We start from the raw sequence: 121896 nt of genomic DNA, 5'->3' as shown, positions 1-121896 counted from the left end.
CAGTGTCTGTGACTTTTGGGACCTCTTCCTCCTGGAGGAGGGATGAAGTCTGACTTGAAAGATGGGGTTGTGTCAGAGTAAGGAGCTGGTTTAAGACGTGCTATATATGTATATCGTGTGGTGGTTAATGTGAACAATTAAAGGGTTAAGTTTCTCTTTGTTCCCTTCTGTCCTGCTCTATATGTTTTGAAATGCAAACCCACATGTCACAGGTGACAAATAAATGCAGGAAGTCAACATATTTGACCCCTCTTTCTGTTCCTGAATTTCCATTTCCTCGTTTTCCTCTCAGCTCTTTTTCTCTTACTGGTTTGTTTAAATGATGGTTTCTGCAAGGCAGGACAAGGAATTTCATTATCTCTCTAAAATATTTAGCACTTTAAGTTGACCAAAATAAAATATAGCTGTAGGCCTAAGTACAATATCAGAGAAGATTAATGAGCTCAATAACTGCAGGAGAAGCAGCAGTGGTTTTGTGAGGAACTGGATCTTCTGTTTCAGGTCTCCCCAAGGGCTAGGAGGTTAATTAAACCCTGGCCCATTGTTACAACACTAAATGCTAAAACATGATGTCAGTCTTCGGGGCCCTACTGGGACAATTCTTGTTGAAAGTCTTTCAAATACGCAGGAAAAAAGGAAGGAAAGCAGCTAAATTATATCCCCAATTCCCTTATGTTTTGATGGAAAGTCCATTATACGGGGGAACCCGTGTTTTATAATCTTCCTGCTGCATGTGAAGATTATATCAACTGCCCTATTTTGGGCAGGGGCAGAGAGAAAGAAGACAAGCAGACAGAGAACGGTGTTGAGGAAAGAAAATTATCCACAGCAGGCAAGGGTGTGAGAGGAGGAAAATAAAATGCTTGTGCCAGGTTTTGGTTAGGATAGAGACAAAACAGCAGTGTAATTGGATTCTATTTCTCCAGTTTTGACTGATTGCCTGACAGCCTTTAAGATAACGAAGGCTCAGGAGTATCATGGTAGATCCTAGGATCCCAGGATTTGATAGCAGTGACAGTAAAGCATGAGCATAAAATCCCTTGTTCCCTCTAATCCACATATCCCGCTGATCCCATTTGGTGACCTCCAAATAATGATATTTCAAGAAAAAGCACATCTTTATTCTCTACATCTAGCCCCGCTGTAACATTTCTTTCCATTTCATGCGGTGGGTTGACCCTGGCCAGCAGCAGAGCAGCTACTCAGCGACTCACTCACCACCCCAACCACAGCAGGACAGGGCAAGAAAATAAGAAGAATAAACCTGACAATAATCACAGGTCAAAATAAAGACAGCTTAGTAGGTGAAGGGAAAAGACAAAAAAGGACAGAAGAAAATCACTTACTACCTCCTACAGGCAGACTGATGCTGAATCAGTCTCAGAACAGCAGCCACCCTGGAAGCTGAAAGCACTTTTTCTTCTTCTACCTGAGTTTTGCCTGCTGACCATGCCATTAAATGGTTTAGATATTCATTTTGCCAACTTTTTGATTTGACTTTTATTTAATTGCGCAAATGGTCTTGAAGATGTCTTCCCAGAACTCTTCAATGTAGGCACAAAAATTAGTACCAGTTAAACCATGCCAAACTTCCCTTGTTTTTACAACATCCAGTCATTCAACAGGTTGGGCTGGTTCTCCTGAGACAGCTTAGTGTAGGATTATGCCAGGGATATCCGTACAACAATACCTTGGCTTTGACTTGTTATCACCACCATTTAAAACAGAAGCTTGTAGGCGGATGAACAGTTCTGGGATTTCCATGAAATGTTAGGAGATAGCTTACACATTTGGTATGTTACCAAAAATGTAAAACCCCTTCTGACTCAGAAGAGATGCTTCACAGGCAGAATGAATATTACAATGTCTAAATTTATCATTATCCGGACAATAGTAAGGTCTGGCAACAAAAATCAGAGGGTATTTTTATAGAAAGCCTCCTTCTTCAAGATGAGCACCAACTTCTACCTATGGGAAAAGTTTAAGGGATTTTTTTCAAATGACTGAGTTAGAACAGGAATCCCTGTTTGTAGGGATTTCTCACATTTTCCTCTGACAGCTTAGGTAATGAAAGTTTTGGGAAAAATGAATAGTGAAGTTTGTGGACTTCCAGTGAGATGGACTGCAGTTGCTCTTCTAATTCATTCTGTACAGTGTTTGGGATTAAAAGGTTTACTTATTAACTGTAACTAAGGTTTATACAAGTGCTAAAAGAAGCCCTACCCCAAAGTAAAGAAGGAGCTACTCAAAGAGTCAGAAGCAAATGTCTACTTTTATGCTTTCTTGTCAACTTTGTCAAAGTGGTGACACCAAAACATGTAGTCTGGTGGCCCACCCATGAACCACATTCTTGCAAACACAAATCCTGTCAACGGGCATCATCTTTAGGGACATTTTTCAGATCATTCTGTCATGGTTTAACTGAAACCAGGACAATTCCCATTAAACAAATGACTGTAAAAATGAGACACAATGTGTCTGCCCCGTTAAATAGCTAACTGAAGTCATGCTTCTGCACTTAAAGTGCTTGTATTTCTTTGCCTAGACTTTGAGGTTTTAAGGTTAAGATATCATTGAAACCAGAAGCCACTGATAGGCCCATTTGATATCAGCTTAGCAATGGCTTTTTGCACCATTGTACTACAAGAGAGAAAAACACGGTGGATTCACTCTATGATTAATGGATTTTTATATAAAAGCAATTAAAAATTAATGCTGGAGTCATTCTTAACTTTTTGTCATCTCTGGGTCATGGCCACTAAAACACTTCTGCATACAGTCAGCAAGTTATTTTTAACTGAGTCAGTTTTCAATAGGTATGTCTGTTTTCATTTAACTGATTTTACAAATTCACCTGCAAAAGCATAGAAGAAAAATTTTAAGATTTTGACATTTGGGAAAATTCTTTTATTATACAGTAAAGTGAATTCTTTTTCAAAATTAACACTTTAAAAAGCCTTTTTCAAAATTAAAACTTTAAAAAGCATCTTGTCTTTTTAAATTAGTGTCAGCCACAAGTCTTTAGCTATAGATAACAAACATAACTTTGACTTTGTATTTCACATTGTTGAGAAAGAGTTGTTGACTGAAATTTAATAGCTACAAAGCAGTATGGGGAATCCATTTCCGTACCAGCTCTATTCAAGAGCATTCTCATTCCCTCCTCAGATGTCTGTCTGATTTTCAGCTGCAGAAAATAAAGTGTTGTGTGAACTACCTACACATCACCAGAGAGTTATGAAGGTATGGGGAAGTGATAGTAATTGGTGAAGAGCTGCAGGTGTCCTTGCTGGGGAACTCCTAAGTGACCTCCAAGACAAACCAGAGAGACAAGGTGGAAGTGGTACGTGACATGACATACCTCCGAGGTGGTATGGGAGAAGTTATAGCCTGGAGAAGTGAAGGGAAAAGGAAAGAAAAGTAATTTAAGAAAGGAGCTCTACAAAAAAAAATGGCCAGCAAGCCAGGGCAGAGCAGCTGGAGCAAGGAGAGGGAGATGCTGCCTAGCCTGAAAGGGAGGATGAGTACCATGCTATTTCTCTGCCATAATCATTATAATCTTTTCAATATCAGTCTTCACTTAGTGGGACTCAAAGAAACTTGAATCTCCTTTCCTGGCAAAGTTTCTCTTTCTAGCACTCCTTGTGACAAGCCTTCCTCTTCTCCCAAGGAGCTTGCTTTGAATAGCTCTCAAAAATAGCTCATCAGTGGAAGATGCTACAAAAAGGCAGCAAGTTTGAGTTATCAGAGGCAGCTTCACCTTGCAGGCATAAGGAGAACAGCATTTGAATTCACAGATCAAATGCTGAGGATGTTACAAGTACACTCATCCACCTCAGTAAAGAAGAAGAAGTTCAAATTATGTTTGGGAGGATAATGATAGATGTCCAATGGTGCAAACAAATGCGCTTCTCCCTCTATACCACATGAAGGAAGTGAAAGAAGAGGAAAGAGTAGACAGGATGTCTTTTACTGCAAGCTAATTCTGAAGATCAGAGGAATTCGTCGGCTGAATATGAGCCAGCAGTGTGCTCAGGTGGCCAAGAAGGCCAACGGCATCCTGGCTTGTATCAGGAACAGCGTGACCAGCAGGGCTAGGGAGGTGATCGTCCCCCTGTACTCAGCTCTGGTGAGGCCGCACCTCGAGTACTGTGTTCAGTTTTGGGCCCCTCGCTACAAGAAGGACATGGAGGTGCTTGAGCGGGTGCAGAGAAGGGCGATGAAGCTGGTGAGGGGCCTGGAGAACAAGTCCTACGAGGAGCGGCTCAGGGAGCTGGGCTTGTTCAGCCTGGAGAAGAGGAGGCTCAGGGGTGACCTTATCGCTCTCTATAGGTACCTCAAGGGAGGCTGTAGCGAGGTGGGGGTTGGCCTGTTCTCCCACGTGCCTGGTGACAGGACGAGGGGGAATGGGCTTAAGTTGAGCCAGGGGAGTTTTAGGTTAGATGTTAGGAAGAACTTCTTCACTGAAAGGGTTGTGAGGCACTGGAACAGGCTGCCCAGGGAAGTGGTGGAATCACCATCCCTGGAAGTCTTCAAAAGATGCTTAGATGTAGAGCTTAGGGATATGGTTTAGTGGGGACTGTTAGCGTTAGGTTGGAGGTTGGACTCGATGACCTTGAGGTCTCTTCCAACCTAGAAAATTCTGTGATTCTGTGATTCTGTGATTCAACCCAGTCATGTCTGCAGTTGGGCCACCCTTAAACTTGCCTTCTTTCCCTCACCCCAGCACATCATTTGTATGTTTCCTGAGTTGCTCACACTTATTTAGAAACTAACCAGCAATACTGCAATGATCTTACAGCCTTTTACAGCTCTGCTGAAATCCAAACAACTTTTCAGTCAGCACTCTATCTCCCCAGGCAGAAACAAGGTCAGCTGGCAGCACAAGGAGAAGGCCTTCAAACCTCATCGATTTCTCAGGACATCAGTCTTGGGCCCAAGCTGCAAAACAGAAGCACTTCAGCTGCCACCAGGGAGGCCCCAGAGCTACTTAACTGGTCTTGAACATCCAGATCCAAAGCAATAGCACCTGCCACACTCCCCAGCATTTTGTGGTGCCACTTGTCTGCATTACCTGCCTCTGAACCTCAGCAGTCCCCTTTTTCATACTAACCAGCCCTGCCGAGTGTGCAGTCATAGCACCTACTGCAGATCAGCCAGATGTTGCTACCTGAAAATGGAAAGCAATTATCCTAGCCCATGAGAGAAGAGGCTTGTATGAGGAATTTCCTTCTCATTTATGCCATCAATATGAATGGGAGAGAGTCCAAGGCAGAGTCCCAGGGCAGCCACACCCCAAAGTAGTTTTTGGACTTTGGTAGGAAAGTTGAACTACCCTGAGAGGAATTAGAAGCTGAGAAAGATAAAAATTTGAACACTGCCTGTACTTTGGAAAAAGGAAAGACACCATGGGGGGATGTTCCCATGCACAACTGGAGTACAGGGGCTTTGGTATCATTGTGAGAAAGATGACTGCATTGTCAGACACAGGCAACCTGTCGTGACCTGCAGTGGAGGCTTAACGAGACCGTGATTTATCCAACCTGTGTCACAGCCAGAGCACTCCCATTTTGTAGCTCTGGAGGTAATCCACTGCTGCTGAAGCTGTGTTAACAGCTGTATGCTGTGGTCCGTGCACCCATACTACTTCAGTTGCCTACTGTACAGACAGGACATAAGACAACCCTTTTATCCAGTGCATATTCACAGATATGCCCAACAAACACCTATTTTCACCCAACAAACTGTTAGGGAAGTAGGTGTGTGGTCATATCTAGAAGTCACTTCAGAAAACATACTGAGGCATTCATAAAACAAGCATTTACCAACTAATTACATCTTTACACACATATCCTAACAGAGTAATTGTGTGTTTTTACTCCTCCTCTTTACTTATCCTCCTGCTTAGGATGAGATTCTAAAGAGGACAGGTGAAGTTGTTATGAGCTAGACTGTAAAATTTTTAATTTGATTTTCCAGGCGATAAATACTTCTGTTTGTCCACTGCACCAGCCTGGGGAAGAGCTCACAGGTCCAAGGTATAATTAAAAATTGATGAGAAAAGGGAAGGAAGAACTCTTAAATTGAGTTACACCATCATTTAAATACTCTTCTCTACATTCATCAAGGGAAAGCTCATTTCAAAATTAGCATGTCAAAAGCTATTAGTTATTAAATTAAAATGCAATATTAATTAGAAATCAGATTCCCTTGCAAGCTTACCTTAGGCAGGTCTTCCCTAGGTGGCAAAATGGAAGTATTACCACAGTAATGAAGTCTGAAGAAGAGGCCCAGAGAGCCATCAGGATAAGCCTAGAAGCAAATTTTGAGGCAGGAGCCCTCCACTTCAGAGTCCTAATTTTTTTCCTGCTCTGCACCATTAGCACTGTGTTCTGCAGTGACATGAGAGAGAACCACACACAGCATCCTTGGGTGAAGTTGGGGCAGAGGGAGGACAGCTTGTGTGTGCACAGGAAGCTGATTTTGTCAAATTTGCTCATTTTGGGGAGCAGGTGCAAAGTAAAATTTGGCCCCAGAGCAGTAAAATACAGAAACTGAGCACAGAGAGATGGTCACGTTCTTGGATTTACTTTGTGAAAATAGTTCAAATGAGATCACTGTTCTGATTTCATGACAAGTGCTCTTGCCTTTTCATTTTTTAAATCCTGTGCTTTCAAATGTGTCCTCCCCTCCCCGACCCCATATATCCCTCAGCTTGTAGAGACCTGCAGTGCCCTGAGAACAGGCACAAGACAGCCATGTTCTAGCTACATTATGCAGAATTCGGTGCCAGTCTCATACCTTGCCCGTGTCCCACAAGAGGGCTGTGTAGGAACAGCGGTGCTTTGCTCCTCTCCCTCCTGGAGGTGGCAATGCCACTCAGGCCTGTGCTTCTGCCTTGACCCCTGTTGATGGGGTAGTAACTTCCCAAAGGAGAGAGGACACGAACACTGGCTCATTCTCTGTCCCTAAAAAGTGATGTTTGGTTTAACCTCTAGCTGGATAGGAAGAATGAAGTGAAGTTAGTTTTGCAGTACAGCCCAGAGGCTGTATGGGTTTTAGCATCTGAAGCACTCACAGGAGCCAGTCCCATCAGGAGGAGAATTTTTCCTTACAACACCATCAAATGGCAATTGCTCTGTTATCACTAACCTTCACTTTTGAAGACAAGGCCTGATGCTGTAAATGCCATGATAACAGCACCCCTTGGAGGGTTACATTGAGAGCTGCCACCTTTAATTTCAGGTGCCTTTGTGACTGTGCAGAAAAGAAGGTGGACCAAGCAACCACGCACACAACACTACCATAAAGTTTAAGATCACAGCTATGTACAGGCAACACTGGCTTTTTTCTGCCACAGGCTTTTGTTTCAGGGTCTGATCCCATTAATCATTGATGCTCTCAGTAATAAAGCTACTAAGACGGCTGTAAAGCAAAGGATAACATCGATGGGTGAGAAACAACGATGTCCGTCACTGCTTCTTGCTTTGAACTCCACAACCTCCCAGTAATAAGGCTGTAAATATTTCCAAGGTCTGATGCTGCTTGCACGTGGAGTCCTCCAGCAGCACTGCAAAGCGTCCACTATTTTTACCATCCCGTGCTGCAGAGTATTTCTCAGCTGTGCTGAACAACACATTTCAGATGGAAAGGCACCGTGAGCCTCGCCCCAGAGAGGCAAATTTGGGCGTACAGCCATGTGGGTGCTGCTTCCGAATCTGAGCCGAAATCTCAAAGAAGCCCAAGGGAATTAAACACTTGACTCCCATCAGAATGCAAAGGAAGTCACGTGCCTAATCCTATTAGTGCCCGTGAAATTCCCAGGCCTAATATTAGCTCCAGAGGTTGCTTCGCTGAGAGATCCCTCAGAGACTGAGGAAAAAGAAAAGAAAAAAAAAAAAAAAAGAGAGAGAGAGGAAAAAAAAATATTGCTTCAGTGCAATTTGTTCTCCCTAACCATGTTATCGCACTGAAGTTAACAGGAATAATTTATGTCCCATTATGTGCCGTGCTTAATTTAGATAGGCCAACTGCCTTCTTGTACGGCTGCCAGGAGGAGAGTGCATGGCCTCAGGAAGCAGCAAGCCTGCAGGTCTCGCATTTTGCTGCAGTCCGGGGCTGGGGATGGTTTGGTTGCCCCAGTCTGACAAGGGCCTGCCCTGGTCTGAGCACGTTTCTCTCATCAAAATCACAGGGTTACGCTCCTCAGTGTGTAAATGGTTTCCTGTCCACACCCCACAGCTTCGAGATGTTCAAAAGCCCTTTCATGTAAGCACCTCTTAGCGGTCTGAGAAAGTCTTTCCTGTCCTTTAGTGAGCCACTAAGTTCATCTGATAACAGATATGGGGTTTGCCAGGAAAACCTGTTTATTGTGGCCAGGTGTCTCTTCCCTGCTAGCAGAGATGGCAAGCAATGCTTCCCCATCCTTCTGCACTGCATAATAAACAGATTATGCCATTATGACCCCAGTAAAAGTACTGGAAACTTTCAGTGTCTTGAAAGAGAGAAATAGGGAAGGAAGGGAGGAATTATATACACCTGTACAATACTGGACATTCAGAATAAATCTTTGTAAACAATGGGAATTACATGATTAGATGTTGGGTACAGCGTGAAAAGAACAAAGCAGAATAATAGGGAAAGGGATATAACAAAGAGAAAGAGCTCAGCCCACCCGCTCAGCATCGACTGCATTTTCTTCATGTCTCATTTTTGTGGAATCACTTACAGTAACGCCTCGCAGCCTTACCCACTTGTGCGTAAAATTACTTTGTGTTCCTTGCTCCAATATTACAAGCTGAGGATGTTGTGTGAAGAAATCCTTCCCCAATGGGAAGGATTTTCCCCTGGGAAGCTCCTGGAGGGCTGCAGCCCACAGGTCCCAGTGGACCCCACTTCTGCAAGCTGCAGCCTGGGTGGCTGGTAGGTCTGCAGTTCTCAGTCTGTGGCCCTCTCTTGCCCACGAAGAGAGGTAACCGCAGCCCTGTCAGCCATGTGGGGATGCTTTCCTGCCTTGAACAAGGAGCTCTGAACTGATGGGAAGCACACAAGTAACAGCATTTTCCTTAAAATATTTGTAGAGTTTGTACTTTATCGCAGCCAATGTTGAGGGGGAGATTTATACATGTTCTTAAATCCTGCCTGGATTCTTTCTCCTACTGACTTTCCTTACAAATGGAGCAGCCACTAACACATAGCTGCTTGTAACTCCATTGGACAGGTAAATAAAAAGGATGTCACAAGACAACTAGGCCACCACCAAATTCAGCTTTTGCAAATGTTGCCCTCCCTCAGCAAGATGAAAACCAAAGGCAGTTCACATCACAAGCCACAGTGAGGAAAAGCAAAGCAACCACTCTTCAGAATGAACCGTGCTCTACTGCTTTCTTCACCATCAGTCCCCTGGAAGCCTGCTCATTACATCCTATCCCTTATGGGCCTGTGTCTGTGCAGAGGCATTTAACAGAGACAGAGAGGATCAAAAGCAGAGGTGTGCTTTTGATGGTCTGCTTTCTAGCAAATGCCTTGGGAAAACACGTGCTTTGCCTTCCCAGCACTGAGCCGGAGTGCCTGAAGCTCCAGCAGCCTCGCCGCCTCACGCCCAGACACGGAGCTATCTGCATGTAAAAGGCGAGCAAGGGCAAACTGTACTCAGACTAGATCCAATGCAGGATACTGGAAGAAAAAGCGGCAATGGTCCAACATTTTGTCTCCTTTGTAGCCATCTGATCTGTCTTTCAAGGTGCCAGTCAGACAGCCTGGGTTGTAAGACCATTCTCCACGCAAAGCACTCAGCAAGGTGGGCGCTGTTACTTCCCAGAAGGGTTAATATGGCTTAGCTGGCTTCTAGGGGAGGCCAAGGTGGAGATGCTTCTCACAGATTTACTCATGCTGGGCTGCTCCTTCTGGGATTACAAAATAATAAGCCCTCTGGCCAGCTCACAGTTCATCCTCCATGCCAGCTCCTGCATCTCTGACCCTCCTGCAGTGGCCATTTAGGTTATTTGGGGTGGAGTAGGAGACATGGGAGACCCTTGTGGATCCTCAGGCACTAGGAACCAGAGCTACGTGCTCTGATACATGAAACGTGCATGGACCTTCACCAGCCACTGCCTGTGAATTGCTTCCGGACACTGCTGATTTCCTCTCTGTTTAGAGATGTTGGGATTAAGGAACATTTAAGCCTGGTTTATCATATCAGAGGAAGTCAGCTGTCCTTGTTGCTGACTAACAAGCGAAATACCATCTTTTCTGTCAAATAGCGATGAGAAAGTAAATATACAGACATATTGCATGTTCTCAGCTGTACTGCTGCCTTGCATGAAGGTGCAGTGATTTACATCACTACATATTGCGAGTGCACTATTAAAATGCAATCTACAGCTTGGAATAATCTGGTAAATCTCACCTTAACACAGCATCCCACAACCTTGTGTACCTGAGTGGCATTACACTGGCTGTCTGAAAGGATTCCAGCAAAGCAACGTTAAGATTGTCAGGATAAATAAGTAGATAAATAAAACACTTGCTGCTCTTACAGGGCTCGCTCCGCCTGTTCAGTAGGTAACTCCCTTCCCTGCTGTTCTGCCTGTCTGGGCAATCACTGTCCTCCGGCAGAGCTGCCAGGGGGTCACATCACTGAGCCGGGTCCTGCACTGACGTGGGGAAGCACACACTTCTGTCACACCTTGGCCAAGGCCACGCTGCCACCAGCCACTCTGTCAAGGCCTAGGCACGCGTCGGGTGTCAGAGAGTTTAAACACCTAGGCCATGAGTCTGGACAGACAGCATCCATAACCTCCTTCCCTGTTGCCTGTCAGGTGAGAGGGATTAATCACCAGCTGGCAAATTCCCAACCTATCCCAAACAGCAGCAGGACAGCAGCAGTAGCTCCAGCCCCAGCAGGTTCACCATACAGCCCACCGCAACCCTGTCCCTTTGGCACACACCTTCGTCTCAGCAGGAGCATAAAGATAACAGCATTATAGGAGATTATATATATAAATACATATATATATTATTGTAGGTGCATGGGTGTGAATCCATAAGGTGTCAAAATCCAGGAGCATCTCGTTAACCTACACCACATTTACCGAGCTTGTATCTACCTACATATGTCTGCTCTACGTGCATGAAGTTTTGACTGATGGATGCACTCAGTCAGCCTCTCAGAAACAGATTCCAGTTTCAGAATTATACAGGAAGTGTATTCACCTTTCCCCCCTTGCCCCTCCTACCCCCAAAAAGCACTCTGCCCAATTTAACTGCTGTCATGATCCTGGCACATCTGAAACATGAACTCACTCCCAATGCTGCAACTGACTGTATCTGGTATTGAGGATACTGCATTTGTTTTAAGGAATTCCAGGCTGTTTTACCAAATATATTAACTTCATACTGGAAGAAAAAGGGTAGAATAAGTGAGAATCATGTTAACCCAGAACAGCCAAACCCAAAACAAACCACCACCACAGCCATCTTCATAACTCTTTAGGGGTTTAAGAGAGGACATGCATAAAGGTCACCGATGTAGTTAGACTGCTCAATACAGAAAGAAACCACCTAACATACACTGTATCTTCAGCCAATCCACACAGCAAACATTTTCTTCCATTTCCACAGCTGCCCTGTACAATATGGCCCATCAAGCACTGTGGTGTCCACCTACCCTTGTTCCCACACACCATTGTTTCTGCTTCTCCAGTCCTTGTCGTTGTGCCTCTGACAGTGCCTGGCTGAACAGAAAGCAAGCAGCTCAGTAAAGAGGAATCACAGAAGGGGAACTTAATAGGCAGTGAGAGAAGACGTGAACCTCTGAGGCCAAAAATTAGCAACAGCCCTCTTCTGTAGCCCGTAGCGAGGCAGCACACACAGAGGAACAGATCTCTGCCATCAGCTGAGGCTTTGTTTTTCATGGCTTGGCTTTTGCATGCGTGTATTAAGGATCATACCACTTTAATCAAATTAATTCTTTATTATGCTGTACTCATAAGAATCTCAACCCATGTTTCTCACCTTAAAGCTGAAAAAAACAGTACTTGAAAAGAGCATTCAAGATGCCACATTAAAATAATCAGCCTTTATAAATGAATTACGGATCTGAGAAGATTCAGTATAGGTATGGAAACATGAAAAGCTGGTTTTGTAAAAACCACTGAAGTAACAAACAAACAAACAAAACAAAAAACAAAAACAGCAAAACAAACAAACAAAAAAATCAGAAATAAGGAAAGAGGAACAAAAGTGCTAAATGGTCTTCCAGTGGGTCTCCATTTGCCTCCAGGAGGAAGGGTATGCTGTGGCATGCAGCTGAGGAACATGGGTGGGCTTCAGAGAGAAAAACAGAAACATTGAAGATGTGAGATTGGAAAAAATGATTTAATCTACAGCATCTATCTCGAACAGCCAGCTTAGCCTGCTGGACTCGCAGCTTCTTAGATCATACAGCTTTGTGCTTACTTGGGAAGAAACATCCTTTCCTTCTGCATCCTGGTTACGTGAAAGAACCACGAAAAACTTTGTGCAACAATTCTGTGAATGCTGCAGTAGTGCACAGTCCCTCCCCAGTTCTTAATGACAGTGATGGAAGTCCTGTTTAGCTTCTTACTTATGCCCAGGGTCCCAAACCCCCAAAACAATGATCCACCCAGATTATTGCCGCAGATATGCAGCCCTTGCATGGATCAGTTTGCAGGACAGAGACAAAAAAAAAAAAAAGCATAAATGGAAATAAAATCAAACAAAACAAAAAACAAAATAGCCCTTAGCGCATGTTTAGTTACAAAAATCTGTGCGCCAAATATGAAAAGAATGCAGATCTTCCCTTTCCATATCAGCTACTTATTCAGTAACACTGCAGAAAAACAGATGTTGGGCAGTCATCCTTTTAAGCACAATTAAAAAAAAAAAATCTATGCCAGCATATTATGTACAAAATCACATACCAACAGTTCAGATAAGCAACTGAACACATGAACAAGATTCTAATATACAGTACTTTCACACAGCCAAAACTATTTTATTTTACAAGATGAGTCTTTTGCATTTTTTTTTCTGAAAGCTCAGTAAAAACAGCATGAACTACTTAAACAAAATTTAAGAGACAACTTACAAAGTGAAATTTGCATAGCACTGTAAATCTGTGTATTTGTTTGGGCACAGTTCTTTTTAGAAACTACAGTAAGTGACAGCGTTAGGCTTCGTTTTGTTTTTATTTTTTAACCAGATTCAGACGCATCTCTTCTGAACATCAAAAGAATCAAGTGTAGGAAATAACTGTAAAAATGTACAAAAATATATACACATGCACAGTAAATGTGTACCCTGTATACAGTTTATTACTCGCTAGATTTGGCTAATAACGATGACACTTCCCTCCAAAGCATGACTTTGTAACAATCAATAAGGTTAAGGAGGGTTAGTTTTCTCATTAACGAGGTTTCATTAAAGCTACAGTACTTGCTGGTGATCTTTATGAGTGAGTAACATGCCAGTTTACAGGAGTGTCCTGGCTTTCAGGCAAGTAGCATTCAATTGTCACAGCGTACATCTCTGACAAAGCTGAAGCAAAACAATGCAGGTGATGCAGCTTGTCTCTGTGCACAAGTGCAAATAAGCAAGGTCTATCTGATGCCTTAGGAAGAATCTGCATTCCTGATTAGCCTGTGCCACCTACTCTTCTGCTCTTCTCAAATTAGATTGTGATCTAACTAGTAAATTGTTATGTTTTCCTTGAAAATATACCTTGGAAAAAAAAAAAAGAAAAAAAAACACAACTCGTATGAGACTGAAAATTAGTGGTAGTTAACCCCTATACTAAAGAATACTTCAAATACTTCCAAGTTCGGTTTAAAAATTACTATTATATTCCAGTTTCTCATAAAGTGTCTATTTTTAAAATACATTTCTTCTTTAAAAAGATAAAAGATAAATTGCTTCTCTTGCTAATGGAGTTTGTAAAGCTTTTTGGAAATAGACAATCAACTACACTCAAGTACTCTGAAAAGTGAAAATTAAACTTCCTCCGAGTTTCGAAAACTGCAGAGCAGCTTTTGTGCTAGTCTGTATGGGTGTAACGTTTTAAGAAATCTGGGCAATCATCTATAAATCTAGAGAGGTCAAGGATAAGAGAAACATGACACGTTTGGCTTATGGATGCCAATCCACTGTCTTCCCAACTCCAAATGGTGAAGTATTTCCATGACATTTTCTGGTGGCTAGCAAATGGGACGCACACCCCGTTACGCTGGCTTCCAGAAAGTCTTCCCTCAAAAATATTTATTTATTTATTTAAATCTGCAGGGATCTTGGCGCAGAGAGCACTGAGACAATCAGATAAACTATTCTTCAAGATAAATAGGGGGGTGTGGCAAAGTAAAAGCTGCCCTCTGTAACGAGGAGATAGGCCCTTCAAGACCAATTCTGACCCCAGCTGCATGAAAATAGCTAGGGTTACCTTGTAAGTTGTCACCGCGTGGTTTCACATTCATCTTACAGATCAGAATTTGCCTGCCCACATACATGCTCATCTCTGGTGTACAATGCTCCTGGCAATCCTTCCATCTCCTGGGGGAAAGAATTTGGCCATATCTGTTCGCGTTCCTCCTCCACTCAGCTGTGCAAGGTGCAGCTCTCAGCACGACTGTACCTGCTTCAAATCCCAGCTTCACCCAGTGCTGGCAGCTCCAGAGCAGCCCGTTATGGATCCAAAAGTCCAGAAATATGGAAACAAGAAGGTGTGACGACATGCTTCAAAGTACTAATTCAGCATTACCATGAAGAGGATGGGCTTCTCTTCCCAGGCATAAGCCAGGATCGTGCAACTGGGACTACGGCGAGTGAGAAACTTCACACCAAGTGACACAAGCACGTGGGCATCCAGGAGATGCTGTGAGATACTCCAGTGTGTCCAATTTCCAAAAGGGAACCTAGGAATGGATTTTTCACTTGTATTTGCATTGGCCTTCAGCATCTGTATGAAGCACAGTTGGGCTAAGTCTGTCCAACACTAGCCTTAGACTTACTGAGTACGTACTTCTCCAAGATGCCAAGATAAGTGAACATTGTCTTCAATCTGAAATGTTGCACAGTGTGAATTCAGCATTAGTAAAAGCCTCCACCCCCATGTTTCTCAAATCAAAATGTACATGAAGCAAATACAGGTTTTGGGGTAGTCCCAGACAGAAACGGTACCTTTAGTAGTTACCAGATGTACATTGACCCCTCCTCGTTAGTTGCTCCAGCTTTAGTGAAATCCCATTTATTGGTTTCATTGATGCCAGAGAGAGACCTGTTACCAGGTAATGAGGGCCTATGTGAGGCAGGCCTGGGAAGGACGTATCCTCCCTAACAAAGTTTTGCTCTGAAGCAGCAAAGTTGCATCATCAGTAGACTTAAACACAGTTATGTCACTTCAGACCTACTGAGCATGTCAACCAGAGCCCAAAACGCAGGAAGACAAAAACCCAGCTATGTGAGATGACTTCTCCAGTATGAGTTGAACTGGAAATCTCCCAGTTCCAGCCAGGAGGTTGTCACCGAACCATCTGCAGGAAATACAGACATCAGTAGATGTGACAAGTGGTACCATGTGGAAGTGAGCAGACACATTCACTTTTTCTCTGTGAACACTAGGCAGTTAGGACAAAAGGTAGTAGTCATATTCATTGGTCAGCAATTAAGTATAGAGCCCTTCAAGATAAGTTAAAGCAGAACAAAGGAACGTTGCCCATGCTTTTTGTGCCAGAGACAAATATTTTGCTCAGTAACACTAAGTCAATTGCAAGAGCACATTCAGCCCACAGTGAGCAACAGAGAACTGTAATCCCTATTGAGCCAAGACCTCTGGATATCCGCTATCCAGACAGATCACAACCCATCCTCCTTCAGCATCAGCTTTTTGTGCCTTCCTAACTGCGAGACATCACAACACCAGTAGTCTCAGAGCTCTCCCACCGGCAGCTTAAGATGTAGGTCAACGTGATGCTGTCTTGGAATTGCAAATCCCACTTTGAGAGCAATATTGTTGTTCTTCGTGACAATGATGGGTGCTGCCATGGCCCATGTTAGCCACCTTCAGAGTCAATGCTGAGATCCATGACAGTCAGCTTGCAGGTCCACACTGGAGGACATGGCATTTAATCTAAACGATCAAGCAATAAATGAGTGTTTCGAAAGCTGGCGAGAGAAAGTGATCCTACAGCTTGAAGTTTATTAAACTTAGCATGGTTGAAAAGCAAAAGACAAAAAAAAAACATGATATATTTTTGTTTATTATTGCTCTTAAAGGGCTTGGTAGTCAAATATACAAGCTATAATCTATTAAACCAGAAGAAAATAGTGTAAGATATAAAATCTACGCTCACTTTTCCAATCCAAGCCACCTGCTAATCTTCATTAGTGACATTAACTTCAGCTACTTCCAGTTATTTTAATTTATACATACTCTGTGTATGTGTGCACTCGTGCGTGTATAAAAACTCCTATTTGAGGAGATAAAATTCAAAATGAAGAGATTTGTGTTGTTTTTCACTGTTTTGTACATTACTGTATATTTCGGTTTTCCAAATGGTTACTGATATGTCCGTTTAGAAGAGCAAATTAAGTAAATGATGATGCATGTATTATATTTTGAAAAGAAAGCATGACCAATAAGTTATAGGAAAATATGAAACATTGATTATTCTCCCCTTGATGTACATGCACTAATCCCATGATTCTTAATAAGGAGTTACATGCACTAAGAGGAGAAAAGAATCCCATAAAGAGAAAGGCTATTAATTCCCTTCTCCTGTAAGTACTCCCCCTCTTCTCAGCAATAAGAAGGGATTTATTTTGTTGAATTCTTGTCATGCCCTATTAATATACCACCCAAAGTGTAAGTATAAAACAGCCAGTGGTCAGCCTGCTTTGCAAGCCTCGCTTTGCTAAGCTGGCACAGTTTATATATACTCAATACCATCTTCAGGAAGCAAGTATACAGCATTTGTAACATCTTTCTAACAAACACGAATTATATCCATTACTGAATTACTTACGGGGGAAAAAAAAAGGGGAGGGGGAAAGAAAATAAAGAAAAGCTCACTGGTTTTAGCCCTCTGGTTAAAAAAACAGGGAAAAAAATCAGAGTTATATTTATCAGCATTTAGAATTCTAACCGTATTTAAAGACAGAGTACAAAAACACTCAGTAAGGAACACAGAGTCATGGCTAGGATCTGTTCTCCTCAATTCCCAAATCTAATTCCAATTTCCACCACCATGAACAACAGTTTTGTATCCCCTGTCTTAGGGAAGGCTTTTTGTAGGGTAGAAAGATGACACACTAATGCTGGAGATACAGGTACAATGATTCAGTGAGGATGAGTCTCAGGAGACAGACAACACAGGTCATCCTTCAAATCATTCTGTTGGAAAGACCACTAATAAAAATCAAGTGCATGACAGAACAGTGACTAATGATCCACAGAAAAATATTTTTCCAAGTTACAAAATTGCTCTTCTAGACAGAAAAACCTGTGGGAGAAGAGGTTACATTCTAACAGTAAATATGAAAAGAAGGTAGATGATTACCCTTATTGTGATTGCTAGAGCAAAGATGAAAAATAACAATTGGTGCTCTGATAAGATCTGCTGTTTGCAGAAGTGAGATAAATATTCTAAGTGGCAGCTAAAATGGCAGACCTCAAGGGTTGGCTTCTGCCCGCAGCTGTAGGATCTGCAACCCATTTCACCAACATCTGAGTATAGCCAAATGCAGATTTTGGCCTTCAGACAAACATATAGGTAGCTCCCATCTACTCGAGAATAATTCCGCAGCAGCGCATACAGCAGCAATCTGCAAAAATCTTAGAATGTGCGTTTATGAAAAAATAAGAGGTACAGCCATGATTCTGATCTCTATTTTAGTGAAAAAATCCAAAGGACAACAAGCAAAACTAAAGATATTTAAATCCCTGAAGAGACCCCACACTCATTCTAATGCTTAACAGCACAACTCACCTTGCAATATTCTTCACATTAATATCTATAACACGACCAAGTAGAAAGTGCAGCACACCCTACCATTACAGCACACAGGGTAAGATCCTGGCCCCCACTGGAATCAATGTCAAAACTCCCACCAGAAGTTCAAGAGATACCGGTGTTTGGAATCTGATTGCTACAGACTTCTCCTTTCAGAATGTTTGTAATATACAACATTTTGAAAACTATTGTGCTAGTTTTTGCTGTTATCCCCCAGTTTACTGAGGGATCTTGGTTGAACTGGACTTTGGTGATGACAGACGTGAACAGAAATAAAAGGAAAAAAAACCATCAGGACAATTGAATAAATTTCCTTCTTTGCACAACTCCAAATCCCACGGTCAAAATTAATTCAGGAAACAAAACAAATGCAAACAGATTCAAAATTACATACATACACAATGTGAAACGGGGCTAACAACACTCAAGACTGAGGTAATACTTAGAAATTAAACAGCCTTGAGCAGTTGGCAGGAGATATGATGATAATTTTATACTCTTTTAATACTAGTGGATCTGTTCTATGTCACGTGCTGATCAGTAACGCCCTGCTTCCAAACTCCATTGTGTTCTCTTGCATTATAGAAGTTTTAAGATGTTGCCTGAAAATAAAACGTATCAGTGTAACATACAAATAGGATTTAATCTGTAGCCATGAAAACACAACCTTTCCAAAGAGACTAATCCAGTGAACATCTATAATTAGTTAAAGAATGGTTGTTTTTTCCTGGATCATTAATAAAAAAGTCGAAAATCAACAAACGCTATGTTGGCTTTAGCAAGAGGAAACATTCAATGGCTCCTGTTGTAAAAGTGAGTGTAGTGCTCTTGACAGAAACCAGTGTATTCAGTCATCTGACGATGCACATGGCCATGCCCAATGACCTCTCTTCTCCCCCCACCCCTGGACCCCCAACAAAGCAAGAAAAATTAATTTCCTCCTCCCCCCCACCCCAGATTTTCTCCCATAGTTTGACTACAGTAATCCTTAAACAGGCAGAAAGTTGATGCGTTCTTTTCAGTTGATGCCTCCAAATTCTTCATTCTTGGCTCAAGTTTTATTCATTAATATTAGTCATCAGTTATTAAGAAAAAGATAGTTTCTAAGTGTTTGTTTTTTTAACTGAAGTTAATCAGGTACCATAGTCTGGTTATATGTGCTGAACTGCAGCTGTCAGTTATTCCTTTTTCTTGAATTCTTGGTTGCCGTAGCTGGAGCCTTTTTCTATTTCAGTTACTCCTATCAGTCTACGAACTCCAAAGGAAGCTTTAAAACACAACAGAGAAAAGGGAGACATATTAAAACCAGTTCAAGGATTTAGGAAGTTACATGTAAACACACAAGAAGAGTTATAAGTTATTGAAAGCCTGAAGTCAGTAGCGATTACAAAATGCTGCTTTTCAACTGTGCACTGCATGAAGCTGCATATGAACTTTAATTTTATTTTTAATTTTTTAAGTATCACAAACAAGGTGCACAGTCAGTATTTTCTCCTTCAGGCACCAAAGCAATGGGCTACAAGACCCACTCGCTATTGATTGCTACAGATACTGCCTAAAATATGAAGGCAAATCTGCCTGGATTAATGCTTTTCAAGTGATAAGAATGCTATACAAGATAAAAAGACTACATAATGAGCCCCAAGTACTCTTCTGCATGTCCCATTGATATTTATTAATACGCAGAACTTAAAGCTAACGGATCCTGTTACACATTACTGTACTTAACATCTCTGCTTTTATTACCTGCTCCAACAAATCCCAGGAATGCAAGGATAAGAAGAGGTGATCCACTTGCAAAAACTCCAAAGCCAAATGTGAAGAGAGGCGAGAGGAGAACTGTGGCCCAGAAAAGAAAGTTTAGGAGAGTCCATGGTCTCCTAGGAGGTTTAAACTGCTGGCCAGGAAATACGCCTTCCTGATTATACATCTCTTGCAAAGCATCCTGAGAGAAAGAAGACAGATGAAAAAACGTTCATGATGTTTGCATTAAGCAATCCAAGACTAGTCAACTCCAGAACAACATCAAGGATGTCATCTGTGGTAAATGTCTGTCAAGACTACATGGCATCCATTTCCATCTGCTGTTTTTGCATTTTTGCTGTTTGGGCATTTCTGTTGGCTGCCAAGGCTACTGTACTAGTCCTTTGAAGGCCATGTTGGTCACAATAAAAACTGAAACAATATTATCCTTTCCACTACCAAATATCTTCATCTGTTCTCTTAATTTCTTAGGAATTTAGGGCAGTGTCAGGCCAGGGGTCAATTCAGACAATACTTGCCTATTTGCTGGATGGTTTTCTTCCTGTTTTTACTTACTAAATCATGTCAACTTTTCTGGAAGTCACAGCAGAAAAGTGCTACATATACAACTAAAAGAAGGCAAAGCACACGCTGACCAGCTTAGACAGCACTGTACATAACCACAAAACTTCAACAGAGCAGTTGCATTCTCAACTGAGCCTGCAGACAGATGCAATCACAAAACAACTAACAGGAAGGAGTGGCATGCCCATATTCCCCCTCCAGTTTGTATGACTGCTCTGTGAGATTTCCAAGCCATTACCAAGTTCAGGTTAGGCTATTTCTTTTTTTTTTTTTTTTTTTTTTCCTCTACTTAAGCTGTTTTCTTTTAACTTCCCTTATGATGGGGCTGAGAAGCTCAAGGCATTTCTTGCCAATAACACAGCCTTTTGAGGACGTACCTATTGTACAGGAGCACTGTACACTGCATCGATTTCAAGGATTCCAGTTACAACATATTGCTCCCACCATAAGATCAATATATACAATACCCATATATATAAATAATACCTCCCCTGACAACACCTCTCGCCGAAGTTGAATGGAGTACAGCAAACATCAGCAAGGAACACCGAGACCTCCATTTGCAAGCACAGCAGAGCACTGTGCCCAAGGAACAGAGCCAAGCAGAGTGGGTGCTCTGGGCTGCACCTGCTTAGCCCTGCATTTACTGCTTAACAAAGAAACTGAGAAAGAAGGGCCCTCAACAACACATCTTGATGTCTGCTCCTCAAACCACACAATTTCAGAAGGAATTCTCACCTCTACGAGTCTCTTCACGAGGGAATTAGATAAAGGCACATACACGATAGCTGGAGACAGGATTCAAGTGTCTTTTTTTTTTTTTTTTTTTAAGCTCTCTAATCCCGTATTACACTGACTCACAAGCCAGTTTGATAGCCCTGCCAATGGGAGGTGTGGGGCTAGGGGGGCATATGGATGATGGTCGCTACTGCTCTTTGTAAGGTAACTTCTCTCCACTTGAATTGCATAGAGTTTAGGTATTCAAACAAATCAGGTTAAAAAGAACAAAATGAAACTTCCAGACCCTTATAACTTGCTGCCTACATTTTCCCTCACAGAAGAGTAACACATATCAAGATACACATTTGAAGCTCAACAATCTACCAATTAGAGCTGGGCAAAGCAAATTACAGTTCTCTCTTTCTCCCCACAGGACTGTTCAGTCTGCAGTCAAGAAAGTAACCATCTAACAGAATAAAGGAAAAATGAGAGAAACCTTTAAGCCCTCCAAAGGCCCGCTGGCCTTGTGGTACATCAGTCCCTGGCAGCAGATCTCTGGGACTATCTGTACTGTGTCACAGACCACTGCACTGGTATCACATGAAGGCAGGAGGAAAGAAACATGAAAGCAAAGGACAATTACAGCAAAGAGCCTCGACTGGCTGCCCCAACATACAGTTCTTGAGTACATAAAAACGTCACAGGGAATATGGAGCTTTTAGAAGTGTATGACAGAGATCTGGGAGATGAAGAACATAAGGAGATGGTAGATTGCTATTAGTCTTCACAACTCAGCCTCAGCTCTGAATCCCATTGTGCTTCCCAGCAATTTGAGGCCTACTCACTAGCCATCCCTCTGTGGCCAAGGGGCTCCCTTACAGCTCATCTGCAATGTTCCTTCCAGCAGTCTGAAGGACGGCTGCCAAATTATTTACAGTATTTTCATCTCTTCTCTCCCCTCAGAGGAATGGTGGGCATTTCTCAGTTCCTTAACACACTTCCCTAGAAGTCCTGAAAGGGAGAAAAGAAAGCAAAGCCATTTACCTTTTCTTGGTAAAGCTTATGAAGCCAGTTTGCAGCTTCCTTTTCATCTTGAGGGATATCTTCCAGAGGAAATCTCCTAGTTTAGTAGAGACATGAAAAAAAAAAAAAGAAAAAGAATTAAGCCAAAATCTAGATGCTTGACTTTAGACCTCTATGAGGGAAGACCTCCCATTTAATAAAGGGCACAAACTAGAAGTAATACTGTCACCAATGGCAGAGCTCTGAAGTGCAGAAGAACTGGGACTTTAATAACCCCTGATCCTCTGCCAAAAACACAGATTCCTAAGTCAAACTGTATCAGCATCCATCAATTTTAGAGCACATTAGTTAAGTAAGCATTTCCTATTAAAATGCTATTGCCCTCTCACTAGAACCACCACTGTTTGATTTCCAATGAGCTCAGAATGAAGCACCCAGAGCTGGAAAAAGTCGAGCAAAAGTGACAAGACCCAGGATAACTGTTTGTTACATTCTGCTAGTGAGGGGAAAAAAATGAAGGAATGAGAGGTGGGTGGTTAAAAATTCACTGTGTACCAACTCTAAGGAAAACACCTTCTACAGAGGCTGCATTTCTTCTCTCTCTCTGCCTCTCTGGCCATACAGGTAGAGACATAGAGTTCTGAATGCACAGGAAAATTATGCCCAGCTCTGGGTACTGACCTGACCTCACTGAGAACAGGCACCTTTTAAGATTCTCTTTCTAGTTGTGAAGAGTCAACTTATTGTCCTGCATTCTTTCACGTTCTGATATGTGAGCATGTTAATGGCATGCCTGTGTTGTCTCCTTTCTCAGTGGCACACAACTCCGCATCCTGGATCAACTCAGAAAGAAGTTGCTTGGTTTGTATAGGGCAGGCACACACACCTCCTACCCTCAAGCTCAAACATTTTGTTAACATCCATACATTGGTATCAGGCCCCTCTTCCAGCACGGCAGGCAGTAAAAACAGAACTATGGCTTTTAGGAGAGCTACAGACACTGTGATCCCACAGACAACTTATCTGGTGTTGTTCAACCAGGGAAAATGTTTCCACAGTACAAGTTAAAGCCTTTGAGTCTGCAGCAGCAGAGGGAAGATATTCTAATGCACTTCTAATAGTTTCTGCATCCTATAAACAAATTGAAAACTAGGTTTTACAGATTTCCTTCTAATAACTCTAACAGGAGGAGATGCTCAATTAACATAAACAATGCTCAACAAAAGCTCAGTAAAAAAAAAAGCTCATTTGCTGAAAGCTCTCTGCTAAAATAGTTACTGTACTTACATCACCACTAGAGGGTACTCACAGCAACAACATTTACTAATTTAGCTAATCAGTTTCTCTGGAGCCTGTCAGGAGAAAGACTGGATCATCCCCAGGGAGCTAAGCTTCTTACCTCTACACAGGTAGCTTCATACGCATATATGAAGAACAAGAGCTTACATGCTTCCTTTCTCTACCTAAGCCAAGTCCGCTGGCACATCAAGGACACGTTTAATTTTCAGCAAGAAGACTGTAAAAATAGTTGTTTTTATAATGGTTTCCTCCATGATACAGTGCGGAAGCTTCAGGTATAGAAAAGCATCTTGCGAATGTCGATTCAGTCCACAAACATGTTATAAATCAACATTACCGAACAACATAGTTATTACCTTCTTCAACAGGGTAATTAGCAATTCCACCTGGCAACACTATCTGACAGAATTTTATGAAACCAAATCTCTTCTAAAGACTAATGAAAACATTTCTCTTCTCTCCTCACCAATAGAGGAGAGCAACTTGCATCTCAGTTATAATATCCAAGCCATAGGATATTTAACTGAATAATTTAACTGAATGCAGCTGCTCGGTGTATAACAATCCAGATGTACATCTATGCACGTGCACCCTGGATCTAGGTAAATATGCAACGCACACGTAGCACCAGTATGGAATTAGAGGTGGCAACTACTTTATGTGTTGTTTCACTAACTGGTAAGTCGTCTGCTCACTTCCCTCATCAGGGATGTGTCCTTCCCTTCCCCATTAGGGCTGCAGCACCCTGCCTCCCCTGGGACAGCATTTCTTCCAAAAAAATGGTGCTGTGGTACCTTGAGTGTGAGTCCCTATAAAGTCTTTTGCCTGTGGAAGCTCTGGCATGGCACACTGGCTCTCATTAGGACAATGTACAGAGCCAGTGCTATGCACCTGCAGTGCACACACCCAGGGCCAGAGGTGAACGGAGTAGGGGAAGTAGCAAGTAGTCCTGCTACTTCAAGTACCAGAAGTGAGCTGTCAAAACTGTGGAAAGAACAAGCAGGTCATTTGTCAAGTCCAGACATAAAAGGGAAAGGAGGAAATTCAACAGGAAAACATTGGTAGCTTTTATTATCACGCAAAGCTTCTGAAGAAGGCAGCAACAAGGAGAAAGCAAGAAAGAGAAAGCACACGTACATGTGCATGCATGCACATACGTGCTGCATGGAGGTAGGGGTTAACAGTCACTCTTTCAGGCAAAAAAAAAAAAAAAAGAAGAACGTGAGGAATGTATCACCTCATTCATATATTTGAGTTTCAGCGTTATTTACCTTCTAATCTGCTAATCAAGCCATGTGAGAGACGGAGACTAACTGGCACAATAAGGAGCTTTACTCCACTTTCTACAGGAGGCTACTGATGCTGGGCAGGCTATTTATACTATACAAATGCTCACAAGGGACTGTGTAGGGCACAGAGCAGTTGCTTTCTGTTCCCATCAGAGAAAAGAAAGGCATATGAGTGCCCTCACCGCACAAAGTTTGGGGAAACCCCAGACAGTACAGTTATACTCAGGCTTAAAAAGTCCGTCCAATGCTCTCTGACTTGCTGGGCAAAATCAGGGGATCTGAAACGTGAAAGTAAACTGAAGCTGGGGTGTGGGCATGGCAAGGAGGTCTCTGTGGTCTGCAGAGAAACTTGAACAACAAAGCAAAGAGGACTACAGCAGAGGATGCTTCCCTGGGAAATCTGAATACACTTCAACACGCCAAAGCATGCATCTTAGGGCTCACCATCATTATATGCTCACCTTACACACATATCTGCTTCGTATTTCTTTCCATAAAGAATTCCTAATAGGGACGGATTCTTGTTTCCTCTGAAATTTAGTGTTACATCATACACTGCTGCAACTGTTGCAAAAAAAGAAAGAAAAATGAATGTTATGTCAGCAATTCTAGCAACCACGTTGCCAGCAGCACCCTTGCATTAAACAGCATCAGGGCCTAGCACAAGCCTTGCATTAGTGATGCAGGCAGCAGAGCCCTTCACTATTTTGTGTTACCATGTTTTATTTATTTTTCTCTCTCAGCCACCTGACGTTCCCATCTATGTTGCCCATGCATTACCAAAACACAAGATGACTTGATGAACTAAGCAACAATTACACACTTAAGAAGTTTATTTTTTAGGAGTAGTAAAAGTTATGTGGCATGAACTGACATGGTGAATGATTATTACTGCCAACTTGCTAATTGTAATGGACAAAATGAACAACAGAGTATTTATACTACTATGTGCTATACGTTACAATTAATGTGAAGAATGAATAGCAGCTTGCCAGTACCTGTTCCCCTGAGACACTGGACAGCAGTGGTGAAGCCTTTGGTTCTGGGCAATAGGTGGTATTTCAGCTTAGGCAACCCCTTGGATTCAGCTACCTCCATACTGATACGATGCTTGGTCTCTGTAAAACGAGTTCCTTCACAATACAGGAGAAACTAGTAAAATAAAAGGCAAAAACAAGGATATTTTGTGATCACAAGAGAACAAGCAGAATACTTTTTTTTTTTTTTTAATAATGTAAACATGAATCCGTGCACACACACGCTTCAGTTACCTAATTTGATCATCAAGTAGGAGGCACAAGTACCACCTCGCTACTCATTCAGCATAGATTATATTTAACTACATTGGAAGCAAATTTAAGGTAACAAAACTCTAAGTAGTTATACCTGAAATATTTATTTATAAAGAAAAAAAATCCATTAAAGATTTAGCTGGCTGGTTATGGACTAATCGACATATCAGGAAAAGTAACCCAATTATCAGTACATGACTACTTTAGAATAAAAAACATTAATCACTAGCTTGCTTGTTTAAAATTTGAACTGTACAACCAGAGCTACTCATCTGAGGACAGACGTGTTTGTCTGAAAGATTTTCTTTTTTTTTTTATTTATTTATTTATTTTAACTTGTACCAGTTGTGTTCATAAAAAATGGTACCTTTCTCTAAAGCCTTTATCTTGTTCATCATGTAAGGCATCAATCTGAGTGTAGTATCCTGAGCAACAATTAAAGACTGAAATCCTCCCACCCTGACTTCATGCAGCACAAAGCTATTGATCTGCCCTTCTCTAGCATCTGTATTACATCTGCTCTACTTGTGAGAGACACCGAAGCCAAAAGCCAAGAGCAGACAAACAAAGCCCATCTGAGCACCCTGGGGTGAACTTCTGTTTATCCCTGGTCTTTCTGAAAGGTGGACATCCATTTTTCCTTAGGAACCGTGCAGCTTTCAAACACACAAATCTCTGCATCAAAAGTAGGCAACAGGCACGGCGGGAATATAAGGTTGCTACTGCTCTTTCTCACAGCAGCATCGTACAATGCTGTAACATTGCAGTTCAAAAGAAACCCTTGTTGAGTGAGTCACCATATACCTGCTGTTTGTCAGTGCTGTGGCTGCTTGACTTGTTCCTTCTGTAGTGTATACACAACGTGCATCATAAAAGGTAAATCAAACAAATGTTAAGACTGCAAAGCCACACACGTGTTAGTTGGAACTGCCTGAGCGTGTGACAGCATGGAAGCTGGCCCTGCAATCTTCATTTGGCCCTTAGGCATTGGACCGGGTTGCCCAGGGAAGTGGTGGAGTCACCATCCCTGGAGGTCTTTAAAAGACGTTTAGATGTAGAGCTTAGGGATATGGTTTAGTGGAGGACTGGTTAGCGTTAGGTCAGAGGTTGGACTCAGTGATCTTGGAGGTCTCTTCCAACCTAGATGATTCTGTGAATCCCATTACCAAAACCTGACCGACCACCACAGGCAGTTGGTGAGGACAGCTGAAGGTACAGAGGCCAATGTTGCACACTCAGCCTCTGGTCTTAAATTCAAGTTCTCTTTCTGCTGCACCAAATTCTCCCCTTCTTGTACTCAGTGGTGCAGCAACCCTTCCGAGCCAAGTATAGTGAGCAAGGTACAGACTGCACTGTAAGGCCTGAGTGAAAAAAAACTAACGAAGGAAGGTTGCACAGACGGTGCTAATTGCAACATTTAGAATACACAAAAAAGTAGGGAATTGATTTATTCAAGTCAATTTTAATCATAATTTAAATTACCAAGCAGGAAGCCTTGATTTAAATAACTACGTTTTGCATTTGCTTTTTTTGTTGTTGTTGTTTTCCCTAGAGATTAGTTCTTGGTTATCAACGATAGAATCATTACAACATACAGACTTGCAACTAAAATGAAGTCTTGCCATATTTTAATTGGTGTATGTATATATATGTGTGTGTGTGTGTGTGTGTATTTGTTTAAACACGAATGAGGAGGATATATTTAGTTCATACCCATGTATTCAAGCAATTAAGTAGTTTAAAACACATTGTCCAGATATTTTATTTGTATTTTTTTTGTAATGATAAAAAAACAAATGATCCATTTACTATGTACAAGTTAAGACCTACTATTTCACTATTCATTTTAACAAGCTTTCTTGAGTAGTGAAATTCACTTGAACTGTGCAAAAAGCATCTTAAAATGTTTTATGAGCCAAATATCTCCACATTAAACACACTGCTATAAAAGCTAAACAGTAAACTTATCAAAACATTTGCATTCAAAGCTAAAAGAAGGTTAATAGGTTGATTATACTACTGTATTTCTGCAGTAAAATCTAATAACATTGTACGTAATGAAACATACATGTTCTACCCTTGGCTTCAAATAATGTCAAAATAAAAAGGAGAAGCATAACTGCAAAAGCAGTTGTAATCTTACCATATGTTCTCATAGAGACTTTTCAGGAAACATATAATTTTACAGATCAAAGAACACGCTAACAGAAGAACTTACTACGAAAATTCATGGTCTGTGCATCCACCCCACCCAGATGCACTTGCTCTTCCAGGAAAATTTTTTGCCTACCTCAGAAAAATTTTTTGTTGCCTACATTTTTAGCCTACCTCAGAAGATGTAACTTAAGGCTATATAGATTTAGTAGTCAAATATGAGCTGCTAATTATTATTTTAAAAAGAATGAAAAGCCATACATTTTATCTGAACTTGTTTTTAAGTATTACACAAGCTTGACTTATACATTATAAGCTTCTAAATCATCCGTGCAAGCTTCTGAACTGCTTTCCAAATGCCTTTAATTACCAACAGGAAAACAAAGCAACACTTTATGGGCATATCCCAAAAGACCTCCTGAAACAGAGCACGTTTTCCATGACAGCACATGAGGAACAGAAGGGAGCAGATCTTCTCCTGATACACAAGGCTACTGCACCACAAGAGTGCCACCTTCACCATTGCATTTCCAGCAGTCGATACCAGCAGAGGAACCCAACACTTACCCACATATATTCAGGATAATCAGCCAAACGTTTTAATCCTTCAATAACCGTATCTCTGTCTTCTTCCCATTTCCTTTTGCAGAAAACAATCTCAAGGAAGTACCACGTCCAGCCAATTAGGGGCACATACAGTAGCTCTCTCTTAGCGAGAACTTTGGAACTCTTGGAGAGAAACAAAAACAACAATCCCAAATTGTCATTTGCTGATGTGTATCGAACAAAAGCATTAGGGTTAAGGTGATGGAAAGCTGATGGAGTTTTATCTGGAAAACTCTGTGTGCGTGGGTTTAAAATAGACCCACAGTCCTTCAGATGAAGGGAAAGCTCATGGCACCACGTACCCCTAGTACTCCAAAGCGTTCTGTCATAGTCCAGCCACACAAGAAGTCAATTTCAAAGTTGTGATTCAAGATGATGATGACGTGCTCTTTCCCAAAGGTATTCACAGTAGCCTCGTCGGAGAACAAGGTGCACTCTGTGCCTGACCACCATTCCAGCAGCATTACCAACTCTGACAAACATGGTGAAGACAGATGAGTTAGAGGTAATGCTTACACAAAATGTTCAGCATTTAGTCTCCAGCCCCATTCAGTACCTGGACTCTTCTGGCTCCTGACAACACTGTCGTCATCTCAACCCAATCCAGTAGGGATTAAATGAGAGCTTGTACAGGTATAGACCAAATCACAATGCTATCCTTAAGCAGCATTTAGGGAACTAGATATATGCTTTAGGAATACTTTAACAAGTTTTTATGGTGCCAAGTTTGGGCACTGTAGTATGAATGTGGAATTTCACAATAAACAGAAAAAATACCCAAAACTTTATACCTGAACACAAGACAGTTGAGCTGTTGATTGCTCCACTAAATGAGTGCACTTTCCCCCAGGTGGAATACAAATTATGCATAGATGCTGCCTAATGCTTTTACTCAACATGAAACAAGCTTTATGGAGGTAAACAGACCAATAACGGGCTCTTAAGTGCATACGGTGTCACAGACCTTCCGCAAGACTTTTTAATATTAGGAGTTTTATCATTCTATGTTATGGTCGTCAGAGTCAGAAGCACCAGAGAATCAAGCTAATTTATCAAAATACCCATGCAAAGCCAGGAATAGTAAATTGTTTCTTTCTTGCACAGTGAAGAATGAGCCCTTTTCCCTGTCTTCTCCAACTTTTCAATATTCCAGTGTCTCTCTTACTCCACTGTACATTTCCTTCATTATCCACATTTTTTCATTTTCCACCTCCATCTGTTTCATCTTAAAAGGACCCTCCATTTAAATTCATCACACATTCAGTGTAGTTGCTATGGTTAGCCTATTTGTCTCATTTCAGTGCAACGAGGCAGATGGAAAGTATTGCTGGTATCATGGGACATCTATAAAAAGTATGAGAATAGTTCATTCTCCCAGTAGGAAGATTTGCTTCCATGCAAACTGTAGTCATTGGTATGTTCTCATTTCAGTTAGTTATGGATGTAATCAAAATTTGGTAGCACAACCACAGCAGTTAAAAATTCCAGCTTTTCTGATATTATTACGATAAATATGCAGGGCCTAGATACACAAAACTGGAAGGAGACCTCTCAGTTCTCTACATCTACACAGTTCTGCCACCCTGTACACTCCAGCCTGGTTTTGTAAAATGGAGTGATGCCTTCCTGCATAAGGGCTTCTGATCAGTGAGCACACAATTCACAGTATTCTACCTCAGCTGCCAAGTAAGAGCGGGTCAGTCCAAATTTGCACCACATCAATAAGAAGGCAAACACACTATATAGGTGAGTAGTAGGGAAAATGATCCTAACTTGCCAAAGCTACGTAGCTTCTTTAGAATTAGTTATTCAGATTGTATTCCTTGTGTGACCGCTTATCTGCCAGGGTATTCTCTTGTAACATTTTCAAGACTTGCTCACTTGGACGCATGGCAAATTTATACGATTTGCTGATTGAGAGTATAACCCTGGTTGACTGGAATTACAGCAGAGAAAAGAAAAATTTATACCAACTAGAAGTTATTATTATTATTATTTTTACAGCTTTGTCTCCTTGGGGAATGATGTGATGGCTTACCTTTCTTGCTCTGATTATGCTGGCTTAGTGCAAGGGGAAAGAGGACAGCAAGAATGCCATCAGTTTAGAGCTGTGCTCTTCCAGGTAGGTGTTCAGGAGAATTGAGTAGTGGCACCAAACAGTATAATACTCCAAGCACTTTCCCCTTCTAAACACCTACAGTATGTGCTACAGACAATTCATTTTCTTATAAAAAATAAAGTAAAATGGGTGTGTTTTTTTTCCTCAAGATCAGGTAAAAATTCTGCAGAGGCAGGTGTCGATTTTCTGCAAGGTATTCCTTGCACTATGCATTCCAAAATAGTAGAGAAAGCTTTGCTTAGAGATCTCAGAGTTCACACTGAAATAGGCGGGTTGATGAGCCAGTGAATTAAATATAAGGAAACAGATTGTCCTTTGCAAGTGTACTCATAAATGATGTAGTTATTATAACAAGGAGTGGGTTCATTTCCCTTTTTTTTTTTTTTTTTTTTGGTGTGTGTGTGCGGGGAGGGAGGTGTGGGGGAAGTGTAACAGATATTTCATGTGTACTGATCCTGTCACTAATACAGCAAGCCTCTATTTCTAAGCCAAGAGAAGGTAAGACATGCAACATTTGGGATGCTCCATGTAGCTGCCACTGAGAACTTTACTACAGCAAAATCCCTTCTTGCCATCTGGATTCCAACACACCAAAGCAAGTGGTTTTATGACTTCACAAGCCATCCAGAAAGAAAATAAACAAGAGGCACAATGCATCTCTTGGCTTCAAGTACTAAAATTTGAGAGACTGTTTTTGGAACTGGACTAAACACACTGCTATCCAAAGGCATGAGTCATCTGAAAAGAGTTGACACAAGAAAACTTGGAATACAGACTACCCTTCATGAATTAAATATGCAATGAAGCATTTACTTTTAGCCCAGAGTCTGACAAAAATCCCCGGCACCAATTTACTCCAGGAAGGCCCTGGCAGGAAGGACAGGGAGGAGGGGATGCCACCTTGCTAACAGACTGAAGTTTGAGCTCACTAGTCTGACTTGTCCTTAAATATCTCAATCACAGCCCCTCCAGATGACTTATTTCAGTGCTTCACTATTTCTTAGAAAGCTTTCAAGTCCAACACATCTCTCTCTTGCTATCTCTCCCCAAATGTCTGCCATGGACACTGGGTAGAGTCTATCTCCTTCCCCTTTTGAAGCCACATTTTAGCAGTTAAGAAGAAATACAGTAATAGAGCCTTGTTTTCAGTGGACACACACACACACACAACCACCTATGTATCTACTCTTGCACACCATTCCTTTGCCAGACTGGCAGAGCAATTTCTGTGGAAGACAGCTACCATAAGGAGAGCTCCTACATGAAAACTCTCAGCCTCAACCCAAACAGTTTGGAGTGAGTGACCAAACCGTAGCATCTAGAATAGAACACCAAGCTGTAGGTTCACTGCCAAAAGCCTTCCCTGTAACAGAACACATTTCATTACGATGGCAACATTTGAACTGCTACACTTACACCACTTATTTCATTATAAATCACAATTGAAGTGCACGTTCTGCCAGCTCTTCCGCTACAGGCCATCAGCCCTCTGCAATCCCATGTAACATTTACATTAATTTTCATAGTTTAATTTCTCACTCGTTTAATTTTTAATAGGCTGCACACGAGGGGTTATCCTAGGTGCAATCCAATTATCTACTCAACTTCTCCAAACCTTTTTGAACAAGTGTAGGGTATTTTCAGTGTATACAAAGTATAGATAACAGTATTTAAAACTTGCTTTTTCCACACACAATGCTAACTTGCAGAAATCAAGGGTGTGAATCTATAAGCCTTACAGGCACAAGCAGCTCACATCCTCTGAAAAAAAAACAGACGACTTGTGCAGCAATAGTTTGCAAGATGAGATCAGGTTCTAAGTTATTAAAAAGCACAAAGAAATTCTTACAAGCAAAACAAAATCCCATACACCCCCATCTCATGCCCCAAGCTAATTTTGAAGCTTCTGTCTGTATTTTTTTCCATTACAATACCTTTTTCTCCTGACAGTTTGCCTGACGCTCTACTTAATTTCACTTCTCCTGTGCTGCTTAGACAGCAGTCTAAATAGGTGGAACAAAAAGCACAGGAAGGACAAAGACAAAAAACTTAAAAAGCAACCAAACTAGATACTTTGGAGCATTTTTATTGGTAATACTTCACATTGATGACTTAAATGTGGGTGCCTGTCAGTGGACTGCTCAATTGTAATTTAAGTACTCGTTCAGGTGACTCATTTATCCAAAGTGGGAGTTGGATGCTGAGCACTAATGTAAGTGGCCATGCATACTGGAAGAAGATGGAGAATGGAAATGTATAAATGCATTGGATGATTCACTCCTGAAATAGGGAGTGACATTTGGACTAAGGAGCCTTCTAAATGTTCATTTCAGAAATCTACTGTCCTGTTAAGCTGTACGAGGAAAAAGAAAACCATCCACAGGGACGAAGTTTTGCAAAAGTCTTAAAATGGGAAAGCAAAGCAGCTGAACTCACTGCAGAGCTCTCCCAGAGGCAGAAGATGAAAACTGTTTACAAGAAGAGACATAGGTGTCATAGATGAATACTGCAGGGCATAAGAGGACTCTGCAGTTGTCATACAGCCCAGCTACAAAGGCATTTACACTAGATATTTAAGACAGACATCTGTCCTTGCAGATCACACAGTCAACTTGTGCCCCTAAGCAAGTGGTCAACAAAGCACCTACACCAAATACCTGAAGCAGTCTCCGAATTCCCCTTTCTCCCATCGCTCAGCAGAGTCTCTGATGCAGGACAATGATGGTATTGATCGGCAGTTTCCCACCAAGCAAGGTAGGGTCAGGGTAGCAAGGAGCTTACCTTTCCACTCCTTTTATAGGACAGAGTGACAGTATGCCTCAGTCATTTGACTCCCGTATGTTTTCTCAAAACTTAAAAAAGATGTCTGCTCTGAGTTGCTCTGAAAGAGTCTACTTACAACTTAACAGTTCTCTCTGTTGTGTGTGCATATACATGCATGTGTTTCTTCCTTAAATTAATGAAGAGCAATCAAAGACACCCCCCTTCCCACCCCCAGACCTCAGGTCTCCTTCAAGCATACTCACGGCTCCAAAGCGAATAGGCAAGGCGACAGTTTACTCGTCGATAAAACTGCTTGTTTATGGGCCAGAGGACTAGCGTGCATAGTTGAATGAAGTTAATGATCAGTCCACTCACAACAAAGACGAACCCAATGAGGAGGTGAACGATGAACTGGGTCTTCAGAAAGGCAATGAAGCCCATGATAACCACTCAGAAGCGTGTGCAAGGGCCGTCACTCAGAATAATTGTCCTGAAAGAGAAAAGAAAGCATCTAATTGAGCCTGGATTTACAAACCCTGAGGAAGGGGAAAATGGGAGCACTGTAACAAACAGTCTGTGCAACTCCAGCAACAGAAACCCAGCCCTATAAACCTCCCCTCCGAGCCTGCCTCATTCAGGTGTTCACACAACAAATTGGAAGTGATTTGCACCATCAGCAAATGTTAAAGTAAATCTTTATTTCCAATTTACAGCCCACTAACAAGATTATTGTTAGCTGAAGACGAATCTCACACCTCTTTTCGGACAAAGATCATAAAACTGGACTTAACGCTGGGAGAAACACAAAGATCCATGCTCACAGTGAACCAGATGAGCCACCACCAGCCAGCGAGCTGGACTGCAATCACTGTGCCCTCCTTGAACTGCAACAGGAGCCTCATCCCCCCTGCACCCAATAAACATGGGTTTATTGGTATGCTGAGTCTCCAGGGCCCTGTAGATGAACTGATGCCCTCCTGGCCTGCCTCCAACACCAGCACTCTGTGCACACTTCTTATGAACAAGCATGGAGTGAGGGCTGCTGGGCTTCAGCAGCTTTGTTTTGCACATGCTTTGATTAGAACAGCAGTGAAGCCCATCTGCAGAGCAGGTTCTCCACCCCGCAGCATGTTTCATGATGAAAAGAGCAGGGCTGGTCATTAGAGCAGCCACCTGGCAAGCTACATGATGGAAAAAGAAGTTCTGTATTACCACATTCGCAAACCATGCCAGAGCAAGTTTAGTAACTTCTCATTTTGTCAAGCCACAGTTCCACAATCAGATATACCAGTCAGTACAGGGGAAAAAAAAAAAAGTAAAATAATAAAAAATCCTTAGGCTAAGTAGCAATATAAACTCAATCTTGGAAGAGCTTTGGCACAGAAAATTACCTCCCTTGAATTAGCCAGAGCATTAACTCAGGCACAGACCTCATACCTACACCTGATGCAGAAAGCTGGGTGACATGTGAACCAGCACAAAGTCAAGGTATCTTAGACAAGTATGATCCAACGCAAATCCCACCAGCACAAATGTAACCCAACAAAATGTTTTAAACAAGCCACCTGACTGAGTTTATTCCGAAACCAAGCTATCTGGCACTGTTGGGTACTAGAAGCCCTTTAATGAGGCCAGCCAGGCTGTCAAACCACATCCTTTATGTCTCACCCAAAAAGTGAAGGCATGACCCTCATTTTCTACTTCAGCCAAAGTTTGCTGAAAGTATTCATGTTATGTCTCCCTGAGTGCTGCCAATGACCAGAACCACCAGTAGATGGTAATAAGCACACTTGACAAGTTAAGCATCCAAAAGTGATACAGAAGTTCCCAGAGCCTGAAAATAAAGTACCTGCCAGCTGTCAGGAGCCAGATGCCACCTGCTTACATGATGGTGCTATTTATAAAACTCAACAGCAATTTTACTTAGCTTGTTTTCTTACTGTCTCTTCTACACCTCAGTTAGTGCCTTTCATGCAGTGTCTAGTTTTTTCACAATTAAAGTCTGTTTGCATCATTCGTAATCTAGCCACTTCAGAAGTACATTACAGAGGAGGAAAATCTGTTTCAATATAGCAACTATTGTGCCTACCACAGAAAGCAAAGCAAGTTGAATAAGCTGATACTGAAGCTTAGGATGAATAATCTAAATTCTCCCAGTGTTTTCCTATAAGAATGGAAGGAACATTTCTTCCATGAGAATCAGCTAGGCAGGAAAAGGCCTTCAAGGTCATGTCCAATGACCAACGTGACCTACTGAGTCCCATCACTAAACCACATCTTTTAGGGCCACATCTCTAAAATACCCCCAGGGATGGTGACTCCACCGTTCCCCTGGACGGCCCACTCCAGTGCTTGGCCACCATCTCTGTGAGGAAATTCCTTCTATATCCAATCTAAAACACCCCAACTCCCAGTCCAACCAAGCCTGAAGAGAACAGTTCCCCCCTTTCCACACAGCTATTTCTTTGCTGGTGCCTGTGCCTGTCACGGGCGTCACAGTTCTTACCACCTTTCAAGGCACAGCTTGGCCCCTTTCAGGTAAGGGCCAAAGTGCATGCAAACAGCGGGGAAAACAAGAAAATTTCAAGAATTATCCTCAAATAAAATCATTTGGCTGTACTTCCACAGACTCTTTGCTTTGAGGAGTCTGGAGCATGCTGGTGGTTGTACTTTAAACTGAGGATGTTGCTGTGTTAGACCCAAAAGGACACATCACATTTTACCCAAGGGGAAGCTGGAGACACCCTGTCGTGTTGCTTCTCCAGCTTTCTGCGTATGGAAGTAGGATTTACATCACCCTTGTGCTCTGGGCATTGCCTCACTCTGGCAGGACTCCAGAGCTGTGTGGCTCTGCCTGGGGACACGGCCTGGCTGCCTCAGCCCACACCCCTGGGCACGTAGGGACTGCAGGCCTCAGCGGTGCTGCAGCCCCAAAAGAGCTGGTGTCCCTCTGGCGAGTCACTCATTTAACAGCACTCGATTTTCTAAGATATCTATGAAGTTAATCTTAACCCAGGATTTCTTTATTTTTCTGCGTTCCTGACCACGTAAGACAGAGAGGCGGTTCAGGGCAGACCAACAGGCAAAGGACAGTCAGGTCAGCAGCTGTTTTACTGAATCCCAGAGACAGGCAGGGAAGAGGATGGGGAAAGCACCATTTGCTGGAACAAGCAGCATTTATACCACTCTCTGCTAAAGAGCTGAGTCTTGAGGCTCCTCATTCACATGAATTTGCTGGCATCTATAAGATGCAAAGTGCCTCTCAGAAAAAAATATCATCTTTCTCCTTTACCCAGCCTTCTACGTTCATGAATATCGTAATGATTAACCTGCTCTGAGACCTCCACCTCTCTGTTAAATGTGGTTGAAGTTGGCCACCTAGTTCAAAAGCCATGAGAAAGGAGAATGGCAGAGACAGCAAGAGTGCATCAGCCCAATTTCATTAAGAAGTCAGCTTAAAAGACAGATGCAGTATACTCACTAATCACGTTACAGCCATTTCAAGAAATATGAGTTTCTCTGTGAACTCAGAAGTGAAAATTAAGCCATTAATCATTCTATATGTACAGTATTTCCAGTTTTAACTCCAGGCTTTAATTCATTTATTGCTGCCATGTTGTACAACCCTCTGAAATTCATAAGGTATACATGAATATGAGCGTGAAATTAGGAACTGGCCCACCAGTTCTAATACTCCAGCCCAGTGAGAATTCCCATGCCTGACACCAGAAGCTGCTGCATCCAGTCCTCACATCTTTGGCCATTTGTCTTCAGTTTTCTGAGCAAGCTCTGTTTCTATTCTTCAGCTGCTTCTGCTCTACTGTACCATATTTATCTCCACTTATGAAACTAATTACTGACATCCTTTGCTCTGAATATGTTGCTCCCACCCTGAATTCTAGTATTTTACCTACCTCCCATTTTTGCTAGTTGAGAAATCACACAAAACCCCGTGATACTGAATTCTGCCATTTGCTCTTGTATTTCTCACGCTGAGTTTTGTAAGCCTCCTTGATGTTTGTATCAACTTGGCAAAAGCTCTCTATGAAGAAAAGCTTATAACTTTGCGAGTGAAAAGCGGTACAAAAGGCACTTTGTTGGCCATATCTCATCGACAGCATCCCCACCATTTTTTTCAGAATTCCACAAATTCTGGTTATTGAAAACACCCAAGGAGAATTAAAAAGCTATTTTTTGTTCAAAGTGAGGATGATTTGTTCCATGAGCTGCTTTGTGTGGATAAGTGGGACAGGTATGAATAGCAGCAGCCAGGGGTTGATGAAAACTTCTTTCAGTACACTTTCTGCTTTCCAGTTTCCTCTAGTGACTCACTTTGCTTTTACAGCCAGCTATGAAAATTAGTACCATAAAGCATCCTTTCCCTTACCTCCCTTTACAAGACGAGAAAATCCATGGGTAGTAATCAGCTAACAGTCAAGGCAGAGATGTGACGGAAAGCATATAACGCCACTGCCTGGCCCTGTTTGGTGGATAAATTGAAGTAAAGGTCCCAGTCTCATCAACCTCACATCTCTCAGAGGCACTACATTGCCATAGGGGCAGTGAATTATTGTCCTGGACATTTCTGGGACACACCATGCAAGAACATGCCAGTTATTTAATGAGTTGTGTTGAATGCTTACAAGTTACTTCCTCAGTTACCTCTACGAAAAACTTTTCCCTTGCATCTTATACAATGCTCTTCTAGCTAAAAGCCAAAAGAGCACTGGCTATCCAGCTTTTGAAGGTGTAATGATACAATCACAGCAAACACTCCTCCTGTAAGAAAATGCTCAGGAAGAAAGTAAGTAATCAATAGTCTTCCTCTTCACCCACTGTACCACATTTCCTTCCAAGATAAGGAATTTGGGAGCCTGACCCACACGATGCAGAAGAATTACAGAACCAAAGGACAGTAATTACCCAGGGTTTTGCACCAGACTTCAACACAGCAATCTGAGGCTCCTGCCCACTCTGCCATGTCACCACTAAAAGCAGTCTCCCCTCAGGCCTGATTTATTTTAGAAGTGCAGTTTTGTAAGAACCACTGGCAACAAGAGCTGTGTAAGTAGCTAGAAAACACAGCTTAGATAACAGCAGTTAGTCAGTAAAACTGGAAAGTGAAAGGAAATAACGGGTAAAAATAGTTTTGGTATCCATTTGAACAGCCTATACTCAGGATTCTCCAGATATACCGTAAAATAATAGACAACTACTCAACCACATCCCAGACGGCATGACATACTGTCTGCCATAGACCTAGCATTTAAAACGTAAGCACAGCAGAAAGATCATCTTAGTTTCTGATACAATATAGATTTAATTTCTCTGCGCATCCCTCAATGAGATGAAAGGCTAGTTCAGAGTTCATTAAAAAATCCTGCTTGTCATGAATTTTCCAAACCAAGGTGTATGGAAAAGAACATTAAGCCAAACTCAGGTCACAAAAATGCAAGTTTGTTTCCAAGCTGGGAGAATTACGAATATGATCTTAAATAGGAAAAAAAAAAAAAAAAGTTGCTGAATTACCATTGTGAGAATTTATTCCTTGAAATTTTGTCATTCTTGGCTTTGAAACAGCATGATAGTTTGTAGAAAAGGTTAAGAGTGAAAGATTATCTCCACTATCTGTCTCAAATACGTTCAATTTATCTGTCTAGATCTACAAACCACTAAATCACAGAAACTTCCAGTATTGTCAATAGGTTTGGCTCAGTATCTTTAGAGATTTTTGATGAATTTATTGATGAGATTAGTCTATTTACAGCAAATAGGAATACCTTTGCTTGACTCATCATCCTAATGAGATGCTAGTACATCAAGGTTAAAAAAAAAAAAAAAAAAAAAAAAGCTGTGTACATTGCTCTGACATTCATCATCATTTAATAGGCGTGCAGACTGAAGAAATTACCTGGAGAAATTACCCGTAGCGGAAGAACATGAAATAAAGCGTAGCAGACAACTCTAGGCATGATGTGATGGTCACTCTGGAGAGCAGCAGTCAGAGCAATAAAGCTTTTTGTAAAAATAAGAAACTCTTACAAGATCGGAAAGCAAGCCACGTGAGGGACTCACACCCTCAGCAGAAACACCAGTCCCTGCTCCTGCCTCCTCTACTCTTTGCAGCTCTTATATTATTACAAGACTATGAGTTTACCGACTATGCTTCAGGAGAGAGTAGGCTACGAAATAAAACGTGGCAGTGAATAATTGCCAAGTACCAGCGAGCACCACTAGGGAGTGACCATAGAAAAACATTCAAAAGACTTGATGGAACCAGAAGGGGATAAAGCAGCTCCTGATACTACTTACCACTGCACTGGAGGGGCAGCCTTCCTTTCCTTTCCTGCCCTGAATGAAATGTTATCAGTATGATTAAGCCTCCTCGCTAGCTGCAGAAAACACTGTTAATGCCTCTGCTAGAGGTGAAATTGTATTTTCCTAACTTGTTGCTACAGCATTACAGCTGCAAACACAAACAGTATTAAAATGGCTATTCTCCAAATTTGATTTCAACCATTTCCTTTTATTGTACTCAGCACATGCAGAGAAAAAAAAAAAAAGAGCAAGTCCGCACAAATTCAATTTCTGCTCAACATACATCCCCAGTTAGCTCAGCCTCTATTTAAACAAATGGATCAGATAACCGAAATGAATCCTGACTTGCTTAGAAGTGTGTCGACCGCAAGGCAGCTGCCACAAGGAAGAACTGCTTGGGAAATCTCTCTCATCGCAGGCATCGATCTATGAAGAAAGCAGGGGTATTTTCGTAAGTATTTGCTCACGATGTGAAAACTGGAGCCATGGTGTTGCAAGTTCACTGGGTGAAACCAGCCCAGATGACTTCAGTGATGCTCAGCCCCAACAGTGAACTCGGGTGACATCATTTTTTCCATAGCACGGCTTCGCTGCGACTGCAAGACACTACAGGATTCTCGTTTTTGCTGTCTGGTGACAAGGCCTGGCTGTGCATGGATGTACCTTGTGTTTATTTCAGGAGGACAAAGAGGCTGAAGGTTTAGCAAACTTAGGACAGCTTCAATTACAACACATCATTCACAATTGCTTGTAGGTGTTGGTGTGCCGGTTCTCCCCATACACACGCAACACCACTTGTCATCTTTCAGCCTGCAGTCTGGCACTTTCGCTTTACTACAAGCCATACTGATTTATTTATTTATTTTGGTGGTGGTGGTGGTTCTGTCAATTATTTTTTCCTAGAACTATATTATTACACAAAAAAAAAAATTAATTGCATGTAAAATTTAGCCTAGATAATTTGAAAACCCTGCAAACTTGTCTCATTTCTCACAGGCACACATGGGCTTATGGGTACGTACCCACTTAGAGATACTTGGAAGAGCCCTTGTAGACCTCAGCCTTAACAAACCAAACCCTAAATTTGAACGTTATTAATTACAGAGATCCACCAGACTGCAAACATTTGAGTTCAAATTTGAGTTGTGTGACCTGCTTGCTGTCAAGAAGAAAAATAACAACAGCCACCACTTATAATTTTGTTCTGTGTGGCTTACAACTCGACTCATTTTGAAACCCAGACAGACAGATGTTACTCCAGGTTTCATCTTTAATGGAAGGGGCCAAGTCAAGAGTTAAGGGCAAAAAATACAAGGTATTCAACCCTGGATGACAGAACCAGAGAGAAATTGCTCTTTAGTAAGCCTTACTGCTTTGGCACGGCAGGGCACAGCAGGAAGGGATGCCTCCAGCTCTCGTGCAGGGAGAGGGGGAAAAACAAGGCTGCGATTCACAAGAGAAAAAAGGGGAAAAAAAAAAAAAAAAAAAAAAAAAAAAAAAGGGCAAAAAGAAACAGCACACAGCAAGATATGTGATGATGCAATGCATGAGCTTGAACACTGTCTGTATTCTGTGTATTTTAAGACATAAATAGGAACTACAAACTGCTTTCCAAGTTCCTCATGGCTCTGGACAGGCAGTTAAATATGACTCTGTCAGAAATGGCTGTCGAAAACTTCTGCCAGTCTTGCTCCTCTTAGGAACTTGTAAGCTTCCCCCTAACCCTTTTTGTTTGTGAGGGGCTATTGCTCCCCCCCTTTGCCACTGCAGCCAAAGCCCAGAAGTTCCTGTCCCCACGATGGGAGACCTGTGGGTGCAAATCCTTGCTAGCTCCCTGGTTTCTTCTCTCCCTTCCCTCACATCCCACCCTCCTTTTTGTTGCACATCCCGACAGCTTGCTGGCTCTGTAAGGCATCCCACTGCGTGCCACGGTGCTGCTGTGCCATCCAGCCACTGTGCCCAGCACCACCGGCACTGCCCTCCCATCGGGTATTCAGTCAGTACCTCAACCCCAAATTCTGAAAAATGCTGTCAGGTTTCCAGCTCGCACAGGCCTCGGGAGTAAAAGCAGGCTGGGGGAAGCTCTTGGACAACTTAGCACGCTCCTGCAGGTCCAACAGTTCCACTTCAGGTGTCCGACTGTAATTAGCCAAGTAATTTGTCCTCCTAACAGCTCTCTGCAATCTCGTTCTGAGTGCAACGACAAGGTGCTCTGCCCAATTGCAACTGCAACAGACAACAGGCAACGCTGGGATATTAAAATTAACATTTTAGGTGTTTAAAGTCAGCTCACACAATGTTTAGTCCTGCACTTGTGATAAACAAAACCGCCAGCAGCATCATGCAAGCAGTTCTAAGTGCTTGCCATGGAAAACAAGCCAGCAAACCTCTAACAACCACAGTATCTGCACGCTTCTGACTTGCTCCAACACACATACACTTTATACATACTTTGCTACAACACACATACATATAACATGCTGAGGATTTATCAGCCATCTCCAGGAGAGCAGCTGTAGGCCTCACAGACTTTTATTTTAACCCAGGAGCTCTGCTGGCATATGGAAGGAAATGGTCTGTACGTAATGACCATCGTAATCAGGGACAGGGTAAGAACTGCAAGTTAGGAGAGCACGGACTCCACAATTTACACACAATGTCACAAGGCTGGGCTGGCCATAAGAAGTGTTCTTATCAAGTCAGCACATCATTTATTCCATCACACTGCTGTTTACGTGCCTATGTGAATGCTACAGAGTATCTGCGATCCCATAAATACGTGATAAAATTTGCATTTTGACAGAAGCATGAATCCTTTTTTCAGGCAACGTGGCAAGAATATCAAATCTCTTCCCTTCCCACAGAAGTAACTGATGTCATTTGAATTTCTCCTGTTCGGCCAAGGCACAGATTATCAAACACACAGTAATAGGAAAGTCAGAATTTATCTGATCTGTACTCTCTTCCAAAAGGACAGATGAGAAGTAGCAATTCTTCCCAACTCATAAATGGCGTGGATCCAATCCTTGCTTGACATTTAACTTCACAAACACTGAAGACATTATACCTGTGATGGATTTTCATTTTCTCTGACTCTTGTTCTCTGCAGCTCCCTGTTACTGCGTCATAAATACCTTGAATACTGGGGGAATGGTTCCACTGACCAGCAAAGGTGATACCAACAGTGCCAGAGGGGCTCCGATTCAGCACCACACACACGTACAGAAATAAAACAATAAAACTCAGGCTTTTAGTTTGATTTCTAAAAAAAAAAAAAAAAAAAAAAAATTACAACTAAACACATTCCAGTTGATGAAAATAATGAAAGAGGACTGAGATCAAAACTTACTATATATTCTATCACAAACACGCAACTAACCACAGAAATAACTTGTGCTATAAGTTGCCTTGGTGAGCTCTTCTCAATAGAGCTGGAAAACAGTGCTTTTATTATTTTGAAGAGCTCAGGACTTTTGCCCCACCTGACTGGGGGTCAAGTCAAGATTTAAAGCACCAGGAAATCACATTCTGCATTTAGCAGCTCTATTATTTGCAGCCTGTCCTATGGAGCAAATGCTTATGCTTACATTTTCCCCTCAAATGCAAGCACTTTCAATTCCTGCTGTGAAGAAAGACTTCTTGCCTTAATTACTTCTGGTTTCGATAGAGCTAGCAGGTGGAGGGAGACTATTTTCTTCATTTCGCCTAGTTCATTCAAAGTTGAAAACCCGACTGGGAGCTGAAGAAGGAAAGAGTCTCTCGCAATCTTGGTACAAAGAACAGGTGGGAGAAAATAAGGTCTCAATTTTAAATGGGGCGAGACTTTCCGGGGTACTTAAGTCTTGTTTTTCCCCTCACAGTAGTGCTCTGTTCTGAAAGTGAGCATGTTCTGGTCATGGTTACTCTTTTTTTTTTTTTTTTTTTTTTTTTTTTTTTAAGTGAAAATAATTCTGCTTAGAGATTTTCAGGCTTCCAAAGCCTTTCATTTTTTCTGAAGTTATAAAAGCAGACAAGTTTGCCTTTACAGGTGGAAAATGTATTCATATGAGTACAAAAATTTGAAACTATATTAATTATGACTGGTATAATAAAACATGATTTGGTCTTATTGATGCCTAGATGTTGATAAGAATCCTTTTTAATCATTAAGTGAACGTGACGGGGAAAATGCTAACAAATACTTAGAGTAACAAATCCTTTTGTCACTACCTTGACTCCTACCATACTTTCTAACTTACCTTAATCTCAACTTCACTTTCGTACCAAGTCTCTCCTTAGGTCCCAAATACTGAAGTTTGAGCAGGTTAAAGATACTTCGTCTGATTTTTATTTTTATTTTTAATTTTTGTTTGTTTTTAAAGGAGGTTAAAAAAATAATTTAAAACAAACAAACAAACAAACAATTTCATTGAGAAACTTCAGGTATTCTCCATTTCTGAGCAGGGATTTACAATCTGACAAAGATTTGCTGGAGCACCACCTGCTCCTATTTGTACAGCTCATAAGCTGCTAAAACATTCAGAGCCTATTTGAATATAGAAAGTCACTGCCTGCAAGTTGCCAGAGCACTAGCCATCGAGTAGTTTGTAGAAGTGGTAAATAACAGAGTAATTAGCCGCATCAAGTGATTTCATTAAAACTTTAGATTTTTTCTAGATAGTCAGAACAAGTCTCACGACATCAGTAATTCAGCACTCCTCACAGTACAGCAAAGGGTCTAGGGAGCTACAAGTGAAAAATTGGATAAAAACGCATCATTTGGAAAATATTGCCTGCTTTCAGGTCAGCGTATTGTTTCCTCCATGACAAGTGCACAGCTCCCAGGTGTCCCTTGGAATTAGTTCTGACCTGGAGGGACATTTCCTAAAGCAAGCCATACAACTGTAAAACAGAAAATCTGGTATATGTTACTGCTGAGGTCAGCAGTAAATTCAGTCCAAGAACTGCAAAGAGAGAGCACAAACCTTCAAAAACCGCAGCTTCCCCGGATCCTTTTGGAGCCAGGGGCAGGGAGGATGCCCAGACTTCATTCTCAAGACTTCTGCCTCAAGTGCAGCTCAGGTAGGTAAGAGCAGGATGAAGACGGCAGCCTTGATATGCAGAGAGCTCAAGAGCTGAGAGCAGGGAAGGCAAAAGGTGGAGTCCAGGCACAAAGCAGCACGAAGGAGCAGATGCCGCTCTCAGACCATGCTCCCCTCTGTGATTTGTACATTTGAATTTGCAACAAGAAGAGGTCTTCTGCTCGTCACTCTCCACCTCCAAGCCAATATATTTAGCACACTATTTCCCTCCCCTCGCTATATGCAGCTACAGTGGTTTCTTAATATGTCAGAAGAAATCCTCATCACTGCTTTCCCCCTCCCCCAGTTGCTGAATCGGTGGAGTAAAATGACAATCTGGTGTGCTGACATCCCTCTGATAGCTACTGCCATGTCACAGAGGCATCATTAATGTCACCACCAGCACCACGCTTTGATTTAGTCAGGCAGGAGATGCTTAATAATTGCCAAGAAAAAAAAAATGAAAAAAGAAAAAAGACAACTAAATTTGGCTACTCATTTCCCAACAGGAAGGAAGCCGCATCCAGCCGCCTGCACACTTCACGTTGCTGCAGCTCCTTCGCTCTGCCCATGCATCGGCTTCCTCCGACTTAGCCTTGCTCCCAGTGGGCTAGCAAAGCAATCACTGGTCAATCCAAAAATTTCTCAGACACATCAAGAGGATAGTAAACCTAAAATATCCCTGACTTAGCTCGTCTCCTCACCACGTAAGCTTCTATTTTCAGCAGTGCAGCCTCTGTTATTGATCTCTTGAGAACAACAAAGGTTTTGGTTTTAATTCTCCCTTTGCCATAGCAATATGCACTAAGCAGAAAGTCTATTTAGTGAAGTGCATTTGACGCTGTTCCTGAACGCAAGACACAAAATAGTATCCTAATGGTTTGTGAGTTTTATTTTTAAAATAATCTCCCAAGAACTCAAGTTCCCCATCAATCTTCTGTCACTACAAGCCCCTTCCCTCAGTTGTGTTTTCTGCGAAAAAAGTTTTGAGCAAGAGCTATTGTATTTTAAGAACAACATTTTTTTTGATGCTTCTTTTCAAGCTATCATTTCTATTTAGTTCTCTCTCATAGCTTCTTCCCCTCCTCATTGTTAATGCACTCTTGATACCTCTACTCTGATGGCATTTTTGTCTTCTTACCTACTCCCATATATACGGCTCGTTTGTCTCCTCCATCTTTCTCCGTGTGACAGCTCCTGTGAGCACTTTATGATCTTTGCTACACATCCCAAAAATTGGCTTTCAGCTTCTAGCTTTATACATAAACCAGATTGCAAAGAAGTGAACAGAATACATGCATGACACTGACACTGCGTAAATTACCTCCGAAGAGCTACTGATGAACACATTTTCCAGACCACGGGACAAGTGAGAGAAGGAGAGAGATCCCAGCTGTAGACCACATCTTTTTTCCTGGCAGATTCCTACTGCAGGGTGAGGCAGGTCTCAATATAGACAAGGCCGAACTGGATGCGGGCACGAGATACGGTTCTATCCTTTCCAGACATAAAACAGCCCAAATGCAGTGGTCGGGTTCAGACTCCCCACCACTTCACCTGCCCAGAACTTCTTCTGGAAGGAACAAGCAGCAAAGTCTGCTCCTTGCCTCCCTTCTCTGTTTGCAGATGGCAAAAGACGACACCAATTTGTACTACTGCTAACTGCATTAACATCGTACTGTGGTGTTAACAATATGCTGTGGTATTAACAACATACTGTGGTATAGCACGGAACAAGATGCCCAGGGATGCTGAGGAAATCCCATCCTTGGACGTTTTCAAAACCCAGCTGGACAGAGTCCTGAGCAACCCAACCTACCTGCGAAATAAGCCTTGCTGAAAGCCTCCTCAAACTCAAAAGGCACACTGGAGGTCTCACCTATATGTTCCTTCTATATGTCCTTCTACTTTTTCATTATTACTATTTTTTTTAATGAATGCTTGTCAAATTCTGGGCCTTCGATGACATCCCACTAGGAAAAAGGATGTTGAGACCTCATATTTGACCATGGGAGACCACTCTGAGACCCCTTCTTCCCTCCCTGAAATGTCATCAAAGGCATTCATCAGGAAGGCAGGCAATGCACTTTGAGCAATAATAATTAAATCCAAGCTGCCCAAGTTTTCACTCCACTTCCCAGGTGGTTTTTGCAGCCTGCAGTGAGCTTTATGTTGCCATGGCTACTCTTACAAGCAGTTCACCCCTCCTTTAAAACTAATCACTTCCCAGTTGCAGCATACACATACCCTATCAGGTAACTCAGCCACAGATTTTTTTTTCCCCCTCTACCAGCTCTGCAAACCTGAATTTTGATTTAAAGCAACTTCACCCATTTTCCTTCTCAAGATAGATGCAAGTTAAATATTACCTAGAGCGTTTCTTTCATTAACTTCTTCTACGGCATTAAGAAGCTGGTCTCTCTCATCGCATCTTCCAAACTTCACAGTTAAGTCTCTTATTTTCTGTATCACTATCTGACATAATTTGTTTGCAAAGGGCATCAAAATCAACCACTGGGGACCAAGTGCCTGAGGAGCTGCACTGCTGCATACCCCTTAAGGAATGGGAACAGCGCCTGCCTCTCCCTGCTCGTGGTCCGTGGTGGAGCAGCCACTGCAACAGGCACGATCAGCAAAGTCCCTCAGGTCAGCTTGTTTTGTGTTCAGGAGTAAAAACAGGCTGTGCAGTGTTGACAGCCGCTCTTCCAGTCTTTTCTCCAGACTTTAATTTCTCATCTTTTCCCTTAGCTCCAACGCCAACACATGCATTGGGATTGTTGTTCTGTTCATGCATGACAACAGCTCTGGTTGCAAAGAAGAGCTGGAGGAGCTAGCCATTAATCATTACAAAGCAGCCTGCCGAAGAAAGAAATTTAGTAAGTGATTCCAAAAGACTGGTTACCTACAGATTTGTCTACAAATTCATAGTTTTGTGCTGACTGACACTTTTACAAGCTCACATCTCTGTAGATGCATGATATCAAAGAACACCCAAATTTATGTCTCTACATTTCCCTAAGGCAAGGATCTGAACTGCTCCTTTCTCCTTTCTTTGGCTACCTCCACGAAGCTCGTGGGAATCCAAATATTTTGGAGACCCTCTATCCCACCTCCACCTGCCAGCCAAGCGTGGTTGAAAAGCTCTCGATGAGTTCAGAATATAGGATTGAGGGGATGGACTTCGAGAAATGTTTTAGAACAGCCCAGCAGCGTAAGTTTTATTGCCATAGTGAAGCAGGCTGAAAGCCTGCCAAGCTCAACCCCTTCAAATCACCAGATTTAAATACAGAGCAATGCTGTCAGCCTGGATGAACTCACGGTCTGTGCACATGGGCGTAGTCACAAACTCTTTTGGGTAATGAGTTTTTACATATCCAAGATTTCCATGTTTGCAGATCCATGAACAGTTATTTCAGAAATAACTCCTGAAATCCACATTCAGAATACTGCTCAAAGCTTCAATTTCCCCATAACTCACAATTTGAATACTCTGCACTCTTAAAAAGAGCACAGTTTGGTGCTGCACATGTGTTAGGAAGACGCTGGCGGTCTAATCTGCAGGCACGCATCTCATAGACAGTTACTGAGTCAATGGAGGACACCTATCTACTCAGTACTTTAGTTTATTAGTTTAAGCTGCCTAAATATAGCAGCAGAACTTATAGGGGTTTAATACTGGTGTGGTGATATTTAAATTGCAGCAGCCCCTAGTTAAGGGACGCATTATCCACCAATAGTAGTTGTTGTATCACGACACACAAAGTACAACAATCTCTACAGATGCACCCAAAAAATGAGCTTCTGTACCATGCTCAGATCTGTTCTTCCTCTGCCTCCCTTAATGATGGTGCAGACCGTTTGCCCAGGAGGGCAAACAACATTTGGGGGTGTATTTACCACAGCACAGCCAGCCAGCGGAGGCGATTCTCCCTCTCCATTTAGCATTGGTGCAGCCTCACCTTGAATATTGCGTGCAGTTGTGGGCTCCACAATATAAAAAGGCTGTTAAGGTCCTTGAAAGCATCCAGAGGAGGGCAACAAAGTAGTAAAAGAAAGGCATGCCCTGTGAGGAGAGGCTGAGGACACTTGGGTTGTCCAGCCTGGGGAAGAAGAGGCCAAGAGGTGACCTGGTTGCTCTCTGCAACCTTGTGAGGAGGGAAAACAGAGAGGGAGGTGCCAGCCTCTGCTCCCTGGTCACTGATGACAAGATACAAGGGAAAACAGCACAAAAACAGCAAAGGAAAGGGAAGGGAAGGGAAAGGGAACAGCAAGGGAAGACATCGCACAAAGCTGGGCCAGGGGGAGGTCCAAGCAGACATTAGGGAATGTATCTTTACTGAGAGGGTGGCCAAACACTGGAACAGGCTTCCTAGAGAGGTGGTTGATGCCCTGTGCCTGTCAGTGTTCAAGAAACATTTGGACAATGCCCTCAGTGACGTGCTTTAACTTTCGGGTATCCCTGAAGCGGTCAGGCAGTTGGACTCGATGACCTTTGTAGGTCCCTTCCAGCTGAACTATCCCACCTCACCACTGTACTCTGCAGTGAACTTGCCAAGCAAAGCATGCTTCTTCTCTCCCCCATCCTTTTGTTTTGAGAAAAACACCACCTTCTCAACCCCAGAAACGTCATCGGCTTCACAAGCACCGTAAGCTGTGCCTGCTTAGAGCTTAAGCCCTCTGCTTTGCCACCAGGCGCGGAGCAAGGACAGAGGCCTGGGGACGCCGCGTGCTTCACCCACTGTCCCGCTGGGAGGGCAGAGCAGGCCCAAGTGCCTCAAGAAGCCCTTGACTTGCGTGGCACCAACCCTCTTTGCATTTCGAAGTCCTTTTAAGAGCTGGTGAGGCAGACTGGTGTGTAGACACGTGAATGTGCTTAGTATGGATGAGGTATATATTTTTTAAGTCTCCCCCCAAAGGCCCACCTCTCTGAAAAGGGCACTCTCTCCCTTTCAACCATGCAGAAAAGACGGGGGTTCATCAGGGAGCAGGGCTCTTCCTTCAGCTGTGCTGCTCCCATAAGAGCTGGGGAGCTGGTAAGGAAACAGTAACATAGACCTGGCTATGCCTTTTTGCTTATTTATTTTCCCCAGAAGTGAATCTTTCTTTAAAACAGTATTTTAATAGGCAGCCACTATACAGACTTCCCCTGTGCTATTCTCTTCCAAAAAAACACAAATCAAATACCAAACTGACAGGAGGAGAACTTGAAGTTCGTATTTGATTAGCATTGCATTTACAATGCAGTAATTCCCCGAGTCCTCCGCCATCCTGAGGTCCAGCTCCACCAGGCTCTGGACAGCCACAGGAACCGCCTGGCCCCATGGTGTGTAAATCATTCCTCTAACTCTTACAAAGTAGAAATCTCCAGGTTATTCCACCTAAAATGTCAGACAGATGGCAACTAAAATGTTCAGTATGCAACGCAAATATTCACTGCAAGCACACAATGATGGCAAATACTAATAAAATCGAAGTGAAGCTGAAGATAGATGACATGAGAGATCACAGGCCAAACTATTGTTTCAAATACCTGAAATCAGGAGAGCAAGCCACAATTCTGATCAATAAAGCAAATAAAACAAATGGCCAATGAAATTAGGCATCTCATTAAAACTCCTTGAATATACATGCAATTATAGCATAGGCCTCCCCCTTTCTCAAAAAAGCTGAAGTATTGCAATACACAAGGCAACAGTAACCAAAACTTTGTGATCTGGATTATTCTGCTCCTAACTCTGAAAAATAGATTCATCAAATCAAACCATTCAGCAGCTATGTTCATGGCATGTCCAGGCATTTCAACACAGGACTGAAGTTACAAGGCAGGGCCAGGAACACAGTCAAATCATCAAGTTAAATTACCTGAAGTTCTGATGAGAAGTATACCAAGCAATTTATCTAAAAACATATTAGTATTTCATGTTCCTTTGCTGGCCAAAAGTTATCTTGGAATGGCTCAATAAAATAAAAAAAATACAGCAGAGGATTATAAGTTTATCCGATGTATTAAGTGATTACAAGCACATATAGAATGATAAATCCATTATTTATGCACTAAGCAATCTGTCGATTGGTAAGGAAAGAAAATTCTTCCAGGGTCTCACGTTGTGGGGGTGACTTTACCCAAACAACTCCCTGTGGCAGTAATGCCTAGCAAAAGAAAATCTGCAGTCTCATGTTCTTATAATTTCTGTGGACTTGAGTTTTGTACTACAACCTGTATATACAATGGATTGCTGCAGTATATTTTGTGGGGTGTTCATAGCAGTACCAGAACAAGCCTGTGTGTGGAAGTGTAAGTGTGAAGATGCTTGTGAGGTCTCTGGACTATTTTACATAGAGTCTCCTCAAATCACAGGCGGCCGTAACCGCTACAGTCCCTTGCACATCTATCACAGCTACCTGAGCCTTTGCGTATCTGAACGATGCCTTTTTTTCCATTATTATTACTATTATTTTTCTGTTCTTCTGGAAGAGCACGCTGGCTGGATTTCCTGGGATGTTGCTGAGGTTGGCAGTGTTCTTGCATCAGATTCACAGCAAGGGAGCCAGCCCCAGGTGCATGCATGGTGCCAGCGAAATCCCAGAGTACCAAAGACCCTTTGTTTCCTCAGATGAAATCTTTGAGAGTTTGAACTACATTTAGCCCAGAAGGTGACCAAAATGCCTCCTATCCAGCAAGCTAATAAGGCTGCTCTAACCCTGGAGAAGCAAAAGACCACAGATGGAATTACAGAAAAACCGGGTTAATCTCTCAATATGCAAAGTTGATTCCCTGCTGAACTGGTGATCTCTGATCTTAATCACCCCAGCTCTATCTGAGGATACTGTAGAAGAACTGCAGCAGACCAAGTAACTTAAACATATTAAAAAAAAAAAAAGTCTTCCTAGTTACTAAGTCTTTCTGTTTACTTCCTACAGAGCAGACATGTTAAAAAATTAATTATTTAAAATATTTACCAAAGGCAGTGTTGGCAAGCAACAAAGCAGCAGCAAAACAAAGAGTTAAAAATAATAAAACCAACAAAGCACTGAGGTATTCTTGTTAGGCTTCATCCACGTCTAATCAGAAGGGTTTGAATGAGCTTCTTTTTCACAAATAAATAGATGATGTCATTAATTTTCTCTTGAACCTTGAAGCTGCTGAAGAAGAAGATCTGATCTAATGCCAGTTAATTCCCGCTGCGTGCAGAATTGTAATCTGTCCTGCAAACCAGATCTGACCTGGATTCAAGTCAAGAATTTGAGTGGACAAAACAGGGAAAAAAATTTATAGGACAGATGTACATTCTTTACCCATGTACACCATGCACACAAGTTTACATTTGTATCCATACAAAAGCATAACTTATCATATACACAGTCCAACAGTGAGTCAAAACTTGCAGAATTAGACTACACTTTGGTCACATATACACCTACCACATGTACCTTCTTTGGTTAAAAAACTACAAAACAAAACATTTAGCAGTACAGCTGTTAACATGTTTAAGCTCTGCATTTCCTGTTTTTTAACATTAAGAATATTACATTGCTTATATAGGTCCTGTTTTCTTGAACATTTTGAAGACTTAAGAGGGTAGTAACGATGCACCTTTTAATTTGTGCTCCTACACTGTACAGCTGAAAGCTTACATATCTGCAGAAATTCACTGTAAAGCTGAAACATAAATAAACTCATCAATATTAGAAGTGCGTGCATACACACACAGAGGACTGTAGGCTTGTAAACAGCACAAGCATAATTGCCTGGAGGAAATACTTGGCAAAAACAAAAGGCGAGAAGATCACCCCACAGATTTTAATTTATTTGTTTCTTCATTGCTTTATAAAACAAACAAACAAAAGAACCCACACGTTACTCTGGGGACTTGTCCTCTCTAAAATCACATCCCTCGGAAAGCTCTCCAATCATAGCTGTATTAATTACAGCTCCAGCAGGCTTTTTCTTTTACAGCCAAAGCGACATGTAATTTTTCCACTAAAACTTGTCAACAGATTGCACACAGGTTTCAAGAAGTTGCTATTTACTCCAGACACAGCTCCGCGAAGTTCTGAGATTTCTTTTGGCTGCACATCTCGGGCACATGGAGAAATGATGCCAGCCCAGAAATGTGGGGCAGCCCCGTGCTGCCCTTACCTCTCGCAGAGCCCACGCAGACACCTTGCTGAGGGCTCCTCCAACATGCAGGAAAAGCCAGGAACACACAATCTCCGTCCCAGCATCTCCATGCCCCCCCACCTGCTCTGGCCCCCAGGGCAAAGCAACCTCCTGAGCTCCTGGTGGGGGAAAAAACGATGGCAGTCCTCTGTTCGCACCTGCCTGAGATTTCTGGTGAAGTGCTGAAGACACAGGTGTCACACAAACAACGTGACAGGGACATGCACCCCAACTGTGAGCCTGTCACAGCCTGATTTCCGAGTTCTGTGCCAAGAGAGACAACCACGCAAATAGTAACCAAGAGCAGGAAAATGAGATAATTTAGAAAGGCTCTCACGATGAACACGAAAGACAATTGCAGTCTTCTCCAATGCCTGCTATACCATGTAGAGCCCTCATACTCTCAGCTGAATAAAAATACAGAAACCTCAAACAACAGCAGCAAAACTGAGTCCCATGACACCTCAGAGAGCACTTGCATGGGTAGGGGATGAACAAGGGATGCTATCAACAGCTACCAGCACCTTTGTAAGTGCATCAAGCCTCCAAGAGCATTGCAAAAGGACCAGCACCCTTCATCCCACCCAGGAAAGCATTTCAAAGAAGGCATTGCCATAGACACAGCACAAAATCCAACTTACCAGTACAAGTAATAGGCTAAAGCCAGCGCAATGAGCGTAGCACAGATTCCAGCTAGCAAGCATGCACCCGACTGGCCTACCAACATCTTCCCAGGCCGTTATTGATTGATAAAACCAAAAAAGGAGGAGGAAAAATGGAGGGGCAAAAATGGGCGACGTGAGTCCTTGCTGGGAAAGCAAATCAGTCTTGACATGGAGGAGGGATTATGATGACAAAAGCACATCGAGGTAAATCTGGAAGCGCTGCGGCTACTAAAACCGCCAGCTCAGCAACAGGAGGAAAAAAAAGCCAGGTGTCCTCTTCTTTACGTGGCTTCGTGAAACACTGCACTAAAAAAAGCCCCTCTCGCCTCAAAGAATGAAGGCGTGATGGGGGCAGAAGTGGACTAACATTTAAAATAGGTAATACTTCTCAATAAATGTTACTGTCAGGTGGTGGTGCTGACAAACCAGGCTTGTGCCCTAATCCAATAATCTTCTTACAGCAAATTACCAGGCTACAATCAACTGGATTCACTCGCGTGGTGAGGTATGTATGCCCAGTGCTGCTGCTTGACACGTTTTGTGGATGTTGTTTTGTGTTTGTTTTTTTGTGTTTGTTTTTCTTAAGAGCTGAGAAAGGACAACCCTATGTGTTAAGAAAGAGAAGCCCACCTCTCTTCTGTGAGGAGCCAGCATGAGATTTTTGGGAGCATGGCTGCAAAGAAAGGGTTTGGTCTGCCTCCAGAGTACAGTCCTCCCAAGGCTGGAGGACTATGTGCCTCAGCAGTGTGAAGACAAGATGTCTTTTAACAATGTGAATAAAGAAAGGGGCCTTGCAGGCAGATGGGGAACAGGCTGTGGGGTGCTTTTTTGTGGAGGGGAAACTGTGACTGCACTGCCTGCAGGTCTTGGAGGTGAACTCTACCACATTACAAGCGATGGTATTTTCTCTCTTCTACTCCAGATTCAGGGCTCTGGCAAGGCCTGAACCATGGCAGGCCTGCTCCTGTGGGCTGGTTAACAAGGTGGTGACAGGGGATCCAGGGAAAGGAAGCAGCAAGGAGCCTACTGGAGGCCCTGGGCCTGCTGGGCCATTCCACACCATGATCCCAACAGGGACTTGAGGCCATGGCTGCACTGAGACAAAAAAGGTGGATGGTGGAAGAGCGTGGCTGCTGCTCGCCCAATTCACCACAGCCCTCAGCGTGAGGACAGGCCCTTCAGCTGGCATAGCTGATCCTCGTGTAAGAAGGGCCAGGCCTCCAAAAAGAGCAAGACAAAACCAACTCCAAGCACAGTCTAGCTGAAATACCACAGAAAAACTGAAGCAGCCATTGCAGACACAACATTTCCATTTGCTGACCAAGCCTGGGCAGGAGCTGTGGGGTGCATACAGCGAGCTGTGGGGTGCTTCTGGCTCCCCCAAAACCCCTGGCTGCCCAGCATGTGCAGCCACGGAGGTTTTAGTGAAGTGGGAAGAATTGGTGCAAAACCGTGCCAGAGAAAATAAACAGGAAGTCTGACAATCAGAGAAACACACAATGCTTGCAACTATTTAGAAACACAGCCAAAAAGGAAACTAGAGGCTGTGAATTTAAAAATCACAGCCCAATAGGAGATTTTATCTGGCATGACGCTCAGCAGAGCTGGGTGGAAAAAAAGGAGCATAAGACGCTGCCTCTGAGTTTAAAAGTAAGCATAAGATAAGCATGCCATGTGCTAGAAAGTGTGGTGAGAAAGGTCACATGAACCTTTCTCAACTGGGACAGAAACAACCCAGCATTTATGTCTTTAAGGAAAACATCAGTTGCTTTCTCTGCACAAATTCAACAAGCCCTCATACCCTGCTGTGTCCTGAGAGCAGCGTCCAGGCATATTTCAAACACTTTTCCAACCTCACCTGTAGCTCAGCCACATTTGTGAAGTGATTACACAGGCAGAAGTGTCACCGATATTCACATCCCTGTCAGCTGAGGAAGCAGCTTGCAACCAAATTTCTTGCTTGGGAATAGTATTTGTGGGCTCCAAAGAAGTTTCTATGGGTTATCTTTCCCAGCCTGAGACTGGACACACTATTTCTGTTCTCAGTTATAAATACAAAAGTTATATATTAGAACAAGAACCCAAGGGACAAATAGGCGTAGTTCAGAGATGATAGGTTTTCAGACATGTACAATCTGCAAACTGGTCCTTGCAACATTTCTGTAGGTGAAGCTGAATCACCAGTTTGCAGGACTGCTGATCAGTACTTTTCCAGAGCACAATATTCATTTTAAAAATTGCATATAATGGAACATGGCTGGGCGCAGGACAGCCTTATGATTTTGTAAATAAAAACCAAAACAAGAGTAGCAATTATCAAGAGGCCTCATTTTAAAAAATTAATTAGGAAGTCACAATAATTGTCTATATCTGGAACAAGTTTTACTTGGTATTTCGTTTATAAAAGCAATTCTAAAATTATAGTGCTGGTATTCAAACAGTGATTCTATAATGCCAGCCCTTACATAACAAACAGAAAGGAGTTATCTAACAGAAGTGCTATTAGTACGGAATGATTTCTGAGTAATAGGCCTCTTGTATTGTGTGAAATAATCAATGTTATATAATTAAACTATGTTGCCAATCTTAGTCTCCGATGATTAAGAAAAACCTCAGTGGTGTCTACTCATTTTTAAGACTACACAAAACGCTCCCCTCTGCTCGGAGTAGTTAAATTTTCAAGGCAGGTGGGAATTCATCCTTTGTATTCAGATAAAAATAAACTACAATAGAAATTTCATGAGCGTACATGCATCTACGCAAGGAGCTGTAAAACCCAGGGACCCATCCAAAAGCCCACTTTCAGCCACAGAGAATGGCTGGTGGCTTGAAATAAATTAATAATTAAAAAAAGGAAGAGGAATATTGGGATAGAGGCAGGTGTCTATAAATTTGAGTCATCTTCTACATGGATAGGGTGAATCTGGAAAATGTTTTCTGGCAGTTTCCTTCTCTCTTAAACCAGGGATGCAAAATAAGGGATAAACAACAACAACAACAAAAATCCAATCCACGATCATCCAAGATTTAAGTGTTAAAAGGGGGATGATACACTTCTCTTTCTGTATTGAAAATTATGCGAAAATCAACCCTTGAAGAAAAAAAACAAAGCCAACCAGGAGATACCTGTCAACATGCAAATATGCTGTGGCTGAACAAGGAGAAGCTTCTGGCTGCTGCTAAATGAAGTCTCAGCAAACGCTGCATGCGTGCCTGTGAGCCCCTACTCGAGTTCAAAGCTTTTCTTTGATGCAGTGCATACTAATAGGGAAGAAACTGGAAGTCTGTCTTTCAAGAAACACTGAGCTGCTTTAAATTTTAGGTATGAAACACTACTATCTGCAAAACAGGAGCAATGTGATTTATCTTATGACTGCAGCCACAGTAACACTCTTCTGCAACAGCCTTGTGGCTACCTGACCAGTGCTACGGGTGAACCATGAGGGAGCAGGATGGCTCTCAGGTTCCTGGAGGCAACCCGACCACCTCCATCTTACCCACTCCTGAGAGGGGACCAGGACATGCAACACGAAGCACACTGGTTTCTCTTATGCTTCACGCTTCTTCAATGCTACTTCAATTGCTACTGCTACTCACCTGCCAGGATGCAGAAGCTTAAATAAACCACCAAGTAACTCAAAAATGCAATAAAGAGAAGGCCCCACATGACAACAGAGCTATCTGCATGCTGTACAAATAACAGCTTTAAAAAATAAAAAAAAAGGAATTTTTTTCCCTGCTCATGCACTGCTGTATTAAACGAAGAAATTCCACAGAAGAGCATTTGCAGAATTTCACCCTGCAAATGGGGTGCCCAGAGAGCTGGGGAGTCTCTCTCCCCATGTTAAGGAAGTATAAGCTTCCACCAGAAAATTTGCAAGGGTTCAGTCTGGGAGGGAGGTGCAGACCATGCAGGAGAGGGATGGAAGATGAAAGCTGTTCTTCTGAAGTATTTGGCTTTGGAAGATCTCAGTAACAAGAGAGACATGGGGGAAAAAAAAAAATAAAATACTAAAACCAGAAGCAGTAGTGTTTTACTGGGCGACTAACTGTCGCTTAGGCAGCTTCAGATAAAACCCTGTTATTTACAGTCAAGAAAGAATAATAGGTGAAAAATGTGGCTTGGAATAACAAGAGGCACAGAACCCAAACAGCTTCTCAGATGGCTCACGCGAGCTGAATTGGCACAAGAAATTGTGTTTGGGAGCTTGATGCTGTGGAGGAGTATGCTCAGTGCCATGCTACTTTGTCCAGTCTGTCTTTTACAACCCAAACGGTGAGAACGCAAGAAAGAGCAATAGAGAAGGCCAGCAAGCCACATCACCCCCTTCCTCCTTGTATAGGATCTTTTATTCTCTTCCCTATCACCTCAACTGTCATCAGCAGCGTGTTCCAGCCAGAAAACAACAGCTATGCTCCTTTCAGGTGATTTGACTGACAAATATTTCACAATGCTGTTATCAGCCTGAATTCATAATCATCCCTGTGGCCAGGTCTCGTTTTGCATATACATAAGACAGGGTATCTTTCTAAAAAGATAGGGCAGACTGTCGAGCAGACTGATAGCGAAAGCAAATACGTGCTGGGCAAAGTTTTTTGTTCTGTGTTCTCAGACAAGATCACACCAGCCCCTTCTGACCTGAATACCAAGACTGTGTGCTGTGTGGCTGCTGTCAATCTTTTCAGTGTAAATAAAATAAAATAAAAATAAAATAAAAACAAAGCAAAAACCCCCAAACATGCCAACAAGACCAAAGAACAAACCATTAGGGCATCACATTCGGAATGTAAGGTTGAGCTTCAGGCATGTGAACGCAGCAGGCTTTTACACGAGGCACAATCTTTCTAAATTATAAGCAGCCCCCTTCATAAACACATTATCCCAACTCATTCAAAAAAATAATTTTGAAATAGAAAGTCTGTAGGCTGTTAAAATTTGGACCGTTGTTGGCCATTCAGCTGGGAAACTGAACAGAAATTGTTCTGCCAACAGCCCATCCTATTTAAAAACCCATATGAGAGAAAGACCTGGAAAGAAACATTTATAGCTCTCCTCATTCCTTAAGATCTTTCATCTCTGGGTAGCTTGGCATCCTATTGATAAACACATCTCTTGAAGGATATAGTTAAATCATTATGAATTCTTCAGATCAGGGGTCCCTTCTGTGGTAACACATGCAGACTTTGAACTCCAACAATGATCAGAAATTGAGGACCGGTTAGCGTTTTCATGATTCAGTTTCGTTGTTTTGCTTCCTCCAAACAGTAGCCTTTTAATGCAGTGTTTGAGAGGGACGTGACCTAAATATCTTTTCACTGAAGGCTGCAGGGATACTTGAAATGACTAGCCCACTAAAAACGCATGCTTTTGTTGCACTAGTGGAATTCAGAGCTAGTCTGCATGAGGGCGGCTCCCCAAACAACAGCAAAAGCACGCAAGTTTTGACAGATGCTCTCTGCTCTTTTTGTCATCGTGTCACATAAACTAGCTCAGACTGCATCTAGACCAAAGGACATTAAAAGTAATCTTGATGCTGTGAGTACCTTCTCAGTCCTACAGGTGTCACAGTACTGACACTAATCCAACTGTGGGAGATTTCTCAATGACCTAACCCCGAGCAAGGCGGACAGCTGTGTGCGTGGAAGTTTCTACATCTCAATACCTTCCACACTATCACTTCCACTTCTGTCAGAGATGCACAATAGCACTGGAGCAGAGGTTGTTTTCTGTTACCTGGCACGTTTATAAAGCACCAGAAGCAGCATCAGCTGAAATTAGTAGTATGAAAGCAGGCACCCGTTTCTCTTGGAGCTTGCATCGTTTCAGAGTAGTTGGAGTACCAAATCGAAAATTGCTCCCTGTCATTTGAAAAATTACAAACTAATTAGTAAACAGAGGTGTTTATTGTAGCAAAGCCTCACATTCAAAAGGGCCTATGTGCCATGCTTGATTTCTGAATGCCATCACTGCTAGCTTGGCACCGCTCTTCAAAACCTCCTCAGTCAGGAAGAGTAATGGTTTGAGAAGCAGCATTTATGCTCTTATGATTCATTTTTATCTGCCAGAATAACCCTTAGCTCATCTGCAATTATATGCCAAAAAATCAGATATTCAAGCATATTAAAAACTGCCTGCAGTTCAATGTGACGTGTTAATATAGAACACATTTACAGACAGTGAGTCTAGCAAACCAGGCTAGCTTGGTTTTAAATAAACAGACTGCTCTAATTACCAAAACTGATTTAAAAGAATCAATATTTCTCCAATCAAGATATACAACAAGAACCTTCATGCTATTTACTCAGCAATGTATAATTGCTTCTTAAGTCTGAAGTCAGTTCTGTTCACTTTTAAGCCCACTAAACAGGAATTATTACTTCCATTGAATCACTCTGTTTAAATTCCTCTTACCTTTATTGTAAGCAGCCAGATTTTGGAAATATCTGTAATAATTCAAACTTTGCTGCATTAGTAAGTATTTTTCTGTAACTGATTTCATTACTTCTGGGCAACTAGGAGCTTATTTAGACAGCTGATTTGACTGACTGCTCACAAGTCCTACTCCAGGCACTGCAAGAGGCTCACTCTTAACTCTTCCTTAGGGTTGGCATGCCCTGAGGTTTGCTTGTGCGACTGCTTTTAGAGTACTTACTGATCCCAAGTCTGTAAAAAAAAATTAACAGCACCAAGTTGTATCTTAAGCTAAACCATATTTTTTAAATTTTTTTTTGTTCAGAATGTTGGAATTTTTATTTTATAAAAAAACGGATCATTTCAGGAGGCTGACTTGGGGAGCAGTTAACCTAACTAAATGTAATAAATCGGTACTGGCAGGCATGAGGGATGAGCAGCCTGAACACAGCAGCATGTGCAACTGAGCTGTAAGTTTGTGTTACCAAATATCCTAGCTCTACATTAGCCCGCAGTCATTAACAGCGAAGACGTTTCCCTTCTGAGGTACACATCACAACAGTAAGCAGCATCCCTATACCTGCAACAGAAGAAAAGGAATCGCAAGAGAGGATGCTTCTGTACATTAGCCCTTTTGCTCCCACGTTGATACATATCCAAAATCTCTACCCGATTCCTTACTGAGTATGGCAGAAACTTCTAGAAGAGTAGAGGAGTGTCTTCCTTGACAGCCATCCAGAGGGGACTTGCAAAACCCCTGTCCAACCCCTGGCAGTGCCGCTGAGCAGCCTGAGCTGCTGCCCTACCTGCACAGCCCTTCTCCTCCATGGTGGAGCAACACAGTTGTCGCAGCAGCCACATTATCTCCTCTCGCTGCCCTCAGTTTCCTCCTTTCTGTTGTCACGCTGTGGCAGTAACAAAGGATGTTCTCCTCCGAGAGGGTTATCTTTTATCTGTCAGCCTTTTTCAACCACAAATGCTTATGTTTGTGTAATCTCCAACTCCGCAGCCTCAAGCCAAACCATTCTTGTGCACCAGGCTACTGGTCCAAATAAACCTGAACACCAAAACCAAGGCAGAAACAGAGACGCCCTTAAGGAGATGACCAAGGCACAGAGCCTTGTGATAGAACTGGCCCTGCTTACGTGGCATAATATTAATACTGGTTGCAACAGCATTCATATTCCCCCATCTGTACGCCCTGCTGCATCGGAAAATACTGCAAAAAGGTCCTGAACACGTGGCCTTCACAACTTAAAAAACAAGTGAGAACAACTGCTCCCATTGCGACATTTACATTTTCAGAGCAATTATAAATACATAATAGCACAAGCCTTTATAGCTTCTTCCACAGTGTTTTTAGTTTGGGTTATTTTTCTCTCTCAAAATAAACATTCCTACTAGGCAATCAGTAGTTGGCTGAAGAAAGAGAGCTGGTCCCTGCGCAATCCAGCTCCACAGTGCATCTGTTTTAAATGGAACGGGCTCTAACAGCAAACTTGTTTAAAGCTAAGCCTTAAGCAAGGCAGTCTACAGAGCACACTCATAAAATTTTAAGAGCCTAAATTAGAACTTAAGTTGCAATTAGGCACCTGCTCTTGGAGGCAGTAGTTATCAAATTCTCTTGCCCGGGGTCTGGAGATTCAGCTTATGGGCCTTTGATTTCCACTGGATCTCCCATGCTCAGACTGGTCCTTGACCACCCTGGCAGGACTGAACAGTGCTGGGTCCTGCTCCCAAGCGCAGCCAGCATCTTCTGACAGTGCTGCCCTTTCTCTCAGCCTCCTGGGGATCAAAACTTGGGAGTGGTGTAGTCCCGCTCTCTTCAAAAGTCATGGCGACTGAGTGCTTCACAAAACACAGCCGGTACACTGACTCCTTCCAGATGAAAATCATAAGGAGAGCCAACCTCTGTTCCAGGGAAAACTACAACTTCAAATGGAGTATGCCTTTGCATGGAGTCAGAAAACATGCCCTCAGCAGTCTGTGGATGATCCAGTAGGTATTGCTCTGTGAATCTGAGCTTTGAAGAAAATCTCACAAAATGTACTCTACGTTTCTCCTTGCTTGAACTAACAGAAACTCTTGAAATTGCGATTGTCATTACTGCTTTTGTGAGCTGCTTCTTGTTGTAGCCTGCTGGATTCTTTGTCTTTGCAATTTATTTTTTTTCCTGTGACCCCCAACTAAATTTATATTAAAAATGACTCTTCCAATAATCGTTACAAAATTGTCATGCTGGCAAGCCTGAGAAAAAGAAATCTCCCCACGAAGACATGTAGGAAGGACAAAAACAGCAGATGGTACCCATAGGGCCTCTGCTTATGCACGAGCCTCAACAAGAAGGGCCAGCCATTACGAGAAATGCTATCATAATTCAGCCTCCCCATCAGTCAGTCCCTCACCTCTTTGAGTGCGTGCCTGCTGGTACCATTTGTGCTTTGGTTCATGAGATGGAGATTTGCTCTGCATAAGAAGCGTCCACTGGGACACTGAAAAGCTCTCAGTAAAATTTCTCTAATCCATATTAATATCTATCGACCCGCTCCAGATTTATCTAAACAATCAAGGTGGTGAAGGAATTATTCATGGGATTATTCAACCCATGCAGCTTCCAGCATGGCCATCCACCTCATTCAGGACATTTCGTTTCCAGACGATTCATCCTCGCAGGCTCTATCGACCAGAGATAAAAGACCCAGGCACGCGCTACACCAGGGGCACAGGCACCAGGCTTTGCAGCCTGCAGGGCTGGCTACCAGAAGCTCAAGTCCAAACAGAAGCAGAACTTGAAAATTCAGCAGCCGTGCACAATTCATACAATCCCGTCCCCCACCAGCATATCTTTGCTTCTCAGTAACACTTGCATCAATGGCTTTTTCAGGCCTTGCACAAAAAGAAGAAAGGCAAAAATTGGGGCTGTATAAACAGAAAAAATAAGCTTATGAAACGGCAAATCCACAAAAAATAGGTTTTCACACATCGCTTGGGTATTGCTTTTACACTGATGGCAATGAGCCCGAGTAAAAGCATTCTGCAGAACTGGCTCTGAAAGTAGATGGCCACCACCACACTGTAACAAGGCTTTGTTCATCTGCATCCCTTCACCCACCAAAGCTGCAGACGATCAATATTAACCAGATTCAGGTGTAATAATTAATGTGTGTGTAAAATTTGGTCCAAGAATACCTGGGACTCACAGAAGTGGTTATTTGCCCACCCAATATAACCTATGATGAATGCTTTAGCATTTTTTCATAGCAGGAAAAACTAGAACTTCAAATGGAGTATACCTTTGCACGGAGTCAGAAAACAGGCCCTGAACAGTCTGTGGATGATCCAGTAGGTATTGCTCTGCAAATCTGAGCTTTGAAGAAAATCTCACAAAGATTAAAGTTTTGTGGCAAAAGACTCATCCTATAATAGACCTTGAAACATTTTAAAATACTAAAGCAACGCTGCATGTGTGTGCAAAATCACCAGGTGTAAATTACTTTCCTATAAAAAAGCTATTAATAGCCCACAAAGAGGGCAGGGTATCACGGAGATCATCATTAAAATGTCAACATCTGACACTAGACACTCTGGGGTTTTAAAATCTTACCCTGAAAAACTGTCCTCTTGCTGTGTCAGTGGGGTCTCATCAGCCTTCCACTTTTGCTGTCACCTTTTATGCATGAGAGACTGCAAAAAGGGTCAATAATAAGAATTCTGCTGCTGTAACTTAACATTGTTATATGTTGTTACCGGCTAAAATTTAAGAATGTTTGGATTAAAGGCAGCCCAGTCTAAGATGACTCTACAATCAGCATTCAAAAGATTTCTAAGAACTTTGTAAGAAGCACTTCAAAGCACTATAAGGCCACAGTTCCTATTTTACACTTGGGGGGGGGTGGGGGGGGGGGGGAGGAGACAATTTAGCATTTACGGAGTCCTCTAGAGGTTTATTTGTGGTTAAGTCTTTGCTGCAATTACTACCAACAGATACAGCATTCAAGAAAGCGCGTGAGCGAACACTACAGCAAGCACCGGGCTGATGCGCAGGTTTCATCCCTAAATTAAATACCAAGAGTGGGAGACGTTTGATGCCTCTCCTAGCAATTCATGCGGATCTATGAAAAGAACAGGATTTGCACTTTTTTTTTTTTTTCTTCTAAAAGCATCTTATTGCTACAGACAAAATGCAAATACAGAAACGTGGGGGAAGATTTCTTTCTTACCACCACCACTGTGGACCACTTCTGGCACCTGGCAACTCTCAGAGTAACAGGAGAATTCCCATCTCCTCCCTCCAGGGAAGTACCACTGCTTATGTTTCAAGAGATTTGCTTTCTCATTTGCCTATAAGCAAAAAAGACATTCTCCAATGAACGAAGGTGAAAATACTTTGTTTAAAAGCAAAATACAATGCAAACAACACAGAGCTGCTTACCCTGCTCACAAATTCTTTAACTCAACCGCTCTCTACGAAGATTACCCATCTTTCTCTCTTTTTTTTTTTCCTTTCTTATTTTTTCCCCAAAGAAAAGAGAAACCTCTTCCTATACACTAGTATTACACTCTGCTCCGCAGGTAACAACTACTATTGCTTTCAGAAGGTCTGACTGGCACATATCCATGAAATTAAAAGCAAATGTTCTCATTTTATATCTAGCAGTGAAATTGCAGCTTCTATTCAGAATGGAGAAGGGGCTTGCATACTTAAGGACTAGCCTACTTTTCCTAGCTTTACTAATAAGCATAACAAAAGGTATTTCTTTTACCTACAAAACCCTGTCTTGATAGAAGTTATTTGAAAATGAAGCAGAAGCAATTATCCACTCTCAAAACACACACTTAATCCCTATATTTTATTAAGAGCAGGTTTTTTTATGATCCTGAAGCAATTAAGTTAATCATTATTTAATTTTAGATTTACCGAACTGAAGATTTACTTCAGACACGAGCTCACTTTCCAGATAATTTAGTCTCAGTAATTAGAGATGTACTTCACCCAGAGGTGGCTTGTTTAAAGGCTGTTATGTAATTTCACAGGCCTTAAAAGCTCAGCAAGGTTGGCGCAGCAATCTACGAATCACAGTCTGTAAAACCTGAGTTTATTGGGGGGTGCTGTATAGGAGGAGCAGAAATAAAGACCGGGCATGTAGGATCACATTGCGTATATTTACCCTGGCCACCAAGCCGTTCAAAAACTGCTTAATTCTGACCTAGTTCTGACAAATCTGGGCAACCATCACGCTGACACTAGCAAACGCTAGTTAGCCTTTCAGCAAGCTACTAACGGGCTACCTCGGATTTAGGTCTGTGGGCAGCTCGTGACTCGCTGCCAGCCAGCCCATCTGGGCTGGCACCGTTCCCAAGGCCGGTTTTCTGTCAAAATGCATTTGCTGTTTTTTTTTGAGCACAGGGTAGCACCATCTTTTGCCACTGCCATTAGAAACAAGGAAAAGAGATGACCAGGCAAGCAATTGACAGAGATACGCCACTTTTTGCAACTCTTTCTCATGCAAGTTGCCCAAGAAACCAAAGCTCAACACAATTAAATTCATCTATTTTCAAACCCTATTTCTGTTTTCATTCCCTCCAAACGTGGAAACTGTAGATTCATTTCAAGACTTTAATATTAGTGCTTTTATGATGCAGTTTGACTTTGTGCATAGAAATGACTACAGAACTCATGTGGCACCAATGGCGCACAGGATTTCAGCAAAGACTGATGGAGAAAAACATGAAGTTACAGAGAGACCAGGACATAACAGGTTTGCTGAAGGGAAATTACTAAAAATAAGTGCAAGTAATTCTTGGCTAGCTGGATCTCCAGAAAACACTGAATCATACTTTTCCACGTGGTGGTACATTAAGTAAGCAAAGTTGGAGACCAGTAGAGGAACAATGACACCAGGCCCAAGAGAGATGGTGACAGACAGTGTGGAAAGAAAAAGTTGCAGAAATTCTCAAAGTTACTAATGAACACATTAAACACAAGCCAAAAAAATCAGTCTTCTGGTTCATTTTAACCAAACGATGGCTTGCATACAAAAATAAAAATAAAAAATGACAGAAGCTGATGACAAAGTTGGGAAGCAATTTCAACACAAACATGAATTGAGCTGTCATACAACAGGCATCACGACCTCAAAGGCTGGAACCATACAAGTGGGATGGAAACAAAGCACAGCCCCATATGTAAAACAAGCAAGCCCCAGCCAGGTGCTGAAAGATGACCAGTCCTGGAGCAGAAGGGCCTGGAAGATCCTAGCACAAAATACCTCAATCGCCACTGAGATGCAGTTGTGAAAAATGCACATGCAACCCTGGGATGTATCCAGTTAGTATCACGAAGTGATTTACAGCAGGTGCACTTGCCCTCGTTAGCAATAAGGATAAACCTCAGGGAGGAGAATAAGCCAGAAAGGCTACCGATACCAGAACAAACAGCCATCAGCTGGCCCGGAGGTGGTTTAGGGTGCAACCTAACCAGAACAGCAAAACTGTGGGAGAAGCTTTCATGACCATGAACCTACGTGCTTAAGGAGGCCCATGTGATATTAATGAGGAGTTTATTTATCATATTTATGATACAACACCTGCTGCTCTTTACAGCTCCAACTATTTTTGTGGCTGTCCTGTCTAAAAACTTGGTGAAAGGTCTATAAAACGATCACCAAAAGCAGCTGGTTCTTAGTGCTGGTGGGGGGGGAGGTTGGTACAAGCACGTGGGTTACAGGAATAAAAAGGCTGACTTAGAGGGGAGGCTACAGAGTTCAAGTAACGTTCCCTACACATCTGAAAGGCAAAAAATAATCCTCTAATTTGAAATAACAATTTTAGAAATCGTATTTACATTACAACTCTCAAACGCGTGTACAGTAATATAAAGTGCTCGTTATAAAAGCTCAGTATAAAAACATTCAAGTCCTACTTCCCAATATCCCATGCTACAGCAACCTGCAGAACTGATGCAACAAAGCATGCTACAGTTCAACAAACTGCACTGCTCAAGCCAAGCTGCTCCTTGGAAGAAGTACTTTTCCTGCTTTTGAAGTGATTCTTGAACACTGTCTTCATGCATTTCAAAGGGATCTCTGCCTTTTCACTGCATTTGTATGGTTTCTCTCATGCAGACATTTCACTAAAACTGATAATGCTGAGGTCAAAGTTCCCATAATGAAAGACTGCAACTGGTAGAATAATTTCTGTTTCAGTATTGAGGCAAGACAGGGTTATGCAAGAAAACAAGATTTGAAAGCAAGTTTGGTCTGACACTTTCTACTGTATCAGTGCCTGCACAAGTATTTGAGCCCTAATGTAAGTCTTTCAATTCAGTCTTTCAATTCCTTATCTTCTTTATTATTAATATTTTTTTAAAGTTTAACCATGGACAAGAAACTGGAAATATATCAAACCTCTGTTCTGATGTCTGCCTAGACTGAACACACACATCTAAGCAATGCATTGAGCAAAGAAAAGTCACATTCAAGCACACACATTTTTCCATTTCAAAAAAAAACTCTTCAATATACACGTGCGCGCTTAAATGCTGATGCAGTTTCTTTTGCATAGCACCTTGTGCTGAATTCAATATAACAACCCCAAAAAACATATCTCCATTAGCTACTCTGATAACTCTGCTTTGAAAATATTTTTAGCATTCCAGCATTCAGGATGTACAGGACTGAATATATCCAACTTCATCTTCAGCATCATCTCAATAGGGCAGCACTTCATAACCTTACAGGTATCCACTGAAGGGCTTCAGCAAATTACTTCTTGCCACCTTCCTTCTACTGTGACTGTCCTATCTTAGAAAGAAAGCACCTAAAAACTAACTGCTTCCCTAACAGTAATTGGAAACGATAGACCCTGAAAGTGCTTTCAGAAAGAGGTCTTCAGTCAGAGTAGAAGAACTAGGGCAATATCAATAAAGGTACAAGGGGTTTAAAACACTTCATGTGAAGTGTTGTTGTTCTGCCCATCCAACACAGAACTGAACTGTAAATCTTCTTGCCACGGCCGCTACAGGTGGCTTAAGCAGACTGAGAAGAGACTCACTAAAGAAACAGAAACTAGGAGATGACAGAAAATACCCATCATTGTGTTGGCTGTAAATCCTTCTACAAGGCATCCTTTATAAGACTGACTACTGACCTACACGAACCAACAACAGATGCTCTCCCTTTTCAAGACGGAAATTAGACTTGTGCAGCAAACAAAGTATTTAATTTTCCAGTGCAACCTGCAACCAAACTCTTCAGTTTTGAGCTTCTCTGTAAGACGGAGAAGAGATAAGCAAAACGAAGCAGATGAATGCATCCACGGCCTCTTACTTCTGCAAACTTCTCTGAAGAGAAGCGAGCTTGAGTACCAGCAGAAGACAAGTTCCATCTAATCCTGTCCGTAGCTTTCTGTGGAGGCAGGGCTCCGATAGATAAGCATCAACCAGCAGATTCAGCAGTGACAGCTAAAACGTTACTGCCCTCTTTTGTATGTCCCAGCCTTCTGCTGGGGATTACTGCTTTGTAACTGGAACATGCACCTGAACCTTAGCTGCCCCAGTTCACAACTAAATTGCTTAGTTTAAACCCCTAATGAGTGTGTGTTCTTGTCATGACTCTTATTTGTTTATTTAAAAACCAATATATAGCAGCTGGAAAATTATGTTGGAGTTTACCCTGATTAAAGGCCTAAATAGGTAGATTTCTGCCTTCATTTCATGCCCCGTCCCAAACACAGGGACCAAGAGTCCCAGCACTATATTCAGAGTGAAACTTCCAGGGCGCTGCTGAGGCTGCACAAGCTTTTCTCCCAATACTCTGAAGTTTTCTTTGGTATACAGTAGATTTATAGATAGCTTTTAGAGCTGTAGGTCTTTTAATGGCCTTCAGTCTGGGTGAGAAAAAAAAAAAAAAGTCTTCATAATTAGTCACTAATGAGAAGAAATTGATTGCTAATTCTTCTGCTCTTTCCAGAGCAGACTTTCCAGGTACTCCAAATTAACCATTTTCTTACAAATTCACTGATAGTTTTAATCTGAAGGAGTTACCTCATGGGATTTGAGATTTCCAGTTAGCATTTGACAGAAATAGCTTTACAGGCTCCAAGTTTCTAGCAGTGGCCTATGGAGAGGAAGGCAGGCTGCATGGGGTACCAGCTGGTCCCACCCATGCCTGTGCCACAGGGGACCCCCAGCAGCTCACATCCCCTGTTGTATTCCTCTCCCCAGTGCTGACAGAGAGCTCTGCCACCCTTCTGTGGTGCAGGGAAGTCTCTTTTCCCCATCTGTGAAGGACAAAAACCAGGCACAGCAAGGCCAAGTGACTCAGACCAACCACGTAGTGGATCTCAAGACTGTAGCCTCCCAAGACCCTTATGCAGACAAACAACATCTCCTTGAGCTCACCTACAGACTCCTCTCCCCTCTCCACACTAAATACCTTTTAACAAGGGACTGTCACCAGGGTCGTGAGTCAAGCAGGCTTGGCTAAAAATATTCTCAAATACTGCTCCTCACCTGCCTTGCTGTTGTCCACCTGATGCTCTGCCTCGACTCTGGAGACACTTCAAGCTTTCAAGCTTCTGCAAAGCACCCACTGCTGCCAGTGCTAGCACCAGCAACCTGCTGGCAAGAAAGCCACATCCCAGCACTGGGCACGAACCTGCATGGCAGCTATTTGTAGCTGAAGGATCCTCCTACTCCTCTGTAGCTCTTTTGCTCCTCCTGACTAAACTAATTACATGTATTTCTGTTTATTCATAACTCAAAGACGAGTGAAATTAAAAGGATATAGAACAGTAACCTACTTAAGAACTTTAATGAACACGAAGAGCAACTTTTAGAAATAAAATGTATTCTAAAGCACTTGCAGACCTAAATTGACATTTATTCCCTGCCCAAAAGCCTTCGCATTCTGCATTAAGAAAGTAAAAGCCTTTTAAAGAGAGCTTTAAATTTCTGAGCTTCTGCACGTAAGATCTGAATGGGCAACGGTGAAACTAGCTGCGTTAGCTGTCATGTCTCACTCAATAGCACAGACAAGGGAAGTACAGTTAAATACAGCTGTATTCTGAGAAAAAAAGTGCTCCTCTGTTACGGGTGAAGTTATTGCAGTGAAGGAGATGATAATTTTACATGCTTCAGCTCTTCAGGATCTCAAGAAGTCAGACATATTCCACGTATTCCTTACCAAGAAGAAGTGGCCACGAAGATTTTTTTCTTTTTCTTTTCCAAATGCACATCTTTAACAGAGCTACATGCCACAGCCTAGTGTTATCTGCTCCAGAAAAATATGTGCCCTTGGCCTTTGAACTAGTGTCCCCCCCCCACCTTGTTTACACATGGGAATTTTTTTTATTACTATCTTTATAGTATTTCTAATTAATCAGAAATACATAAATAAGATTTCCAGAAGGCTGATGGAGCTTGAGCTAATTATAATCTGAAATAATAAGGTAATTCCTAACAGGATGCATTATCTTTACGTTGTCTTAGCTTGGACTTTGGACTTGGCCAAACTGAGCAAGAGTAAACTTTTTTTTTTTTTTTTTTAAGTTAAAAGCAGAGGAAAATAACTCAAATAGAAGAGAACACAGCTGCAGAGACAGAAGAAGAGTATTTTATTAATCATCCACGAGTGCAGCTGACGAGCCCGCCAGTGGGTGACGCAGGGCCCTCTGAGGGGCCGGGGCTGCCCCACTGGCGGCGGGTGGAGCAGGCCTCACCTCAGCCCTCCCGCCAGCCCCATGGCTGGCACAGGCAGCAGCAGGGCCCCAGCTCACCCCGGCTGAGCGTGGCTGGAGCAGGTGCCAGCTATTTTTAACGCCTAAACCGTGATTTCCATCTGAGCTGCTGTTAAGTTGGAAAAGGGAGAAGCGGCCGCAGCGGCGGCAATGGGGAGGCAGCGGCACAGCGGTGAAGGGATGGCGATGGCCAGGACGTGGTCATGGTTTGAAACACCCAGGGGGCTGCAGGAACGACTTGCTCCCCCACAGCCATGCCAGGCTGGCTTTAAAGAAACTTATTTTCATGGAGGAAAGATGGTGACGCAAAATCACATCACGTATGGGGAGGCAGTTGCCAGAAGCCTTTAGAAGCAGGCCAGGCTAACATCTGTCAGGAAGGAGGGCTGACACCTCCTGGGCCCCCTCTGACTCCCTGTGCTGTAAGCTAGCAGCTGCTGCACACCTGCAAGATGCCAAAAAGCCTCGACCCTTCCTCCCTGAGCATCTTCCCCTTTGGCAGCAGCAGGAGGAGCAGCATGCACCTGCTCTGGCTGATCTCAGTGCTTCTGGACACTGAAACGTAGGCACCGCTTGTAAATAAAGGAACGTGAGGCTGAATTAATAAATTCTGAAGTCCTGCCTGGCAGGACACTGAAGCAATAGTCTAATCTTCAACTAATTTAAATACATTAATTGATTCAGCAGTTTGTTCTCAGAACGCAGATCTCTAAAGGCTATTTGAAATGTACTCAGTGGCAAACTGTGCAAGGAATCGTGTCTGCAGCAGATCATCTGCAAACTGAGAATGACTTCAAAATCCATTTCACGTATATCGTTCTCCTGCTCTGAAAAATCTCAGCTTCTAAGATTAGAGATCTTTTGGAAGATTATTCATCTCCTCATCTCACACTTAAAAGGAGGCCAGAATTTAGACTGTATCTGAAACCATTCAGTACAAGCAGCTTTCCTATCAAGGGACCATCTTTTCATTGAGATCTATGATGTATCTCAGTGTTTGACTGAGATATTTAGTATCTTTTTTCCATAAACACAAGAGCTGAGCAGTCTTCTAATCTCTGAGATTGTAAATGCCCATATTCCACAGCTACAGTAATTAAACTAACTTCTCATGCCATTACCCACACCAAGTCTCTTCTTTAGCATCTGGTCTATTCCCACATTGCAATCTTAAATCAAACCAAAATAAACTATTCTCTAAGATCAGTTGACTTGTCTCTCCCTCAAAAATCACTGCAGCCAGAATGATTCTGAGCAGATATGAAGCATCTTGTTAAATAGCCAAAAGGTCTCTTTTAACAAAAAAAAAAAAAAAAAAAAAAAAAAGAAGTAGACGTCAATGCATGTGGATATTTTTAGCACCTGAGTTGTTCTATATTTATTCCTTTGTCTCTCACTGGAGAGAAAAAAATAAAAACCACGATCCCTGATGAAGCATTACCAGGAAACATATTCTACTGGAAAGCCTGCTTTATGAATCTTAGCTTGATGAGCACTGCAACATGCATGTCACACCACCCATTCAACCATACTTGCCTCAGGGTTATGAGTACACACACAATAACATTTTCTCAGTTAAAAAAAAAACCAACAACAACAAAAAAAAACAAACAAAGCAAACTCCTGAGCCTAACCCTTCTGTCATTTTATTTTGATGCAACACCTTAGACTTGCACTTAAGAACTACTAACTTGAAGTATTTTGAAGCCACCACAAGACTCCTCCCTCCTACCTCCGCCCCCCCCCTCAAAAAAAAATAATTCAACAAACCTTCTGGGATAGCTATTAAAAGCAAAATGAAAGCACCACCTCCAGCTCTGGGACACAACATACTTCATCTAAATCTCAAGTCAGCAGCATCTTGGGCAATATTCAAGCAATAAAAGATTACTTCTCTCTTCCTTATTCTGTTTCCTTAGAGTTGTCACTTTCTTGCCCACAAGACTCAGGTCCCATTACCTCCAAAGTGTTTATTCTACCTCAATATCATCATGCCTCTGATCTTATGCAAATTAGCTAAGAATTTGTTTTCAAGGGCAGGATACAGATTATCAAAGGCGTGGGTTATTTGTGTGGGAAAGAGATACTTCTGATAGACAGGAAAAGCAGACTGTGTCAAGGAAGCTATTCCTAGTTGTAGTAAGCTTTCATTAAAAAAAGAAAGAAAATAAATTAAGACAGGGTCTTATATCATCAAAAAATCAGCTAATATATTTTGAGGCTAATAGTATTTCAATTTCCTGCTCTAGAAAGGTACCTGTTACCCAGTCACAGTTATTTTAGAAGTCTGAGTTGTGCTAGATTTCTTAATATAGCATAACAGGAAAACTTGGGGTATTAGGGGAAAGACGCTGATAAAATACTTACCCCTGTATATAAACTTCAAGCTTCTCTCCTCTGACCTTGAAGGACACAATCTTCTTTCCAGATAACCCCTATCTACAAGAGGCGTATCTCATCACTCAGCCATACTCTCGAAGTTTTTTTCCAACTGGCATTACCTATGCATCGACAGCTCTCTAATCTCAGAATAAACAAAAGACAAGAAAGGGACTCCACAGCGTGAAACTGAACCAGAAACGTCTCACTGCACACACTGATATCAAGTGAATAAGTTCAGTCAGAGTCAGGTTATTACCGAATTGATGCAGTGCAGATTACTTCAGTTTGCAACTTGCCACAAGGTTTGGAAAATCCCTACTTCTACACTATAGGCTTTTACAAGGTAAAAGTATATGTGTCTCATTACATCAACCACAGACTGACCCTTGAATATTTGCCTTTGAAGACCTTGCACTGCATCACTATTGCACTATGGAAGCCAACAAGACTTCAGTTTATATTTACACAATTTTAAAACAAGCTGCTCTGAAGGTTTTCAACTCAGCAAACTCACCTAACTGTACTACCCAGTTTTAACTGCTTTCTTTTTTTTCCCCCCCCTCCTCCACTGGTTAAAATGTTTCCCATTCAGCTGTAGTTTAATTTATAGTCTTTCTGAGAAAACAAAAAAAGAAATAGCTAGCTCTAATTCAAGAATCCTCTCAACTACATAAAATTCATCAAAAAAAAAAAAAAAAAAAAAAAAAGGAAACTTTCTCACTGTTGCCAATTCCTCGTTTACTACCAAAGAACACTTCATCATTGTAAAGTACCCCAAAGCAAGGCAACAGAAACATCCAAAGTTGTAGAAAGAAAGAAAAAAAAAAACGCAACACACAACCAACCCAAACCCATGTCCCATAATCAACACAAAGTTTGCTCAGGAGTACAGCTGTGGAAGAAGGGATAACAAATTTATTCTTATTTCCTGGATTAGAATCCACTGAGCTCACCTTTGTCTACCTTTTGTGAACTGAGTAATCTCCTTTTCAAAACGGATTAAATTCCAGAATAAGCATGGCAAGAAAAGTTTGTCCAGAAACATGCATTTTGAATAAGTTTTTTTTTTCCTCTTCTCTCTCACCTTTGGCTCTCTTCCCTTCTGCTGTATCATTTAATGTCCAAATTAAGCTGTTCTGTGGCTTTTGTTAGTACTCTGGTGTCAAACTGACCACATACACCCTGTGAAACCACCTGTATAACCACTGAAAGGCAGTAACATGCAGCTAGGTATAACCCATTTGGAATTACAGACACAGAGTCTCTCACATACCCCTCTCAGTACTAGAGCCCTCCAACGTGCCTCTCCGAGCAGAGCCCTGCAGACATCCTAAAGATACGAGCTGATTCCTTAACGAGAGCCAGGCACACAGACTCACAAGGACACATCCAAACAAGCAACTTGGGTGGGGGTCACTCCCAGGACAGCAGTGCTGCAGTCCAGAGAATCGTCTCCAACACATGGGCTACAAAAATAGCTTCTTTCAGAGATCTTAAGGCTGCAACAAGACCTCCAGCACCTGCCCCTAGTACGACAAGCTGGAAAAAGCAGCAAGGAAAGCCCAGCAAGACCATCCCTGAGACCTAGCCATCGCCAGCAAAGGCGCTGAGGAAGCCACCGACTCAGGTGACCTAAAACTGTACATAAAGCCACAGCACTGCTCTGCTTTTGGAGGGAATACCTCATAACTTCTGCTTATGGCCGCTGACTTCGGTCACAGGATGATTTTGGTGTGCACATACCAGACTCCCTTAGGATGAAACCAAACCTGCAGATCCACTGTCACCCCAGAACCCACTGGTGACACCGGCATCCAACGCAACGGGCAGGCCGCGCCTCCCCAAAGTCCTCCAGTGTATCCCAAGCAGTCAGGAGACTCCGGCAGCCTTATGCAATGCCTGGAATACCCTCTGCTAAACAGAGAAAAGTGCCAAGGGCACACCGTAGCCCTAAGTAGTGTGCTTTCGTGTTCAACTTGAACCGCCATCTCCCAGTTCTTCATAAACCGCTTCATCTTCCACTGCGGCCTCTCTTGCCTCAGTACCATTTCTCTTTCCTCAACATCTGCCCTCCCTCTTCTGTAGCCTTCTTCACTGCTGAATGCTGCCACTTTTTAGTTTTATTTTGTATGTGCTCTTTCCAAATATCCTTTTCTACAGCAAAATCAACCCCTTCAGCCTCACAGAAGGCCCAGCATGGTGACACCTCAAGTCACACTGAAGCAGAACTGCTCATCATGCTATGCTGACAGGGGGCCAAGGCATCTCCAGTGCCAAGAGGTGGCCGACTAACCAAGGAGCAAGACTGATGACTTGTGAATAGAAGGGGACTGGTAATCAGTGGCACAGATCTTTGGGCACATCATCAACCCTACCTTCAAACAAAGGGATGTGCATTAACTTCTCTGATTCCAATGCAGGTAAATGCATTGCTTTTCTATACCCATCGCTAGGGAAGAAGGGTGTGTGTTGAAACAGAATTGCAGTGCACTGATCTTGCATCTGCTAAGAGTCAAAACAAACATCAGCAGTCTGACTGGGAAAGCTGACGTGCCTTTAAAAGCAATTCCACAAGGGCAAAAGATTGCTGTTGCTGGTGGCATAGCAGGTAGTTACACCAGAAAGTATCACTCCACTCCTTGCCCTGCACAAAAGCCTTTCTCGGTCCTGGTCACCAAGCACACAGCATGTTCTGCTAACATAGCTCTTCCAGGGCTTCCCACAAAGACCCTCACATTTGGCCACCTACTTTCCCAGCAGAGCAGGGTATGCGCTGATAATGAGGTGGAGGCACTACACACATCAGTGTTTTCAATTTCATCTATGGTTGACCGTGACCATAATGTGGGATGTTTCCATTTCTTTGGAATAGGAATAGCTCTTGCAGCAGTCAAGCACAGTAACACACTTCCCTTCACTCTGCTCCCTCTTTCATATTTCGAGAGGTGTGAAAACTTGAAAGCCATTCACTACATTTGGTCATTGAGGGTGAGCAGCAGTGCTCCAGGCCAATTCCTGATGCTTCCCTAGTGGTGATCCTCCTCCTATAGATGTCTTGCAGAGTCCCTGAAGGCTCAGCATGGAAGGAGTTGCAAGAAGAGCCTGAGGAGTTGCACGAAGAGCCTGAGAAAAGACTCACCCACTTTCTCAGTCCCATGAGGGTTCAGTAGCCACCTGTGATTCAGAAGAAATTGGAAATACTCACTTTTTGCGGGGGTAGGACCAGGAAACACGTTCCACCTCAACAAGGCAAGATACGAGGCCGTGGCCCAGAAACCCCATTCCATGGCCTGAGGCCTGCAGGACTGCCAAATGGCTGCCCCTACTGCTTACCTAATGGTGGCTCCGGGCCAGGCAGCAGGTTGGACTCAACACGCACATTGTCTGGGGATCCACTGAGAGCAAAGGCCCAGGTTATCTTGTTGACACCATCCACATGCTAAGCTAAAAGGTTTGGAAGACAGCCTTGGACTACACCCAGACTGGACCCGCTCACCCCACATCAGCTCACCACTGGTAGTAGGAACTGAAGGTCGTGCGATTTTACAGGTGACAGCCCCTCCTTTGCGCAAGGTCTGGGCTGCTCATGTTTCATTTGGTGACAGCAGAGACAGCGGTGCCATCTGATGGCAGAAGGCCTTGACCTTTCATACTCAAAGGCTCTGTGCCCACTGCTGGTCATCTCATGTCTTGAGGGCAAGAGCATCCTGCTAGACCAGACCTGCCCACCAGGGACAGAGATAAAACAGCTACAAAACGTCTGAGAAAGCTGCGACTTCTGTCTTGTTCCTCAAACTACAGAATGTCCTGGAGGGTGAGAGTTTGGTCATTTGGTCGTGCTCCTTGGGCAGCTGGTGGTAAAAAAAAAAACAAAAACACCAATCTCAGAGTGAAGAAGAGATTAAGGCAGCAGGTTGAATGGGTCACTCAAGTGAGCAGGAACAGAAATTAACTTTGATCCCACAAGAGGCTTACACAGGCACTAGTGGTAAGGAAATGATGTGCTAGCACCTTTCCTGTGAAAGGGGACAGGTGACAATTTGACACTTCCTGGAGGAACAGCCCAAGGAGCAGAGGTCAGTGGGGCAGTTTTTCTTCAGAGACCTTCTGCAGCACATGCACAGGGAGGGCCGTGGGTCTGGGGAGCAGACTAACCTGAATGCAAAGAAAAGTAAGGAGACAAACCCCATAAAACTGAAGCCTGATCTACTGGCCTGCTCCTGCTGCACTGCACGCTTCACCAATGCAGATACAGTCAGCCACAACTCCTCTGGCAAAGAGATTGTCTCCCTGTGCAGAAGAATCCACAGCTCGAAAACCCAGGCCAAAGCCCAGCACCACACTGTTGGGAAGATTTTTTTTTTTTCTGTTAAAAAGGCATTGTGAGTACTATGTGCTATAGTGCAGCACAGTTCTGTTGTTTTGGGCTTGGTTGTCTTAATAAACTCTCGTTTGAGGTGTCTGCTGGGAAGGTGCCTTTTTCAATCCTCCTTTCCCCACAAGGTGGACGTTTGTTTTTATAGTTACGGTCACTACAACTACTAGAAAAGTCAGAGACTGGGGCATATATTTGAACAACTGATAAAGGCAGAAAAGCAAACTACACGGTCCTTTGGACTTCCAGTTTGAGCAATATCCTGAATTTGAACATTTTCACAGGGGTATATTTTCCACTTCATCCTCCAAACATGACATTCAAGAAGCCAGAGGTTATCGAACACTGAGCTAGCATTAATCAGCCTCTCAGGATCTGAAGCCCTCTCTGATCTCAAGGGCTCAGGGTAAACTGCTGTAGAAGCCTATTTTTCCCCCTTTTCACCCTATTTATTTGTTCTTTGCTGGACTTTGTGCTGATTTGCAAGTTATACAGAGAGTTTAATGCAAGGGTACGACTTTACTTTTGCATGCGCCCTGCCAAGCAATGCAGCCACTGGTACTTGAGGCAATTCTCTGCTGCCAGACCCACGCTGCTAAGAGACAGGCCAGAAGACCAAGCAAAGCTGCCTGCTCCATATTCACCAAAAAAAATATTAAAAAAGGAATTACACCGAGCTTTAACATTATTTCTAGAGACTGGTAGAATTTTTCAGTAATTACTTGTTCTATTTTTGTGCTTTCCCAGTTCCTGCACTAGATGCTCACCCTGACAATCCCAACTAAAACCATTTGTCAGCCACTACAACCTGAGATACCAGGTCTCTCTCTCACACTCAACTTACCCCCACTTAGAGGTAAATCCTCTGGTGGACCTTGGTGTTGGCTCCCCAAAGAGGGAAGAAAAAAATGGGAGAGAAGGGAATCAAAATGTCAATTCAGGGAATGGGCTAGGCAGATCTGGCAAGTTGCCTGAAAGAGGGGACAGAAATATCCTCGTTGGAGATGGAACAACAGGACCCTCATAAATGCTGAGAGAAAATCCTGACCAGAGCTATAGACTAAAGCCTTTGTACCGTGTACTCCTGTTTATGTTTGGACAACGCTCTGAGGCCTGGGGAAGGAACTGATTTGAACACAGCTCCAATCACTGGGCTGATGAATCATCTCACCAGTGCACGCTCTCTTTCAGGAAAGAAGAGAGAGTTGGCAGAGGACAGCGCTGCAGAAGATACCAATATTACGAAACAGCTGCTGAATCTGATGCAGGAGCAGACCATCGAATTAAAAGCATTTTGGTGCAGTTCTCTTGGCTGTCGTTGTCATCCCCAACCAAGCACATCCTACAGCTCGTAAGGAACAAATGCATTCCCTTAGAAATCCAGCCACGGGCACTTCCCTTCCAACTCCGAAGTGCTGGAACAGCAAAACCCAACGCTTTTGATACTGTATATGCACAGAGCACCAAGACAGAAAACAGAGCAAAGACAAAGGAAAACCCATCAAAATTCTTTCAGGGATAGTATCAGTGGTGCATCCAAAAGCAACGAGCTTGTGACATATTTACAGCTGTATTTCATGCAACCTGCACTAGTTTGGGGATATTTTTTGCAGCAGCTTATAGTCCACTGGCCTAAAGGCTGCAGTGTTGGCTTCACTCTGTTACTTTCATACAGTTACAGGCAAAAAGAAAACACACAACAACAAACAAAAAACACCACAACAACAAAACTTAGTGTTTTCTATTAAGTTGTTTTTATAAAACCTTAAAAAAGCCCTTGGACCAAAACAGCAGAGCAGAGCTCCCCATAGGAACCCTACACGGTCCAATTCCTGCCTCTTCAATCGTTGCAGAGGTTATTGCACCTCTCCTGCTATGCAAGGTTTTCACCTCCTCCTTTCCTCCCCCTCCCTCAGACAATCTCAAGCACCTGAAAAGCAGCATTCAAGACTGCAACATCAAGCCTTGCCATGAGGTGCTCTCCCTGCAGCCCTCCAGGCTGCCATTCACTTTATAAACAAAAACAACACTGCTCGTGAAACATTGAAGTCAAGGGGATGGCAAGCAAGTCACTCCCCACAGCAACTGCAGGAGAAACATCCTTCTACAAAACAAGTTCTTTTCTCGTTGACAAAGATGCTGGGATGAGTTTAAGGATCCTGCATCACCAGTCTCTGCCCGTGAGCTGATTTCCAAGACACGTGAAGTGCCATCTCTCTGTTGAGACACGGAGAGGCCCATTTGGGAGATGGATGGCTCCAAACTGCTGGCTTCATCCGTGACCCTAAGACCCTCTGGGAGCCACTGCTGCCTTTCAGCATGCTGCCACATGGCTCTTCGTGCCAAGAGCAGGCACAATATTAGCAAGACACAGGCATAAGGACATAGGAGCAGCAGGAGACAGCGATTTCCCAGCCAAGCAGAGGGGAAGTCTCACACCCACGTGCCCCCGTGCTGAGCTGCCCTAGCCCAGCAGCAGCTCTGCCAAGATGACCTCCAGCACACGGCGTCTCTGCTCCCACCAGCAGCCGCCCTTGCCCTGCCTGGCTATCTCTTGCTATCAGGCCACGCTCATTTCCATACCCAAATACCTCTCCCGGAGAGGCTGCTGCAGATAAGGGCATCCAAAAGCAGCAGTTGGCATTTCTTCCTCCACCCAGATCAGCTGAGAAGCCACAGCACCGAACATGCAGAGCAAGCAAGCTGTGTGATCACGCAGATGCGTGCTGCAGCTTCAATAACTTCAGGGCTGGATGGTGCCACCAAGCAATGGCTCCGCTTTGCTGCCTGACAGCAACCCCAAAATGGGAAATGCAAAGGAGAGAAAAATCACAGGAACCAGGATTTGGGCTCACAGCTGCCATAACCTGCTGTCCTTGGAAAAGCTTCCTTGGAAGTGAATCCCAGAGCACTGATAGACCAAATAGCAGGTAAGTGATGAGCCTATAGCTCGCTGATTTTGCAAGAACAAGCTGCCTTGCAAGTGCGTTGATTCAAGGCTAAAGCCATCAGGTGGATGCGTTCTGGATTATTTCACTCTAACGAAAAATTTTATGCAAATACTTGCCAGCACAGAAGTATTTACACAGCACAAGCCCTTATCTAAAATACATTATCAGTACTTCACATGAAAATTTGCCACCACTACTAAAAGAAACCTGCAGAAGCTGAATTCTTTATTCATCACGCAAGATAAAGCTTCCAGGTATTCTTGCCTGTAAAACGTCTGATAAATATGCCCTGTTCTCTAATTGGTTTTTATTGGTTACAAAGATCTGACCAGCATCCTCCTGCCCTTCCAGCTAAGTCACAGATCAGTTAAATTCAACCCATAATGAAAGGTACAGGCCAGCTCTAGCTTTGATGAACTGTATTCCCAAGCCCCTTTAATAGGACAGAGAAGTGTTGTGGGGCAAAAAGACATTGCACACCTTTGTTCAGCCAAACACGAGTTTGCCACTCCTCTCCTCACCTGTGACATTTTCAATGGCAATAACATCCCACCTCTAGGATTGATGTATTCTTCAAGCATCAAAGCAAAAAACTAGATAAGGAAAAATTACAAATCGTGAACGTACATATGCTCCGGGAGCTTGTCACAAAATACAGTCTGTTCCAAACAATTCGAGGCTTCAAGGAACAAGAGTGGGTTTTTATTCCTATGCCAGACTGGCAGATCCTTTCCTTTCCTTGAAAAAGGAAAGAAAACATAAAACAACACAACTGACCTCATTTCTGTCAGCTGAGACACGAGGCTTTAACCTCAATGCGAACGGTACATAACCCGACCTTTTAATTTTCCCGAATGCTTCACATGCGTCCCATCCTAAAGTTCTAGTTATTTGTTCTTTTTCTCCACACGGCAGAAAAGAGGCTTTCAGTTTGCAAGAAAGATGATGCTTTAGGTGCTCCCAGTGGGCCTCTTCTTTATTGTTCAGCTCTATCACTGTAGCTGTAACGATATCATTGTATCCGTAACAGTATTTATCTGATATTGTTACAGATATTGTATTTATTGGGCCGGCACTGCTTTCTCCTACTGGCAACCAGAGACTTGCTCCCTAGGTTTCTGTAATGACAGGTATAATGAGATACAAGCAGATATCTTTTATTGCATCTCTGGACACCTGCTCTGAGAGAGTTTTCTGTTTCTGCATACGGTTATTTGAATATGGGAATGACCTCTCAAAGAGAAGCGGCATTTTTCCCCCACAACAGGCAGACTGTTAAAGTGAAGGCAGGAAGAAAGCGCTCGCCTCGCTCTCCTCAAGCATCTTCCAGCATTCCTTTGTGAATTGAAAAATCAACAGCTTTCACGACTTATTTCACGCCCTGCAAGTTATAAAAGACTTCAAGCAAGTGGGTCCTTACTGTTGGAGTCTGAATAAACCTCATGCACTCAGCCTGCCCATCAAGGATTTTAATAACACCAGGCTTCATGAATCAACGCTGGTGATTTTTTTCCCCACTGTTTTTCTCCCAGGTGACTGAAAGGATTACTTTCCCCACAAATGCTTTGTTTCGACAGCCACCTGGACGAGCAAAAAGGCAGGTTTTTTATTTCTGAATACCAAGGGGATGAAAACAAAGGGAGGGTACTACGTCTGTGTTAAATTCCCTAGGCTGGAAAAACCTTGTGATTTGGGATCATTATTTCCTCCAAAGCTAGTCTTAAGAGCAGGACCATCTTTATTGCCTCTCAGTACTTGCTCAGTGGCTTTCGAACTGGTCGGTCCCTTCACCCAGAAAGTATAAAAATTAGGTCCAGGGGAAATGGTGAAGAGGATAATATCCACATCATCAGAAGCTGGGACAGTCCTTGAGCAAAGGGAAGCAAAGCAGGTAAGGGAATTCTGTAAGAGGCAGAAAAAGAAATGGGAGCAACAAAAGATGGAGAAGATGCAGGAGGATGGTCAGGAAGCACGGGGAGGAATGAGGAAAAGAAACGGGGCCTGGGTGTAAAAAAGGGGCTGATATAAACTGGAGAGGGGACTATCATGCAGCTGCATTGCCACGCTCAGTTCTGCCTTCAGGAGTTCAAGGATAACGTTCACAGGCTGAAAGGTGCAAACAGAGCTTCACAAACAACAGCAGCCATCAGAAAACAAGCCTTCAGCAGAAGGCCCAACAATAACAGCTGTTTCAAGGAGGGGGGGGGAGGGAAAAAAGGAAAAACGAAGCAAACTTGATCACAGTTTGAGTCCCCACAGAGAAACAAGTTTTATGGCAGATAAAATACAGCTGCCGTGCCTAAAGCTTGGTAGATGAGAGCCAGCAGTTTCTGGATGAAAGTAAAAAATTTGGGTTACAGGCCACGTGCACCAGAGATCACCAGCTGCTGGAACAACCCAGAATGGCCGGGACAGTCTTCACGACTCACCATTTTGAAATCAAGTCTGGATGCTTCTCATGGAGGCGAGTCGTAGCTGAAGGACAGATTTATGAAACATGGGGATAACCTTGGGATGGTTCTTAGAGCCTCTGCCTTTGGCTTGTGACTCCAGGTGAGTGAAGGAGGTGGGATAGGAAAAGGAGAAAGCACAGAAGATACAGGGGGAAACAAAGAAAGCATATTGATAATGAACTAGAATGAGGAAGAGCAGAATAAAAGGAGAAATCAAGAGGACATACGTAATCATCTTATTTCTTTTAGTTGAACAGGCATGGGAGAAAGGAAGAACTGGACAAGAGAAACCAGCTCTGAGCAGGAGACTGGGCTGCAGACAGAGCAAGGAGGAGTCAAGGTGACGTTTGTTTCAGATCATTCTTCCAAGGGCGATTTTTTTTTCAAGCGTGCAGCCCCCAGCAGCAAGGAATCCAGGTCCAGCTGGGTGGCACCCATGTGGCACACCGACTGCCCTGACACGACCCAGGTGGCGCACGCTGCCAGCTGACAGCGAGCCAGGAAAATGCCCAGCCTAAAATACCCCCAGTCACACTCACTCACAGCCTATTCCTGCAGATGACAAACCCTTCTAACCAGCGATCCCCTGGCCAAAGGAAACGTGTGAGCAGGTGCCCTTTGAAAGCCCCTATCTTCCTCCGCACGCTGCCTTGATCAATACAGCCCTTGTTTATTTCCTCTGCTCTTCTGAGCTCCGTGACGAGGCACAGCAGCGAAACCCTACCTGGGCATCGGCTCCGGGGGGGGATCGGATGCGTGCAGGCGGCGTGATCTATGCACAAGGAAAGGGGACACCAGCACACGAGGGATCGGTGTACAAAAGCAGAGGAAGCACGGGACTACCCACCTGAAGGCTCTCTCTTGGCTTCTCCCAGCGAGAGCCATGAGGTCAAGTGACAATAACCACATCAAACAGGCTTGCGGCGTCATGGCATAAAGACCTGAACCTCAGAGGCAGGGGCAGCTAAGCAGGCAAAGCGTATAAAGCAAATCAAAACGTACTGACCGATTCATTAGCCATGGAAGCTTTAAGGCAAGTTGTTTTGTCTTGCTTCCAGCTCAATCAGTGAAAGCAATCAGCCTCTGAACACAGGAAGAAAGGTGATTTACTGCAGCAGACGGAGCTCCTCTCACCTTTGCCAGGCGCTGCGCGGTAGGTAACGCGCTGGGGGAGGCCTAAGAGATCACTTCTCTCATCAGATCTCAGTGTACTCCTACCTTTGCTCTAAAAATCACATCCAGAAAAAAAAAATTAAGTGGGTAAACACTACAAGAAAGCTTACACTGTAACTGAGCACTGTCATTAGGGGAAAAAGAGGTAGAATGCACACACAGCATCATACATGTAAACAAGAAGTCATGGGCAAAAGCCCAAAGTTTGAGGGAAAATCAGATTTCTGGAAGTCTTAGGAAAGTAAAAAACGTGTTTTGTTTTTGTTTTGTAAACCTCCTTTTGCTTTTCACCTACATTCCTGTTTTATCCGTACAGTTCCTTCCACTCTGAAGCAACAACAACAAAACCACCACACATTTGAAGGCAAGTTTATCCCCCCTCAACCTTTCCTCCTTCAGGCCCCCATAATCTCTCTACAGCTGCTGCAATACTGCCCCGGATCAGTTCAGGGACCAGCACCAAGACACCCCAAGCAGTGCTCACTCCAGAGATATCAGGAGAGACAAAAATGGCCTTAACGTACAGATACAGTCAAATGACTCCAGAATGACTCAATGAAAGTAAACACTAACGTAGTTTACTCATGCCCCATGCAGAAAGGCTTTTATCTGTTAAACAGCATATTCATAAAAAATATAAACTGTGTTTTTTTTTTTCTCATGTGTGTGCTTTCCTCTGCTTCCAATCATCCTGCTCTTTGGAGCTCCATTATTCAGGTTAAAAAGAGTAGTCCTTTTTTTTTTTTAATCTACCTACTGTTTTTCAGATTAATTTCACAGCATGCCTTTTTTTTTTTTTAATTTTAAAATCAAAGAAAAAAAAGACAACAACATTTGACTGTACAGAACTAACACTGTCCAAATAAGCCATTAAAAAAAATAATCTTTCTCCATACAAAAGCACAAAGGATAAAGGGAAATGAGAAAAATGAACAGTGTAACCTTGAGGAACCAGACACTTTTTTTTTTTGAACTTGACTGATGGGGGGACCACAGTAAGGCAGCCTCCCCTCATGCTCGATGCAAAACAGTCATGGTATAAAAATGTCAGCAAACTGTTTTCACACACACCTAGCTGTCATTCTCAGCACAGGGCCAGGTTTCTTTTCAGCCTCATTTCCCAGATACCAAGAGTGGCTAAAATGGAACAACAGAGCCACTTGTATCCTACTAATGAAAATCAGTATCCTACTGATGTGAGATGCCTCTCTACACCCACAGCACCTATTTATTTCTATAAACTATGGAAGGAGAAATCTGTCTCCTTATTATCATCACTGGAAACAAATTTATACATGAAGACAACATTTCCTAAGTGTTGGAAAGATTAAAAGATACGTTTGCTGTTCCAGGAGTATGGAATCCATAAAATGACAAACCAATGTACACAAAGGGTAAAACAACTGCTGGCACATGGAAAATAAAATTCCACGTTGATAAAGCATCCTCGTAAGCGTGGTGCATTCAGCAGTAAATGGATTAAGCTCTCTGACGGTTGTACAAGTGGACTTGTAGAAGATATTTAGAAGCGTTAAGCTGGTGAACTACAGCTTTCCTGTGAGTTCCCAGCTTCTCCTTACCCCCAAGCCTAATAATCACGTGGAAATCTCCAATCACCATCCCCTTTGAACAAACAGAAATAAGGTTGCACCACTTGCAACAGTGACCCGAGGAAGCACTCGCCTTAAAGACCAGCTCACAGCCTCCTCCAGGATCATCCTCCCATCTTTACCTACGCTTGAACCTGAGGGAACACCAGTGACCCAGCCTAGCAGCCAGAGGGACTGCTGGCTCCAAGTTTACACGTTGTTCTTCATCTCTGGAAGACCCAGATGATGCTGTGCTCCCCAGGGTCTCACCAGCTGGTGAGATGCTTGCACACCCTGCTACTGCCAGACGTGTCCAACTGCACGTGCCGCTGCCGTGCCAAGCGATTAGGAAGGCATTGCTAAACTGGCTGGACCCAGCCCGTGTTGGTCCCAACCACGTCCAGGGAGGAACAGCAATTATTTACCAACACTATTTACATAACACCACTCTCTGCGGAATTCGATACAGGACATCCTTCAGAGATGCAGCCGCAATCTCACATTGCTTAAAATATAAATACCAGTTGGAAAAGCCGCATAACCAGGGTAAAGTGCACAGGTAAAGCAAACACACAACTGCCCTCTTTTATCTCCTGGGTCGACCCTGGCGCTGCTGATAGAAAGAAGGATCGATCTGAGAAATACTGTCGTAACCTTCAACAAGTTTTACCGCTGGGCAAAAGTCAACGTGAGCAGGTTTCTCTCCGAGCACACTTCATGCAGTAACGTGGACACAAGCAACAGCAGAGCTCTCAGCACTGCTTTTCTCCAGGACACACGCTTGGTTTTGGAAGCTGCCACCCTGCCCGGCCACTACCTACCCAAGTGCTCCAGGCTCCAGCGCCGCCTCCTGCCCGAGCTCTGCTCGCCCCACGGAGACCTGCTCAGCCCCACGGCCAGCCACTCGCCACGCCACAAAGCAGCAGTTGATTACAATCCCCAAACGCACTTTGAACTACTTCGAAATCACAAATTACAGTATTCTTTATCCGCTTCATTATAATGTTATAACACAGTTGTAATCAAGACTGTTTGCTTTACAATGTACACGCTCCTGAACAGAATATATTTTGACCCATACGCAAAGTCCTGGCTGATTTTAGATAAAGGAATAGTAAAAATAAACACGCAGTTAACACTTTCTTCTGCAATCAAACATTAACTGTAACTGTAAGCAGCATTTGATGTGCTCTAAAGGAAAGGATGTTTGCTTTTCAGCAGTACAACCACCTGGATTAAACATCCTTTGAAGAAGTGCTGGTTACTAAAGAGATGTGCGTATGTTGCTGAACTGGGGGAAGGTTTCTAATTATTCATTTCTATGCTTAAAAGTTCTGCCTATTGCTTGGTTCTTAAATCTATACACCATCTATACTCCGCCAACTATACTCCACCTTTTCCCTGGACATGAAAAAAATTAGAAAAGAAATAAATACTTAAATAACAATAACACTTCTTTCCTTCCACTGTACATCTTCCCTCCTGGAAAGGTATTTGAAACATGAAATGCTTACTGAAAACCCTAAACAACTGAATCTACTTAGATTTCTTTACATGCATCTGCATATAGGGAGGTTGTTTGGTTCCATGTTTGTTTTTTGTTGTTGTTGTTGTTGTTGTTGTTCTTGTTGTTGTTGCTGCTTTTGTGGTTCTGTCTTGCTTTTAAATTCAAAATGCTTAATGACCAAATAGCTTGCATCAATTAAATTTCTGGTAGGCATTCAGATACCAAGACCAACAACGCTGAGAGACTCCAGGAGTCTTACCTGAGTTGGCATCACTGATGTGGCCACTTTTCAGAGGCTTTGTCTTCACGTCCACACTAATCGTTCCTTCCACAGCTCAAAACGGATATCACACTTTCTATTCTAAGGTGTTTTTGTATCTACGCTTCTTTTATCCATAAGCAGTATTTCAGATTTTGATGATGATTATAACAACTACAATTTTTAATTGTAATTTTTTAGGGAATGCCTTTGCTCTTCACATGACAAATATTCTTCCAAAGCCAGAAACCACTGGAGATGTTTTCCTCTGTTTCTTTAAAACATCAGATGTATTACAAAGCTATCACTTAGTATTCCTATTTATTTATTAGTTTGGAAGTACAGTGCTGAGGGACGGTGGGAAACTAGAAGCAAAATCTCACTGCAGCAATCCCTTCGCTACCTTGCTCATTTCGTCTGACAGCATGCCTCTGGTATGATGAAGATTATTTCATTAAAACAGCCGTGACACCGTCAGCCAGGAATAGGGAAGAAAGCAAACAATCAGACACTGTGTTACTCAGCTGCCTAGAAACTATTTAACGCATAGTAAAAACTTTGATCCTGCCAACAGTGAGAATATTAGGGCTTACAGCACTTCCAGTCCCATAAACCAAAGCCTACATCTTTGAAGCCACACTTCATATGCCTACACGCTTCCACGTGTGCAGCGTTGAATCCATGCAACGCTCCTTTATTACAGATTACTCAGATTTTCATTTCATTGAGACTTAAACAAGTTACATAGCAATTAAATTACATCTTTGTGAGAGCCAAGGAACTTTAAACAGAGCTCACGCGCTGACCCACGGGTGTATTTGCTTATTGGCACTTTGAGCTTTGGCTTTAAATGCAGACAAATACTGAGGCAGGGAGGTGAAGGCAACTGAGGTCTGAGGAAATGCCTATTCATTAGGAGCATTTCTGGGCTACCAGTGAGAAAAAAAAAAAAGCTGTTCCTTTGAAGTTCTTACCAATGCTTACGGAGGAGCTCTCTGCTTTTAAACACAGGCACCAAATGCCATTTCATATATCACAGAATTTCTAGGTTGGAAGAGACCTCAAGATCATCGAGTCCAACCTCTGACCTAACGCTAGCAGTCCCCACTAAACCATATCCCTCAGCTCTACATCTAAACGTCTTTTGAAGACTTCCAGGGATGGTGACTCCACCACTTCCCTGGGCAGCCCATTCCAATGTCTAAAAACCCTTTCGGTAAAGAAGTTCTTCCTAACATCTAACCTAAAACTCCCCTGGCACAACTTAAGCCCATTCCCCCTCGTCCTGTCACCAGGCACGTGGGAGAACAGGCCAACCCCCACCTCTCTACAGCCTCCTTTAAGGTATCTGTAGAGAGCAATAAGGTTGCCCCTGAGCCTCCTCTTCTCCAGGCTGAACAAGCCCAGCTCCCTCAGCCGCTCCTCGTAGGACTTGTTCTCCAGGCCCCTCACCAGCTTCGTCGCCCTTCTCTGGACCTGCTCAAGCACCTCGATGTCCAAAGACCTATATGTCCAATGTATATCTATGACATCCACGAGGGGCCAACTGATGTGACACCAGACCCCTGGGAAACCAATGCTCTTTGAGAGTAGTGGTTCCAGGCCAGAAGAAACATCCTGAAGTCCCTAAAATGAAAGTCCATCCTTCTGTGTAAGATGAGGTACTCCACCTCATCTTACAACAGCTTTGCTTTGTTTACTGACAGGACTTCGAATTTCAAACTCATATTAGGAATGTTATAGGTCATGACAAAGCATAAGCACAGCTGATGTACCAAAAAACACTAAGGCAAAAGGAAATGGCTTTGCTCCCCTTTGGGCTTTATTATTTTCAGCGAAACATTTCTGATACACAGTCAGTGCACATTTAACACAGAGCAGAAATCAGTGCGTGGTAGTCCATAATGAAATCATGTCAGGAAAGCCACACATCACCCAGAGGAAAGACCACCAGCAAAAATGAGTTAGAGCACCTTAATTCTTCCATCGTAATACCCAGCAACCGAAACATACCCGTAGACAAGAAGTCAGCCTTTGCTGAAGTTTGATTTTTGACCCGATTCCATGCTCCTTCCCAAAATATCTCCTCATCAAATAACTAAAAAAGCTGCCGCAGAGAACTGGCCAATATAACCAGGGTCTTCAGCAAGCTTACACAACTCCCTCGGCATGCAGAAACTAGCACTTCCATCACAGGATCTGCAAAGCTGTCTGTGCACAGCTAACATCTGAACGAGTCTTAAGATAGGATCTCTACATAAATTAGGATTGCATCCAGACCCGAAGCAGCAAACTAGGACTCCCTGGAAAAAGCAGAGACGCTGCCACCCTCAAAATGGGAAGCGGCTCTCAGACGAGTGCTCTGGAGGACAGCTCTGCCCTCCCGTCCTCTACCAGAAGAGGAAGCAACGCGACGGGGACGTGCTGGAGGAAAGAAAGGAGCCTGGCGACGAGCAGATTCAAGATCTGAACTCACTTCCACCCGGCAAAAGGGAGAGAGCTGTGGGTGAGGGGGTGGAGAAAGGGAGGTGGGAGAAGACGTAAGGAGAGGCTGGGAGGTATCTGCTCCAGGAATTCAGTGCAAAGGGGTGCAAGGATGCGACAGGCAGAGCGGATGACTCTGCACAGCCTCTCCCTTCAGCGTGTCCCCCCACACCCTCCTCTGTTTCAGCAAAGACCCTTCCCCAAACCCCTCTGGCTTCATTTATAGCCGAAATACTGGCACTACCTACACAGGCTGTAGCCTCAGGGAGAAGCACCGCAGCCCCAGGCCGAGGCCACCCAGCCCCAGATGGAGCAGAGAGGGTCCTCACCCCTCAGCAGCCCAGGTCCCACCTGGAGACCTCACACCTCAGGCCTGGTCCATGGTCCTCTTGCCAGCACCGCTCTCCATCAGTGGGCATGCACACACAAACCCAAATCCAGGAAAACACAGGAGTAGCGAGAAGTCCTTTTCATTCCCTCCGTGCTCCTCCTTCCTCTCCCTCCTCCTCGCATGGCCAGTATGGAAAAGAAATGGTTAGAGGTACAATAAAGAAAAGCTGATCCAATTACGCTGGAAATACAGAAATCAAATGCAGAGAATAAGATTAAGCAGCACTAGCACAATCACTTCATCTATCATGCAGCACAGCGTAAGGCTTATCTGCTCATTACTGCAATTTGGCAACTGAATTAAATGCTTAAAAAGAGCCCTGACAAAACCCACAGTAAGTGGGACCAAATGAGGAAGAGGAGGGAGAGGTGAACAAGGGAAAATTACACCGAGATTTCAGGATGAGGCGGATATGCATACATTCACCTGCCTGGGAAGACCCACCCTCTTTCTTCGCTCAAGTTTCCTGCAGCAATTCAGCTGGGGGGCAGAAAAAAAAAAAAATCCCTTCACCATCACCGGCGTGCAGGTGATGCTGTTAGGACTTGTTAGACACCGCTGCCGTAGGACAGTTGCAGCTGCAGGGAGGATCTGCGTGAGTGCAGCAGGCTTTTAATTTGTACAACAATTATTCTCCAGTCGAGAAGCACACAGCTAATGAGGACTCGCTGGTCTGTCAGAGCAAGCAGGGCGAAGCACGGGCATTAGCTTTCTGCTGCTGCTATCCTCTCACAGGTGTAATTCCACTGGATTACATCAGATCTGTGAACCCTAGATATTGCGGTATTTGTAAAAAAAATAAAAAAAATAATAAATAAATCAGGGTTTTCCAAGATATGGGATCCGTGTACTAGACGCCAGCATCCGCAACGCTTCCATCTCATCGGATCACTTTTTAAGGGCACTCTGGAATTAAGGCAGAAACGCAGCAGGGCTCCCCTCTCATATGAGCATATGGCATTTTAAAAAGCAGCGTGTTACGAACTCACACAAAAGCTATTGAGTCATTCAATAGAGGCTTAATTTATCTCTTCTGTCTCTCCTACCTATGCACATGCTCCACAGTCAGCGGCAGGAAGACCGAGGCTCCTCGCAGGCATAAGGAGGCAAGCTGGGTCTCATTTCCATGAGAGATACCCACACTTTCAATGAGTTTCTCAGATGCAGCTGACGGCGGTGCAGCACTGCCAAGGTTAGGCATTGGCCACCGCCGAGGAGAGAACACAAAGAACAAGAAGTTCCTTGTGTGGAGCATCCTAGATCGCCTGTGTTTTACCAACATGCAAAGACCATATGTCCTGCCAAACAATTTTAGGCATACCACGCATAAAAGGAGGCATTTCAGGAAGCTGGATGGTATTTCTCTGCTGTTAGTACGGAGTGACAGACCATTGCAGCCCATCATTTTCTGCTCCTTCGTCTCCTAATACTCATTCGCCGGTACAGGAAGCCAGAAACTTGACTCAAGATTTTAATTCATCACTTGTCATTCTTGCCACACTACCCCGGCACCCACCAGCTCTTCGCAGTGGCTGTAATGCCAAAAAGGCAAGCAGTGCTCTCCTGTAGAGCAAACCAGAGCTTGCATTGAAATTCCGAGGGCACACGCTGGCTACTTCTCCGTGAGGTTAACCCAGCCTTTCAGCTGCTGCTTAGTGCCCTCCACACATCGCTGGTAGCTGCAGCTTCTGGCCGGAGCAACTCTGAGGTACTTTGGCTGGTCGTCAGGAATTAATTCAGTGCCACAGAAATTCACCGAGAGCTCAGCGGCTGAAAAACAGCAAAAACAAAGGAAGCAGACAGCACGGCCCTTGCGGTACCCGGATTCAGGCTGATCTGTAAGGTCGGCACAGCCTCCCTCGCTCCACCTTCTGCACGGAGCACACGCGGGCCACAACTGGATTGTTCCCACATGCTTTGAAAATCAGAGGTGAGGCAGCCGCTGTCTGAAAGGACCCCTTGCCAGAAGAGCAAAAAATCCCAAAACCCTTCCAGGGTCGCTTGGCCTGATGCACAGACTGGTCTGCGCTGCCCTGTGCTGGGATTTACAGCACGCCAGGCTCCTAGAGAGCAAGCTCAGAGCATGAGCTTCTGTCTAAACAAAAGCACAGCATGCACAGCTGGAGGGGATTTCGGCAGGTCACCTCACCCTGCTGTCCTCAACCTTCCACAGCCAAGCTTCTCCATCACCTTTCACTTCGTCATGAACACCAACTTCTCATCCTCAACCCGCTCATTTCTGCACAGCAGCTTAAAGGACATGGGAGGGCTGCCAGAACTTCTGTCCTTCTGCAAGCCTTCCCTTTAGTAACCTTCTCCAGACTTCCCAGTGACTTTTTTCTATTTCTTCTCACAGATCTGACCTTGGGAAGAGGGGATCCTAACAAGGTGATGCCTAAAACACGCTGTGCAGACCCACACCACAGCAGCATGCATGCATCCCAACCTACCGCATCTGTTTCCTCCTCCTTTCTTTTCAGGAGCCTTTGTGGGTTGCTTGGTTGGGTTTTTGGTAAGACCGACTCATGTTCAGGTTTGTGAACTGCTAAGTGGAAGCACTAGGGTGCGGGTTATTATCAAAACAGGTATTTGGTACACACACAGGCAAGCCTAGGGCTCTCTTTATGTTTAGACGTTCTGCCAACCTAGCAGCGTTAATGAACAGAATTAAAGAAGAGGCATCGAGGCACAAACGAACACTGGCAGTGATATCACCAAAAAGTGAGGCTGCTGTGGCCGATCTTGTTCAGGCAGCGGGATTACGAGTGCCAGCAAATGGGCTCCTCCCCTTCCAGACTGAATTGCAATCCCACTGGAAAAGACGCTGCCAACTTTTGCTCAGTGCTGACGTCCCCATGCGCTGGGGAGGAGCACGGAGCCAAGCACACGTGTGGTACCCAGCCAGCCCCATCTGCCCTGCGACAAAATGCTCCCACCCAGGAGCTCTCCCCTGCTCCTCCTCGGCCTCATGTCGTGCTGCCGGGTCAGGCAGAAACCTGAACACAGGGGAACACGGCTCTGTGCCCTCTTTGTGCAGCCAGAGCTCAGGAAAGGGAACACCGACCAACTCAAGCAGGACAGGCCTGCTGCAGGAGGGGGAAAGACAAAAAAACAAAAGGAAATCTTCAGTTGGTTATTTCAGGTCAGCCAGCGAAAGCATCTGCGTAACACTGCTCGGCTCACATGTAGAACAGAATGTGTGAGGGTCATAAAGGGAGCTTACAAAGTGCACAGCAGGATTTAGGCCCTTCTCAAAGCCTTTTGGCCTGAACTCATCCCTTTAGCAGCCAGCAATTCCTTCGCCTAACCCCCATGCCTCCTTGTCAGAGTTACAATATAGTAGGCGTTTCTTTCCAAACAACTTAAAGCCACGTTTTCTTGAAGGAGAATGAGAGCACCATCTTTTCAAAAAAAAAGAGGAAAAAAATGCTAAACCAAGCACAAGCACAAATCAGAGACAGTAAAGCGCCTGCTTTCAACTTGCTTACATATTCAGCTAAAAAAGCCATCTACGCAAAGATTTTAATTCAAAATAAAATCAACGAAGGAAACACGTGTGAGGCCAATCCTAAACCCACGTTCTCTGTGGATGTTCCTTCACTCCGATGCTATAAACCCCACCACGTCCTCAACGGATGTTCCCTCGTTTGCAGCAGTAGTGGGTGTGAAGAGCAACCAGCATTAGTTTCCAATGCAATGCCAAGAGCTGTAAAGCTTTTGACTGTTTCCCTGAAACAAAAACTCCTCCTCTTCCTTTCTCAGGCACAGCAAGCCAAGCTATCCACGGGTAACTCTTCCTGGAGGTTCATGTCTTCCTTGGGGATCCATCAAGGCAGCCTTTAAATCGGTGTCTGAAGAAGAAGTAGCGCAGACAAATGTGAAGCGCTGCCTGCCCACTCGCGGTGCCTTCAAAGAAAAGCAAAAGGTTCAACCTTCAAACATCGACCCACCAGATGGGTGCTTACTGAGAGCCAGGGAGCCTGAAGAAACCGAGATCCCTGCATTTGTGGAAAACGTTTAAGGTTTAGCATATTTAAAAAATGGTACAAGAGAAAAAAGGAAGAGATTACATGGCTTTGAGAAAAATACAGGCACGTTATTTTAAAGAGTTAAAGCTCAAAACAGGTTTCATACAGCAGGTCCTATTATTTTGGTGATGATGAACACTGTCTACCTGGCTTTTACTGTGAAATATAACAAAGATGATGCTGTGAGCGCCCCTGTACAGCAAACCAAGGAAACCTGCCTTTTTTTTTTCCCCCAGTACAGCTATTAATACCTTTGAATCTCGGAAAGCTACAAAGCCTACTTTCCAAGCTGCTACAAGAAATTCCATTTAATATCAGCACCACCTCGTTGGCCAGCATAATATTGCTACTGATAATCCAAAAAAAACTATAATACACAGACTAAAGTGAAACTCTTCAGCTTAATTCCTTAGAATCACAGAACCATTAGGGTTGGAAGAGACCTCCAAGATCACCTGGTCCAACCATCCCCCTGCCACCAATGTCACCCTCTAAACCCTGTCCCTAAGTGCCACGTCCAACCTTTCCTTCAACACCCCCAGGGACGGGGACTCCACCACCTCCATGGGCAACCCATCCCAGTGCCTGACTGCTCTTTCTGAGAAGAAATGTCTCCTCATTTCTAACCTGAACCACCCCTGGCACAACCTGAGGCCGTTCCCTCTAGTCCTATCCCTAGTTACCTGGGAGAAGAGGCTGACCCCCAGCTCCCCACGCCTTCCTTTCAGGTAGGTAGTTGCCAGCAAAAGTTTATAGATTAAAGAAAAAGAAAACTACTATCAAGAGGGCTTCTCTACATGCACAGGAAAGCTTGCTTGTTAACTGTACCCTTCTAATAGCATAAGCATGCACACGTTTAGCTGACATCTTCATTCTAAGACCACGCTCCAAAACCTCTCTCATGAATAAAGTTACAGTGCTCAGCTCACAGCCATCGCCTCAGCTGCAAGAAGCAAGTTGAAGAAATGCCATTTTGATCAAAATGTTAATTTCAAATGCAAGGCTGAATGCGCTTGCTTGGGCTGAGCACGATCCAGGTAGAAAACAGGCATAGCTACACCAGGTCACAGCCAAGATCCACCCAGACTGAATACATCCCTTGCAGAGGACAGCAAATAAAAGCCAGGAAAGAGCAGAGGAACATGGCAAGCACACAATTTGATTCGTGGCTGGTACCACATGGAGCCAGGAGCTGGACCCAATGATCCTTATGGGTCCCTTCCAACCCAGGATGTTGTGTGATCCTATCCTGTGACCCTGCAGCCGCACAACTTCCAGCATCCAGGAGATGTGTAGGGCAGAAGGAGTGCTCCTGCCTTTGGAGCTCAGCTCAAGACAGACTGCTGCCTGGCTTCAAGGAAATAAACGCAAACTCAGTACTTTCTGGGTGTGCAGAAGCAGGGAGCTCATCGATTGTTTTCTGGTCGAGTATTTGGGTAGGAAGGCTTGGAAGGGATCCAGCAGCATTTGGTGGTGATAGGTCTTGAAACATCATCACAGACTTTGGGGGAAAATGCAAGTGGAAAGTTAAGCTAGCCAGCTCAGTTTCCACTGTCAAAAACAACTGAACCTGAGGAGACAAAAATCAAACTACATTACTTAAGGTACATTACGTTGCAGCTTAAGCGATCTCAATTCTTAAGAAAGCTCATAAAAAACCTTCTCGTCACAGTGTTAGCTGTAAACGAAACACATCTATTTTCAAAGAGCTGCCCTCTCCACAGAGGGACGCCACACAAATTCAACGAGAAAAACATTTACAAGTTTCAAAAGGGTTGGTTATGAACAAAGACTACTGAAAACATGGGACTCTGTTCCTTCAAGGAAAGCTTGCCAGAAAAGCTAAAGAAATAATAATAATAATAAAAACAGAATACCTGAAAACACCTTGGCTCCATGATTCCAGTGATAAGGAAAATGATAAAATCAGCAAGGATCTGGAATCTGGTCCAAATTCTAACTGCTGCTTAAAATTTTAGCCAGAAGTATTTTACAGGCAAGGTGAATCTTAAAAACCTCTGAAAATTTTAAAAACCTCCTGGGCATCGGACTGGTGAGAGAAGAGTAGCTGCGCTCAGACACCCTGGTAGGGAGCCCAGGACTGCAGGAAGATGCCTGGAGCAAGGGAGCCCCCCGTGCATGCAAGGCATGGGATCAATCAATCACAGCTGCAACTGGGAGACAAAAAGACTCGCATTAGGCATTAAAGATGCACGGGTCAACCATACAGCCACGTGTCTCTGGTCAGCAGGGAGAAGGAACAACATTACCACTGCAACCCACCTTGATCTCATAAACTGCTTCTGGCTGTGTTATTTAACGGTGTGCCAGCCGTCATCACAATTTGGGTCCATAAGCAGTCCAGCCTACACCAGCACCAGGAGCCTGAAACCCGAGCCAGGAGGAGAAGACTGCAAACTGCTAACCCTAAACCATCATACGAGTTACGTTACGAGGGAAGGCGGAACATTTTGGCATCAGCACATACCACGTACATTTCGACTATCGTGTTCCCCTGAAAAGCCCAAATTTGCAGTTGCAGCACCGACCACTTTGACTCTCTAGGAGGAAATAAATAAATAAATAAATAAATAAATAAAGCATTCTTTGTACAGAGTCAAGCTTAGGCAAATCTTGCAACAGTAATTACAGATACTGCCTCCCCAAGCCATCTGCTGTGGCATTTCCAACTCCTGGAAGGGTTACATGGTGCAGCAGTGGTGGAGGAGAAGAGAGAGAGAGACATCTCAGCAACCAAAGCCAGGCTGCAAAGAAAGGCTGAGATGCTGGCACGACCCGAAACCTGCAAGAAGTCCTCACCAGCACTGCCACAGCAGGGGGAAAAGCAGCAAGAGGCACTGAGCCTCCCCTCGCTAACAGGGCTGTGACTTTCAGCAGCAGGCCGGGCCTCGGGCGCTGTGAAAAATCCCCCTGCCACCGTACAGATGGAGACAATGCCGATTAATTGCGGTGCCGTCCATTAAAAAAAATTACCACAATGCCCACTTCACAGGGCTGTCACAAGGATTAGTTAACATTTCTGAAGAGCTCTGAGGAAGAAATAGTGCCTATTGTTTGGAGTCCCATAGAAGCTGGAAAGATTTTGCATGAATTTTGCACGACCACGCATCTGTGGCAGATGCAGTACCAACAGATTTTTATTATTTTTTTTTTTTCCACCCCAGCAAAGCCGCACAGAAGCTCATTTACTCTGGGCAATGTTTTAGTGAGAAATGCATTTTGTTTTGCTCGCTAATGTATCCTAAATAGGTATCAACTCTGACTAGTTAATTAATAGATTCAGGTGCTGGTTCTAGTCTTTCTTAATTAAAAGGGAAACATTACATTTTTGACAAAGAACTCAGTTTAGGCTGTCAGGACTCCTACCAAACACACTATAATTACCTAAGTAACGCTAACACACACGAACAATAGCAGAAAGAAAAAAAACAAAATACTAAAAATTGTGCTGAAATCCCATTTCCTTTACAGCAAGCTAGAGAGCCTGTCAGCAGAGAGAAGAGGCGCTACACATGGAGAGGGGCCAGGGGTGTTACTACCGAAACCTGACCGCTGCAGAGCTCTAAACACCAAGGCAGAACACATTTTGAAGGTTTTCAGCAATCCTTCCTTGGATACATTTTTTTTTAATTTTTTTTTATTTTTTACCATTGCACTCCAAATGTAGAGGGAATCTGTGTGTCCATTCTCGTGAAGCACTGGGAGCTCAACACCTCCTTCAAGGACAAGCATTTTTTTTCAAGTAGTCTCAAACAACAGCAGTAGCCACAATTAGACAACGAGATTGCACCAAGGCTGCCCATGAGAACTACCGCTTCCAACACAAAAAGTTTCAAAGGATCGGTGGGACACAGACCACGTCTTTTGTTTGGAAAGCAAACAAGGCATTATTGATGCTACTGCAAGGCAAATAATAGTACTAGGACTAGTCAGTACACTGGCTTTCATTCCCCATCCAAGACACAGCAGCAGGTTTATTCCCATTTCATCTTAGCTCCCTATCAAGGAATTGGCACCTACAGATGCACAAAAAAAGGCAGAATTGCACTAAGTCTCACCAAGCCCGGGTCCCAGGGCAATCAGTAACCCAAAATTATGCTCTCTTCCTATAAAATACACGTTAGAAGTTGCATGCCTGAGAACAGCAGAGAGGAAATAAGAGACAAAAAGCAACACGAGCACCAGTAGCACGCAGCAAGGAGATGTAACAGGTCCAAGCTTTCCCCCCAGGTTTATTTCAGGTAGAGGTCAACAACTTCAGGGAAAGGTCAGGGTGCCAGAACTGCGTCAACTCCTTCATAAAACAGAGGCATGAAACAGAAGAGTGAGAACAATGCTCTTCTGTCCAGCAGCCTGTATTCTCACATGGCTTGAGCTTTACATGGCACCGATATGGCCTTCCTTCCCTCTTCTCCAGAAGGTACCATAACTATCCCAGCCTGGCTGTTATTGAAAAAGTTCAGCTTGAAAGACCTGGCTGGAGTGGAAAAAGAGTCACCCTGGCTCTCGGTTCCTTTTTACAACACAGAAACCTCACCTGGGCACATACGAACCCAAACCTCCTGCCTCCTACCTCCTAACCCACGCGGTCGTGCTGTCCACCTCCTGCAGGCTGAGATAGCAACACGTAAAGACACAGCAGAAGGTGCTGTGGTGAAGGACTGGGTCCCAAAGCAATGCTCACAGATTGGTCTTTACAAACGAGACACACATTTCTTTCATTTTTGCTATGACTTGCACGTAGCAGCTGTGACCGCCCAGCTTCTCACCACTGTCACGTCTCGCACGCTCCTGAACACATCCAGATCAAAGGCACAAGAACATTTTACTAGTAAATCGTAGGTATATGCTGATTTCAGGAGCATCAGAACTATGTAAACCAAGGGCTTGCTTCCTTTTGAGCCAATTTGGACTTCTGCAATTAACACACCAAAACAGGAAGCAGAGATTGGGGCACCAGCAAATGATCCAAAGCACCTCAGAGATCATCTGGATCTCACCTGTGCCCCAGCTCCAATCGGTCCCCAGCTCGGGTGCTGACACATCCAGAATCCCCACAGAGCACCTATCGGATGGCAAACTGATTTTAATGCAACGCTTTTAAGAATGTCTTCATCATGTACACTGCAGAGACCTGGGAATTTGTGTTTCTTCTGCTCATAGTTAAGCAAGAAAATTGAATAACACTTTCTAATGCCTCCACGTTCCCTCCCTTTTAGTTTTACCTCAAAAGGTGGTATTGATTGCTTATTAGGGACTAACCACAAGCAAAAGTATCCTGACACTAGCCTGAAATGCAAGTGTAGACAGAGAACCCCTACACCAGGAGCTCGGCGCTAGAAGGTAGGGGAACAGTCCAGGATGCAAGGAGATTTTTGGTTCCACTCACTTTTTGCCATTTCTAGTAATATTCAAGGCACCAATTACCTCTTCTTTGTTCAAGCACCGACTATAAGCAGACTATCACGCAGCCACCAATAATCAGCATTAACACCCAAAAGGCCCTGAAAGAACAAGGCATTATTAGCCATCGCAGATGCCAATTACATTTGTCAGCACCTTGGCCATTGCTAACAAGATTTATGTTCTCATAAGCCAAAGGAGCGAGACTGAATGCAACCTCTGTTGGGGTTTTTGTATTTCTATAAAGCACAGAAGCAGCCCACAGTAATTTATAGCTATCATAGATTTAGTATAGGTGAACTCATTCCAGTTAACAGCAATACTTTATTCACACAAATTCCCCATAAAAAGTAAGCCTCAAATCCAATCATTCCGGAATAGTTTCTCAAGTATGCAAAACACCATTTAGGATTTGAAAACAATGCATCTTTCTACAAACAGAAGCAGAAAGAAAGAAAAAAATAAAACACTTAAGCTAGCACGGGACTATGCAATAGTTTCATTTCGTAAGAAGATTAATACGGGGCAGAAAGCGTTCCTGCTGGAAAAAGGATGCACACTTGGCACTAGCAGAGCTCCACGTAACTGTAAACAGAAATTTGTGCCGTTTGTTAATACATCTCTTTGGAGGTTAAAGAAATTAAACTGGGAAGAGTAAATAGCATCCTTACTTCTGCTCAGCACCACCGCCACTACAGCCAGGTCTGCTTTCAGCACTTGCCAGGTACAACATAGCAAGGCCGTGCCTGAGCTATGTGCAAGGTGCTGTTAAACCACAGAGCAAAGTTCTGGTGAGTGGTGCTGCTGCTTCAGTCGTGCGCAGGCAGCCTGGTCAGGCGTTCTCCCGGTGCTTGTTGAATTCAAGCTACGTTTGGAGACCCACTGCTCTCTGCCCTGCTTCCTCCAATTAAGGGTGGAGAGGTGAAGGTGGAAGTGCAAGACTGAAAGGGATAATAAAAGTTCCTTATAGTACCTAAGGTTGTCTTAAAAAAAGGTTGAATAAAGGTACTGAATTTAATGCACCTAACTTTAGTACTGAAGGTTCAGTAACTACAGACAAGAAGGGGAAGGAGACTAGAGCACAAAGAAGGGAACCAAAAGCCAAGGCTCTTGTGGAAGTGACAGGAAAGACCAGGACGTTCACGTTTAAAAGCCAAGGGCCTGGAATTGTTCACCCTGCAAGGAGCTTTGTAGCAGCCCAGCACTCAGCAGCAAACCGAGTTCACTGCAGCCTACAGCTCCGTTATACTCCATCACCTCGTATCCAACTGCAGTCTTCAAACAAATGACTGTACGGGTGTTACTGCTGATAGAACCAAACTTAAGAAAACCTAAAACACACATACCTATCTGTGATTACATTGAACTTCACCCACTGACCTGTAGTTCAAACAAAGAGCCTCAAGTGCAGAGGGGGGGAGGTAGCAGCGAGTCCAGCACCAGAAACACCGCCAGGACAAGCAGAGAGCTTGCCACTTCACCTCCAACCACGCTCAGCACCTATCAGCAATTCTGAAAGTGCCTATCATACAGCTCACGGTATCAGCAACACCATGGCAAACTCCTGATCTTGGACCCTTGCCTCTTCCCCTCAGCGCAGAAGCGGAGGGGAAAGGCCGTTAAGTTTATACTGGACTTGGAATCGGTGAGTTTGATGACATGAGGCAGGGGCTGAGCTAACGAGGTCATTATTGCCTGGAAGAAAGAGCCCCAAGATCACCACAAAAGCTGCCCCGCGCGTGTTGCTCTCCACCTGAATGAGGAGGGCACACCAGCGGTGAACACACAGGCGAGGTGTCAAGCAGGTAGTGCTCTACCTCAACACTGAAGTTGCCTTAAAACACAGGGCATTCAAAGCCACAAGGGGATAACCAACGCATTTATCGATCCCGATGCCTGCACCTTAGATCAGTGGCTGGCTAAACCCATCAGCATCACCAGGGCAGCACCCAGGCACAGCAACACCCCGCCGGGCTCCCCTTCCCTGCCATACAGGGTCTGCTCTTCCCCATCTCACCCTCGCCAGCCGGTCTCCCCCTTTCCTTCCCAATTCCCAACCCAACAACATCTCCACGGCCGCTCCCTCACTCCGCACACCCAGAGGAGGGGAGGTGGGGGGGGGGGGGGGGGCACACCGCAAAGCGGCCACCCCCGCACAAAACCTGCCCCCCTCCACCTCAGGGTGCCCGCACACACCCAAGGGTGCCCCTTCTACACCCGAGGGTGCCCCGTTTCACCCAAGGGTGCCTCCTTTTTTCCCCCCACCCCCCCCGCACTGAGCCGGGCCCGGCTCCCGCTGTCTCCACCGCAGCAGCAGCGGCGGCGGCGGCGGCGGGGCCTGGCGGGGGGGGGAGCCGGCAGCACGGGCAGCGGGGTGGGGGCGCTGGGACGGCTCAGCCCGGCTCCGCACCCCCTTCCCCAGCCCAGCACAGCACCAACACCAACCTGCCTCCCTCCTCCTCCTCCTCCTCCTCCTCCTCCTTCTCCTCGGGAAGCTCCAGCCCCCGGGCTTGGGCGCTGAGTGCCGGGGACGAGCGGAGCCGGGCGGCTGCGGGAGCCTGGGCTCATGGAGCGCCGCAGCCCCTGATGCTGCTGCTGCTGCTGCTGCTACTGCCTCCTCCTCCTCCTCCTCCTCCACCGCCACCACCACCGCTCCCCGCAGCCGCTACTTCCTGTGCGGCGCCCGTTCAGTTCCTCCCGGGCCGCTGGGGGCAGCAGGAGGAGGAGGAGGAGGAGGAGGAGGAGGAGGAGGAGGAGGAGGAGGTGGAGGAAGGTCGGGGCAGGCAGCGGGGGCGGCCGCCAGGGGGAGCGCCCCCCGCGCCGGCAGCCCTGAGGGGAGGAGAGAGGAGCGCGGGGCCCGCTAACGGCCCCGGCTGCGAATTGAGGGGAAAAAGGGAGGAATTGGGGGTGGTCTCCGCACACCGAAATCACACAGAAATTGAGGAGGGGGAACGCTGTAGAGCGGTAATGTCTGTGTGTCCCGGGCCCGCCACTTAGTACACCACGAGGTGTACACCACAAGGTGTACTAAGAGGAAGACAGGTGGGGACCGCTTTTCAGAAGAAAAACAAATAAAATCGCACAAAGGAGCTTTTTTTTTTGTTGTTGTTCAGACCCTCGCCCACTCTCAGGATGCAGCGGTACAGGGCCACGACAGCTCCATGGGCCAAAATATAGAGGTCCATGAGGCCCCCCACAAGCAACCCCGAGCTCTTCCTCCTCCCTTCCTCCTCCTCCTCCTCCCAGTGCAGTGGAAGTCACGAACCTGCCCTAAAACCTCTGCAGCTGGGACGCCGGCTTGAAATACCCGTGCCTGAGGGCATCCTGCCAAAGCCTTCCCAATGCCTCTATTAAACTGGTTTTAGTTTTCAAGGTAACGATGGCTTGCAACTCTGAGAGCCTTTTAATTGAAATTGGGAACGTTCGTTACCCCTGAAATCAGTTCATTTGGTTCCAGAACAGGGATTTGGAGGAGGCTGCCGTGAGGCAGTAATGCTGAAAAACAGTGGTCATAGCACGCTCTGGATCATCGGAATAAAACATGCTGCCCTCAGCAGTCATAGGAGATCTTGGGGAAGAAAAAAAATAAAAAAGAAAGAAGCATTTTTATTGTTTACTTAGGTCCTGAATGTTCCCCTCTTTCACTTGCGGTCTGTGACATTCAGAACATAATAGCAGGATCTGCTTTAGAAAAGTACACGCAAGTGATATCTAAATATTCATGTCCTGTGTTTACTCGAGGTGCCATTAAACCCTTTAATGGCTGTGCTTTTACCACTGCAGGACTTGCTACCGGTTTCCAGTTGAGTGTGGCTTCTAGTACGAGGCAGAGATTCTGCCCTAGGTCAGGTGCGTACGTAGCTTGCTCTCCTCTCCCTCTTCTTTTGATATCTCCTCCCCCAGCTCAGCCTCTTGCTGGCAGCTCTGACCAGCCTTATCTAGTGCTGCTCAGCCCATGCCGGCTTGTCCAATCACAAAATCTTTGGCTGCTCTCCTGTCCTGCTGTATTTTTACAGTAGGCTGCCGTCAATTAAAGCAGCCTCCGTGACTCCTGAAGAGCATCGCAGATGATTGCAGTCTCCTGTGTAGCTCAGGACAGAGGTAATCTACCATTCCTCTGAGGGTTACAGCGCCGAGCCTCCTGTTTGCCTTCATTTTCCGTGGTAGTACTACACAGGTGACTGCAGCTTGGCATTGTGGTACATCTGGTTTTGCACGAGGATGGAGAAAATGGGGGTGTTGCACAGCTTCCGTTTTTCCCTTGCGTGAACTTTTAGTGTACCTCACGAGTCTGTTTCCAGATAACAAAGGCTCCTTCAAGGAAATGATCTAAGAGAAATAGCTTGTGACAGTTTAATTGTAAAAACCTAATTTCTTCAGTCAGAAGACTTTTCAGATGGTATCACTAACAGGAAGACAGTTAAGCTTGCCTGACCTTGTTTCTGCTCCACCCGAATTTTAACTACAGAAAAGTGAAAACACCCTACTTTTATCATACTTTGGCAATCCCACTTTGCAGTCCTTATGTGCTTGTAAAGTCCTTTGAAGTCTATATGAGTATCGTGTATGTAACAATCAAATTATCAGAACTGAGATCCGAATGCAGGGGATATTTTAGCCTGAGAGATACAGAAAAGGAAGAGAAAGAAAATAAAATATATTTAAAGTTTGAGAATAGAAATGGTGAATAAAGAAACAGCATTAAAAAAAATAATAATAAATAAATAAAGTTGCATCTATAAAGTTTGCCAAGAAATTTATTTCCACCTTCCTACTCAACTGCACTCTGACATCTTACTGGCAAGCAGCATCTTCTCTTTCTGAGTTACTGACAGCTCTGTAAATTGCTGACCATTACCATGGAGTGAAACCGAGAGCAAATGTCCTGATGTTCATCCATTATCATCCCCAGGCTTAAAATGAGCTATTCCACAGAAGCAATGCTCACTGTGTGCATGAAGCAAGATTTCAAATAAAGCAGTACTAGTCTTTTCTATTGAGCAAAAGCCACTTAAAACATCAAAGTGGCTGAAACCTATCTAAGAGTATCGGGAAAGCAGCTGTTTCATGTCACCCAAACTGGTCTACAGGGTCTGCTGGAAGAGAAGTGTCTTACATTGATCTTCAATCGTCTTGTCTTTTTTTTTTCTGATAATATGAATATAGTTATGAGGTACAGATTTATTCTCCATCTGAAGAGACTTTCTCTTCAGCATTACTGGGGGTTAGTTCTCTTTGTTTTTGAAACGTATCCCTTTTGTACCCATCACACCCAGTACAGCCTCCCAAAATCTCACTCTGGTTTGTCAGATGGTTAGAAATCACTGGAGGATGTTTCCATGTTCGTTTTCAATACTGAGCTGTATCTGAGTCATGTTCAACACCTCGTTCCAAAGACAGCTCCTCATTACTTCCCGTCAACTGCCACGAAGTGCTGATTAACTTCGGGAGTGAGCAGAAGCCAGGCAACCATTTGTAGTTCTCCACATGCTCACTGCCTGAGCCGTGATGCATCAGCTGCCAAAAGGTCAAGGAGGCTTGAATTGGTTGCTGGATGGGGTCTGGAAAATCCTGGGGCACTCCAGCAAATGCCAATACACAGCACTGGTCACACAAGTAGAAGCACGACCTAGCAGCAACACTGCTATTTGCTCGTGCTACTATATCCTATCTTCCTATCTTAAATTTAAGCCCAATTTCCTAATTAATTGGAGGTCTTAATCGAAAAATAAATAAAAAAATAGAATAAAGCCATGCAGATACAACACACTGATGTGCTTGCAATACGAATGATATAAAGACAGAATTCATCTAAGAGGTTAATATTTTAAATCCAACCTAACTGAATATCCTCTTAGCTTACCAAATGTTCAACATTGCCTTTATAATCATTTCGAGGTTTTTTTTCTACTTTGTTTTGTTCTCAGTATTGTGACACTGATGATTTTGACAAATGCATACTTTCTAGCAATTGCCTGAAAAATAATTACTGTTAGAGATGAAATTTCTCAACTCACAGAGCATTTTTTTTCCATTGGGATAGTCAGCTTTCATTTGGTCACTTTTGAGTTATGCAAGACTTTAAAAATCCCTACCACTGGAATTACAATGCTTCCAGAGTGTTAGAAGAAATATAACTAAAAACAAAGAAGTCACAAGCTTAAAATAGATATATCGACCATCTCAGAAGGGACTGCCGACTATGAGTGTCAAACTGCACATACTTCAAGGGACCTGCTTTTCAAAAACTGTTGAGTTTGTATAGCTAGCTCCTTTCTCAATGTCTCAGTTATGTTGTGATTTTTTTTCTCTCTTCTCTCAGTGCTAGTGTTTTAGGAATGCCAACTCATTTTAGCCAGTGGTGACATACACAGATTTTCATGTCTGTGTGCATAATTGAAAAAAATTCAGGCAGGTAAGCAAAATTTAAGCAGAAAACTTAGGCACCAGCATTAGTCAGGAGGCATGGAAGGTGGCTTAGATTCCCTGCATGCATTTTAGATAAGTGCTTAACCACTATTGTGGTGGGAGATGGTCTTTAAATCATATTAAATCCAAGTGTAATTTAATTTGGATTTTCTCTCCGTGTTGTACATTTGATGAATAAAAACTTAATGAAGCTCCATGCTGCCAACAACTGATACATAGGTGCATATGCTTTACACATATGTAGCTTTCAAAAGGCTTGTGAACTTTAAATACAAAAAAGAAAAAAATACATTGTAATATTTTATCAGGCAGAATTAAGGAAAACTATGTTTGTGTCTTTCCCACTGGAAAATTAATTCTACTTCTTTACAGAAGTCTTCCAATATAAAAATCACATGACGCTGAGAAATAGGTCATGCTGCTAGGCAAATAACAAAACCTTGCACAATACAAATACACAATACACATTTTTCCTGTAACTACAGCTCCCTATACTTTTTCCTCAAATTGCATTCTTTATTGTTGGATGCCCTGAGGTGAGTTTTAGTCCTGTTCTTCTTACAAGGCGTTCTGAGCTGAAGCAAACGCTGTTGACTTATATCGAAATTATATATTTTTCCATGTAATCTAAGGGCCATATCTGGTACATCTCAGGGAAAAAATACCCATTAACATTAGTGGGAGTTTTTCTGTACATGGAAAGCAGGATCACAGTCATATATGTAATCAGATTTGAGGAAATGGTGGGTAAAAGCTACCTTGGTTTGACTCCTCTCAGCAGTATATGCCAAGCAAGGCTCACTCTCCCAGCAAGGCCTGGCTCCCCGTGACAAAAGGGGGAGCCCAGATGAGTGTAAACACCTGCGTTGGGTGGAACAAATCCAACACATGGTGTGCTGTGGGGCTGCAGAAGTCTGGCTCTGGAAAGGACCCTGGTATGTTTGACAATGAGTTTTGGTAGCCTCTTCCATCGGCCATGTGCCAACAAGTTATGAATCATGCCTGGTTCCCAGACCACTGTGAGAAAAACTGGTCCAGGCCATCCATAGGAAACATCTATACAAAGTAGGATGACCTAACAAAAACGAAAACCCTGCTTAACACACAGGATCAAGGAGAAAGAGCTGGAATTACTGGTGTTTCTTAATTCTGAATTTTCTGATACTTGCCATAGACATAGAAAATGTGTTTTTGTTTTCTGAGTCTTTAAAGGAATTTTGGGAGCTTATTGAATTGATTCTCCTTTGCCCATCAAGAATGGTGGATGGAGGCCAAAATGTGAATACAAATCAGATTCCTCAGCTTCTGTCCTGCATAAGGAGAGCTTTTCTGTCGGCTGCAGCACCTTGCATCCTAGCTCAAACAGCACTAGTATACGTTTCCATTTTGTCGTGTTTTTAATGGCAATCAGCACTGTGGGAAGTGCCCCAGTACTCAGAACTGAATGTTGACAAACCACCATACCTATTTCGTGTGCTGCTCCAGCAAAAACCTGCCCACTCGTAGCTCAGCCATTGCTGCTGTTATTGGCCTGGGCTGCTGGCAGGCTGCCCCGTTATGTATAAACATGTAAAACATGACAAGATAAAAGACTGCAGTGTGCCAGATCCCTGATATAGATGACAACTGATTTCCTACGGCTGTGTGGAAGGAGTTGTTCTCTTTGGGTTTGGGAAGGATGGTTTGTGTAGCACAGCAAAGTGCTGCTATGTGGAAGGGAATTTGCTTTCCTACTACAGTTTTGATATACTTCAAAATGCTTTTCGTTAGCAATCTGTGGCGTTGCCAGCCTGAAACTCAGTAAACATTATTTTAAAATGACAAAGATTTAGAGATATTGCTGTATGCATCACAAAATAAATCACTTTTGGTTGCCTAAGGTGTGAATGAAGCCCAAGAGGATTGTCCAACATTACCTGTTGACATCATATACAACCCCCGATCCATGGACCTGGCTCCTTTCTAGGTTCCTCAGGTGTGGCTTTGGTGACACTAGCAGAGTCAGACTGGTGCTACAACAATACATGCAAGACAAAACCCAGACCCTGTTTGTGCCATCAATAAATGCAGTAGGCTAAGGGTATTAGATTAGATTAGCCCCCAGATCCAGGTGGGGACTAGTATGCAAGGTTGTGGCAACGTTTCATTCAGACAGACTTGTCTGCATGGTTTTGTAGTCTTTCTGTATACGTTAATCTTTCCACATGAGTAATTTTCCCAAGACATCACCAAAATGAAAATTGACTATCATAGTATCTGTTTGGTCTGTACATCTGTTACTGATGCTCTGGTTTACAAAATGCTGGTGAATTGTTTGCAGTATATTGCACATACTATTTTTACAGCAGATTTCAATGTAACTGTGACATTTCTGGAGCTTTGTAGAAAAGAGAAAGGAGCTGGTGAACACTGTCACCCCACAAGTGAGCATGGAAGTCACTGATAATTCAGACAGCTTTAGAAATCCCATGGCTGACGTTGAATTGCTTCAAATTCAGGAAACACGGGTGAGAAATGCCAGTTCTGCAGTCATGTTACAGCCTGGATTTGCCAGAAATGGAAGTGAGAGTAAGGTACAGCAGATTCAAAAGTGCTTTAGCATATCTGCAGTTGGGAAGAAATGTTTGGATCCATTTGTGTCAGAAGAAAAAAGCAGCAATTACTGATAGGAAGCCTCTGAGGCAGATCAAAGTAGATCGTCATAAGAAGCAGACTGTCTCTGCTGTCATGAACAAAAAAAAAAATCTTTGAAAAAAAAAACACAGGGATTCCTGAAGTGCTGGATAAGTGTAATGCACTTCAAGCCCCCAAGTAAGAAAAATGGCTGCAAAGAAAATGGACAACAGGTGCTTCATGAGTTTCAGTTGTGAGATTGGGGCTGCAAAAGTCTATTGGCATTGGCACAGTCTAAGAAAGAGATGTGAGTTTTTTTTGTTTTTTTTTTTGTTTGTTTTGTTTTTGTTTTGTATAGCCCTATCTATAAACGCGGAATCATCAAATTATCCCATGATGCTGCATTACAAAGTTCTTTGTCCCAAACACGAATTCTGCTTTGGTCTAACTGAAGACCACAATGGGGAAACAGAGCTTCCTAAATCATCACAGGGTGATACACACAGACTTAGTATTCTGCTGGATGGTGGGACCATATCAGTCATCACTAAAGGCGCAGAAGCTTCATAACATGCCTTGAATTCTGCAGTGCTGTGCTATGTTGAAGTATCAGAAAGCTGCTGCTTCTTTCTGTTTGTAGCTGTTGTTTATTTGTTTGTTCTCACTGGTTTTGTTTTCCAGAAACTGTCCTGGGGCAAGATTCACTGACAATAATAATGCGTATTCCCTGAGGACTGCCTTTTGGGATGAGACAGAGCTTATTAGTGTTTCTGCAGGCAACACAGAGCTTGGAGCCCCCCAGTTTACAGGCTTTTTGCTGACTCGGATAATCACAGGGGCTCCCAACAGAAACTGTGGGATTCACATGCCACACACTCCCCTGTGCCACGTGTGGGTGTGAAGAGAGCCAGGAGACAGGAATTAACACCAGTCTCTCATGGCCATCCAGCAACTATTGATTACTGATTAATTATTGATAAACTACTACCAAGAGATTATTATCATATCTAAACCAAGCCTAAAAACATAGATGTTTTCCTAAAAAGCATCTTTACAATTTTCTACCTTTAGTGGTACCAAGAGCTGAAGTTTCCACATTAGCCTCTTTGATCGTATGACCCTTAAAGACTAAAAGAAGCAGTATGCTCTGGTTTTGCTGTTGTATTATCATCTTCAAAGAATTTAATAAAAGGACATTTTTGCCCTTTTTAAAATCTACACTATCCACAAAGCATGAAACAGAAAAAAAATAAAATATATTAAAAAAAAAAAAAAAGGAATACGTGGCAAGATATTAAAATCAGCAGCTGTTCATTGCTGGAAAGAAGCATTGTTGAAAGATTTTCTCTCCAAGTCTTGTTAAATTCATAAAATGTGAAGAAGCCCAACCACTTGAGCAATTAGAACATCTGAGAGATACGTTTAAGTTCGACAATAGGAGCAGGTAGTCTTTCCTTTGTTTAAAGATTTAAATGCCGATGGGTAGCCAGTGAATCTTCTATTGCAAATAAATCTCAAATGTGAAATACTGACTCCCCACATTTTTAAATGAGTTCCATTCTTCATTAGTAGTGCTTGGCACAAATTAGCATCCAATTAATTTTCTTTTTTTTTTTTTTTTACTGACATTATATTACTCAGTACATTAAGAATGCAAAAATTAAGCATTGGAATAAATGTATGTTAAATTAGGTAATTATTTTAGTAAGAACATATACAGGTTCTGTTTGGGAAAAAGAAGTATGAGGTAGTGTAAAACCATATATAATTTTTAAATGACCTATTTTAATGGTTTTAATGCAATAATAATCAGATTTTCTAAATGAAAAGAGCTAAAAAATGAAGGACAAGGAAGCCTAAGACCGATTCTATAAATGAGCGAACATCATCTATGCCTCAAATCATGACTGAAATTACTATGGATTCAAAATAGAACTATTGGGTGCAATAATTTCCGATCCATGAAAAACCTTTGCATATAAAAAAGGGTTTTTTTTTTGTGCTCATACAGAATTTGACATTGGAATATTTGTTGCAACAGAACTGTTAGAGCACTAGGTGTTGAAGTACTGCAGGTGGGATACAGCACGCACGAATAGATGCAGGTACATTTGGCGTGGCTGCAGCTCCCCAGTTGCTTTTGTGGACAAAGCAGCCCTGTAGAGGGGGAATGAGCAAACTGCAGCCCAGCATCTTGACTAAATACAGCCCAGGAAGCCCGCTGGGGCCCAGCAGTGTGGGTGCAGAGACGTGGGTAGCACGACAGCCCATGTTACTGCTGTGCAGGTGATCGAGGAAGGCAGGCCAGGAGATCACTTCTATCTCAGAAGCCCACAGAGGCAGGCAGGCTGATGCCACCTGGGCATTAGGTGGGGCTGAGGAGAAACCAAATTGTTCTCCCAGGAACACCCCCCACAGGGGAAACCACCAGTGGCGCTGGTCTGGAGAGCTATTTTGCTGTCGCTGCTGGCAGCTGAGGCAGGTAATGAAGATGAATGGGCTGCAGGGAGCCACGGTCTCAAACACGCTCTGGCTGTGTTTGCATCTCACATCTAGGGAAAAGAGGCGTGATGAAGCAGGAGAGAAACTAGTCCAAATGAGCTATCCATCACAACCTGTTGTGCCTTCAGCCTGGCTGAGAAATTCCAGATAATGGCTGAGGACTGAGCTAAGTGCTGTCTCTCCTGCCATGTGGAAAAGACAGGTGAGAGGTCCATTGCTGTGACGCCTTCAGCTTTTCCCAGATTGAAATAAACTGGTCATAAAGCACAAGTGAGAAACAATTTCTTCTCATTTGGATCCTGAAACAAAATTCATTGTCCTAAATTGGTATATTAACCTGCTTTCATTCCCCATGTGTGCAGACCAGCTTTCCAGCCTTAGTAGTAACTGCTGGGAGTACTGAGAAGGTAGAGAGTAAAAGTTAATAGCCTGATTTTCTTTCTTCAAATCAACAAGACATTGCTTCCTTACAACATAGTCCACCAAGAGCATACAGAACAGATTCTGATGATTAGTGTGTTTGATAAAACAGTCTGAACAGGGATGTTTGGGAAGCAGTAGAAGTTGTAATTTCCAGCTGGGAGGCAGCTCATTAAAAGGCATGAAATCAGCTCAAATTCTGCCAAGAGGGAGAAAAAAGAAAGGAAAAAGATCCCAAGGTAGTGTGGTACTGGTATGGAATATTTGCCTTGCTTGAAATTTAAGACATATTTAACAAAGAGGATGCTATAAGTTAACTCTTTGGAGACTTTAAGAAGAAGTCTGCTCTTTGCTTTTTATATTTTTTTCCATGGGTTTAATTGCCAAGGACTCGTGGCTTCTCCTGTAATAGCGGTCATTACAACAGTGGATGAAGCACACCAACATCTCAACATTTATCTACCTACCTCTAAACTTGGGGATGGTCCTAGTTTTTAGTGGGCGTTAATAATTTGACTGTAAAGTGGGACCTGTACCTGAAAGATGCCTCCTGTGCCAGCTCACTGACTTTAAGCAAACTCTCCCGAAGTAAACTCTCTTCCCTGCTGTGTTCCTAAATGCTGGCATCAGGCTTGTCTCACTGAGTAGTGCTCCACAGCCTTGGCCCCATCACTAGCCTTTCATGACTGCCCAGGGACTTGCTGCGTGGAGGTGGTTTTTACCCAGTCTTGCTCCTTGTGAGCCTGATTCAACACCTATTAAAGCAATAGGACCTTTTGCATCAACTGTAATCAGGAGGCGAAGCCGGCTTGGGCCGTTTGGGTTTGCTAACAATTTTCAGAGCTTCACTAGCAATGTCTTACTATCGACTGATGAACCTGTGTAGGGAGCTTCTTGCCATCAGCAAGGGATGACACAGAAGAGAGGAGTTTTGATTAAATTATGCTTTGCAATGTCACCGAGATAAGAGGAAGTATCTGCAATCTTGAATTAAAGATTTTCTAGGCTCACTGCCTGCAGATCATACACATTTATGGTTCTAATACATAGTTATAGACAACAATTCCTCTAGCAGAATTAAATTTTATAGCGGTTGTTTTACCTGCCGTGCAAAGTAGTCTGAAATTATTAAGTTAGGAGTTTAAGGGCAGCTTCTGTCAGAGAACAAAAATAAATAAATAAAAATAACACACGCACACACAACCTCCCAGCAACACAGAAAATGTACTGCAGAAAACCAGAGACAATTAAGATACGTCTTAAGAAAGATTCATTCAGCATAATTGCCTTGTCTGAAAGAGGAAGAGAATGTCATGTTCACATTGTTTTCTCTTCCCCTAAATCAAGAAATGGAATTAAGCGGATCTGATGCAATCACAGCTCTGATTTGGCAGTAATTTTATGGCTGGGCCAAACAGTGAAGCTATAGTCTCCAGTCATGGCATGGCACAGTGAGCGCTGGCAGCGGTTCCAGGGAGCCCTTCATTACAACTCTAGCAAGAAACAGAAGGGAAGTTTGATAGGATTTCCCTAAAGATTTTGTCTTAAAATCAAAACTACTGTTCTGAAATCTACCTACCAGAAACTAGGACCTTTACAGTCCTTACAATGATTTTTTTTTTCTTTTTAAAAGCTCTTGATCGTGAATATAATATGACTATATTTTTCATGCACCCGTTGAGGAGCCAAAATCAGTTCATTCTTTTTCCTCCCGTTCTCCAAAGAAAATATCTTCATTTTCCATTTTGTCAACTTGCCCCTTTCTTTTTTTTTCTCTGATTTTTACATAATGAACATTTTACATGGAAGCATTGTATTCTATAGTGCACCAGAAAATATGTACAAAGATTAGTAGTAAATAGTATATGGCAGTTCTGTTTGTTATTCGCCTGAATTCATTCATTAATTAACATTAAGATAAAGTCCATAACAAATGGAAGGGGAAAATGCTTTCTGAATGCCACGTTCCTCCCAAACTCAAGGCAGAAAGGAATTAATCACAGAGGGAGGAGGGCAGGGAGGAGTTCTTGGCAGCTGGGGAGACAAGTGGGATTTTGTGTAGCAAGGGGTGCGCAGAGCTCCACAAGCTGTGGGGAGAGGATCTGTGGAATCCTGCACAGCCAGAAGTTGTTATTAGGAAACAAATAATAACTGATGAGATGCCTGATTGCAGAGGAGAGCTGTATGGGATAACACTGTGGATGATTGCTCAACAGAAACTATGATATAGCCAAGTGTGCTCCCAACATGCAAAGCCAGCTGCCCAAGAAATACAGGTGATATGTGTTGGGAAGTTCACTCTAAAACAAAGAGACCAACATCCTGCTCATGACAAGCCTGGAGACCATTACTCAGCCTCTCCTGGGGCTGAGCCTCCCAGTGTAACCCATATCATATGGCCTACCAAAGTGATTCACAGGCCATTCATTTGTAAGGGAGCACTCCAGCATCAGCATCACAGCCTCATGTGACACACAATAAATGGTAGTCCATTTGAGGAATCAGGGGGCTACTGAGAGAAACGAATTTCTGAATTAGGAAAGGGAGCACACACGGACAGCCAATGGCTCTGGAAGTGAGGTGTACCTAGGAAGTGTGATGTGGACCAAGGGATTCAATTTTGATGCTCCAACTTGTATGTAGATAGAAAGCTGGGCAATCAGTGTGGCCTCACCACAGCTTCAGGAGGACCTGTCTTTGAAGGAAATAGTCCTGATGGAGTCATTCAGGAGGGCAACATGTTAGCAACAAATGGAAAAGAAGAAGAAATTAATAAGCATTGGTCTAGCCCAAAATCATGCCTGAAGACAAACTTATTCAAGACAACAAAGTCATGACAAGAAGAATGTCCTTAATTCCCTACACATCAGCTCTTGATGACTGGGTAATAAATTAGATTTGGGATTTCTCAGGTAGCTCAGACCATTTAGCTTAATAAGAAGAGAATGATAATTAGATCATATGGTGTAAATACCTACATGAGAACAGAAATCTGATAAGTGAGGGCTCTTCCATCTACCAAACAAAAACTCCAATTGACTCACTGAAGCTATAAACCCAAACTAAAAATATCGTGCAAAATCCAGAATGTGAGGCCAGGTAACCACTACCAAGCTGTACTAACATTAGATTTCCCATTTCTGGCTATTCATTAGAAAGCTGTATCAATGGTTATGGTGGATTTCCTACTCCTGGCAACTTTAAAGTTGAAAAAAAAAAATTATTTTTTTTGAGGGAGTTTTCCCCCAGAAGAAAAGGCTCTAATACAATTTTTGGGAAGGTGGCTTGTATTGTAGAAATGCTCGCCCTATATAATCACAACTCCATGTGGTTTATAATCTGCAAATCCCTCTTCTGTGTGAACTCATCCATTCAAGGTGCTTAGTAGGGTCTGTCACAGGCCACAGGCTAAAGGGGGCAAATTTCTGTGGGAACTGCTTGTCAAAATATTGGCAGCCCTTCACTGTGGCATCCCTGTTAAATAAAGCTCCCTTTGAAATCACGAATACGTGTGAGAAAGAGTCAGAGCTATGTAGATCATCACTGGTTAAATTTCAATGCTCTGCAGAGAATTTTTGTAAGTACATATAAACAGGGAAAAAAATGAAATAATTCAAAAGAAAAAGAAGGTCTGCAGTCAAAATTAACTGTCACATCCATCGAATCTATGGACATAAATCTGAGGACAGCTTACACTAATCAAGAATTGCTTCCAAATTCCCATCTGTCACAAAAAGATAAAGGTCATTCTTACATTGTCTCTTGTCTCCTCCCCAGAATGCTCATAGTTTGCAGTCAGGCTTCTTTATACAAGCATGTGCCATAAAGCAATAAAGAGCTCAATTATTTTTCCTCTGGAAATGCATGTTTTTCTCTGATATGACTAATGGGGGCTGGGCTAAACAGACCATAATGTGAGTATCAAGAGAACAGATGAAATTGGGTAAAGGGTGAAGGGAAGGCCTAAAAGCTAGATAGCTGATGTTTCATAAAAAGGAGAAAAGTTTTGGCAAAGATTGGCCAATTGCTTAATCCAGCCCCAGTTAAATGCTTACCTCTCCAGCCTCCTGCAGTGAGTAATGTGGATGATGTAGTTGCACCGTAAGATGGACTGCCCAGTCATGCAAAGTGTGAACGTGCCTGGGATGTGTCTTAGTTTGCAAAAAATCAAGGCAGAGAGCCAAAAAAGAGGAGATGCTGCCTGCCCTTATTCTGTCTTCCCATCCAATGCATGCATGAGCACGTCACTGCAGAGGCAAGAGCCCGAAGGTTTGGGCAAGTGTGCATGGCCACCACTGGCATATGAAGTAGCAAATATACTTATCCACATATGAGAACAGACTACCCTGTAGGCTATAAAGACATTGAGTGCAGTCTTTTGGGTATTTCTACACCTTATTTTTGCCCCTTTTCAGAACAGTACCAGAGTTTGGCCTCTTCTTATAACTAGCATGTATAGCTCTCTTCTTAATATGTATTCAGTGAAAAGCAAACCACTCCTTGTTTTTGGGAAAGGGATTTTATATCTGAATTTTAGGGATACTAATTGGCAATCTCAGATTGAAGTCACTTTCCATGAGGTTTGCTTCCAGACTTGAGGCATTATTGATTGTGCAGCAAGGTTCAAAATCAAATTAAATGCATTGATTTGCTCCTAAGAAAATCTTGTACAACAGAAGAAGCTGCTTCTGCAAGCGAGTCTCTTAAAATTAAAAATCAAAACAAAACAAAACAAACTCCCATTGCTTAATAAAAACTCTTCCTATCTGATGGAGTCTTTGTCCCTTTACAGGGACATCAATTATTTTTAGCTTTGATTGTGAGGAATAATACTAGTGGAACAGCTCTTGTGTGAGTCACAGTAGATAAGCAGCAACACTAAAAACATAGCTAGGATTTTGCCAGGTTGCTGGGATCGTAATGAAGGTGATTTTGTATCACCTAGGAAGATAAAATTATGTACTTTCAAAAAAAAAAAAAAATGATACCAGTCCAATTTTGAGAGGGAAAATCTCTCCCCATTGTATCAAACTGATGCTCATTTTCTACCCTAGTACAGTTTGATATATTTGGGGATATTTCCTTACCAATCTCTTTTCACCTCTCCTAGGAATATAATAAACCAGCCTGCTTAGAGCGTTACAGATCAGCATCCAAGAGGAGATCAGGGAATAAGACATTTCTACCAGCTCCATTTGCAAAACTCTTATTAATCAAAATCAAGCACTGTGGTTACTTTTAAGCAGCCATGGCTGCTGAACCCTGGAGCTTTAACTCGTCATTTAAACAGTGGGGTTACTGCTTGTGTAAGCAGTCATGTCTGAGCTCTCCGTGATTTGGGACAACAAAAATGTGAAGTCAAATGCCCTTATTCTGTCTCAATTAGAGAGGCTGCAATTCCCAGGGTGAGATGCTGATGAGAAATACCATGGTGGCACTTGCCTTTCATTCAGCACAATTAATAGATGATTTGCAGCAATGCACACAGGTGGGGGAGCTGAAGTGTTCCTCCCTGCCCCTTGCCCAAAATCTTAGCCCAGGCACCAACCCTGTCTCTGGGTCCTGAGCCCTCAGTGTAATGGTGTTGGGGTCAGAGCATTGCTTCCCCGGGGATATGGGAACACCCACAAACCACTCACTGGCAGGCTGGAAGGAGCTCTGGTGTGGAGGGGATCAGCTGGAGGGTGTCCTCAGGGGAGACAAGGGACTGAGACTTGTTTGGAGGTCTAGGTAGGGAAGTGTGGCTTTGGGAATTAAACATCCATACGTATGAGGAAAAAGAAAGGTTAATCAATGGACATGTGTGTGGTGGCTGGAAAGAATGAGGTTAAAGGTAAGCAAAGAGGAATGGGCAGATGAGGTGAGTTGCTGTAGCCATGACATAAAAGTAGGGTGGGAAACACCCACCCTACTTTTGGCTTGTGCATACCATCAGCACAAGCGCTTGGCCCTTATCCCCCTCTGTCACAGCTCCTTTGGGCTGTATCCTCAGCTGGGGTAATGCAGCACACCCAGGCAAGAATCAATTAAATTTCCTTCTGTATACCAGCAGGGACTCTCTTTTTCTCTTTAGAAAGCTTGCTCCCTGGGGCATAAATTGAGCTTTAATCTACAATAGAGCAGCGCTATAGGGGCTCTGCTCTTGACTGGAGTATCTGGGAATTACTGCAGTGCAAACAGTAATTTCATAATATTAATGTAAGCGTGTTGTTAGATTGCAGAGTCACACATTACTGTTAGTACTCTTGGAGTCAAGTTGCTCATGCACAGTATTGCAGCAGGTTTAATTGGGAGGGCTAGGTGGCTATGGAGGGGTCACTATGGCCATTTCCTGCAAGGATAATATGGTTTGCGCTGTCTGCAGCCCAATGGAACTACGTGGAGGATTCTGCACTGAAATTGGACATTATTCAAGGCTTTTCAGAAATTTCACTTTTTAAATATGGACGCAAGGGAAGGAAAACTATGACTGAAAAATTTCACTGTCATCACTTGTAGGAGTGTTTTTTTCTTTCATTTCACTGTAGACGCACAGTATTTTCCTCCTTTGTAAAGCAGTTTTAAGATACACAGATGGAAAAGGGCACAAAGTGTGCGTTCACATTAAGTATTACTAGCTACTGTAGAGAGCTCATGATCTGGATGAATCTTTCAGGTGAGACCCTGACCTCACAGCAGTCAGTAATAATGCTCCACTGACTTTGGAGAGTGAGATTGTGCTTTCAGGGCCTTATGGACAGCGTCAGCTTGGCAGTCTGCATCTGTTGCTGCACTGTGGGATGGAAGTCTTGGTGCCAGGTCCTGTGCTCTGTCTATTCCCATGGAGATTGGGTTTGGGGTTTCTTTGGTGATTTCTCAGCTAGATAATAAAGATGTAAAACAGTGGTGTGTGGAAGAATGGAGCAAAAGCAAGCTGACGGTGTGATATTGTCAGTGTATCCTCTTTTCCAGAGATGCTATTTCTACAGAATCCACACTGAGCAAAAACCTAAGCAAACCTTAGCTTGACCTGCTTCTAAAAGCTGTGGACTCTTCCCACAAGCTCATCGGGCGTCTTGTCTCAGACATCTAGGAAATGAGCTTCCCCACTGTTGTCATATTGCTATGTGAAGAAGCAGATTTTGTAAAATACCAAGAGAGTGAAAACCATACATGACTTTGTAAATTAAAAAACTGATCCGATATTGTGCCTGAAAAAAATAAAATAAAATAAAGAAGCTAGCATAGGTCATCCTCATACCAAGAAATACTGGAGGGCTAATCAGAGGACTACAGAAGACACCTAAACTGTCATACTGTAAAACTGATGGATGTCAGGATAGTGTACATTCAGCTTTTGACCTTTTGTTTGCATATTATGATGACTTTCTGTGTTGCCTATCACGGTGATGCAGGTATTCCCAAATCTGAGTAACAAACAAGAAATTCACAATGAACTGCAAGGGCTGCAGCAATAATTAGTAAGATTCAATTTCCACACTTCGCCTGTTTCACATTAAAGTCATTTTCCATTAGAGCCGTTTCTGTGGCAGTAGGTTAATTACTTTTTTTTTTTTCTTTTTCTAACAAGTTACTTCAAACAGCTAGGTAAATTATATGCACATTCCAATTCTACTTATTTACAGCAATGAATGGACAACTCCATAAGTGTCTAGCTTAATTTGGCAGTGAATTATGGAGGCCACCCCAAGTTGTCCTTTATTAGCCTCGACTCAAAAGCTGTGACAGTGATTGCTGAAAGGTTGTAAAGATTGAACAAGGTGTCATAAAAACACAACAGTGGCAATAATAAATGAAAGTATTTATTGATAGCTGGACACCAGCTAGTGTGTGCAAGCACTGTATTGCGTTCTATACATCTGTAATATTTCTCTACATATGACTCAATTTGGCTGCAGAAAACGTGAGACTACAGAAAACTTGACTCTAACTCAGCAGGTCGCTCCCTCTCAGAACTGCAGAGTTAATTTATAATGCTAAAAGTAAATAACTAATTGAAAAAAATAGTTATTAACAATAGATATATGTTTTGGTGGAGGTCAGGTAGCAACCCACAGCAAGACTCACAGTCTATGCAAAGAAACTGCCTGTTTAACACGTTAAAAATATGTGAATGCCTCATTTCTTATGCTCTTTCCTTAAGTATCTGTTGTTACCCAGAGCTGGAGACAGGATATTAAGCTAGACAGACCTTTGGTCTGACTCTGGTATGTGTGCTTGGACATAAACACCAAGCATACACAAATCATTCCCCTCTGCTTCCAGTTTGCATACCACTTGCTCCCTTCCCACCCTGTTTACAAACTCTCACATGGACTAGCCCTCACTCCCCCCCAAGTACACGTGTTTGACAGAGTTAACTGCTATTAGAAAGTTGTCTTTCATCAGGTCTTCCCAACCAGGAAGGGGGCCAGGAGCTTATGGTCAACCAAAACCAGTAATGAGAAAAACAAATGAGGCTGAAGTCAATAAGCAGGGTGTTGAGGACCTTGATGAGACTCAAGGCAGGTGAGAGGTCAGGAACAGTGATCCAGAGGGTCTGTGCATGCCATATTCCTATTCCACATCAAGGAACACAGCTTCTCCACTTATCTTGTCCTTCCCTTCAGCCACTGAGACAGAGGAGTGTTTCTCCCCAGAGCATGTCGCTTAAGTTAATTAATGTATGCAAACGGAAATTTTGGCTTCCAACAGCCCTTGGTGAAGGCAGAAGTACCTTCAGCACAGAGGAGGCAACTCTGCTCTTCTTGGTCCCGGCAAGAAGAGCAGCAGAGAAGAGGGGTGTTCCTGAGAAAAGAGCCGAGGAGTGCCCTGTCCACAGGCACCAGGGCATGGGCAGTGTGTAGTCACATCTCCTGTGATGAGCCAAAATGAGTGAAAGCTATCCTCTCACACTGAGGGAAAAAAATCACAGCATATACGCTTTGTCCACTCGTCAGTTGAAAACGGCTATGTGAGCTGAATAGCTAGGAAGGCTATGGAGAAAAGAGCAAGAAAAAAGGGTATTATTTGTGCTTTTTCAAAAAAAAAAAAAAAAAAAAAAAAAAAAAAAAAAAAGCCAGCTTCTATTCACCTCTTTTTGTGTGTTAGGCGTAAGTGGTAGATTTATAGCCACACTGTCATGTAAAAGCCCCTGAAAGTCAGTCTCTTTTTTTTTTTTTTCTAATATACCAAATGTCCTAAGAAAGATGAAAATGCAGTAATGTGTATCCAGCTCCAGGCCTGCTCTCCTGCTGCAAGCAAGCGCTACTCTGCAAGAGCTAGAACGGTGCCTCCGCACGCACAGACAAAAATCTGCAACATTAGAGACCAAACACCTCAATTTTGCTGGGCCTCTGAGTCATAATCCTTAATGAGGTACAAGCTGTGTAGCTACAGCTCCCTGAGCTGACATTAAGGAAAATAAACACTGCTCTGCCAGAAGCAGAGCTGAGAAAGCCCAATTTTCTATGGGCTTGCATGCTACAGCCCTACTCTCTCCTCTTCACAGAAGATCTCCTCCTTCCTTCCATACATCACCTGTGGTTCATGCTTTCAGCCTCATTTCTCCAGCCCCCCTCACATCTGCTGATCTCTGCCACCCATGGATGTGTAGATCCTACATCCGACCTCCTCCCCTGTGCCCAAGGACCACCTAAGCCAAAGGCAGTTTCTGGACATGCAACTGGGTGATGGCAAGGCCCAGGCTAGGCCCAACACCTGTGTGGTGTTATCCAGCCAATCTCTCTGCCTGCCTACTTTAAAGTTGAATGTAGGGGCCCAGTTTTCAGAGCTCATTGAGGTAAAAGCTGGGCTAATACCAACGTTGGTCATTTGCCCCAGATAAAAATGAGGGATGCTGAAGCTGGAAGCATCCCTGTCCTGCTTCAAGTCCCCTGGCTCTGAGGGCTTATAAGCTTGTCTGGGAGACTTATGACTTCAGGAGCATTGCTGCTGCTCAGAGCATG

The 121896-nt window shown here is 43.3% G+C and overlaps 1 protein-coding gene across 3 annotated transcripts; it reads right to left on the bottom strand.

Moving 5' to 3' along the window:
• Positions 1 to 16196: 16196 nt before the first annotated feature.
• On the bottom strand, positions 16197 to 64573 carry AGPAT3 (1-acylglycerol-3-phosphate O-acyltransferase 3). Of its 3 annotated transcripts, XM_032186137.1 has the most exons (10): positions 64453 to 64573; positions 63837 to 63916; positions 33880 to 34106; positions 29037 to 29206; positions 28696 to 28857; positions 25681 to 25834; positions 25144 to 25246; positions 22116 to 22191; positions 19770 to 19968; positions 16197 to 19290 (listed from the first exon to the last, which is right to left on the bottom strand). In XM_032186137.1, exons 3-10 carry the CDS (start codon positions 34055 to 34057, stop codon positions 19202 to 19204), a joined length of 1131 nt encoding a protein of 376 aa, XP_032042028.1. In that variant the 5' UTR covers positions 34058 to 34106; positions 63837 to 63916; positions 64453 to 64573; the 3' UTR covers positions 16197 to 19201. The 3 variants fall into 3 exon arrangements, with proteins under 3 accessions (XP_032042028.1, XP_032042038.1, XP_032042048.1); XM_032186147.1 differs by lacking the exon at positions 63837 to 63916; XM_032186157.1 differs by lacking the exons at positions 63837 to 63916; positions 64453 to 64573 and adding an exon at positions 44899 to 44976.
• Positions 64574 to 121896: the final 57323 nt, after the last annotated feature.

Source organism: Aythya fuligula, chromosome 1 (genome assembly GCF_009819795.1).
Source record: "Aythya fuligula isolate bAytFul2 chromosome 1, bAytFul2.pri, whole genome shotgun sequence".
NCBI lineage: Eukaryota > Metazoa > Chordata > Aves > Anseriformes > Anatidae > Aythya > Aythya fuligula.
This window is presented reverse-complemented; position numbering and strand designations above follow the sequence as displayed.

Bases quoted from the DNA above. Each gene is read 5' to 3' on its own strand.
- AGPAT3 (XM_032186137.1), bottom strand. From the start codon at position 34,057: ATGGGCTTCATTGCCTTTCTGAAGACCCAGTTCATCGTTCACCTCCTC. The intron at 28,858-29,036 runs GTACGTGGTGCC...TTTCTCTCCAAG, and splicing joins AACGCTTTGGAGTACTAGGG to AGTTCCAAAGTTCTCGCTAA. The intron at 22,192-25,143 runs GTGAGCATATAA...CTACTAAACTAG, and splicing joins GAAGCAGATATGTGTGTAAG to GAGATTTCCTCTGGAAGATA.